At 47.8% G+C, this 143,658-nt stretch overlaps 1 protein-coding gene and 2 long non-coding RNA genes across 10 annotated transcripts in view; 1 reads left to right on the forward strand and 2 right to left on the reverse strand.

Annotated features, from left to right (window-relative positions):
* Nucleotides 1–7,285: 7,285 nt before the first annotated feature.
* On the forward strand, nt 7,286–19,374 carry LOC307202805. Its single transcript, XR_013833013.1, has 2 exons — nt 7,286–8,686; nt 18,694–19,374. It is a non-coding gene; the product is annotated as an uncharacterized lncRNA (long non-coding RNA).
* Nucleotides 19,375–41,136: 21,762 nt separating this feature from the next.
* TLE3 (TLE family member 3, transcriptional corepressor) lies at nt 41,137–91,594 on the reverse strand. Of its 8 annotated transcripts, none has more exons than XM_079953017.1 (20): nt 90,485–91,594; nt 89,751–89,851; nt 88,417–88,480; nt 85,900–85,944; nt 71,146–71,208; nt 69,609–69,713; nt 60,529–60,730; nt 59,362–59,378; nt 56,848–56,967; nt 56,482–56,532; nt 55,808–55,960; nt 54,261–54,393; nt 52,753–52,937; nt 51,933–52,009; nt 49,799–50,048; nt 48,017–48,264; nt 46,503–46,650; nt 44,556–44,706; nt 43,136–43,212; nt 41,137–42,711 (listed from the first exon to the last, which is right to left on the reverse strand). In XM_079953017.1, the coding sequence occupies exons 1-20, from the start codon at nt 90,506–90,508 to the stop codon at nt 42,604–42,606; spliced, it is 2,322 nt and encodes a 773-aa protein (XP_079809143.1). In that variant the 5' UTR covers nt 90,509–91,594; the 3' UTR covers nt 41,137–42,603. The 8 variants fall into 8 exon arrangements, with proteins under 8 accessions (XP_079809143.1, XP_079809145.1, XP_079809144.1 ...); XM_079953019.1 differs by having other exon boundaries at nt 69,639–69,713; nt 90,485–91,593; XM_079953018.1 differs by having other exon boundaries at nt 60,529–60,733; nt 69,639–69,713; nt 90,485–91,593.
* Nucleotides 91,595–143,505: 51,911 nt separating this feature from the next.
* LOC307202806 overlaps nt 143,506–143,658 on the reverse strand; it is a 9,695-nt gene continuing 9,542 nt past the window's right edge. The window contains exon 2 of the long non-coding RNA XR_013833014.1: nt 143,506–143,658. This exon is cut by the window's right edge and continues 94 nt beyond it. This is a non-coding gene — a long non-coding RNA (uncharacterized lncRNA).

Here is a 143,658-nt window from a genome sequence, read left to right on the forward strand (position 1 = left end):
GGAACTCTTGACATAGATGCTGGTGGCTGCAAGCACCTCGGTCACCCCACAATGGAAGACCCTATAGAATTTGCAAGTTTGTCTTTGGCATGAAAATACGTGTAGCAGCTGAAAAAATGACTCATAAATTGCATGTTGCCAATGGCTTGGAGGAACCAGAAATACGGACATACAGGACTCCCTATCCAGAGTACAGCATGAAACTTAGTTTTGTTAATGCTCTCAAGTACTTTACCTACCTAATATTAAGTCTCTCTTGGATATACGTCAAAGTGCAAGTAGATAAATAGGTACCGCTCCGGCGGGAAGGTGAACGGCATTTCCATGCACTGCTCTGGTTCACCAGAAGTGGCTTAGTCATGCTGGCCACATGACCCGGAAGCTGTACGCCAGCTCCCTCGGCCAATAAAGCGAGATGAGCGCCGCAACCCCAGAGTCGGCCATGCCTGGACCTAATGGTCAGGAGTCCCTTTACCTTTACCTAGGTTGGTGGCCATCACAGCCTCCAGTGGAAGGGAGTTCCACAATTTAACCATGCGCTGTGTGAAGAAGGTCCTTTACTTTATCTTCCCTGAATCTCCCAACAAAAGTATTGGTTGTGATCATTAGAAACACCCACCCAATGGCCGGCAGGCCATTAAGTGCTGTGGTGGAAGCCATGATAAAAGGCAGGCAAGGATAAGAGGCCGACGAGTGCAGTAAGGCATCCGTGCGGAAGGAGACGGCAGCTACGGGGCTGTAATGCTTTGCGGAGCGTGCTTAATGGAAATATCAGCTCGGGCCTGCGAGAGACGCGGCGTTCATGTATAATCAAATGAGGCTTTTCAAACACTTCTGAGCGCCCGCCATCTGCTCTGCTACAATGTACTGGCAGCTCATACCAAATCCTGGCTCGATTGCAGATTTCTGCACCGGGACAGCCGTGCGAGGGTGGGAGGGGCGCTGCACTTCAGGGCAAGCAGCATGACGGTGAATTGCCCCCTCCCTCTTTAATCACTTACAGTGCATTGAAGGTGTGTTGGGCTGTAGGAAGTGCTTTGTCAGGACTTCTCATGGATGACCCTCGCAGCTGGCCTCTCCTGGAAAGCGTTGATGGTCTCCAGGACTGGGCCTCCTGCACAAACACCTCAGTAATAAGATTCTTGCACAGGGAAGAACATCAGAAGATCCTGATGGATCAGACCAGTGGCAACGAGCAAGTCCTGAGCACAAAAGCCCTCTCACCTCCTGCTGTTTGTAGCAACTGGTATTCAGACACATTGCTGCCTCCAGCGTTCTGCCATGGGGCCAAAAGACTTCCCTTTGTTTTACATCAAGTTTCTAGTCCTCATGTTTCTCACAAAAGGCTTGATTTTAATAGGAAGCACTGGGATGAGAGAAGGGGGGGAGTCAGTGTTTTACTGATAACGTGAGAAGGAAAAGAAAAGCAAGAATTAACAACCCTTCTCCACTTCGCTGGGTGTGGGACTCTGTGCAAGCTGAAAGCTTTGCTCCGTTCTCTCTCTGAGTGGCTGACCAATGCGGTGTACACAAGGAAGGCATGTAAAGCCCTGGGAATTATGCAAAATTTTACAAATAGCTCTCCTGAACCTCAGAGAAGACAAAGTAAAATCGCACAGTTTTTCCTTCGGGAGAGCAAAACAGAGTCGAGCAAGCTGATACAAGATGAAGTGTCCCCTCTACTTCCTGCTTTAGACTGGGCAATAAATCTTAATGGGGACATGCAAGAACCTAGGAACACAAGCCCTTCATTAAATAGAATTGGCCTTGGCAGAGGGTTTGACAAGATGACCATTGGGGGCCCTTCTCATAGGGCTTGCATTACCCAGATTAGCATCACAGCCTTGTGGGGCTGCACAGTGCAGGACCCCTCTGTGGCAGACCACTCTTGCAGGGACAAGGATGCTGCAGGCACTGGGACCGCATGCTCTTGCTGAGGATGCCATCACTGCATTCCTTGGTCTTGCCCCACTCTGCCTCAGCTAGGCAAGGGTCTATGATCTTGGAAGGCGGCAGAAGGAAGGGCAAGGGCTGTCATTGAAACACCTTTCTAATCTTTGTGCTATGTGCATCCCTGCATGAGAAAACGGTCTCTGTGCAGCTGGTTTCTTCTCCTCTTAGTTCGGACTAAGCACCCATCTCCTAGCACCCTTTGGCTGTTCTGGACTGCAATTCCCATCAGCCCCAGCCAGCATGGGAACTGAAGTGCTACAAAAACCAGTGTTTCTGTGCAGTGTAGTGGTTAGAGTTGCTTGACCTGGACCTGGAAGACCAGGGTTCAGATCCCCACTCAGCCACAAAGCTCACTGGGCCGGTCACTGTCTCTTGGCCTAGCCTACCTCACAGGGTTGTTGCGCAGATTAAAGGAGGAGAGGGAGAACCACGTACACCACCTCGAGTTCCTTGGAGGAAAAAAAGGCAGGCTATAAATGCAACAATTAAATAAATAATAGCATACCTGTAGGGCAGCAGGGCAGGGAAGGCTGTCCTGTTGCATTTGGGGAGGCTCAAGCCAATGTGTTTTGGGGGCTGCAGGTGCTAAGAAAGCAGGGAATGACAGGATCTTTTGTAAGGGACCCATAGGGTCATCTAGTCCAACCCTTTGTAATGCAGTGTGACTCTTTTCCTTTCAAACAGGACCAACCTTTCGGGTGTTGGTCTTATGGGGAGGTGGTTAGCCGGCTGGAAGTGACACTGAGATTAGCCAGGAAAAACTGGATTCTCCTAAGGAACCTTCATTAAAATACATGTTCCATGCATTTTAATTTATTGGATATTCAGTAAACAGCTTTTGCTAATTAAGCTCCTGATTTACCTCCTCTCTCTCTCTCTCTTTTTCTCTTTCTCTTTCCACAAAAGTCCAAGTTGGATTCCATCTTGCCATCAGCCCGGCTGATTTTCCACAAAGGGCGGGGCAAGGAGAAGAGACACAACCGCTTTGTGTCTCAGAGGTGTGCTCAATAACTCCCAGTGTAAACAGCGCTGAATGGTTTCGTCTGGACTTCATTTGATCATTGTCGTGGCTGCCGCCGCCACCACACAGAGATATTAAATTCATCTCTGCAGCTATTTATGGCTCCAGATAGCTGCCAGATTTGCATAGCATGTTCCTTAATACAAACAAGACTCTGAGTCCCAGAGCTTTTGTGGAGAGTTCCTCACCGTCTGCCCTGTTCAGTTGTTAAATGCATTTATACAATTTGTTCTCTGAGCAGAAATCCCTGCCGGGAGGGACTCTATGTGCTCAGATAGCTTAAAACTGACTGGGGCAATCATTTGGATGCAAGGTAACAGGGGGTGAAAACTCCCAGGCAATTCTCCCACGTGGGGCTCCCATTGAAAAGGAGGTGAAATCCATACCGCACTCATAGAATCATAGAATCATAGAGTTGGAAGAGACCACAAGGGCCATCGAGTCCAACCCCCTGCCAAGCAGGAAACACCATCAGAGCACTCCTGACATATGGTTGTCAAGCCTCTGCTTAAAGACCTCCAAAGAAGGAGACTCCACCACACACCTTGGCAGCAAATTCCACTGTTGAACAGCTCTTACTGTCAGGAACTCCTAAGGCTGCTCTGTGTTGTTCAACAACTGAAGCTGAACCTATTGGATTTCAGTGGGAGAATTTCGCAGATGATTTAGTTCATGATGAAGAACATAAAGGGAAGGTAAAGAGACCCCTGACAGTTAAGTCCAATTGCGAACGATTCTGGGGTTGCGGCGCTCATCTCGCTTTACAGGCCGAGGGAGCCGGCATTTGTCCGCTTCCGCAGACAGTTTTTCCGGGTCATGTGGCCAGCATGACTAAGCCGCTTCTGGCGAACCAGAGCAGCGCACGGAAACGCCGTTTACCTTCCTGCTGGAGTGGTACCTATTTATCTACTTGCACTGCATGCTTTCAAACTGCTAGGTTGGCAGGAGCTGGGACCGAACAACAGGAGCTCACCCCATCATGGGGCCTCAAACCGCCGACCTTCCAATTGGCCAACCACAGCGCCACTCGCGTCCCATGAAGAACATAGAATCCTAGAATTGTAAAGCTGAAAGGGACACCAAGGGTCATCAGGTCCAACCCCCTGCAAGGCAGGAGGCCTAGTTAAAGAATCCATGGCAGAGGGCAAAAACCTCTGCTGATGGAGGGTCCACAACCTCCCAATGGAGTCCATTCCACTATCAAACAGCTCTTATCATCAAGCAGTTATTCCAAAGGTTTAGTTGGACTCTCCTTTGTCGTTTGAATCCATTGGTTCAGGTCTTCCCCTCTGGAGCAGCAGAAAGCAAGCTTGCTCCATCTTCCATATGACAGCCCTTCAGATATTTGAAGTCAGCTATCATTTCACCTATTGGTCTTCTCTTCCCCAGGCTAGTCGTACCCAACTCACTCAACTATTCCTCACTGGTTTGGCTTTCAGACCCTTTATTATCTTGGTTGTCCCTCCTTGGTGCACGTTCCAACTTGTCAACATCCTTCTTCAACTGTATTGCCCAGAACTGGACATAGGACTCCAAGTGGGGTCTTAACAAAGCATAAAAGAGTAGTACCATTACTTCCCTTGAATGAGACCCTAGACTATTGTTGATGTAGCTTAGAATTGCATTAGCTTTTTTTGCTGCTGTATCACAGGGCTGCATCCAGGGCATAGAGACACAAGCCTAGAAGGGCACTGACGTCACTTCCTGTGAAGAGGAACTCAGAGCTGCAGGGCAAGCCCAGCTATGTCTTGGCTCTTTCCCAGTTTCCCAGTAAGAGACTTGGAAGGAAACAGTCAAGACCACCTTTGAAATACGACATGTAACTCCACTTGGTAACAAAAGTAGAAAGTGAAGAGTGTCTGGACAATGCCTTGGCCAGACTCTTCTTTTGCTCTGCCTTGGAATTCAGAGACGTATCTACAAATGCATAATATTGTTCCCCATGGTGGGAAGGAGGAGGAGGTTACTGGTCACAGTGCATTGTTGGACATGAATGCAAAGGTTGAATCTTAATCCAGATTTATGGTTTGGTTATGAGTTCAGATGTGTCAGGCACTGCAGAAGAACAGGCAACGGAGAGTCCATTAAAAAAGAAAAACCCAAAGCTTTTTGTTTCCTTCCACTAATTTAACAATTAAGAAACTGATCTCCTTTTGGAAAGGAGAACAAAAGGTCCTAACAGATCCAATTCCTGCCCCATCCTTCATGGAAAACCTGTATTTTCCTTGGAAAAGCTGTATTTTGTTACGCTCTGGGGGAGGTCTTTAAAAAGTTGAACCTTGCAATGACCTCTGGTTTTAAATGAATACATTGCACTGAACTGGAAACTAGAACTGTATCAAAACTTCTCTCTCTGTGGTTTGAGTTGACTTCCTCCTCCCTTGCCAACAAACACTATTCATATCTTTCTCTCCCCCCCCCTTTTTTTTTTTTTATTTAATCAGTGTTTCTGTGGTTTTCAAAAGATGCAGAGCGCTACTTGGCTGTGCTGGAGTCACTCACGGTGTACTTTTAATACTTCCCCTTTGAGGGTGCCTGGCATGTGTAAAATGTTGGCACACACACACACACACAAGTTCTTCGCATTACTCTCCGCTGCTTTCTCAACACCTGAGAGTTGGCCAACTCTCAGGGAGCGCGTTGCATGAGATAGGATCTCAGAGCACCAAAAGCAGAGCAAGTTTCTCAATCTCTGGTGCAGAAAAAAATATAGTACATGTGTTGGAGGTTCCAGGAGTTGCTGTGGCTGAGATCTGAGGCCTGCCTCCTCTTCCCAGACTGCCCAGCTCCCACACAAGTAGACATCCGCTCTCTGGAGTTAAGAAAGCCATTAAACGTTGCGTGTGAACCAACCCAGAATGGCCTCCTCCAAACGTCTGAGAAGCACAGAAAGTCTTCAAGGGGTCACTTTATCTGAAATCTGACTCTCTGGAAGGCTACCTTGGAGGGAGTGTTTCAAGAAGCGGACGTTCCCTTCTCTGCCAAATGAGACTCAGACACACACACATGGATTTCAATGGGTCTTGTGCTGGGTTCCTTTCTGAGCTCCACTTCTGTTTTTCTTTTTCTTTATGGCCTTGTAAAATGTGCCTGGACAATAGCTCACATTTATCCGGTCCGTGACAGACTGCCAGCTGGCAAAGCAGAAAGCATCTGTTTGATCCAAGGGCAAAGCTACATGTTACACGGGAGAACCACGACTGGATTTCCTGAATTTAACCCTAGAATAGTAGAATCATAAGAACTATAGAGCTGGGAAGGAACTCCAAGGGTCATCTAGTCCAACCCTCTTCAATGCAGGAATCTCAGCTGGTTTTGCTCAGTTTCACATCATTAGAATCTTAAATTCAGCTTGCCACATTTTTACACCAATTTGATCATTCTATTTATTTATTAATGTATGTATGTATGTATGTATGTATGTATGTATGTATGTATTTGCTTTCCTATTATATCACATCGTCAACGTGTACTGTGTTGCAGTAATACATAAGGTACTAAGAAGGCATAGCATAAAAATAGAACATGCATAAATGAGTAATAGTGGTAAACATAATTTATTCCTCCAACTTACTTAACTGTTAGGCATCTTAACTTTTAAAAGGTTAGTGTTTCAGTCTGCATTTCCCCTATAATATACATACTTTCCCCAAGCATTTTTCTCTAATAGAATGCACGTTTGCATGTTAATTTCACCAATAGATGCATTTTAGGCATGCATGCACTTTTGAACACCTGTTTTAGTTGGATAACTGCACCTCAAAATTAGGAGACATGCTGATTTCAAAGGTAGTTGCCTTGAAGTGTTGCTTCAAGTAGCAACATTCAAGTTAGAGTTTCGGACTAGGACCTGGGAAACCAGAGTTTGAATCCCCACTCAGGCATGCATGGGCATAGCCAGGATTTTTTTTGGGGGGGGGGGCAGGCCTTTTGTTAGGGCTGGCAAGCCTTTTCTTAGGAGGGGGGCAGCATCTGAGTTAGCTATGTATTTTTATTGATTTTTATTGATTTAGGGAGCACAGCTGCCCCTTCCTGCCCCCCCCCAGCTACACCTATGCAGCCATGAAGCTTGCAGGGTGATCTTGGGCCAGTTACTGCTTCTCAGCCAAACCTACCTCACAGGGTTGTTGTGGGAATCGTGCTCGCTTCGGCAGCACATATACTAAAATTGTTGTGGGAATCAGTGGGGAGGGCAGAGAACCATGTGTGCCGCCTTCAGCAGCTTGGAGGAAACAGTGAAATATAAATACAATAAACAAACAAACATGGTTAAACAACAAACAAACAAACAAACAAACAAACAAACAAACAAACCCCAATCACATTAAATCAACCCACTCAAAGGCTAAATAAACAAGGCAAACTTTGGCTCTAAAAGTTAATTGTAAAACGTCAGGAAGATCTCCATTGGGAGGGAATTCTATATTCGGGGCACAGAAGTCGACCATCTTCTCTGGTAGCCAGTGATTTTACCTCCACAGGCAAGGCCCTCCAATGACAATCTTACGAAGCAATCTAGAATGTAAACTCAACCCTTGATTTGATCAACTCCAAGCACGGGTCTACAAGGAGGAGACATCTTTTGGGACCTTCTCTTCACCGTGGCTTCTTCAGCTTCCAAATAATAGAAGCATTTAAGCAGGCAACTAGGCTTGAGGGGGGCAAAACACAACTGACCCACCAATTGTTCATGCATTTTGAAGTGTGTGATGAGCTTTCTGAGGGTCAGAGCAGTTTGACTCCCTCAGAAGGTGATGGAATTTCCTACTTGGAGGTTTTTAAGCAGAAGTTGGATGGCCATCTGTCAGGGAGGCTTTAGCTGAGATTCCTGTATTGCGGGGGGTGGGGGGGTGGACTAGTTAACCCTCAAGGTCCAACTCTACAATTCTATGAAAAGCAAGAAGTGCAAATATGATAAAGGTAAAGGGACCCCTGACCATCAGGTCCAGTCGTAGCCGATTCTGGGGTTGCGGCACTCATCTCGCTTTATTAGCTGAGGGAGCCGGCGTACAGCTTCCGGGTCATGTGGCCAGCATGACTAAGCCGCTTCTGGCAAACCAGAGCAGCGCACGGAAACGCCGTTTACCTTCCCGCCAGAGAGGTACCTATTTATCTACTTGCACTTTGACGTGCTTTCGAACTGCTAGGTTGGCAGGAGCAGGGACCGAGCAACAGGTGCTCACCCCATCTCGGGGATTCGAACCACCGACCTTCTGATCGGCAGGTCCTAGGCTCTGTGGTTTAACCCACAGCACTACCCGCGTCCCTTTTGCAAATATGATAGAGCTACCCTATAACAGGATCAGGACAGTCTTCCTCCCACATCCCTCATTGCTAGCATCTTCTGGCCAAGTCAAAAGGTCCACCATACGGAATAAATTGTAAGGGCAGGACAGGAAACAGGTGGGACACAGCTGACCAGGAATGAAGCTGCAGCAGGGGAGGGAGGGGGAGAGAGAGGGCAAATAATTGCCTAAAATCCCTGCCTATCGAAGTTGTTAATCAAGCCTTCTCCCCGCCACTTTGCTCTGCTCCCTTTTCTTCTTCTTGACTCCAGCAAGTACTTTAACATCCTTCCCCCCCTCTCCTTCTTCTTCAAAATTAAAGGGGGGGGGGGAGAGACAGTGGTGGAACAGATAAGAGATAATTGCCTGGCTTTGACTCTGCCATTGATGTGAAAATAGGATTGGAATTACTCACTCTGGTTGAAAGGTTAGTTGAAGGTTATTACAGGGAAATTGTTATTCATACATTCCCCCCCCCCCCCCCGCCCCACCCCCTCTGCCTGCTCCCCCTGTGCTGCTGGATAGCCTAAAAGATTAAATCCACTGAGTGCATAATGACCCATCATGGCGGACAATGGAGGGGGAATCTCAAGAGACGCCAGATAACGGAACAGAGGGCCTGCTGAATAATTCATGGGCCGGCAGACATCCCTTGCTAACAGATTACATGCGGGTTTTCATTAGAAGGGAAACCATTTAAAGCAGATTTCAAAAAAAAAAGGAGAGAGAGGGGGAAAAGCTGATATTTCTGAAGAGAAGTGGAATTACCATAAGCATTTCTGCACGGTTTGTTTATGCCTTTATAAGTCAGCCTTCCCCCTGACCTTCATACTGAGGGAGGGAGGCCGAAAAGGGATGAAGAGAGGCCTTTGTTCACAGAGGCCTGCATCCCATTTCAAGAGCCAGCGCAAGGATGGGCTTTCCTCCAGTGCAGGCAGAGATTTAGATGAATTTGTAGAGGAGAGGCCTATGGGTGGCTACTAGCCATGATGGCTACGCTCTCGGCCTCCACGATCGGAGGCAGCAACGCATCTGAATATCGGTTGCTGGAAACTACAGGAAGGGAAAGGGCTCTGGGTTTCCTATGGAGGCATCTGGGTGGCCACTGTGAAGAGAGGAAGCTGGGCCAGATGGGCCATGGGCCTGATCCAGCAGGCACTTCTGGTGTTCCTGTGACTTAAACAGCACACACAAAATACTCGTTGGAGAAGGCGGGCACTGAGAAACTCAGACCACCCAAGGAAAGGAGGGTTCTGATCCAGTAAGGGAAACAGCAACCTGTTTACATTGGTACCTCAGGTCACATACGCTTCAGGTTACAGACTCTGCTAACCCAGAAATAGTGCTTCATGTTAAGAACTTTGCTTTAGGATGAGAACAGAAATCAGGCTCTGGCGGCACGGCGGCAGCAGGAGGCCCCATTCGCTAAAGTGGTGCTTCAGGTTAAGAACAGTTTCAGGTTAAGAACGGACCTCCGGAATGAATTAAGTACTTAACCCGAGGTACCACTGTATACAAATCCAATTGGTAAGCAGGAGACGCATAATCACAGGGTTGTGGGTTTTAGTCCGAAGTTGTAGGGAAAGATTTCTGTATTGCAGGGGCTTGCACTAGATGATCCTTGTGGTCCTTTCCAATTCTACAATTCTGGGATTCTGTGGCTGCATTTGGAATACCGTACGGTGGGGTTTGTGGGCGGAGGCTGGGACTTGTATGCTGACAATATAGTTGGGCTCGCTGTGGAAAAACGTGCCTGCATGAGGAGCAGCTGGTCCACAATAACACCCGCCTCGAAACAGCCGAGGTCTCTGGGGTCTCAGCACACACCATCAGTCACTGGGAGCTTCCTGGTTGCCCCTGACAGCAACTCTGACATCCGAGCCACAGCTCATTTCCTGCCTTTGCTGGAGTGGTAGGAAGAGTCAGCCAACAAATCAGATCCCTCCAAGAGGAGATGGGGGAAGAAAAACCAGTTCAGGAGTCTGATGGATGTTGCTTGGATGCAGCCCTCCTTTCCTCCACCAAAGTAGGAAGACTGTGACCAGCTCTGATTCCTGCAGTGCAGGGGGTCAGACTAGATGACTCTTGGGGTCCCTCCGAACCCTACAATTCTATGATTCTGTGACTGGCATAACTGGAGGTGTTGTTTGGGGGTTGGGGTGTTTTATTAGGGGGTGCTGCTGTTGGTGGTTTTTTTTGTATCTTTATTTCAGAACCTGTGATTTGAGTGGAAATTGTTTGGTCTGGTTGTGTATTTTTTATGTTTTATTTATTGCTTATGGCTACTATCGTTACGAGGGGACGCAGGTGGCGCTGTGGGTTAAAGCCTCAGCGCCTAGGACTTGCCGATCGAAAGGTCGGCGGTTCGAATCCCTGCGGCGGGGTGCGCTCCCGCTGCTCGGTCCCAGCGCCTGCCAACCTAGCAGTTCGATAGCACCTCCGGGTGCAAGTAGATAAATAGGGACCGCTTACCAGCGGGAAGGTAAACGGCGTTTCCGTGTGCGGCTCTGGCTCGCCAGAGCAGCGATGTCACGCTGGCCACGTGACCCGGAAGTGTCTCCGGACAGCGCTGGCCCCTGGCCTCTTAAGTGAGATGGGCGCACAACCCCAGAGTCTGTCAAGACTGGCCCATACGGGCAGGGGTACCTTTACCTTTACCTTTACTTTCGTTACGTTATAAATGTGAGTTTTTTTATTTGTAAGCCACCTTGAGCACAGTTTGGGCTGTGTAAAAGCGGCGTACAAATAAGATTATTTGTTGTGTTTGTATGTATGAAGGAGACGAGGGCTTTAGGCATCACAGACGAGTTCTTGAAAGCCATGCTTTTTCAATAAGGAAGGATGGATCTGATAATAAAACAAGTTGTTTTCTGAAAGAAAGACCCCTGATCCTCCCAAGACATTTACTAAACACTCCTCATTTATTCCTGCAGACCAGCTTAAGCGCTTAATTTCAACAGAGCAGGTTGGTTGCATTATATTAAAGTCTAATTGTTTGTCAAACATGTGCTTGTTGGGAGTTAACCATGGCCTGATCCGTATCTATTTGTTGTTCCATCGACCTCAACAAATACGTTTTAAGGAACTAATCAGCATTTAGTATACAGGCAAATGTTTATCTCCTTATATCTAAATGGAATCCTAATTAAAGCCACCCAGTTCGCATCGCTGCCTTTCCAAACTCCACATAGATTATGCCTGGGCAGTTTAGCAGGTTGCCAGCTCCTGTTATTATTTATTACTAAGACCTGGGTGGGTGAGTTGCAAGGAGTTGAACTGACCCAGCTGTGCCCACCTGGGTATTCTGTGCAGCATCAGCAGAGGCAGCCGGGAGGGGAGGGAGGTGAGTTGCTGTGGTCCACAGGACTTCCATCATCAGGAAAGTCCTCTGTCTTGGAGCTGGCCCACCAATGAGTCAGGGTGCAGCAGTTGCCTCTCAGGGTGCTAGTCTGTACAGTAATTCAATACATCCATAAAATACCTCTCTAAAACCAACAATGCAAAATGTGCCACTGCAACCTTTCCTTGCAAATCCTGCTTGCATATGACAACCTGGAAAACACCGTTGTTCCTTTTTAGTGAAAAGTAGGCCCTGTTAGATAGGCCCATTGTGCTCCCATTTCACAGTTAAGGGGATTATTATCAGAGGCAGTGACTGAATGGAGCCCATAGGCAAAGACAGAACTTAAATGAGAGAATCCAGCTGGACTTCCGTAAAAATTTACCTAATGCACAACATGGTTTTAAAATCCAATCCCAAAAGGATGTTGTTTGAAATGCTACCAAAGTACTGCAAAGCCATCTGATAAGAACAGCAAGTGTGTGTGTGTGTGAGAGAGAGAGAGAGGGGGGGGGGGGGAGGGAGGGAGGGAGGCTGCACTTTCATCTTGCTCTGCTTAGCAACAACATCAAAAAGAGCCTTCAGGTAAAAGCTTTCATGTTCTTGGCTTCCATTTATTCTGCCTACCAGAAGCCCTTTCACAATATAACAGCAGTTGGTGTGTAACTCAGTCAGCATGCACTAATGCTTCTAGCGATCACAACTAAAGATTTCGGTTGAGAATCTGCTTTGGGAGCAGTGGCTTGAGTTAATACAAGGAGGAAGTGCCCATAAGTGTGCAGTACTGGAGTGATGGTGGGGCAGTGATGGTGAGTGGGAAGACTGAGTGGGGTGGGGGACACCATAACAGGACCCCCTCCCCTTTTGGCCTGACCATCCTCCATTCCCTCTCTACAGCAGTGTACTCATTCTCAAGCAGTGCTTTTTAAAAAAATGTTTAGGGGTACTCTCATGTTCCTACTCAGATTGAAATACTGCACCCCAATGAGGCCAAACTTAGATTCACAAAATGTTTAGGGGTATGCGTACCTGTGTACCCCCAGGGGGAAAAACACTGTTCTCAATGAATATTATATTTCGATGTTCTGCCTGCAGATAAAAAAATAGAGAACAGTTTTTCTACCTCTCTCATAACTCCAGAACTCCCAGCCATGCTGGAAGATTGCGGACACTTAAAAGAAAGTACTACTTCACGCAGCACAGTGTTAATCGAGGCAGGGATGGCTTTAAAAGAGATTCGGACAAATTCCTGGAGGAGAAAACTATCAATGGCTGCTAGCCATGATGGCTCTGCTCTGCCTCCACAGTTAAAGGCAGCAATGCTTCTGAATATCAGTTGCTGGAAACCACAGAAAGGGAGAGGACTCTTGTGCTTTGCTCCTGCTTCCTGGTCTTCCATGGTCTCCTTGTTGGCCACTGTGAGAACAGGGTGCTGGACTAGATGGGCCGTTGGCCTGATCCAGCAGGCTCTCCTTGTGTTCAAATACACTGGTTCAAATACATGTTTAGTGCTCAGCAGGGCCGGTCCTATAATGAGGCAGCATGAGGCAGCTGCCTCAGGTGGCAGATGGGGAGGGGATAGAGCTGTGAGTGCCATGTGGCCTACCCTGTACCCTTTATGCTAGCCTGCTACTCTCAACTGCCATGGAAGATACTTTCATTTCACCAGTACTGGAGTAAGGTTCAACTGCTCCTTTACTTAGCTTCCGTATGTGCCTTGGCAGAGGGTACCATCTTGTCCTTCACCTCAGGCAGCAAAATGTCTTGAGCCAGCCTTGGCGATCAGAAGACAGAAAACAGGCAGCCTTGAGATCTGGTGGTGAGCAAGCTGGAGTGCAGAAAGGTGCTCAGTGCCAGATAATCTGTTTGATTATTTACTTGCATCCAACTTCATCACAGCAGGCCTATGGAAATCCATCCGTTTCGGTTCATCAGGGCCTGCTCTGATCATGACTCCTGTTGGATACACCCAAGGGATGTCTGAGCTGGAAAAGGAAATCCAAACTTTCTGCTATTTTTAATCCTCGACTTATTTTGGATCAGCTCCCTAATATAACATGAACATTCTGTTTCTCGTAGATGATAAACTAAGGGCGAGGAGACAGGTGTCCTGCTTTGCAGCCCTTTTTCTGAAGTAGTCTCCTGTTTTGAAGGGCTCTGCAGTCCAGAGCTGGGAATTCACATTTAAGTGAGGGGTTGGCAGATGCCACAAGGCTCCAGTCAGAAGCTAGCTAAGAGCCTGATCCTGCAGCACAGGGACAGATAACTGGGGAAACAAAGAACTTCAAAATCAGGTCACAAACTCTGCAGAGGAGGTCTGCCTTGTGTTCGTAGCTTTCACCTCCACATGCTCCAGCAGTTGCCTTTTCTAAGTACACACTTCCTTCCCACAAAATTGTTCGATTTGGGGCATCAACTGGGCCACGGATGTGAAAAGGAAATGCTTCAGGAAGCCTGATCTGACAGCTGTGCCTTTTGCCTCGTGTTGCTTATTGACCTCCGGTTGTTTCCCCACCATCGTGGGAGACGGAAGATCGATGGACCGTGCAGAGCGGAGCACCTCATTGCCTCATCGACTGCGGCCAGAGAGACGTAAACATGGGTCTCTGGGTGAACTTTGGAGAGTTTCTAATTGAAACATTAGACCGCTGCACCTCTGACACTGCTGGGGTTGATTTCGCTTCTCATTTAGAGCTGTGGTTTCCTCACACTGGCCAATGCACCGGGTTTTGCTCAACGTATTTTCTCCCTGCCGTGCTTCACTGTTGCTTATGTTTTGGATTTTCCAACCGCCTTCTTCATCTGGGGCTAAAAATGCAAATGAGGCTTGTGTTTCGCACTCCCCCCCCCCGCAAGCAGCTGGCCAGGTGCATTTCAGTTCACAATCTCCTATTTCTTACCCGCTAATGAGGAAGCAGAGGGCACCCGGGTTGTGCAAAACAGGATCTTCCTTCTTAATATATTTCGACTGAACTGCTAGGCAACCACAGGCAGGGAGAAATGAGCTCCTGTAAGCTTTCTCCACAGATTGATTGCTGGTTTCTGGAAGGCACCAACAGAAAATAAAAATCCACATTCTGTCCTCACGCCGAGATCCAAATGTCCCTTTAAATAAGTTGCCCCATCATTTCTACTGCAAGACATGAGCAAGAGGTCGCACAAGGTTGCAGGATCTGGCCTTCCATCTGAATGCAAGTCCAGGCACATACCCTGCTACATTTCTCCAATGAAAATCGGGACGTCCTATTCCACAACAACAACAACTTTATTATTTTATACCCTGCCCCAGCCATTCTAGGTAGCTTCCAACATATATAAGAACATAATGAAACATTAAACATTAAAAAAACACACTTCTTTATACAGGACTGCCTTCAGATGTCTTCTTAAGGTTGTATAGATACTTCTCTCATTAGCTCGGGGGTTGCATAACTCCATACCCTCCAACATTTCTCCGATGAAAATAGAGATGTCCTAAGGAATCAAATCAAATTCCAGGATCAAATCAGAAACTGGGACGGTGTCTGTAATTCTGTAATTCCAGGATGGGACTGTCCCTGGAAAATAGGGATACTTGGTGGGTCTGCAGTCAAGCAGTAAAGAAATGGTGGAAAATAAATTAAAAATTAAAAATCTCGCTGGATTTCCTCCCACTCACCCCCACCCAATAACAGTGTACAAGATTTCCCTCCTGCCCACATTCCCATTTTGGCCCTTTCACAACAGGTGGTCTACAGACTTACTTGATTGGATATTGAATGCCGTTAACCTGCGTTTGAAGCCCGACCAAAGGAGGGTTGTCGGGTTTTTTTGCCAACATTAGTCCTACAGAGAGTAAGCCCATTGAAAGTTATAGGCAGAGAAACTGGGTGAGAGTTAGGAACAGTCCAGGGCTGGTGTGTCCTCCTTGATCACCTTTTCATGCTAATATTTTGTGCCACCAAGAACTTAATCCCAAACACAGTACAGCAGTTAGCGCCTCCTTGTTTGAAATTAAGCTGTCCTAAATCCACAAGAATGCAGGCAAAAAGAAAAAGAAAAAGAAATGCAGATATGCTTTCTTGTTTTTTAAAAAATCTATCAACTTGTTTCCCCTTTTTTTTTTGCAAAGCCTGTCATAATGAATCATAGCCAAGCCGTAATCCTTCGTTAGAGCGTTCAGCACTAATTGCTGGCAAGGAGCCACTTGTCTCTCTCTCTCTCTCTCTTCTCCCCACACCCAACCCTCATTTTAACAAAACATTTATGCATGAAAGATTTAATGCCAGGTATCAAGCATATCATTGTAAATTTGCCACTAATTAAGGCTAATTAAAATAATTAAATGGCTGCCGAGTCACAATGCAGAATGGAAATTGCCTCCGCCTTTTCCACGTACCCTGTCCTCGATTCAGATTCCAGTGCAAACATTTCCCCTAGTCCTGATTGGGAATGGCAAGTGTGAATGTGCTTGGGTGTGTTTGTGGGGACAGACGCTCTACCTGGAGAAAGGGTAGGTGTTAATGAAGCTAATATCGCAAAACGAAGGCTGTTCTTCTCAGTTTGGGAATATTATTTATTAAGGCCCTGTCTCATTTGCCTTTTCTTAATTTGGAGGAAGTGTTGGAAACCAGACACTTCTGTCGCTCTGGGGAGACGCCGGTCCTTGAATATTCATTACTCGCCGGGTTTTTAATCAAAGTCGCAGCCGACCCCTTTGCGCCACCAATATCTCGGCGATGAATAATTAATCCTCTGTTATTTGGAGGCCTGGAGTGAGGATGGGCAGGGCGGTGGTAGCGATGGACCGGCCTGCTGGAGACGCCACATGGCAACTCCAGATGTTTGGGGTCGGCATGTGCTCAGCTCATCAAAATGCAAAAACAACTGGCACCCAGAGCCCAGACCTTCCCAAGGTGGGCCATCTGGCAGGTGAACACAAACCTCTCAGCACTGCAGGAAATGTGCTTATATTCACGGCACACAAGCCAGGAAAAACCTCGTTCTTTCGCCATAAAGACCACCATTGTTGTAAGCTGATTTCCTACCTGCCATTCGCCATGGTTGAGTTATGGTCACTGTAAAAATATTATATGAAAAACAGTTGAAGGCAATCAAGGGAGTCGGGTGAGTCCTGAACCAAGGTTTAAAATGCCAAAGGCCCAGAGAAAAAGAGGCATGTCTTCTGTATGTTTTGAAGGTGCCAGACATCTCTGTAGAACTCCTTCCCCACAGAGAATACCGTCTCCTGGTCCGCCATTTCCCACACTTCTGAGAGGGGTGCAGATTTTTCAAGTGTCCCTATTTTCCAGGGACAGCCCCAGATTTACAGAAGCCATCTCGGTGTCTAATTTGATCCCAGAATGTCCTGCTTTTCTTTAGGATGTCCCTATTGTCATCTGAGAAATGTTGGAAGGTATGGAGTTAGCTGACCTCCCAAGTCATTTGAAGGCAGTCCTGTATAGGCAAGTTTTTTAAAATGTTTCATGGGGTTTTTTAATGTCAGACCCACCAAGTGTCCCTATTTTCCAGAGACTGTCCCAGATTTGGGACTGGTTTCTGATTTGATTCCAGAGCCAGTTTCTGATTTGATTCCAGAATGTCCTGCTTTTCCTTAGAACGTCTCTATTTTCATCAGAGAAATGCTGGAGCGTATGGAGACGTCACTATTTTCATCGGGGAAACGTTGGAGGGTATGGAGTTATGTGACCCCCGAGCCAAAGACATAAGTAGAGATAAGTAACTATACAACCTTTAGAAGACATCTGAAGGTAGCCCTGTATAAAGAAGATTTTTTTTGATGTTCAATGTTTCATTATGTTTTTATATATGTTGGAAGCTGGCCAGAGTATAAATAATAAAATTATTGTTAATATTGTTATGGATTAAGACACCCCTCTTTTCTGCCCTCAACAGTGAATGTTTTCCTGGGCATAGCTCTGCTGGCTGGGGCCGGTCAGAGTTGTAGTCCACAAGTTATTTATCTATTCCAGGGTTTCCCAAACGTGGGTCTCCAGCTGTTTTGGACTACAACTCCCATCATTCCTAGCTAGCAGGACCATTGGTCAAGGATGATGGGACTTGTAGTCCAAAAATAACTGGAGACCCACATTTGGGAAACCCTGATTTATTCCATTTATATCCAACCTTTCCTCCAAGAAGCACAAGGTGGTGTACATAGTTCCACCCATTTTATTATCTCAACAACAACCCTGCAAAGTAGGTGAGGCTGAGAGAGGCAGTTACTGGCCCAAGGTCACACCCAGTGAGCTTAATGGCCAAGTGGGGATTTGAACCCTGATCTCTCGTAGGTCCTAGTCTGACACTCTAACCGCTATGCCACACTGACTCTCGTGGGCACCAGGTTGGGGATAGCTGGTGTCTGTCAAGAGGGCCAGTGTGGAAGCCCAGCCTTTCTCCAAACTGCATGCTGAACGCTCTATCAAAATTTCATGATGAGTTTCAGTTACTGCCCTTTTGAAACTCAGCTGAAAGGTTACCTGTTATCCTAGATGATGATGCTCCTTGTAATACACACCCTCTCTCTTCGTGGAATTGCCACTGTGGAACTGGAGATGGGGCTATTGGGAAGTGTTGGCAGCGTCACAATGGGGAGGGAAGCTGGTTTGTTGTGAGGACAAACTCGGCTGAAAGCCAGAAGTCTGTCGAGGTTGAAGCACTCCTCTTGAAACACAGTCTTGGGTTCGAATTGTGGGCTCCACCGTAAAGTAGACTGGCTCAGTGGCCTCAAGCCAACTGCTCCATTTCTCTGGCATGTCCCGTTTTTTCTGGGGCACTTGGTAGGTATGTCAGCATTCCTACGCACCACCCCAATCTCTATGTGGTGAGAGGAGTTCTTGGCACTTACCCATTTCCTGTTTCCTTGGAACAAAGGTTAGAAGAAACTGCGGTGTCTCACACACCACACTGGCTCTCCTTCTCCTACCTAGCAGCTAGGTGAGCAGGGTGGAGGAAACATCCACTCATTTGTTCTATGGCGCAGATCAACTTCTTTGGTTATGCTAATTGTGGTGCTTCATTTGGCAGCCAAAGCCATTGCCTACATTACCAGAGACTGGTTCGACAAGCTTGCTCTCATACATTTCACCCCACAGATACAGGATCCCAAGAACTGGAAGGGACACTGACCAACACCCAAACCCACAACAGTATTGCGCACACTGACTGACAGCAATAGCTCTCCAGGCTTTTCAGTCCTCCCTCCATTCTTTGAACCTGGGACCTTATGCAGGTGCTCTGATGCCAATCTTTATCTCTTCTCCTGCTGTTGGCCACAGGCCTGGGGCTGAGATGCAGCTGATACAGGCGCTGCAAGAGACCCAGTTTAAACTTGCACAATAAATAATTGACTCTCCTGGCAAATTGCTCCTGGGCTTTGCACATCGCCTACCCTGTAATGGAGCACCTCCCACTTAAATATTGAAAGCCTAGGAAACTCACGGCTCCATCCTACACCCCCAGACTGACGAGCAGGATGCGAAAGAAAATGTGGATAGGACCAAAAGCATCCTTGATGAAGTGAATGCCTGTCTCAGGCTCCAAAGATCAGGGTCTTAAATACAATGTGCTAAACTGTGGGTTCCAGCATGTTCCAGAGTGGACCACACAATGATGGGCACTCATTTGAGGTCTGTTTCATTGTTCCTTGAGCTGACAAGTTCACTGTAACCTTTGTGCGCTCTCTCAAAGAATCAGATTTCCTCCCTCTCCTCCTTAAATTATATTCGAACCCACCTACCCACCCACACTAGCAATAAAAATAAAATATGAACTGATTCTGTCTGAACTTCTGATGTAGTCTTCTACTCATAACTATGTTTTCCCAATGATTTCTGCACTGCAGCAGGTTGGACTAAATGGCCCTTGGGGTCCCTTCCAATGCTACAGTTCTATGATTCTATACCAGGGGTGAGCAAACCTTTTCAGCAGAGGGCTGGTCCATTGTCCCTCAGACCTTGTGGGGGGCCGTACTATATTTTGAAAAAAAAATATGAATGAATTCCTATGCCCCACAAATAACCCAGAGATGCATTTTAAATAAAAGGACACATTCTACTCATGTAAAAACATGCTGATTTCCAGACCGTCCGCGGGCCAGATTTAGAAGGCGATTGGGCCAGATCCAGCCCCGGGGCCTTAGTTTGCCTACCCATGTTCTATACCCTTTACTGTTTGCATCTGGAAGACTGCCATTGGGAGCATGGCCTAACCTTGCAAAGGTAGCATACAAAAAAAAGACAGTGAAAGTGTATTTGCCTGACCGTCTTAACCTCTTGGCTCTAGAAACTTATTTTGCCTGAGTTTAGTAAGAATCTGGTTGCAGAGGGCAAGATGATCCAGTGGTATGTATCCTGCCCACATTTCCCTGTGCTTCCTCCACTGGAAGTGAAGAGGATGCCCACCAGAGAAGGAGCTTTTTCCAGTGGCAACTCCCCATTTGTAAAATGGTATCCCCAATAAAAGGGACACGGGTGGCACTGTGAGTTAAACCACAGAGCCTAGGGCTTGCCGATCAGAAGGTCGGCGGTTTGAATCCCGGTGACCTAACGGTCAGGGGTCCCTTTACCTTTACCTTTTATCCCCAATAAAACACACTTGGTACTGATGTGGTCTGCTTTTTGGTGCCAGACTAAGACATGCCCAACTGCCCAGGCTCTTTAACTTCGATCCCCATTCACCTGCTTTTCATGATGGGGGGGGGGCTGCTTGTGGTGTTCAACTTTTTAGTGGGGGGGGGGGAGTCATCCTTAAAAACATCAGAAGAGCCTGGCTGCTGGGTCAGGCCAAAGGGCCTGAGTCTCGTGAGGATTTTGTCCAGAGCAGCTTTCCCCAACCTGATTCCATACAGATTTTTCGGATCATAACTTCCATCAGCTCCAGAAGAACAGAAGAAGAGTCTGGCTGGAATAGGCCAATGACCCATCTAGTTTAGAATCCTGTTCTCACAACAACCAACCGGATCCAGTGGCAGATTTACATATAAGCTAAACATGCTATAGCTTAGGGGCCCACTCTCTTGGTGGCCCCCCCAAAAAAGTAAAGGGGGAAAAATTGGATGTACATTTCCAAAATACACGATAAAAAACAAATAAAATAGAACCTAGATACAGCAACAGTGTTTTGTGTTGTGTAGGCTCCTATGATGTAAGAAATACAGCCTGCTAGCCTGCTCCTAAAATATCACTGGTTTGCTCATTTCTATATATAGGGTGCCTACATTCTGCATGGACTGGTTGCATGGCAACATGTACAAATGGCTTTAGATACCTGTTAGGTCCATAAATAGAGAGACGTAGGTGGCATCTACGGCTTGCTGATCAGAAGGTCGGCGGTTCGAATCCCCACAACGGGGTGAGCTCCCATTGCTCGGTCCCAGCTCCTGCCAACCAAGCAGTTCGAAAGCACGTTGTCAGAGCTGCCCGAGGTCCCAGCTCACAAAGGACCAACGCCAGTTCATTGTTATATACAAAAGTCTTTATTGAAGTTCAGTTTCGATTTCAAAGCCGTGGCGCGCAGCTCTACGTCTCAAACTCTAGACCGCTGAAGCTCCGTCTGAATCTCCTCCCCCCAGACACCAGTTTAAGACTCTAGCCTTGCTCCACCTCTTCCTTTGCTCTTTCCTCCTCTGGGTCCACCTGTCCGCTGGGGTCTTGCCCTTTCTAGACTCTTCTGACGCTGAGTCCCCTGAGTCTTCCCCCTGCCTCCAGCGGGCTTTAGGACCTGGTTCCCAATCCGGGTTTTCTGCTGTCCCGCGCGCCTGTACATTCTAACTTGGCGCGCGCGCCCAGCCGGCAACCTTTCTCCTGACCGTTACACTGCTCCTGTCACTGCTTTCCCCTTCGGGGGGGCTAGCTGGACCTGACTTCCTCTCCGTTCCCTCACTCTCCGATAGAGGTGTGGTCAGTCCTGACTCATCTTCTGCTGGAGGAGACGCTGGCCCTGATACATGGGACTCTTCCCCCCCACTACGCTCTGGTGGGTGAGCTGGTCCTGATCTCCCGCTGCTGGCCTCTTGCTTCTGGTGCATCCCCCCTGGGATCCCCCTTGCCCTGGCCCTCGGCGCCCCCCTCTGGGAATCTTCTGATTTGCTGGAGAAGCTCATGGAATCTCTCGTGCCACTGTCATACTCCCCTACGCTGCCCTCAGATTCTTCCTCTTCGCTCTCCATTTCCTCTGTCCCCTGTGCCTCTGCTCCTGAGCCCCTGACACACGTCAAAGTGCAAGTTGATAAATAGGTACCGCTCTGGTGGGAAGGTAAACGGCATTTCTGTGCGCTACTCTGGTTTGCCAGAAGTGGCTTTGTCATGCTGACCATGACCTGGAAGCTGTATGCCGGCTCCCTTGGCCAGTAAAGTGAGATGAGCGCCACAACCCCAGAGTCGTTTGCGACTGGACTTAACGGTCAGGGGTCCCTTTACCCAAGTCCATAAATATGCTACCATATAGTATATATTCAGCACAGAAAACAATGACAATTTGTTGTTGACAAACGACAACTGGACATATAAAGGGCCCTATTACCTTCAATAGCTTAGGGCTCATCAAACCTAAATCCAGCCCTGACCAGATCCCTCAATGGTAAGCCAGCAAACAAGACCCGAGAACAAGAGCCCTCTCCCATATTGTGGTTTCCAGCAATGGGCATAAAGAGGCATTGCTTCCCCCATTGTAGAGGCAGAGCATGGCCGTCATGGCTAGTAGCCATCACAAGTGTTGTCCTCCGTGAATTTGTCTCATCTCTGCCTTCTGTGAGAGGGAGTTCCATAAGAGCTGCCTATCTGCTGAAGCTCTGGGAGTGGCTGGACTCTGGAGACAGCTAGTGCATTACAAAACAAGACAGGTGGACCGACCTTGGAGATGGTTCCTGAGACCCCCAATCTTCATATCAGGCCCTGCGCGATCATTCAACAGAGTTTCAGGTTTCAGCAGCACATTTAACAAGTTAGGAAGAACATTTGAAAGCTTCTATTAATTATCTTCATCATGAAGAAACTTCATCATCAGAAACTGCTAATTGCCTGAAAAATTTGACACACACACTTTTTGTCATCCTAGTCTTCTACCCTCCCCCCCCCCTTCCCTGGAATAAAACCCAGGTTGTTTCCTTCCCCTCCCCCACCGCCTTGTTGAGACAAACCTGCTTCCAGCAGCTTAAAGTATTTGGTTTTTCTAGGATTATATCCTTCACCCTCCTATCAATATGAACCATTTTGCATTTCAAAAATCCTTCGGCAAACAGAGCCAGTTTGTCTTTTGTGTTTGCTAATTTAAAAACAAATATTTGCCTGCCAAGCAATACAGTCTCTTAGGATGAGCTATTAATAGGATAATTAGGCAGCCAGTAATGAAAAGGATTGCTGGTAATTATGGCAAGATTTGTTTTGGCATTTGAAGGCAGAAAAGGGAGGCTGGAGTGAGGAACATCTACCTTGAAGTTAATTAGCACGATTTAAAGATACCTGAAAGAAAAATAGGTGGCTGGTAAGGTCTTCAGTTATTTATTTATTTAATTTGCTTTTAAAGAGATGGCACAAAAATTTGCACACAATCTGGAAGGGAAAGAAAGTTCTGGCTTCTCAAAGGCAGGGTGTGGAGATCTTATGCCATTTATTTATTTATTTCCCACCTTTCACCCTAATGTCCCAGGGTGGTATTCAAAACAATAGTTAACAAAAATTAAAACAACTTACGACCATAAGAACAAGGTGGGCCCTAAAAACACATACCTGTAATGGAATGAAAGAGACTTTGCAGAACACTGGATCTCTTGGCTGGGAGAAAATCTTATATTTATTAATCACATTTCTAATAACCACCCAGCCCCCCCCCAAGTGTTCCTAATTTCCGCGGACAGTCCTGGATTTACAGACACCATCCCAGTTTCTGATTTGATCCTGGAATGTCCCGCTTTTCCTTAGGACATGCCTATTTTCATTGGAGAAATATTGGAGGGTATACTAGAATGTCCCTGTTTTCATCTGAGAAATGTTGGAGGGTATGGAGTTATGTGCCCCTCAAGTCAAGAAGATAAGTACTATTCAATCTTTAGAAGACATCTGAAGGCAGCCCTGAATAGGGAACTTTTTAAAATGTTTAATGTTTTGTTAGGTTTTCATATATGTTGGAAGCTGCCCAGAGTATCTTGGGCAACCCAGCCAGGCAGGGTATAAATAATAACATTATTATTATTAGGTTACTGTATTTCAAAAAGTAAGAACCAGGACACCCTGAATGTTGTTTTACTTGCCGAGGATTCAGAGCAAACCGCCACCTTCCGGAAATTCAACCCGGATGTCACTTCTGCCCTAATTATTATTATGATGGAATAGGACGTCCCTATTTCCATCAGAGAAACGTTGGATGGTATACAAAAAAACATTTCACAAGTAACAACATAAAACACATATGGGCAACTGGAGTGACAAAACCCATCAATTTCGGTTTCTCTTTGGTTCACATTTTTCCTGTCTTCAGGATATTGCTGAAAATTCATCAACACCTCGTTGCAAATTTCGCCTCATACCTCCATTTTTGTGTGCAAAATGCCCATGCGCTGGTGAGAAGCAGGGCCAGATTTAGGTTTGATGAGGCCCTAAGCTACTGAAGGTAAATGGGGTCCTTTATATGTCCAGCTGTACTTTGTCAACAACAAATTGTTGCTGTTTTTTGTGTTGAATATATGCTATATGGTAATTTATGGACCTAATAGGTATCTAAAGCCATTTGCACATGCATATTGTAGGCACCCTATATATATAGAAATGAGCAAACCAGTGATAATTTAGGGAGCAGGCTAGCAGGCTGTATTACTTACATCATAGGATCCTACACAACACAAAACACTGTTGCCACCAACCTTGCTTCTGGTTGGGCAGCAGCAGCTGCTATATCTCAGTCTACCCTGTAGGATGAATGGTTCGCTGTGAGGATTTGCTCTCCATCTGCTTGCAACCATTCCCTTCCCCTCTTTGCACCCACACTTGCCCTCCCTGAGCTGCCTGCCTGCGACGATGACAAGACGACTGGGGTAACCAAGCACATTCTGGAGTTTAGCCGAGGTCAAACGAATATTGAAATGCAAGCAAGGCTCTTCTGTTGGATCTCTGTCCACTATGAGTTAATGCCTTATCTTTAAGTACATTTGCCATGTTACAACCCCCCTCACCCCCCTCTCTCAAAAAATATGCAGTAGCTGGGAGGATCTAAAAATGATTAATTAGAAAATTACATTTATATAACCCTTTAATCTGCATTTATAGGTTGCCAAGGGCAGAAGGTGAGGTAGGGGAATTACATCCAGATTAGCTTTGATCCCAAAGAAGCCGAGATCTGAGATTATTTTCCAAGAAAGAAGATGGAAAGTACGAGTAGTGTGCTGATTTGGGCAAGGGGTGGGCGGGGGTGCTGGGAAAAAAATTAGGTTGCTCTTCTCATTTGTCCCTTAGTAAAGAGGAGGCTGGTTGGAGGGAGAGAGGGGGGAAACAGCCTCAGGGATGCCTCGATCTTCCACAGTTTACTGTGTGGCCTGTGCAGTCCTATTTCCCAAAAACAACTGGGCTATAAAGCTTGGGAGGAGGAGAGATTACAGAAAAAGCTTATTTCTAGCTGAGCACGGCCTTCAGCTTCCTAAACAAAATTGCTTTTATTCTCCTCAACATGTGTTCAAAAAGATTAAAGAGCTGTAAGCTTGCACAGCTTAATAAGAGTGTGCATTAGAGGAGAAGGCCCAGAACAGCAGAACAGCCCACTCTCCGCTCTGGCGACGAGGATTTGGAAATCCTGTTTATTGAATTATAAAGAACCTTAAAGGATAAAGGATATTGAAGTAGGGATTTTAATATTTTGTAGCATTTGGTTGAGTTATTTGATCACAACAATCATTTAGAAAGTATTTTGCTTCCTTTTCCTTTACTTCCTTTTAAATAAAAGCAGGGAAGCCAAATTGACCATTAAGAATTAACGGGGGTGGAAGAGGATGCGGCAGCAGCGGGGGCAGGGAGGAGAGAATCCACTGTCCATGTGGCACTGGGCAGTGTAGCAGTCTGGAGAGTGGCTCCTCAAAGAGAATAGCTGTCCCCTCACTCTGTCAGCACCAGGGCATAGGAAGAGCCTGCAGGCTCAGGCCAATGCCCATCTAGTCCAGCATCCTGTTCTCATACTGGCCAACCAGATGGTCCAATGAGAAGCCCACAAGCAGGATTCAGCCACAAGACCCCTCTCCCCTCCTGTCGTTTCTAGCAACTGGTATTCAGAAGCATGGCTGCCTCCAGATGTGGAGACAGAGCAGAGCCATCGTAGCCAGTAGCCATCGATAGCCCTCTCTTCCAGGAATTTATTTAATCCATCTTCTTCTCCTGTGGGAGGGAGTTCCAACTATGACCTGTGGGAAGAACTTTCTTTTGTTTTCAAAACAACTTACAGAAGTGTTTTTCTTTACTAAATTAAACCCTGTTTCATCTGTTCAGGTGGGACCCTGACTGAATAACGCTTCAAATGCTGGGAGGCGAGGCAGGAACGAGCAAATCTATCAATTTCCTTTCATTTCAGTGGCTTATTTTCCTCGTTTTAAGTTCTGTGTTTCCACACCACATTTCTTAGTAGTCCTCAGAAAGTTTCATCAGAGGTTTAGTGGGGATTTTTCAAGGCAATGTTGCCCAATATACACGTTCCCCCTAGTAAGGTGCATTATTATTTTTTGGCACATTTCCCACTAATTTAGCTGAGCACTTTACCCTAGCATATAGATGTTGGTCACATTCCTTGTCTGGAGAACTGAGTTGCAAAATTTGGAGAAGTGGAGATTTGAAAGGGCGGCTGCGTTTCGTGTATTATTTCAGAAACCACCTATTAGCAAATTGGTCTTTTAGTGCAAACTGGATCAGATTTCTTTGCTGTGCCTGACCGTGAGATAAAGGTGGAAAGCCCTCTTGACAAGTGCCCATGAGGAGCTGTCCAAAGATTTAATGAATTTTTGGTCTAGAAGGACTGGCTGGGGGGCATGGGGGGGGGGGGAGATTCATATCCCTTAAAGAGCCACATTCCCTGTGTTAACTTATGCTGTTCTGCTGTATAAGAGGATTGTGCAGATTAAATGAAATCATGAGACATGCCATACAAATTACATCCCAAATCAGATTTTCTAGCAGAGATTAGAGGTGTGGGGCCCAGGCGGGGTGGAGGGAAAAAGAGAGAGACTGAGGCTGTGTACACACCATACATTTGAAACACATGACTTCTCCCAAAGCATCCTGGGAATGGTAGTCCCCCCCCCCCGAGAACTACAATTCCCAGTACCTATAACAAACTACAGCTCCCAAGGTTCTTGGGAGGAAATCATGTGCTTTAAATTTATGGGGCATAGGCAGCCGCAGAGAAAAAGCTTCAGCTACAGGATTATATGTTCTTAAAAACACACACACACACACACACAACCCAAAAAACCTTCCCCCACATTTTATTTGTGTGCTTTTCCGTTTTCCTACCAAGCTTGGGGGAGCTGGAGAATCCTCACCAGCAGGGAGAAGTGGAGCGCTGCCTGTTCACACTCGGCATTATGCAAGCTCAACACAGGGGGGGAAAGCCCTTTAATTACATCTGGGCTCCAGATCAACACAAGCATCCTTCATGCTTTTAACAGATTAGGGCCTTTGACAACTGTCTGCTTCTCACACAGGGCGTCTGAGAACAGAGAGAATTGTTGGGGGCGGGGGGAGAAAGCTGCTATGTGTCATGAACCTTGCCTCTAAGAATCTGGGGGGGGGGTGCTCAGCCTCCACTTCCTTTGTGTCTTTCTAATAATAATCATAATAATAATAATAATAATAATAATAATAATAATAATAATAATCCCTTGTGTGTCCTCCATTTTGGACCACTGAATGATGGATTAGAAAACAAAAAGACATTAGCAGCTCCCAGCTCTCCCACTTTCCTAATCCACCACAAAGTGATCTCACTTTCAGGTGTGCTGCACTCTTCCTGCAACAATTAACTAGGGATCTAGTTCTCCCTCTGAACTCTGAAATAACTTGTTCATCACCATCACAAAAATAAAAAAGCCTAACCTAACACTGCATTTCTTCGTAGGCAGGACATTCACTCTTGTAGCCGCCTCAAGACGATTTGCTGCCTGATGAGAAAAACTTCCCTAAACAGGGCTGCCTTCAGATGTCTTTTAAAAATAGGATAGCTGCCTATTTCCTTGACATGTGATGGGAGGGCGTTCCACAGGGCGGGTGCCACTACCGAGAAGGCCCTCTGTCTAGTTCCCTGTAACCTCACTTCTCGCAATGAGGCAACCGCCAGAAGGCCCTCAGAGGAGGACCCCAGTGTCTGGGCTGGACAATGGGGGTGGAGCCGCTCCTTCACGTATACAGGACCGAGGCCATTTAGGGCTTTAAAGGTCAGCACCAACACTTTGAATTGTGCTCGGAAACGTATTGGGAGCCAATGCAGATCTCTCTGGACTGGTGATGCCTTTCCCTGATGCAAAGTGCTTAAAAAACAGACATTTTCTGTTTTCACAGGCATTTGGGCAGCACAGTCGGGAATATGTTTTTAATATGCTTAGGTGTTTTTACTGCTCAGTTTCATTCTGGTTGTAAATTGCTTCAGAACTTTTTGCAGGGGGGGGGGTGGTAATTCACCAACCCAGCAAAACCAACCTGAATAACAATTCCATTCATATTCTCAGCAGGTTGGGACCAAAGGGAGGCCTTCACAATTCTGTCTCTGTGGGGTCTTTGGTCCTGAACCAGAACATTTTCTCTGCCACTAGCTCCCAGCATAGAGCCCTCAAACTGTGCGCCCAGTGTCGCCACACTTCGGTAATGTGGGGAAAACCCCAATCTCCACATTTTGGCATTAGCTCGCCTTATATTTTAGGCCCTTTTGCCAAACATCCTCCTTGCTCCATCCTGCTTGAAAAAAACTCTGCTCCTTTTGTGCTGTAAATCAGGATTGCTACAATTTAAGCCCCCTGCTTAAATTTAAGCTGTCTCCCAAACGCTCTGCGGTGAAATTTACAAAGAGGCTTTTAATAAGAACAGTCACACTGTGTGTGTGTGTGTGTGTGTGTGTGTGTAGCCAGTCCTCAATGTCATTTGGTCTTGCTTCAAACTTCCCCCCGCTCGCCCCCCCCCGACAACTCAGGTGGATACCCCTGCAAAGCAGCCAAAGATTTTATGAGGTTTAATTTCAAGGGATTTGGTGGTAGGGTGAGGCCGCTTCACTCTCCTATAAATCTATATGTGTATATATCAAAAATCTGCAGAAGGCAGTATATGGTGTTTCATTCACATATAACAGGTCCTCAGACTGCAATCAATTAATGAGCACAATTGTGTCACTAGAGCTACCCCATAAATACAACAGAGGGCTTTGCCAAGTCCTTGGCTGGAAAGCTCATTCTTTTTTTTTTAAAAAAAAAAAAAACTTGGGTGGAATGATAAACCCAGTTTTGTGTGTGTGTGTGTGTGTGTGTGTGTGTGTGTGAGAGAGAGAGAGAGAGAGAGAGAGAGAGAGAGAAATTTCATATTGTTCCTAGCACACACTCTTGGTGAAAAGATCGTTATACAGCAGGAATATACAGCGAGAAATCTTGTTTTGTCTGTTGCTGTACAGATACGTCCCCCTTGGGATGTTAATATCCAGCCTCCGTGATGAGCATGGAGAAGATGTGCAGACAGCGCATCTTTTCCAGCGGCCTTTCCCAGGGTGGTGCCTTCCAGATGTTTTGGACCACAACAGCTGTGTTATGCTGATGGCAGCCCAACCATGCTGGCTGGGGCTGATGGGAGATGGAGTCAAAAATCCCCAGCTTGGGGGAGGCTGCTTTAGAGCAAACCGGGAGCGGAGAACCCGCAGCAGCCCTCCAGGTGTTGGTTGCCACCTGTCCTGTATAATACAGGATTGTTCCATATTTCAAGGTAAAATGCTAGGCCCTGTATTGATACAGTTTTGTCCTGTATTTCAGGTCTTCTCTCTCTCTGTCTCTCTCTCTCATTGTCAAGTTAGGGATCCTCCCAAGTGCATAAATTTGAAAGGGTGTGTGAAAGGTCCTGTATTTAAGCTCTGGGTAGCCAAGCCCCTTTACCTTTACTTGGGATGCGGGTGGCACTGTGGGTTAAACCACAAAGCCTAGGACCTGCCAATCAGAAGATCGGCAGTTCAAATCCCGTGACGGGGTGAGCTCCTGCTGCTTGGTCACTGCTCCTGCCAACCTAGCAGTTCGAAAGCACGTCAAAGTGCAAGTAGATAGATAGGTACCGCTCCGGCGGGAAGGTAAATGGCATTTCCGTGCGCTGCTCTGGTTCGCCAGAAGCGGCTTCATCATGCTGGCCACATGACCCGGAAGCTGTACGCCGGCTCCCTCGGCCAATAAAGCAAGATGAGCGCCACAACCCCAGAGTTGGCCACGACTGGACCTAATGGTCAGGGGTCCCTTTACCTTTAGCCAAGCACAGACAGATTTACAAATCCATGTGTATGTGTGTGTACATGCATGTGCATTCATGCGCATGACAAATTCCAGAGGGGCCATCCTATTAGGCTGCAATATATTGTAATGGATTGCTTTGAAGCCACTTCACACCCCCCCAACCATCCTGCCCTGTCCTGTATTTTGCAGAAACAAAGGTGCAGCTCCCATCACCTCTGGCCATTGGCCATGCTGCTTGGGGCTGGAGTACTACAGCGTTTGGAGGGGCAAAAGTTAGCCGCCCCTGGAGGTTACTCAATGCTTCCTTCACAAAGGTACCTTGTTGCCTCCACATACACCCCCCAAAAAAACCTCAGGCCTCCTCCTCCTCATTCCTTTCATTGCCTCCATCCTTTGATAAAGTGCCCCAAACCTTTGGAAAATCCAAACCCATCATTTCCGTTCTGTCAGCTTAGCCTGTTAGGAAGCTGCCTTGGGCCACATCAAAACATAAACAAACGCCGGGCATGCACATCAGATTCCCCAAACTGAATTGCTCCATGTTGCCAGCCATGTTCATCCCACCTCTCTGCCTTCTCTTTACCAAAGCAGAAAGCAATGGTCTTAAATGTAAGGTCTCTGCCCCACGCCCCATCCTTCCCTCTAACAAATCCCACCACCAACAGCAGCTCTTGGAAGCTCCTACTTCTCTGCAGTTTCATTGTTGTTCCAGATCCGCCCGGAGCTTATAATTGACATTTAAATTACTCCGCAGAACAACAAATCAATATTTATGGATTGCTGGGCCAATGTGTTGGCCAAATGAGTTGTTCTGGGATTCCGTCTCCCAGCAAAAAGGCCAACCAGGGTCAAGGTCAAGGCTTTGGCTAATGAGGAGCAGAGGCCCCGTCAACAAACCACCAGACGGCATTTAGCAGGGATGGAGTTCCCGTTAGTCGTTTGGCATAACATATTACACTCTTTGTTCGTTTCCTGACTTATCATTTTTTGCATTGAGAGCTGCTCAGCAGAGATACAAAGGTTGCTTTCTCCTCCCACAACAGACCACAAAAACTACTCACCTCAGCTAAGACCAAGGAACTAAAATACTGTACTGCTTTTATTCCCTCTTTCCCTCTCTGTTCACAAGATAGCATGTCTAATTATTATTTATTATTTATTATTTATTATTTATTATTTATTATTTATTATTTATTATTTATTATTTATTATTTATTATTTATTATTTATTATTTATTATTTATACCCCGCCCATCTGGCTGGGCTTCCCCAGCCACTCTGGGCAGCTTCCAACCAAATATTAAAATACAGTAATACATCAAACATTAAAAGCTTCCCTAAACAGGGCTGCCTTCAGATGTCTTCTAAAAGTTTGGTAGTTGTTGTTCTCTTTGACATCTGGTGGGAGGGCGTTCCACAGGGCGGGTGCCACTACCGAGAAGACCTTCTGCCTGGTTCCCTGTAACTTGGCTTCTCGCAGTGAGGGAACCGCCAGAAGGCCCTCGGCACTGGACCTCAGTGTCCGGGTAGAACGATGGGGGTGGAGACGCTCCTTCAGATATACTGAATATACATCTGGAATAACTGCTACACTTGGGTGTATTGACTGAATGTCTTCCTGTGTGTTCTTCATGGAGCTTAGAACAGCATCTTACAACAATCTTGTGAGGTAGGCTGAAAGATGAGGAAATGGCCTTAGAGTCAGGCCATTGGTCCATCTGGCTCAGAACAAAAATGGCCAAATGGGGATGGTGGAGTGACTCCCCTGTTAGGAAAGGTTGCTGCATTTGGGACATTTTCTTTAGAGAAAAGAGTCACATGATTAAATTATGTATGGCACAGAGAAATTTTCTCCCGGATAGAGGAATGTTTTTCTGCATCTCTCCTAACATCCAATGAAGTTGTGGGCATCCAATGAAGCTGAAAGTTGGGAGATTCAGGGCAGAGAAAAACAAAGTCCTTCTTCATTCAGCAGTATGGAACTCACTTCCGCAGGAGGCAGTGATGGCTGCCAACTGTGATGGCTGTTGATGGCTGCTAGCCATGATGTCCATGCTCTGGCTCTGCTTCCCACAGGCATCATAACCCCACATGAGCCTTTGCCAGCCTGGTGCCCTGCAGAGGTTTTTGGAAATGTGAGCTGAGACAACCCTCAGGCCCAGCTACCACAGGAAGGTCAGCCCTAGGAGACCTCAGGCCTCAGTGAGCATTGATGAGTTACATGAGAATTGGCCTCTGCCTGTGAAGGACGGGTTAGTCCTCCATCTCCTCTTGAAGAAGCCTTTGTCCCCGGAGAGCTGACAAGAAACAGCAAAATACAGGCAGGATTTAGGCCCTCTTTAATTCCCCATCATTTTATAATCACCCCCCTGGTGGCACTGGCTGCTTCCAATTAACCCCAGAGATGCCCTTGACTTCTCTAAAAGTTTTTTATCAGCTGGTACAGCCAGCACCTCCAGCGATTAACCTCCAAGGAAAGGCAGGGAGACCCCCCCCAAAAAACATTCCCTGGGAATCCCAAACATGCAACCGCACTCACACCTCACTCAAGTCATGCGGTGGAAAATTTCTGGAGGGTATTAAAAGGCAGGGAGGAGCGCTGCGGCTGCTTTTGAAGTCCTGTCTTCTCCCCTTTCCATGTTTTAGGAGACCAAACGGAGGATGAAACTCCAATGACATGGAGGAATAATCCCCTATTCAGCCCTGAAAGGATTATTCTAATTACTTTGATTATTAAAAGATCAGACGGGTCCCTTTCTGCAATCCTGCTTCTCCTCCCCGCTCCCTGCACCCACCCACCGCACAGGCCGGGAGCATCAGCCAAGCCAGCTTTTAAAAAAAGGGCTCCGCAGTGGGAATTGGAGAACGTCTTAAGTAAACAGAGAGAACAAATGGAGGCCGCCAGAGGCCCTGGGCAGCTCCTGTCTGCTCCATGAGCTGTCCGCCCAAGCGCTGCCTCACTGGGGCCTGGGTCTTTTGTGAGCACCTCAATAGGTACTAAACAGGCCCTGAAATCGGAACTCTTTGGGGCTTCTCAAGTGTGCAGAGCGTGGTTGGCTGCCTCCTTTATCTCCGTGGCGAGGTGGCGGTGTCAAGCAGAGCCGCCATGAATGAACCAGAGAATGGCGGCTTTCATGGCCATCTATTTCCCTCCCCTCTCTCTGCTAAGCCTCCTCCCTCCTCCCTTGGGAGTGGAGGGGAGAAGAGAAGCACAGATGGTCTCTCCTGACCTGCTATTTATCATCCTGGCAAAAGCTTTCCTCCGCTCAATCCGGCGGAGCAGCCCATGGAAGGGAGCCTGTTTGTTTCTGCTGATGAGGACCGTCAATTTGCACAGCCGTCTCATTAGGCCTAAACCGCCAATTAATTTCTTTTGTTCTCATTAAACTGGCTGATTCCTAAACATTTCGGGCCTGGCAATGAGGGGCCCGGCTAAGAGCTTCAGTCCAGGAGGCAATAGCAGACACAAACGCCATACACTTGGCCAACTTTCTGGGCAGCTGCACAGAGGAGCTGGGAGTCCCCAAGAAAAAATGCCCCTGGGAGTTGGGCGCGTTGAATTTCTCAACTTTCACATTCCAAAAATGAGGGGTGCTGAAAAGTTGTAACATGACTTGGGAATTTTGAAAGCTATTCTGGGTTCAATTGATTCAATGTTGTTTTGCATGGTCCATAAATTGTATAGAAATCATTAAAAATGACTACCAAATTTGCATTTAGGAAGGGACATTTCCTGAAACAATTCTCCTTTCAAATTTTGCACTTGTTCAAATTTTGCAATGGAGTTCTCCAACCAGGTAAGGTGTCCCCAAATGCGTATGTTAGGTAAATAAAGATGCATCCATTTGTGAAAATCACATACCGTATTTTCCCGTGTATAACATGCCCCCATGTATAAGACGACCCCTATTTCACATGCCCAAATGCCCAAATGCCGCTGCCAATCTCCTGCTGGCTGCTGCCATCAATCACCCGCCCCCCCCCTCTGATTTCCGTGTATAAGACGACCCACAATTTTTGCCTATTATTTCCAAGGAAAAAATATCGTCTTATACATGGAAAAATACGGTACATTGCTGCATTGGATCATGCAGAAAAATGTGTCTGTTAAGAAAAAAATAACACTAAAATGCTGACAAATGTCCAGTGAGGACTTTCTTAAATAAATAAACTGCAAACTGGTGTGGAAATATGGAGAACGGAATGAGAATCGGAAGGAAATTGAAACTGACTGATTTGCCCATCCCTGTCCCCAACAGAGGAATTAGCTTTATGCGGCTCAAAATGGCTTGTTAAAGGGACGGTTGGCAGCTCCAGACTATTGGAATCAAAGAATCGTAGAGCTGGAAGGGAGCCGAAGGGTCATCTAGTCCACCCCTCCTGCAATGCAGGAATCACAGATAAATAATCACTAGCAATGTTTCATAGGCCCCATCCTTACAGTTGCTAAACTAGTAATCTGCCAGAGGCCTCTTTTGGCACTGAGTGGCACACAAACAAATAAATAACTAAATATTTTTTTTTTGTCCAGTAGCACCTTAGAGACCAATTAAGTTTGTTCATGGTACAGTGGTACCTCGGGTTAAGTACTTAATTCGTTCCGGAGGTCCGTTCTTAACCTGAAACTGTTCTTAACCTGAAGCACCACTTTAGCTAATGGGGCCTCCTGCCACTGCTGCACGATTTCTGTTCTCATCCTGAAGCAAAGTTCTTAACCCAAGGTACTATTTCTGGGTCTGTAACCTGAAGCGTCTGTAACCCCAGGTATCACTGTGTAAGTTTTCGTGTGTATACACATGAAAGCTTATACCAAGAACAAACTTAGTTGGTCTCTAAGGTGCTACTGGACATTTTTTTATTTTATTTTTTATATTTTGACTGTGTCAGACCAACACGGCTACCTACCTGAAATAAATAACTGTAAGGCAGAGATTTTGCAGCTCGGTTGTAGCTGGAGACAGAAAAGAAGGGTCTGAGTTTTTGGAAGAAGCAACTGCCTTTAATTCAAACCCACTGCACTGAAAGGAAAAAAGCCAAGAAAGCGTTTGTGCATCTTGGCCCAGAGAGCTAAGCAGCCCTCCTGAGTTGTAAGTTTATGGTTTCTGTTTCACCTCCTCTTTCCTCCTTGCTTCTGCTGCAGCCAGTAATGGCTGAGGTTGGTGGGGGGGGGGGGGGTGAGTATGGTTGAGGTTGTTAAGTAAAGGATCAAGATTACAGTTTATAGCTGTGTCTGTTTTCCATGTAGCAAGATTTTAAAAAATAAAAAGAAATTCTACTTTGCAGCATGAGTTTGGGAGCTATGTGGGAAAGCTGTCAAATGTGGGGAGACACCACATTTGGGGGGTTGTAACAACTTGGAACCAGTTTACCTATGAGATGCCTGACCACATATATAACACTCACTCGACAGATTTGATGGGAGGAACTGGCCCTGTTACAGGTGCCACATAATATCTGTTCCACTTTTGTAAAAACTCAGCCTTTTTTAGAGTGGTAGGATTTACACTTTGGAACTCCCTGCCAATTGACACCAGGCAGGTGCTTTCATTTTTTTCGGCACCTGCTAAAAAACATTCTTGTTCAGACATGCCTACTCAGATATTTAGAAAATTGTTGTGAGTTTTAATCCATTATTAGTGTGCTCATTTTAACTTTTCAAACGTTTTAAATTTTCTCTGCAAATTCTTCTTCTTGATAACATTACCGCTTTATCCTTTTTGCAAACCACTCTGAATTACAGTGGTACCTCAGGTTACATACGCTTCAGGTTACAGACTCCGCTAACCCAGAAATATTACCTCGGGTTAAGAACTTTGCTTCAGGATGAGAACAGAAATCGCGTGGCGGCGGCAGCAGTGGGAGGCCCCACTAGCTAAAGTGGTGCTTCAGGTTAAGAACAGTTTCAGGTTAAGAACGGACCTCCGGAACGAATTAAGTACTTAACCTGAGGTACTGCTGTATTGTTGTCTTTACAACCAAGTGTACAAATTGTATGAATTAAATAAATAGTCCAACCTGCTCTGTTCTGGCTGAAAATGTAGCATTTGTAAATACACATTACAACACACCAGGAAAATCTCCACTCTTTTTCCTCCAAAGACAACTCAACCTCTATTTAGGGTTTTTCCATAAACTATCACCATAGCAGATTCAGAGAAAAAGGAATCGGTGGGGTATCTGTCTGTAGATTTCCAAAGAGTGCCTGCCCCCTTCCCACAAGGCCTTTCCACACCTCAGCAGAAGGGTTCATGGGCTGCTGCGTCATATACAAGGTGTGCCTGCCTTTGTAACATGCTCACATTCCTGCTCTGGAAAACGGCCAAGCTCCCTGGGGTGGGGGGGAAGCTGGTGACGTTAAGTGTCAGTGGCTTATTGTTTCCCCCTGAATGGGTGAGATGATTTATGGTGTCACCATGGCTCGAAAACCTGGGAAGGAGCGTCCCCAAGCAGTGTGCCCCAAGTGGCCAAATTGATGGGCTCGTGTGCGCTGGGACTGAGCAGAAATGGGACTCTAGTGGTGATAAGAACCACTTTCTGCAGGACCTGGGCCAGGTTGTCGCAAACAGCAGAGGAGGAGGTGAGCAACTGGACTCTTTGCACACAGCTGTTGGACAGTGCAACGAACCACCTAGGAAAGTAACGGACTCTCCGTCATGGGAGGTTTTTAAGCAGGTTGGGTGGGTGGCCATCTGCTGGGGAATCTTTAGCTGCGATTCCTGCATTGCAGGAAGGTTGGACTAGATGACCCTTGGAATCCCCTCCACAATTTCATGATTCATATATGCTGGCCTGCACACAGAACATAGCCGGGAGACTGGAGGGCTCTAGTTTTCTGCATGCAGGAATTTGTATGGAACGATGGTCCGTTTTTGAGAAGCCTGTATATAAAATCCTGCACAGACAATTTCATTTCCAGCAATGCCCAGTTTGCTCCCATTTTCCCATGAAAATTGATGTGAGTTTGAATCTGTTACAGGGTTTCCCAAACTTGGGTCTCCAGGTGTTTCTGGACTACAGTCCCCATAATCCCAGACCACTAGGTCCTGCTAGCTCGGTTCTCCTTCTGGCTCTCCATCCTTTGCAGCCCTGACTCCCACCTCATCCTCCTGCAACGTCAGGGCCTGGCCATTTGCCTGTTCCTTTATCTTCTGAAGACCTTTGGAGGAGGAGATCTGCCCTGTCTCCTGCTTTCATCTTGCTCAAGGTGCTCTATTTTTGGCTTCAACCTTCTCTGCTTTGATCTTTCTTTCCCTTTGATATCTGGTGTTTTTAGAAACATATTGACTTCCAAAATTCCTCATCCTACCAGGGACCGATTTGAAAGTCAGTTGGTGCCTTGTCCCCATATAAATAATCCAAGCACAGCCTAACAGATAATCTAACAATGGGGGAGAACACAGCTCAGATGCCTGCTTTGCAATAAATAGCCCACAGTGGATGGGCCAGAACAAAGTTTCACGAAACTAAAAATTGCTTGCAACCTGAATCCCTAACCCTTTACCCCTAACCTGAACCACTTCATCTAACAGTCATCTAGTCCAGCCCTGGCAATGCAGGAATCTCAGCCAGCGATTCCTTTAGTTCTGCCATTACGGCATGTCAGCAACCTTCAAACCAGCAAATAGAACTGGATGTGTTTGTTAGATGGAGTGTGGAATGCATAGAAATTCCCCCTGCCACTGCAGACAATGGCACTGCACAATCGTTCATTATAACTCAATTACAGTAATTAAAACGGGTGGGATGCAGCAGTGGAACAGATGAAGTGATGGGGCGGGGGGGGGGGGAAGACCAACAAAATTTTGCACGCTGCCATGTCGTCAACTCAAGAGAGCAGCAGCTGACGGCATGCAGCAAGCTGCCTCCTGCCATCTGCTCCAGGATGCAAGAGCGGCAGGGCGGTGATGCTGCCATTGTGCACTCCACAGGGTTAACTTGAGGGGGACGGGGACAGGTGACGTTAAAAGGCACAGAGGACTAGTCTGCATAGAGATGCCATTGGGAGAGGCTGCAAATATCCATGCAGGCTGCGGATGGAGCAGACATTTCATCCAAAACGAAATGTGGGCCGGCCCATCTGTTAGGCAAGCAGTACCACAAGGGCGGGTGTCAAATCCTTGTGTGCTCTCAGACCACCTGCCTACAGAGCTGCCTTCCACCCAGTTTGCTGACTGCCAGCAGCACTAGCCAAACGCAGAAGCTCCTCCCTGGGACCCCAAGAACCAAAGGAAAGGCCTGCCGAGTCCAACATCCTGTTCTCGCAGCGGCCCCCGTGGGAAACCTGCAAGCAGGACCTTAGAGCAACAGTACCTTGCTCACCTGCGATTCCCAGCAAGTGGTATTCAGGAACATCCCAATAGTGGAGGCAGAACCCAGCCACTGTGGCTAGGAGCCATTGATAGCCTTCCTCTCCACGAATTTGCCCGGTCCTCTTTTAATTCGCCCCATCCTACTCCTCCTTGTGGGAGCAACCATTGCTCAGCTATGCGCTGTGTGAACCCTCCAGCATTCAGCTCCACTGGGTGCTCTCAGTTCTGGCATTAAGAAGACTCTTCCCCATCCCTTTCACCACTTCTAGTTGCAGCAAAACAGCCACAATAAAATGCTCCTAGAGGCCTAGGCCTTCGTCTAAGGAAGACTTTCATTGTGGATGAGGTGGCTTTGGCAAGCGCTTGGTTCACACTGCAGTACTAGGGAACGTTATTTATTTGCCACTTCAAATGTGCCTGCAAGGCCAGCTTGCTCCAAAAGCCGGAGGAAGAACCCCATTCCACAGAGCAAGGCAAGCAGGAGGTGACAGGAAGTGGCCCACTTTACCTCATGAGGCAAATCATCTAGTGCCAGCCCTGCACTTTATTGCTATTTATTTATGGCACCTTTTTCTTCACGGAGCTCAAGGTAGTGTACAGCGTTCTCCCCCTCCTCATTTGATCTCTGCAACAGCAGCCCTGTGAAGTAGATTACGCAGAGGCAGTGACTGGCCTAAGGTCACCCAGTGAGTAAGGGGATTTGAACCTTGTTTGCTCCCAGGTCCGCTACCGCACACTGGCTCTACTGAAGTCTCTCCAAGTCCATCTCTACAAGCACATTCTGAACAAGAGGGGGATGAATGTCCATATTCCTTTTGCCTCCCACGAGGCCTGGAGATCTTTAAATCCATCCTCACCAACATGGCTCATTAGCCATGGAATGTGGCTTGTCCGGTGCTTAGCCACCCACCTTCTTTCGGGGCTCCATGCCTGGTTTGGTGAAGGCTTCAGCCTACACATAAACGCCATCTGTTGACCTGCCCTCACAACCGTTTCCTGGACTCGCTTGAGCGTCACAGATCTATTCCCCCACTGTTGCCTGACATAACAGCTTGTATCAAATGGAGCCACTGTCAGACCTTTTCCGGAAATAAGCCTTAACAAGACACAGAATTGACTGGGATATTAATGACCTGTTATTTTACAGCGTAGTGTCTATTGGGGGAAGAGGCTGACCATGATGCTCAGAGAGTGTCAACGACTGCCAGGAATGGTAGGGATCCTGAAATTTGGACCAGGCGCTGATTTCAGCTCTTCTCCTCCTTCTGTCCCTCTGGCCACATTTCCACCATACATTTTTAGCGGTAGAACTCCCCCAAAGAATTATGGGAACTGTAGTTCGGGCAACAGTGCCAAGTGTCATTGGGAGACCTCCATGCCCTTCACAGCGCTGCAATTCCCAAAATTCCCTGGGAAGAGGCCTTGACTGTTAAACCACTCTGGGAATTGTAGCTCAGTTTTGGATGTTTTGGAATACAGTTGTTATTTGAATTCTCACTGTGAATTCTGATTACACCTTTCCACTCGTAACAAATGTCCAAGGCAGCTTATATTAACAAAATTAAAAACCAGGACTCTATCCTTCCAGATTCAGTTCATTAAAAAGAAAGAGATTATCCTGCAACTCGCCTTCCAAGTCAAGTGCTGAAACTCACAAGACTTACTCATCATATGCTAAGCCTCATAAAACCAAGGCTGGTTTAAGCAAGCAAGCATAAATATGTTTTGCTCCATCCCATGTTATTTTAGAGTTGTATCACCCAACACAGAGCATCGTGAAGAGCTAAAAGCATCCTTAAAAAAACAAAACATGATAAAGAGGAATTAGTGCTCCGAGTTCTCAAAAGCTGCAGTAAGACCCAGAAGAGACATAGGCAGGAAGGGCCTTTGAAATAGTGGCAAATGGAAAATGGATTTAGGTTATCCATAAATTTAACCTTTCCAAAAGTGCTGACTAGGCAAAGGTTATAGCAGAGATGAATCCACTCATAAAGGGCAGAAGACTGGAGGGAACTGGCGGATGCAACACCCTCTGCAGAGACTGTGCCAGGAGGGGGACGCCACTCCTAGCCCACAAATCCATCTTCATTCCTTACTAAGGCTATTGGGTGATTTCTGGGTGGGGGCATCTCCCTGGCCACAGTCCCAGCTACCTTGCTCCTTTCCCACCTACAACTCAGGCTTCACCTTTCACTGCAGTATATTTTATTGGAAATGTGGGTGGTTGCTCTGCTCTTTCCTCTTCCAGCCGGGGAAAGTTTGGGAACCACTGCTGTAGACTATTGAGCTAAATGGATCAATGGACTGCATAAGGCACCTTCCTGTGTCATCTCTAAAGCAGAGCCAGCCCTATTAGTAGGCAGAGTGAGGCAATGGCCTCAAGTGACAGATGGAGGGGGTGCAGCAGTGGGAGCTTCCTTCCCAAAAAACCCAGGTTGACAAAGACTCGAGTACAGAACAGAAGGAACACAATGGTAAAGGACACCAAAAGTTATTTGCTGCTGCTGATGTTGCTGTTGAACTGACCTGCATTGCAGGGGGTTGGAATAGATGACCCTTGGAGTCCCTTCCTCCTCTACAATTCTGCTTGGATGCCAGTTGCATTTTAAAACCACCACCACAATCAAAGCACACCCGATCAATTTCTGTACCACCGCCAGTTCAGAGACTTCCCTTCCACTCCATCCCGGTTCCTAACTAGAGCTAAGAAACACCCCCCCCCCACCCTGAAAGGCATAGGCCACCAAAGAAAAGTACAATCAGGAAAAGAATCTCTCTCCACTCCATCGTCCTTTATGCACCGGCATGGCCTTTAATAAAAACAGGTAGTTTTTTTTTCACCTTTTAAGCCATAGTGTTTTGTATTTTTTTTAAACCAGATCAAAATCAAAAATTAAAAAATAATCCATAAAAATGTGGTATAAAAATTCTCTTCCATATGCTACATTACAGGGCAAGATCTTCTGCTACACAAATACGTAGATTTCTTCCCGTGTTTAAATCTTATTTTCTCCTTTAGTACAAAAAACGTCAGGAGGGCGAGTCTCCCTCCTCCTCTTCCTCCTCCCAACTTTCACTTGATCCAAGAGGCTGGGAGAGGGAAGATTTGCCACAGCCACACAAAACCCCCACTAGATGCCAACGCCACCCCCAGTCCCCATCGCACAGAAATCGCTTCGTGTTAGTAAACTTTTTAAAAACAACAACAACCTGCATTTAAACGTTACCATCTCTATCACTTTTACTTTCATCAGAGTGTTTAAAATAAAATAAGAAAAGCCCACACAAGTTGCTATTATCTTTTTTCTCTCTCTCTGGCTCCCTGAGCATATTGTTGAACGTTGCTTTCTTGAAACCCCTTCCTCAGCATCTAGGCCTGAAGGTCGCACGTGACAGGCATGGTGGGGTCCAAAACCTATCTGGACACGGACCTCTCATCGCTTTGCTCCAAAGACGGAAGTGCTTTTAAAAAATAAAAAGAAGAATTCCTATAGAAGACGGTGGTGATTGTTCCGTTGCTGCCACCCGTTAGTGGCTAAAGGATGCAATCCGGACAAGGGTTTGGGTCTTGAAAAAAGAGACAGGGGATGCTTCACAGGTACGGCAGTAGAAGATGGGAGGTTGGAGGGGAATTTCGCTCCCGCTAGGGGCAAGTGGTGGGTCAGCAGAGTCTCTCTACCAAATGAGTGTTTGGAGGGGGAGCAGGACAAGGATGGCCACCACCAAAACCAAAAAAACCAAAACCCCAGTGGAATACGGTTACAGCAGACCAAAGTAAGAGGAGGAAAAAAAATTACACAGCTGGCCCCCGAGGCCAGAAGGAGTCCCCCACCGTATTAAAACTCGTCCACTATTTACATTTCCCACAAGTCTTACAGAGAGACAAAGAAGGACGAGTCTCTGCCGGGAAGCAAATCTGGTCCGGAGTTTGCTTCCCCGAGATCACAGGCATGAGAACCAAGAAGTTAAAAACCAGGAAAAACCACAAGCCGGCTGAGGTCTCCGGAGAAGACGTCTGCAAAATCCCGCACAGCTGGACCAAGCGCCAAGGTCTCAATCGCCACCCGAGCAGCAACCCTAAGAGGGCGATGGAAGATCTCCCCCCGCCCCACAGCCAGGTGGCGCAGCTTCCACAACAGAGAGCATCATGGGAACGTGCTCAGGCACTCTCTCCATCTGCCTGCTGGAGTCCCAACTGCCGCCTGGTCGGATCACAGTCTGCCTGGAGTGTGGTGGCCCCGCAGAATCCCCTGGGCTCAGTAGATCACCTCGTAGACTGTGGCCTTCTTGTCCCCCGAGCCCGTGACGATGTACTGGTTGTCCGCCGAAATGTCACAGCTCAAGACGGAAGAAGATTCTTTCGACTGGAGGCGGGGGGAAAAAGGGAAAGGGAAACTCAGCAGGGCTATAATCAGCTTCAGCAAACGCATGTCAAGATCTATCAATACTAAGAGACATTAAGGGTATAAGTGACGTATCAGAAACATGGCGGGAATGGTGAGGATGGAGCTCAATGGGACACAAGAGCTAAAACTGGGTTCCCAATAAGGTTTGGGTTCCCTGGGTTAGACCCGATCTGGTTACTCAAGTTAACAGGGGGAAAGCACTCTGCTCGTGCTCAGAGGTGCTGTTTCCTGTCCCATCAAGTCACACTTTCCAGCTTGTGTCTTGGCACCAAGATGGAACGGTAGAATCTGATCTGTGCAGACAGACACACCCACCCACCCCTTTCAATCCAGATGGCCCCCAAGGCAGGATTTGGATCCTGGTAGCAGGAATGACCCTTACCTGGAATATGCTTGCTCCATAGGGAGTCCTCCAAGCATTGAGGAGGTTATCTTTCCCGGTGCTCACAAACCACTTCCCTAAAGGCACACAAAGCAGAGTTTCAATTCTCCCAGTTCAGAAAGGAGGCAAGAATAGTGACAGAATCCAGTGTGACATGATCCCCAGAAACCCTACAAAAATCTCAACCAGGAAATTCAGCTCTCAGTAGGATCTAACCTAGGAGAGGGAAGACTTGTGGGATGTCTTCTTTTAACTAGAACCACCAAGAGTCAACGTGGCGTAGTGGTTAAGTGTGTCAGACTAGGACCTGAGTTCAAATCCCCACTTAAGCCATGAAGCTCACTTAATGACTTTTGAGCCAGTTACTTAACCTCCCTCACAGGGTTGTTGTAAAACAGTGAGGAGAATTATGTATGTCACCTTGAGCTCCTTGGAGGAAAGGTGGGATAATAAGGATATAAAGAAATAAAAAAGGTCTACCAACCAGGGCATGGTACAAAAGGCATAACACTTGGAATTAAATAATTTTGAGCCCAAGATTTTGCTTTTGGGGACTAGAACTGAACTGGACCCACAAAAACCTTCACTCCTGGTTACCCCAAAGCTTCCTTCACTTCATAAATAGAATTTATCCCCAGGGAATGAGGAGTCATTTACTTGTTGCCATTGTAAAACCATGGGAAATCCTTGCAGATCTACCACAAATCACCCAGAGATGGACTGGTTGACTCTGATTTACCACATTGTCCACCACTCCGATCTAACTTTTGTAAATGACAGTAATGGGTTCATACTCTCCTGCAACATATTCTATTACATCCTTCCCCAACCTGGTGCCCTCCAAACAGTTTGGACCACAACTTGCATAAGCCTCAGCATCCTAGGGCTGGCTGGATCTGGTGGGAGTTGACGTCCCAAGCATCTGGAGGGCCCCAGGTGGGAAGAGGCTGCTCTAAGTCACAACAGCAGCCACATCTCAGGTTCCACCATGGAAGGAAAGGAGGTAAATAAAAGCAAGCCACTCCATCAGGTCAAGACCTGTTCTGATGTCGCTCTCCCATACCTCGTTCCTGCCACTGAACTAGGAATCTCCACAGAAATTAAGGTAAGGAGCAGACCAGCATTCACCCCTCCCTATGAGGCTCCCTACAATGCACCTCCCACGATGATAAAATCGTCTCTTAGCAAGCAATATAATCCAAGCGCCATTTTGGCAGCTGCTTTGCACTGAGTCTGTGGTTTATCGAGCCCTGTCCCCTCTATTTGGCAAGGCAGAGGGCTCTCCAGAGTCTCATAGAGAGAGAAGGGGGACCTTTCTTGGTGCAGCTACACTGAGGATTGAATCTGGGACATTTCGGACTCTGCAGACCCTTCCCCAAGAAAGAGGCAACTAACTCCATTGATATTCTGGGCCCCTTACCGCAGTAGGCAAACTTCAGCGACAGGACACAGCTCTCGTGAAGGTGAAGCTGGTATTTGTCCGGCTTGGTGTGGTGGAGAACTTCCACGTTGCTGCTCTCCATGCCCACAGCCAGCCATTCACCTGTGGGGCAGTAGCCCAGCGAGAAGATCTGTGGGGAAGAAAGGAGAGCAGGCCTGAAAGGGGTGTCTCCTCCAGGAGGCAACCACACTTTGAAGTCTGCTTGGGAGGACACACACATGCACGCAAACATTAAAATTCAATCCCATTGTATATGGCAAGTGGAAGGAAGAGAAGTTGCACACTAGTAAGAGATGGAGAACTGGAGGATGAGGGTGCTGGGAGTTTCCATTCCCCCTTAGTAGCAGACATGGGATTGTTACATGTCACATGTCTGTTTCTTTGTCTTGATTTATGATTAATAAATCCGTAGGTATTAGTTATGTATCCACAGCCTCAGCCTCTTCTGTTTGTGCGGTTTACACTGCTACGTATAGTGTGCTCAAGTCAGCTAGCTTGAGTCGCTGATTTACGTCGGAGCCAGAAGTTGATGGAGCTCCGCAGCGTGATGGCTGAGAGGGAAACGATCCACCTGGGGGCTAGCCAGCTGGCCTTTCAACCCCCAGATGCCAACGACGAGTTCTACACTCAGGGCCCTGGGGCTGCTGCACATTCAAGACCTACCTCCTTCAACACACCCCATTGGTAAGCAGCCAGCTCCTCTGGCTTACAGATCAAACCATCTCCTAACCCAGTGGGTCCCAAACTTTTTTGGATCCCCACCCCCTTGGATCTATAAACTCATCCCCAGTGCCCCCTACTCTACCAAAAGCATTATTCAGAATAGCGCTTTGCCCGACCCATTAAGGAAGGTAATAGCACAATAAAATCCAAAACAATAATTGCACATTTATTCAAAACCCAGTTCAAACTATTGAGTTTAATTCAGTCAACAAAATTGATGGACTTGATTCAGGGACACCAGCTACACCTCCAGTGTCATGTCATCTTGCCACCCCCTTGACTCTTAGCCCCCTCCAGGGGGTGGTACAGCCCCACTTTAGAACCGTTGTCCTAGATAGATTTCCAGAAGAGTTTTGCAACTATTTAAGGGCTCCTTCTCAAGCACGGAGTGCCCTATTCCTCCTTCACCTCCAGCACTTAACTGGGGTGAGATCCCTGCTGTGGATCAAGCTGCTCAAAACCTCAGCTGTCCTACAAATGCACTCCAAGTCAATTCTCACCAGTACCTGGAGCTGGGTGTGTGGGGTGATGTCTGCAATTGTAGGAGAAGCAAATATAGGGGTGCAAAGGCTCCCCTTTCCTGGCCTGCAGAATTTGAGCACAGCCGAGCATGGAGAGGCTCCCAGCAGCAGAGGCTCTCCTTGTCGGGGTTGCACAGAAAAACTCCCCTGGCCCATCCACCGGGGCCTCCTTTCGACACCAGAAAGATGCCATCGTTTCCACCTCAGCAGCAAGTTCCCAAAGTGCCCCACGAAGGCTCACGTGTGAAGTCCAGCTGAGAGATAGGGACAGGAACTCACTCAGGTGTCCTGGACTGTTCAGCCTGAGGCTTGCAGGTCCAAGAGATACCACTATGGAAGTTGGTAAGGAATAACACTGCCAAGCTTTGCTAGTGAGCACACCAGATGCTCTTGAGCTTTCTGTCCCCTTGTCCAGGCTTTCTCTCTGCTCAAAGCTTCCATTTTCTGAGCATCCCAAGCAGAGAGAGATGCTGTTACACTCAGGTCCTGCTTGCAAGTTTCCCATTGGGGCATCTGGTGGGCCACTGAGAGGGCAGGATGGTGGACTAGATGGGCCCTCTTTGGCCTGGTCCAGCAGGGATCTTGGTATGGTCTTCAGAGTTGCTTCTTAAGGAAGCCCTCCATCCTGAGCAGGGCTGCTGCCTCTAGGAGAAAACCCTGAGGGAGTCCCACACCGGCTTACCTGGGAGGTGAAGTCGTGCTGCTGCAGCTGCCTGCCTTCCCGGAGGTCCCAGGACCGCACCGTGTTGTCCAGGCCTCCTGTCCACAGCTTGGTGCCATCATGGGAGATATCAATACAGCTGGCACCGTCTGTGTGGCCCTGGAATTGTCTGAGAGAGAAAACCAACATTCAGAGACATTTAGGAGAAGGGCTGTAAGCTCATCGGTGCAGGGTCTGCCTTGCAAGCAGCAAGTCCTAGATTCAATCCCCAGAATCTTTAGGTACAGCAGGGAGAGAATCTTGACTGAAAACCCTGGAGACCCACTGGCAGTCAGTGTAGACCAGGAGTAGGCAACCTAAGGCCCGTGGGCCGGAAGTGGCCCATGGAGGCCATTTAACGGGCCCCTGAACCAAGCTACTCACTCAGCGAGTCCCCATGTGCTGTGCTGAACCGGCGCAGTGCAGTGTGGGGACTCTCTTCCATGGCTCCAGAAATTGCTTCTGTGCATGCCCAGACACCGGAAATTGTGTCTGCACATGTCTGCAGTGCTAGAAATCGCTTCTGCACATGCCCAGATGCCCAAAATCACTTCTGCACAGGCGCAATTTTTAGCGTCTGGGCATGCGCAGAAGTGATTTCTGGCATCGCACTGTGCCGGCCCAGCCCACGGAGGATCTCCACTCATGCCCAGTAAGCCTTGCTGACCCCTGGTGCAGACAATACTGAGCTAGACGGACCAATGGTCGGACTCAGTGTAAGGCAGCTTCCCATGTTATTGTGAGGGGGGATTTAAGCCTCTACTATCAGGGTCCCAAAGGTCCTTATCTCCAGCTTCCACTTATTTGGGAAGGGAAGGCTTGATAGACACAGCTGCTGAGGAACACACCAGATGCTTTTGAGCTTTCTGTCCCCTTGTCCAGGCTTTTTCTCTGCTCAAAGTTTCCAGTTTCTGAGCATCCCAAGCAGAGAGAGATGCTGTTACACTCGGGTCCTGCTTGGGGGTTTCCCATTGGGGCACCTGGTCTCAGAACACAGGAAGGTCAGTCAGAGCACTGGGCCCAGCTAGCTTAGTGCAGTCTACATGACCTGGCAGCAACTCCCCAGGGTCTCAGACATTCCCTGTGAGAAGGGCCTGCAGGATCAGGCCAAAGGGGGCCCATCAAGTCCAGCATCCTGTTCCCACAGTGGCCAACCAGTTGCCTCAATAGACCCAAGCACAAGAGCCCTCTCTCCTCCTGTGGTTTCCACAACTGATATTCAGAAGCATTGCTGCCTTCAGCTGTGGAGGCAGAGCACAGCCATCATGGCCTGACCTGGAGATGCCAGGGCCCTTCTGCATGCGAAGCAGGTACTCTACCCCTGAGCTGTGACCCTTCCCGCTCTTCCAGAGCAAAGGGTGAACAGAACATGGCACAAGAATGCAGCTCTTTGAATCCCTTGGTTTCATTTGGACAGATGCTTCCTGCAGAATCTCCTTCCCCATATACCCAAGACTTCTTTGAAAGCTCTTCCTTACCACCAGGACCTTACTCACCTGACCAGTGTTTGGTTATGGAGATCCCAGACAGCAATGTTGCCGTCGCTGCAACAGGAGAAGCAGACTTTGGCGTCCGGGCTGATGGCCAAGGCATAGCAGGCGGGGGCGGAGGAGGTCAGCTCTGCCTTGATCCTGGGGGTGGGGGAGGCCAGGTCCCAGATGGTGAGAGTGCTGGCCTCGCCCCCCACAATCAGTGTGCGCCCGTCCGGGAGGAGCTTGCAGGAGCGGATATAGTTGTCCCTGTTCTGGGGGCAGGAAAACGTAACGTCAATGACACAGCCCAACTCCTAACTCCATGCAGATAGAGTCCAAACTGTTCAACTAGCTATCTTTGGAATATTTGACCATTCCAGATACATATAGGGGGATGTTCTCTTAAGAATTATATATATATATATTCTCCAGAGCAAAATGGACTCTGGGTGCTGAGTTAGGCAGCTTGAGCAAAATATTACCGTATTTTTTGCCCTATAGGACGCACTGGCCCATAGGACGCAATTATTATTTTTTTGGGGGGGGGGGATAAAGAAAAAAAATACCCCCCCCCGAGCCCCAAAGAGCAAAGAAGCCATGAGAGCGAGCAGGATGGATCCCGCTCACTGTCCTGGCTTCGTTTTTAGCCTCGGGGCTGGGGGTCCGGGAGCGAAGGCGAGGTTGCGCAACCTTGCCATTGCTCCCGGAGCTTGCGGGGCTGGGGGAAGCCTGAGCTTCCCCCGACCCCAGAACGGGTCTGAGAGTGACGGCAAAGTTGCGTGCAGCTTCGCCATCGCTCTCAGAGCTTGCGGAGCTGGGGGCGGGGGAAGCCCAAGCTTCCCCCAACCCCAGCCCCTAGAATGGGTCTGGGAGCGATGGCGAGGTTGTGTAACCTTGCCATCGCTCCCGGAGCTTGCTTGCGGGGCTGGGAGCTGGGGGTGGGGGAAGCCCGAGCTTCCCCCGACCCCAGCCCCAGAACAGGCTGTTGCCCGCAAGCCTTGCGAGCCTTGAGTTCCCCCCGGGCGTGCAAGGCTTGCGGATACCTGCGCGAAGCACGGGGTGTCCTCCGGAGGGCGCCCCGTGCTTTGGGCTGCAGGCTGCTGCCCGCAAGCCTTGCGAGCCCGCGGGAACTCCCGCCGGGCTCGCAAGGCTTGCGGATAGCTTCCTGAAGCCTCTCGCTCTCCAGGCTTCAGCGAAAGCCTGCATTCGCCCCATAGGACGCACACACATTTCCCCTTCATTTTTGAAGGGGAAAAAGTGCTTCCTATAGGGCGAAAATACGGTAATTCTATTACCATAATCTGATTTTTTAATTGAGACATGATTAGTCAGATGCAAGAATATTACTACATTTTCACTTTTTGCCAAATAATATTGATTAGTTTTCCAAATTTCTAACAAATCAGTGCCAAATTACATCAAGTTTAATACAATTTTTCCAAAAATTTGACTTCCGGCTCTTCGTCTTAGAAAATTATTACATTATTGAGATAAATAAGGAAGAGGTTGCATTGAGCATGGTAAATATCCTCTGAAATACATGCCATTTCCAAATATAGCGAACTTATATGTGACCCATGCAAATATTGCTATTGTTCATGTGCATTTATAATGTTTATTTACATATAAATCCATTAAAATACATGGAGAAACAAATAAAGGTGCAAAGAACCCAGGCTGAGTTCCCCAAGGCCAGTTGCTGGCATGGAAGATCCTCAGTCAGTGGCTTATAACTCATGAGTCATGGACCCAAAGGCCAAAGGCTCCTTGGACTTTAGTGGAGGGCCGTCCATTTCCGCCACTTACCAAGCAATCCAGCTGGGAGATGGGGCTCTTGGTGCCAGGCTGGCTGATATCCCAAATCTTCACACATCCTTTCCCACCAGTGTACACGTGCCGGGTAGGGTTGCTGATGGTCACAGCACACACCACCTCGCCATGGCTCAGCGTGTTGATCTGACGGGCATGCCGGGGAATGCCAGGGCCAGCCAGGGCGTCGTGAGGAAATGGGACGGGTTGCATCTGCCCATCGGCACTCACGTGAAAGGAGTAGGCTCTAGGGAGGAGACAAGAGAAGGGGCGCTGAGACTGGTGGTGGTGGAGGAGGAGGAGAATGAGGGCTCTGAAGACCAGTTGCTGGGCATCGAGGTTGTATTCATGGCCTGATTGCAGGTTTCCCATTGAGGCATCTGATTGGCCACTGTTTTAACAGGATGCTGGACCAGATGGGCTTCCTTTGGCCTGGTCTCAGAACCTAGTTTAGATTTCTTCTTTTCCAGCCTAAAAAAGCTGGTAGTGACAGTGGCTTCCATGAAAGGTTATGCCTCTGTTTTAGAGGGAATATATAACAGGGGTCAGCAAACCTTTTCAGCAGGGGGCCAGTCTACTGTCCCTCAGACCTTGTGGGGGACCAGACTATATTTTGAAGAAAAAATATATGAACGAATTCCTATGCCCCACAAACAACCCAGAGATGCATTTTAAATAAAAGGACACATTCTACTCATGTAAAAACACGCTGATTCCCGGACTATCCGCGGGCCGGATTTAGAAGGCGATTGAGCCGGATCCAGCCCCCGGGCCTTAGTTTGCCTACCCATGGTATATAAGTACAGAGTTCAGAGGCATCCAAGGCAGGGGGAAGTGTAAGAGAATGATTTTAATCCTCATGTTTCTTTGCAGCCCTTCACTAAAGCGTCTTGCACCATAGCAGTCTAGTCTTGAGAGGTGAAGATAAGTCTAAATGCAACACTTATCTGCTATATCATGCTGGCTTTTCTACTCGTAGTCCTTAGTTTGCATATTTGAAATATATTGTGTAACATACTGTTTTTTAATGTTTGATGTTTTATTATGTTTTCACATATGCTGTAAGCCGCCCAGCCAGATGGGCGGGATATAAATAATAAAATATCATCATCATCCTCCAGCAGCCAGGTTCTTCTTATGCTCTTGTCTGCTACACCCCCAACAGTCTCCTAGGGCTGGTGTAGTCCACCCTTCCTAGCAGTTGCCAATTGATTTCCGGGCACAACTCAAGGTGCTGGCATTGGTGTTTAAAGCTCTAAAAATATATGCTCCCAAATATATGAAAAAACCCCTCCTTCCCTACAGGCCCTATTGGGAGCTGAGATTGGCAGAAGGGGCCCTCTTGGTTGTATCCAGGAGATGACCTTCTTTGTGGTGGCCCCTAAGCTGTGAAACTTGCTCCCCACACAGGTGGCCTCTGGCACCTTCATTCTACAGCTTTCAGTGCATCTCTTCACCCCGGCCTTTGAGGTGCACATTTTTAGCACCCCGCCTTATTTTTATGCTTGGAAGTTGTTTTAAATTGTTTTCAATATTGTGTTTTAATGCTGTAACTCACCATCGGGACCTTAGGGTGAAGGGCAGGCAATAAACAAAAATTAGCAGCAGTCCCAAGGATTAATTAAGACATCACATCGCCTAACTGTCACAATGCTATGCAAGTGTGGATGGTGCCAAAACAACCACGAGGAACATCCCACGGGAACATCAACACTCCTGTTCCCTTTTCAAACCCTGCTTGCCTCTTCATTTGAGGAGAATGGAATTTCTGCAACCAGAAATCTCGTCGCTGTGCTTGCAGCATTTCTTTTATACCAAGACAGCACCCAAAACTTCCACTGGTGCCTCTAGCTGGCTCCCTTTCCCCCGCACGTTTATTTTAGACTTGGAGGGGGGAGGTTTTCTGGTTTGGTTTTCAGACTTTTTCTTTTCTTTTTATTAATTCTGATTACGACTCAGGCAGACATATTAAGCCACCCAGATGAGCTCTTCCCTGCTGCCAAATTTACATGGGCAAGGAAAGAGCTAGGGTCTTCCTCAGAGTAGGCCCCCTATCTGGAGATGGGCGGCAATTAGTTTTCAGACTTGTGGACTGAACGCTTTGGGGGAGAAGGTCAAGGGTCTGACTTACGGCTTTCCGCCGGGGATGGACGCCAGGCTAGTGGACAGAACGGGGGTCCTCATCGGCGGATGCGGGTCAAAGCCAACCTGGGAACCAAACAAAAGTGAAGGCATCAGGAGCCTGGGAGAAACAAAAATGTGCTCTCACAGGCTCCCACAGAAACCACCCAGCAAAGTGCTGCTGACTGGAGCGGAAAGTTAGTTCTCACAGAATTGCGGTCAGTTGGTTTTTTTCATGGGAGGAGGGGAGATAGTTAGGGAAAGACCCCTCCCTCCAAGGCCAGGAAAATGAGCATCCATTTCTTAAGTCGGGGTGGGGGCTTTCCCCTTGTTCCACAGACACTTCAGACCAACATAACATGGACTGAATGGGACAGAGAAACCTTCTGCACTGACTGGTAGCGGCTCCCCAGGGTCCCTACCTGGAGATGCTAGGAATCGAACCTGGAACCTTCTGCATGCAAGGCAGATGCTCTGACCACTGAGCTACAGGGGCCAGAAATAGAAGAACTAGCAAAAGATAAACCAGGAAGGTCCTGCTAGGCATCAGGCCCAGAGGGGCATCAGAAACTGCCTCAGACCATTGGCCCATATAGGGCCACTTTCACACTCTAAATTTAAAGCATTCAAATACCACTTTATATACAGTCATGCCTTTCCCCCAAAGAATTCTGGGAGCTGTAGTTTGCTAAGGGTGCTGAGAGCGATCTCCCTCACAAAGCTACAGCTCCCAGAGTTCCCAGGATTGGTAGTTAACCCACCCCTCACCCACCACCACCCCCCATTGAAAAAGGAGCTAAAAAGGTTTTACGTACAGCTCCAAAGCTCACCATTGGTGACCGGCCATAGGCAGCGGCAGCAGCGGCGGCGGCAGCCGTCATCTGAGGCGGGATGTTATGAAGGCTGGCGTAGGCCCCAGGGCTGGTGAGGGAGCCGTTCATTTCATGGTGCCCCATCATGGCAAAGGGGGTGGCATAGGAACCGGCGATGGAAATGGGTGTCCTCAGGGCAGATGCTGGAGAAGGAGAAAAAGGGAAAGGGGGGTGAGTGGATCAATTACTCGGGGGAAGAAACGCTGACTGTGGTCACCAACTTGGTTGGCTTTGAAAGAGGATTGGACAAAGTCATTGGGGAGAGTTGTCAGTGGCCAGTAGCCATAATAAATAACAACAACAGTTATTGTTGTTGTTGTTCTTTTATTTATATGCCACTCATCTGACTGGGTTACTCCAGCCACCCTGGGTGGCTCCCAAAATATTAAAAACACACAAAAAAATCAAACATTAAAAACTTCCCTGAACTGGGCTGCCTTCAGATGATCTTCTAAAAGTCAAATAATTATTCATCTGTTTGACATCTGATGGGAGGGCGTTCCACAGAGAGGGTGCCACTACCGAGACGGCCCTCTGCTTGGTTCCCTGTAGGTTCACAGCTTGCTGTGAGGGAAATGCCCAAAGGCCCTTGGAGCTGGACCTTAGTATCTGGGCTGGGCAATGGAAGTGGAGATGCTCCTTCAAGCCGTTTAGGGCTTTAAAGGCTATGCTCTGCTTCTGCAGCTGAACACAGTAATGCTTCTGAGTACCAGTTGCTGGAAACCAAAGGAGGGGGGAGTCCTCTTGTGCTCTGGTCCTGCTTGGGGGCTTCTCTCTGGGGTCTCTGGCCACTTTGAGAAGAGGATGCTGAACTAGATGGGCCACTGGCTCATTTATATCTCTCACCTTTCCAAGGTTATGTACATACTTCTCCCCCCCCCCCTTTTATCCTCACAACAGCCCTGTGAGGGAGGAGAGGCTGAGAGGCAGAGACTGGCCCTTGGTCACCCAATTACATTCATGGCCGGGTGGTAATTTGAACCTCAGTGCCTTAGGTCCTTGCTCAACAGTCTAACCACTACCCCACACTGGCTGGTGATTTGAACCTTGGTCTCCTAGATCAGAGCTTTCCAAAGTTTTCATGTTGGTGACACACTTTTCAGACATGCGTCTTTTCAGTTTTACTAACAAACCAGAGGTTAAACTAACCCCTTTCCAGGCCCTGGAGGAGCGTTGGGAGTGTTTGTGCCGTGACACACAGTTTAGAAAGCTCTGTCCTAGTCCTACATTCTAACCACTGGCCTGCACATTCTCTTCTGTGACAGGCTGCTCAGATTCGTAGACAGAGGGGTGGAAAGGTGGGTCAGACAAGCAGGAAGCTGGGAGTTCCCTGTCCATTCCACGCAAACGCTAAAACCTAAGCCCTCTCTAGGCCAGTCTTTTAGCACCAAACATTGCTTTGCCTTGGCAGAAGTGGCAAACACCCGAACCACACACACAACAACCCTGTGAGGGGAGCCACATACCTAAGGGATCCATTCCAGATGGCTTGCCTGGCATCGGCCGAAGGCCCGGGGTGGTGCTTGTCCCAGGCGTTGGGGCATCGTTCCTTGGAGTAGGAGTGTTGGACTTCAGTCCTGGGGTGGAAGATTTGTCGTTCTGGTGCAAAACAAGATTGGGGAAGATGGGTTGGCATCAGCAAGATCGATTCCACAAGTGCTTGTGGGGTCTCTTAGCAAACAAACAATTGGAGGTGGTTTTGGCTCAGTGGGAGTGCATCTGCTTTGCATGCAGAAGGTCCCAGATTCAACCCCCAACAGCATCTCTGGGTAGGGGCTGGGTGAGACCCCTCCCTGAAAAGCTGGAGGGCTGCTGCCCATCATTGCAGACAGCACTGAATGAGCTGGACCAATTGTTTGACTCAATGGTCTACCTCAAGAACCCAATTCTGAGATCTGCCTTCATTTGACATTTTGGCAAGTTTGGCTTTCTGCTTTCTTCCTATGAAGGATCCTGAAAAAAAGCCAGTCTTCTGCATTTGCTGAGATTCCCGAAATGAAGAAGACTCTCTGAGCAGAGCCACCAAATCTGAAACCTCAAATAACTCAAATCTATGATCAACCCCCTCCTCAGCTTACTCCAAGATGGGAGTTTTGAATTCTTCTAGTCAAATGTGGACTCTCCTATTTTTCTTCTTAGCAAGCATGGAAAATGTTGAACATTCGTTCTGGCTCTTGCTTCAATGCAGCTCTTCTCAAATGCCAAAGAGTTACCAAACATTACACATCAAAGCATGTTCCGATCAGTAAAGCATCTCCCTAGATCCTTTGGGTGGGGGTTCTGTGCCCAGCGCTCCCAACTATTGCCCCAAGGCAGGAATGTTCTTTGGTTCTCCAGCACACAGATGGGGAACAAAGGCCTAGACTGTTGACTTTAAACTGGCTCAAAACGAAAGCTGCTTTCTGGACCAATGATCTGCACAGCAAAAATGGTCCCATCCACAGCAATTATTACCAGGCCCTCTTCTATGTGATCAGGTCTATTGGATCGCTCCTGATCTCCACAGTCTGATTCATGCATTTATAGGTCACCTTTTCCTCCAAGGAGCTCAAGGTGGCAAACGTGTTTCTCCCCTGCCCCCCTCATTTAATCTCCTGAACAACCCTGTGAGGTGGGCTAGGCTGAGAAGCAGGGAATGGCCCAAGGTCACCCAGTGAGCTGAATGGCTGAGTGGGGTTTTGAACCCTGGTCTGTCCCAGTTCCTAGTTTCATAGAATTGTAGAAATGAAAGGGATCCTGAGGCTCATCTACTCCTGCAAAACAGGAATCTCAACATGCGGTCCCCCATCCAATTTGAAACCATGCCAGACCCTGCTTGGCTTTGCAAATGTGCTAGCAGTTTTATTGCTGCGCCACTAGGTTAAAGACTCTAATCACTACGCCAACACTGCCTTTCTCTACATTCACTCATAAGCCGGACTTCGGCTCCTCCAGGGAGAACCAGCCCCACAGGTCCACCTTCAGTAAGCATTCCCAAGAGGGCAGAGGCATCTTCTGCAAGGCCTTTACTTACATGGCCCAGGTCTTTAGTCTTGGAGGAAGGGGTGCTGCTGGATGAGGCCACCGAGGCAGGGCTGTTGGGGGCATCCTTCTTCAAGCCACGGGCTTTGTCGATCCCGTTCTCTGGAGGCGAGTGGGCAGGGCTCACCCGAGGCGTAGCAGGATCCTGGGGAGCGGGGAACACAAGGAGGCTGTTAGCAACAGGGGCACCGTGGAGTCCCTTTGCCAAAGTAGGAAGAAGGGGACTGCAAAACACCCTAACATAACACATTTACTCAGTATACTAAAACATATTTACATGTGTGTGAGAGAGACTTGCAAACTTATGAGACTTTACAGACTTATTCTGAGGCACATAGCAGCATAAAACAAATTGCTGCTGCTCTCACAGAAAAATTCGCTCTCTACAGCTGATAACAGACCTAACCGGGGGGGGGGGGATTGCCTACTGTGGTGACATCCTAGGGTTCTATACTGCATTCACTCTTTCCAGAGCATTTTGGATGCAGCACCCCCACAGTAAAGCCACTGGACGCCCACAGCTTCTGAATCAAGAGAAAAATCTCTTTATTCTTTTTCTACAGATTATGCACTTAAAAGAAGCCTGGCCAATCTGCTCCATCTCCATATAAGGTTAATGTGGACTCCTTGTTTCAGCCCGAGAGGCCAAAGGACCCTCTGTCGTACCTCATTGGAGACGTCCACCACCAAGTCATCACTCTTGTCACCATCGCTGTCCTGAAACAAGAAGCAGTGACTCAGTTGAAAGACAGAAAGCGCCTCCTCCTTAAAGCCTGCAAGGGCTGCCTAGGATGACACCCCCTCTGCCTACTGCGAAGTAGTGGATGAGTCATTATTATTAGTCCTGTGGCTACACTGCCCCTTGGCAAGATGACAGGTTTGCGCTTGGGGGGAAAATATGATGTGATTGTCACAGTTTGAGGTTTGTCCCATTATCATATGTGTTCTGCTGTCGTGAACCGCCCTGAGATCCATGGTCCTTGGCCAACACCAGGTCAGATGGAGAGCACCACAGGGGCCTTCAAGACTTACATATCGGCTCATGCTGTCCTTCTCCTCTGCTTTCCGCTTCTTGGAATCGATGCTGTAGTCGGTGGGATTCCTGTGCTTCTCGCTGGCTCTCAAACTCTCTGATGGGGAGATGGAGTTATTCTAGAACAGAAGGAGAAAAAGAAGAGAGGGTTATGCTGCCCACTTGCCTCTTAGTGCACCCCCTTGTTATTATCTCCCCCCGCCCTGCCTTGAGGTAGTACCACCCATTTTGGGAACCACTGCCCCAAACCATCCCAATGCAGAAGACCACAACAGCACACAGCCAGCTTGTGTGCACGTTTCAGGCACATTACTTAGAAACTGTGTACCAATCTTAAAAGTGAGAAGCGAGTTTGTTTCGATTTGTGGTCCCTCGTCCCCTTTCTAGATCTAGGACTTCCTAGTGCAGTTTTCCCCAGCTCAGTGTTACCTCCAGGTGTTCTGGACTACGAAACCCATCATCCCCAGCCACAGCATTGATGCCAAGGGCTGATGGGAGTTGTAGTTCCAAACACCTGGAGGATGCCGGTTTGGCAAAGGACATCCTGTCTCGCAGCCAAATAAATGCGCCTTTTTAAAGTTTTGCAAGTATGTGATGGCTTTATATGTTTTTATTGCTTTGAACTACTTTGATGTATATTTTTATGCAAATATTTTTATTAATTAATAATTGGGGGTGGGGGGAAGCTCAGGCTTAAACTTTACTGCCACTGCATGTCGCACACAGAACGCAATTCTGAAAACAGCTACTGGCCTCTTGGCATCTCCTGCCTCTGTAGCCAAAATTATAGGCATTTTGTTTCTCCACAGAACTCAACCCTCATCCCCCACCCCGCAAAAGCCTTTTGCTAAAGATAAAGTGACTCTAAGCCAGCCCCCACCCTCCCTTTCTTTCTCCTCTGAATGGGAGAAGCCCAGCAGTTCATGTTTCCCTCCTCGCATCCCCAATAAGCTGCTTTGGGGATCAACCAGCCGCCTTTTCTTCTCAGCCAGTCATGCTGAAAAGGCTCACGGTTCCCGAGGAAGAATCGCATTAGGGCCTCTGGAGGCACTGAGGCAGGCAGGCCGCCAATAAACTCCCCTCCTCAGAATACATCTATCTCGATATTTTTGCTGCTACAGCAGCAACCCAATTAGGAAATGTGAACAAAGAAACCTGGAGATGGATCTATGAGTGTCAAGGCCCTGCCCCCCTCACCCTAATTTGGCAAAAATGCTGCATCCCCCAGAAACTACCCCACCAGCCCCTTCATGAGAGCTTTCGGGAGAGGGGCTGCTGAGGACCATCTCCCCATGCCCACCAAGATGGCTCTGCCCTGTCATGGCGTCTGACACTCTGAGGGGCCGCTGGCGTCCCTCTGGACAGCCCTCGGATGGCAGGAAATCCATAAAAAGGGGGGAACTTTGCACCTCAGGGGCATCCCCTCCTCCAGTTAGAGCTGAGAGGTGGAGAATAGCTACAAAGACCCCTTCCTCACCCTTCCTCATTTTCAAAGGTTGATGATAATGAGGGTTTGGGCCACTTTGTTCCTGCTCTCCTCACAGCCTCTCTTTCAACACAGAAAGAGTAAGCAGAGCCCTCATAACTGTAGCTGGAAGCTGAGCCCCATCAAGGACCATTAATGTCCAGATGGATGGTGACGAGGGAGCAGGGCGGGGGGCCGCTGTCCTCGAGAAGCTTAGTTAGCTGCCTGACCTTCCACGTCCCTGCCTCACACAACGTAATCACCCAAGTCCTTCCCAAAAGATTAGATGACCCAAGATAATGGAACAGCTACCAGCAATGAAATTGCTTCCTAATCGCTGAGGGGGCTTCTCGCTTCACTCCCCCCCCCCCAATCCCCCAGGTCATCAGCTCAGACTGAACAGCTCTTGTTGGCAACGGTTGAGACAATCTCAACAACAGCCAAATGGTTAGAAGAAGCTGTAGAGAAGTCATATTAAATCAGTGGTTTCACCTCCAGGGAATCCCACCACTACCCAGGAGGCAATATTGCCGTCTATGGGCAACCTTTGCCAAACTGGTGCCCTCCAAGTGTTCTGGACCACAGCTCCCTCCAGTAGGGATCTCAGATGTTGGGGGTGATAGGAGCTGGGGTCCATAACACCTAGAGGAAACCACGCTGGCAAAAGTGGCTGCCAACCTAGCTGAATCCAAGGATCTCAAGACCATCCAAGTGGCAAGGAAAGTCTAAGCAGAGTGGAATCCAAGGAAAACAGTGGCAGAACCAAAGCTCAGGGGTACAGCAGCTGCCTCGCCTGCAGAAGGCGTGAAGTTCAATGTTCAATGGTGTCTCCGGATAAGGCTGAGAATGTCCCCTGCCTGAATCCCACGACAGCCCAGCCCAGATATTCCTGACTCTGGAATGGAGAAACCTTTTTTCTGGGGAGTTGAAGTTTCTAAAACAGTGACATTTGATGGCAGGAGAGCCCGAGCCCAAGGAACGGCAAAACTCATCAAGCGTTCAATACAAAGATGGTGTGATGTCCAGAGGGGAAGGAAAGGGGACTTACTGCGCTGGCGTCCCGATCTTCCAGGAATGAAGGCCGAGTTGGCACAGAGGTCGGAGGCAGCCGAGTTGAAAGGGAGCACGAAAAGAGTGGGTGGGGAAGGCAGGGGGAAAGAGAAAAAGTCTTAAAATAGAACATCAATCCAACTGTTCCTTTGCACGTAGCGATCTCTGGTCTGGCTTGATAAAAAGCCCCGCTGGCCTTTTCATCTTTGTTCTCTGGAAGGAATCTTGGCCCAGACGGCAGCAACCCTCTCGGCTCCTTTTATTTTATTTTTTGGCAAACAATTACTGGGCCAAACAAGCAGCACCACACAAGGGGGGGGGGAATGGAACAGACACACAAAGAGGAAAAAGGGCAACTAAAAAATAAATAACTGCAAAATGGTTTGTTGACACGTTTCTTTCCAAATCTGGAGGAAGAAACCCATTTCCTTCCCATGTTGGTCCTTAGACAGAGAGATTTCTCTGACAACTAACTGGACGGCTGTTTTCTGTCAAGGGAAGAAGGCTGGGAAAGCCCTTTTGCTGGTGGAAGAGATCCACAGGTCCTTTGGGGGGGTGTAGGAATTTCACTAGTCTGGGAATGGATTGATACATTGGTGGAGAACTTCAGTCCCAGAGTGGCCCTCAATGCATTTCTATCTGGCCCCCAGTCACACTTTCCCCAGGCCCTTTCCTGTCCCCTGCCTCAAGTGCATTTTCCCGCCTCAAGAGGATGGAGCTGTGGGCATGTAGAAACATCTGCCTTTTGTTTGGTTGGGCCACGGGCACAAAAAAAGCCACACCCAATTACTCTGCCCTCTGTTGCCTCTGGCTGCCTGCGAGAAGACGCTGCCCCTGAACTGATAAAGAGTCCCTCCCCCTGGATTAAGGCAAAAACATTTTGGGGAAACCTACATTAATGCCACCCCCCTGCGTTTCCCAGACTGCATATGCCCACACAATACATTTAAAGCACAGGGCTCCCCCTAAAGAATTCTGGGAACTGTAGTTCTCCAAGGGTGCTGGGGACCGTAGCTCTGACAAGGTTAAACTACAGTTCCCAGGATTCTTTGGGGGAGGGGAAGCCATGTGCTTTGAATGGATGGTGCATCCTTCCTAAATGGAAATTACATCCACAACCCACTTTTGAAGCAGGGGTTCAGAGGCCCGCCTGCCCTTTCCTCACCTCGGTGGTCCAGGTCGTGGTGGTTCTTCTCATCTTTCACCGTCAGGTGGGCTTGGCTCCCCAGTGCCCCGAGAGCCAGGAGCCCCGAGCTGCTCCCCGTGACCGGTGGGATCCCAGGTGGCGGCAGGCCCGAGGGGTGGGGTGGGAGCTGAACAGGGGGGCCATGGGCCGCATGGGAGAGGTGCTGGGCCTGGAGCTGCTGCTGCTGCAATAAAGCCAATGGTAAGAAGCGCTGCGACGAGACCTGGTGTATCACGCTCACAAAAACCAAATCAAATCCAGATGGTCAAATTGCATTGACGAAAAAGGAAGGAAGGAAAACTGGAGCTTGAAAGGACGGTGGCTGCAAGGCTGGGAAAAGGTTAGTACTTCAAGCCTTCATGCAGGAAAAAAATAAATACAAAGTTGTAAAAAGCTGCTTATGTACTTTTGGGCATCACACCCATAATTCTAGATACAACTGAGTTTACATTGTGTGTTTTTTAAAGGCGAAACAGTATAAAGGTTATGCACTTTGATACGTGCTAAGGATAAGCATTTATTGCCTTGAGTTTTACTGACAGTACTTAAAAGCTCTGCAGTCTGGAATTCTGAGATTTGAATGGCAAACCTGGGCCAGGTTTATTTTTTGCTTTAGGCCTGGGGAATCAAACCTAAAATGAAACATTAAGCAAGTGAAAGTGTAGGCTGCAGTGAAGGGAGGGGGAGGAGAGAGAAAGACAGAGAGAGAGACTTTCTACAAGAACTGCAAACCAATCAAAAGAAGAAGAAAAATGCAGGCAAGATTAGGAACATAAGAGGAGACTGCTGGATCACTCAAATGGCTCATCCAGTTCAGTTTTCTCTTCTCATAGTGGCCGACCAAATGCCTGTGGGAAACCCTCATGCAGACCCCTCTCCCCTCCTGTGGCTTCTAGCAACTGGTATTCAGAAGCACAGAATAGCCACTGGTTTTTGTTTTGTTGCCAGGGACCTTGAAAGGATTTAGCATCCTGAAAGGCAGGATGATGGTGATGGTGGTGGTGGTGGTAATATCAAGGTATGCAAACTTTCCCAATCCTAGCCAAGGCCAAAACAGCACCAATAGCATTTGCCTTCCTGCCAGAGCATTGGAAAACCTGAAGCTTGCGCCTGTCCTTAGTTAATGATCCCCTCCTTTCCTCTAGGAGAGTCTTTGTCAACTTGCTGCCTACCTCCAGGTGTTTTTCCACTGCCACTCCCATCAAACCCAGCCAGGCACTGGGGGAACAGGTCATGCTCAATGCCAGGTAGTTAAGCACACTCACTTGGGGCTCACAATCAGGGTGGCAAGAAAAGGGAGCACTTTGCAGTGCTTCAGTGTGTGTTAGCAGGAGTAGGGGGGAAGCTACTTCCATTGTAAAAAATGAAGGGGTGATAGCTCCCCCACCATTAGTTGCACATAACCGTGTGGTCTTGTATGGCATTATTTGTCAGTATGCATTTTATATTAATTTACTTATGGACAGATTAATTTTTTGGGGGGTTATTAACTGCAGTAATATTAAACTTTCTCTCTTTTTTAGGAATCCAATCTTACTTATTTCACAAAATTTATACAGCACTGGATTGCAAAAAAATAAAACCCTCAAAGTGGTTTGCAAAAAAAGATAAACAGTGTTATCAATAAAAAGAATCACCAACCATAATTTAAGATATCCAAAAGGTTAAAATAACAACAAACTAAAAACAGATTAAAACTCGCATCAACTTTCTCAACATCTGGGTAGGCTTGCCTTTAAAAAAATGTTTTTAGGAGGTGCCCAAAACAGTACAGTGAAGGTGTTTGCCTGATATCAGTATCTTGTGTGTTTGGCAAACCTGCACAAGTTGAAACAAACAACACGAGCAAAAGTGTGATATGCACACATGCATTTTCACCAGAGGTTTTTAATCAGAGGTTGGCTGGCCATCTGCCAGAGATTCTTTAGGTGTGATTCCTGCACTGCAGGGGGTTGGACTAGATGACCCTCAGGGGCCCCTTCCAACTCTTACCATTTTTCAAAAATAGAAACAAACCAAGGAATAAGTGTGCAAGTGATCTCATGACGGCTGCCTGAAGCTAGGAACCTCTTGGTGTCCTGTCCCTTCGGCCTCCCAAGTTCATCTCAGCGGATTACACAAGATCACTTAACAGGGATCAGTTACCTCTATAGCACAGCACAGGCTCACCGGCAGGGCAAAGGGGAGAGGGAGAGGGGTGTGCGTTAAAGAGAATGTGCCAGATCCTTTTCATTTGCTATGGGTCAAAGTGGGGTTCCTGGGGAGCAAGGAGGTTAAATGATGCAGGGCAAGTTGAAAGCCTGGAAATTCTCCCTCCCTTTCAGTTTTGCCCTGATCTGGGTGGAAGGCTGGCTTCACACCCATGGCTTGCAAGTTCGTAAAGCCAACTTGGGTGGTGGGTAGGGAGCACTTATCTCAATATCACGGGGATACAAAAGGATGCCATAAGTTCAGTGTGCAGGGAAGAATTACTGTTAGGATATGAGAGGTTACGGCCACCATATAAGGACGTCTGGGCAGCTGAATATCTTGGTATGTAGAGTGGTTTTAATTGGATTATGTACATCCTGCTTCATGGCTTTGTTAACCGATTTAATGGTTCACCACTTGCATTAAATTTAGTCAAGTCTTCTAATCATTTCCAGAGCTACAAAGTGAATCCAGGGCTCGGTTTCAGAGGCTTGAAGCAAGGCAGGGGTGGGGAGGGACAGAAAGTCAACCACTTTGAGGTTTCTCTATAATCAAGTGGCGTATAAATTTTATGAAACACACAGCAAACAAACAAATAAATGATTGTGCCCTGGGTGCACAAGGCGACTGGGCGAGGCGGAGGAGGGGGAGAGCCAAACATGTGGTCTTGTTGCGCATTACTCTAATGCTTCTGCCTTATGTGTTCTTTCTTCCAAAAAGGTGCAACGCTAGACGCAGGGACTGGTTGTTTAGTTGTTAGTTGTTTAGTTGTGTCCGACTCTTCGTGACCCCATGGACCAGAGCACGCCAGGCACTCCTGCTTCCACTGCCTCCCACAGTTTGGTCAAACTCATGCTGGTAGCTTCAAGAACACTGTCCAACCATCTTGTCCTCTGTCGTCCCCTTCTCCTTGTGCCCTCAATCTTTCCCAACATCAGGGTCTTTTGCAGGGAGTCTTCTCTTCTCATGAGGTGGCCAAAGTATTGGAGCCTCAGCTTCAGGATCTGTCCTTCCAGTGAGCACTCAGGGCTGATTTCCTTAAGAATGGATAGGTTTGATCTTCTTGCAGTCCATGGGACTCTCAAGAGTCTCCTCCAGCACCATAATTCAAAAGCATCAATTTTTCAGCGATCAGCTTTCTTGATGGTCCAGCTCTCACTTCCATACATCACTACTGGGAAAACCATAGCTTTAACTATATGGGCCTTTGTTGGCAAGGTGATGTCTCTGCTTTTTAAGATGCTGTCTAGGTTTGTCATTGCTTTTCTCCCAAGAAGCAGACGTCTTTTAATTTCGTGACTGCTGTCACCATCTGCAGTGATCATGGAGTCCAAGAAAGTAAAATCTCTCACTGCCTCCACTTCTTCCCCTTCAATTTGCCAGGAGGTGATGGGCCCAGTGGCCCCCTCATGGATCACTGCCTTGCCGTGGCAAAGGGGCTTGAATAACTCAGAGAAGCTATGAGCTATGCCGTGCAGGGCCACCCAAGATGGACAGGTCATAGTGGAGAGTTTTGACCAAACGTGATCCACCTGGAGCAGGAACCGGCAAGCCACTCCAGTGTCCTTGCCAAGAAAACTCCTTGGACAAAGGAGACACAGTACCCGCCTCTATTGTTCTCCCTTGGCTTGTTCCTTCCAGAAACACGGAAGTTGGGGGGATACATCTTTTCTTGGGTGCTGCAAGAGACACATTCTCAGACTGATGCACCAGACAGGCCTCCATAGGAGATGTACCGCAAGCTAAGTGGCAGAACATGTGCCTGGCACGCAGAAAGGCCCAGATTCAATTCCCGATGGCATCGCCAAGAAGGACTGGGAGAGTCTCCCTGAGAGTCACGGCCAGTCAGCGCAGACAACACTAAGCCAGATGGACCAAGGACCTGACTTGTTACATGGCAGTTCCCAGTGTTATCAAGAGAGCGCTGCTTCAGTCTGCAACAAGGGATAGAAGATAATCCAGGAAGTCTCTCTTGAGACTCCAAAAAGGCTCAAGGCATTTCAAGTGTTATAGTTAAGAACCTAAAAAGAGCCTACAGGATCAGGCATATGGCCCATCTGGTCCAGCATCATCTTCTCACAGTGGCCAACCAGATGCCTGGAGGAAACCAGCAAGCAGGATTCGAGCACAAGAGCCCTCTCCCCTCCTGTGGTTTCCAGAAACTGGTATTCAGAAGCATTGCTTCCTCCAACTATGGCAGCAGAGCAGAGCCATCATGGCTAGTAGGTCTGTCTGAACAAAAATGTCTTTAGCAGGCACCAAAGAGTGTACAGTGAAGGCACCTGCCGGATATCAATAAACAGGGAATAAGCATAAATCACTCCATGTATGAGATAAGCCAACAAGTGCAAGGTCAGCCAAGGCAATTGCTATATTAACGGCCCAAGCCTAACTATAGGTGATAAAGGCATGTCAGCTCATGTATCTTGTGCTGTGTGTCAAGGTCAGTCTTGAGAAGTGAGTTCGAGTCTGTACAATGTCTTGAATTGTTGCAGCAACAGAAATACTTAATGTTCTGTATCTGCAAAGCCTACAAGCTATATGTATTTATCAACATCCAGAACTGTGTTACTGAAGCCTTATCTTCTGCAGCAATAAACTATTTTGGACTTTAAGCTGCCTCTGTGGACAACTGCCACTACGTAAGATTCCCAACAGTTAAGGGCTTTATAATATAATAATAACACCCTGAACTTGGACGGTAGCAAATTGGCAACCAAGACAGATCTCTAAGCAGAAGTATAATATGCTGACAAGGCCCCCACTCCTGTCAGCCATACATATATTTGAAATTTTGCCTCCTCTTCTCTCTCTTATCCTCACCACCACCTCAGTCTCCTGGGTAAGAGTCATTTCTTGGTTGGTCCTCAGTATATGTGAAAGCAAGCTACATTTCCGCCTAAGCCAAGCGCAACCTTGTCAGCCTTCTGAGTCAGAGAGAGAGATCCACAGGAGCACAATAATTCCTGCTTTGGAGAAATCTGTCAGGTGGGCCATTATCAGCTCTCAGAGCTGAGAGAGGCTTGCACTCCATCTCATCTAGGAAGCAATTACCTGCTGGAGGAGGGTGGGGGTGGGGTGGGGGGTTCAGAGGCCTCCATTGTTTACCTAAATTGAATTCCAATATCTGCCTCTGGCTGCTGTGACCTGCCTTGCAGCCTCTGAAAAGAGGAGCCCATTCAGGCACAGAGCAGTGTCTCCCCCCCCACCCCATTTCACACTCTTCCCCCACACCAAGCAGCAAAGCCCCCCAAACAGCATTCACAAGATCCATTTAAAGGACTATAATGTCCCTTCAAACACTCATGGGCTTCCCCCCAAATAATTATGGGAGATGTAGTTCATTAATGGTGCTGAGAGTTGTTAGGAGACCCCTATTCCCTCCACAGAGCTACAATTCCCAGAGTTCCCTGGGAAGGAAGGATTAATTCTCAAAACACACAGTAGCCCTGTGAGGAGCATGTGTGTCTCCTAACAATACTCAGCACCCTTAACTACAACTCCCAGGATTTTTTTGGGGGAGGAAATGTTCCACAAACATGGGGATATCAATGAGAAGGGCCATGACATTCTCTCATCACCACCCTTGGGGTATCTCAAGTGTGGCACCCAGAGAAGGGTCTCAGATTAAGACGATGAGATCTGGGAAAGCTCATGCAGTCCAAGATCTATAAAAACAGAGCTATTTTTCTAGAAAAAGAGGTGCTGGAACTCACTATAAATGCCTCCCTTGTTCGTTTATAATAGTAATGGTGCCCACCTGAGAGGTGCCCGTTCCGGCAAGCTCCGACTGAAAAAACAACAATGTGGCCAAGGTATGAGGGTCCTGGACCCTCTTAAGACTTCATAGGTGTAAGAACAATCTGGCAGCCAGTACAGTCAGGACATAACTGGCAACATATGTTTGGACTTTCTGGCCACCGTTGAGAATCTGGCTGCCAACAAGCACAAGCAGCTGTTTCCAAACAGTCTTCAAGGGCAGCCCAGCGTTTAACACTTTGTAGTAATCTAACGTAGACCTGACAGGCCTCTCTGTATGAAGAGGTCTCAAGGTATTTGGAGACTAGGGCAGTTGCACCAACTGCAAGGCACCCAGAGGGGTAGCGAAGTGGGCCCCACCCACCACGAACGAAGCAATAAGCCCATTCAAAGTGTTTCCATATGTCATCACATTCCTTTGTCTGCAATGAATGGGGAAAGCTTTGATCTGTACATTAAAGTTCCTCCGCTCCAAAATACAGTCCCCCCCCCCCAAAGGAGTCCTTTGCAGAGCAAAACAGTCTTGTCACTGTTGCAAGAAGTCTATTTCCATGGGCCATTATAACCATGCAGGAAGAAGAGAGAGACAGAGAGAGAAAATATGCATGGAAACAAGGAATTTGTTAAGGGGCAGAGGGATTGGGGGGGTTGAATCTGGTGTCATAGCAAGGCTGCTTTTTGACCCAAGGGTTCATCTACCTTCATTTTTACAAGCAAACATGAGAGAAAACAAACACGTAAAATTCCAAATACTACCATTCAGTCAGAAGAACTACAGCAGAAAAACAAACAGGAAAGAGTTCCAGGTCATGTCATGTTAGCAACATCAACAGGAACAAGAAGGTAAGTAACTAAAACATCCATTATTGAGGGAGGGACTCAGATGAACAAAGGCAAAGCCCTGGCTTCCCTGTGACCTAAACTCAAGGGGATTCTTCTTGCCCTGACTCGGCATCATTGGCAGCTAACACGGGACTCTATTTTGAACCACAACTTTCAGCAGATGGGGATGATGGGAGCTGCAGTCCAGCAACACCTGGAGGGACAAAGAGTTAGCCACACCTGTGCTGTCTCAATGCATTTGGGAGGCTGTTTAGCAAAGAACCGGGAATCAGCTCAGAAGCGGCAGGTGTTTTGAGCCAGCAAATAAAACCCAGTTAGATAGAGCCTGTAAGATATGCAGCACCTCCTGGAGCAAGGCAAGGCAACGGAAACACCAAACCGCCCCAGTTCAACATCACACATTGCACTACAACGGCGAAACAGAGACAGAACAGACCTCAGCGAAGCCAGGAGAAGGGCTAGCAATTGACGACCATTTTTTTTAAGTGTGTGTGTGTGTGTGTGTGTGTGTGTGTGTGTGTCTCACACACACAAAGGAGAACCAACTCCAAGATTCTTCAGGAACGTTTTGAAGCAAAGCTTCCCATATTGCATCCTGCAGGATCTGCTGAGGAGCAAATAAAAAGGTAAAGGGACCCCCGACCATTAGGTCCAGTCGTGACCGACTCTAGGGTTGCGGCATTCATCTCGCTTTATTGGGCGAGGGAGCAAATACTCTGGGCTTAATTTCATAGTCTAGTTCTAGATTTGCCAGGCATGCAAGGAAGGTCATCTTGCAAAGAATGTATATTTTTTAAAAAAACAAAATTCACAGAGGGATTTAAGTAAGGAAATAATGCATTAAATATATATATATTAGTGAATGCTTTGCACATTCCATTAATGCCCACAGTTACTCCCTGAGGGGCAAGTCCCTGTTGGCACCATTTTGCATTAAGCCAGCCAGCCCATCTACATCTCAGCAGGTTTCCCCAACTGGGCCATGTTAAATTTGGCTGTAATTCCTGCACTGCAATGGGTTGTGGAGGGGGGGGGGGGGCGGTGTCAAATTTTGGCCTCGCTTCCCCCACCCCTTGTGGGACAAGGCAGTGTGCAGCCAACAGATTCGTTGTCAAAGCACTCTAGAGACCCAAGTAGTATGAAAAGTTAGACCGTCCTGGTGTAAATGGTGTTGAGCTACATTGGCCTTATACACTGTATAAGGCACCTGCCTCTTACAGTTTATCTGCACATTGGAGGTGAAATAGCTCTAGGACTGGAGGGGAAGCTGAGCTTGCTCCATCAGGCCCCTTCAGCTGTCATCTGGGGGCAGTCATTGCCTCAGACTGATGCCATGGGAGAGATTTGCTGGAGGCCCAGCTCTATTGGGCATCTTCTGCCCTTGAACTGCACCAGTAGGTCATTCTAGGAACAAGTGTTCAGAAATTGGAGATTTTATTTTCCTCTTCCCTCCCTGTCCCCTTCCCTTGAGTGCCATGTCTTTTTTGGATTCTAAGTTGTGCAGGCAGGGGCTGCCTTGTTTGGGTCAACTGTATGTATGCCCCTCCGGGAGCCTTTTTGGCTGAAGAGAAGGGTACAAATGCTCTGAAAGCAGTGGTTCTCAAAGGGGGCAGTATTGCCCTCCCAGGGGCAGTGGGATTACTTGGGGGGCACTAGGAGGCAAGGGGGTGGCAGAAGGTCACTAGAGGCATAAGCAACTATTGGACTTTGAAAAGCTGGCATCACAGGATCATGTTCATCAATTTCATTGAATTAATTCAACTAAATAGTTTTAACTGGCTTTTGAATCAATGCACAATTGTCACTGTTTTAACCCGATTGCATTATTGTCTTCCTTAGCGGGCTGTGCAAACTGCTATTCTGAATAATGCTTTTTATAGGGCAGGGGATGAATTTATGGAACCGACGGTGGCCCAAAAAATGTTTTGGGAAATAAATAAAGAACAGGATCACTCTTCTGGCTGCTCAAGACCCCAGCAGTCAACAAACTGGGGGGGGGGGGCACATTATAATTAAAACCATGTGTGTTGGCAAGAAACAAGACAGAAGCTCTTTCTGCCCCGGCTGCTGGGAGAAATTTAAACCAGGCATTTGGTCTCCAGCCCTCTGGAGACACAGCAGCAACAAGGGCCTAGCAGAGAGGCTGCTTTTAGCTCAGGGCAGCGGCAGTGTTGTTTGCAAACGCAGCCCTTCTCTGAAGCCACGGCAGGGAGGGCAGGGCTGTCTCTGTTTACGGTAAATGATAGGAATAAAGGGGTAATACACACGGTGAGAGGCAGATTGGGAACTCCACGTACCCCGATGATGGCGTTCAGCTCCGTCATCGTGACCTGCTTGGCACGCTCAACAGCCTGAGCCACTTGCTGTTGGTGCTGCGGGGACACAGAGAGAGAAAGTCTTGAGGCACCCTGCATCCAAGGAAAATGCCAACAATCGAAAGGTACACCAGTTCGGCTTTACAGTGGTACCTCTATTTATGAACACAATCCATTTCAGGGTGCCATTTGCACCCGAAAAGTCTGTAAGTAGAGTGCCACTAGTGTGCATGCACGAAGCACACAGATCGCGTGCGCTGGCAACGAACCCGGAAGTAAACACTTCCAGGTTTGCCACATTCGTAACCTAAACAGCCACAACGTGAAGCAAACGTAACATGAGGTATGACTGTATTTAATTTATAGCTCAACTTTTCCTCCAAGGAGCTCAAGGTGGTGTACGCAGGTCTCCCTTGTCTTATTTAATCCCCACAACAACCCTGCGAAGTAGATTTGGCTCAGAGAGGCTGGGACTGCCCCCCCCCCCCGGTCACATCCAATGAGCTTCATGGCAGAGTGCAAGGGGTGGAGATTTACCCTGGACCCTCCCAGCTCCTACTTTGACACTCCCCACCAAGGGAATTCTGGGAACTACCAAGTCTGTGGGGCACCCCAGAGAATTCTGATAGCCAATTATCAGCATCGCCCCAATGCCACGCTGCCAAGAACCCCCTGTGCAAGGAAGGCCTGGTGATTAAAGCCAGATTTGCAGAGTGGATGTGTCCCGAAGGACTCACAAAAACAGAGGGGAAGAGATGTACTCAAGAGATCAGAAGCTGCTTCTTAAGAACTTGGTCGTACATCAGTATTTCCTGTCTTCTGGTACGTTTCTCTAAGGAAAGGGGGCTGGGAAGTCTTTTAAGGCTAAAGGCCACAATCCCTCTTAGAAAACTCTCTGAGGGTCATATGTCAACACTGGGTGTGGCCAAGCAGTCAAACACCCTCCCAGCCATTTACCGTATTTGAACCCTCGTCTCCCCCAGGTTCTGGTCCTCATGTAATCCCTACAACAACCCCAAGAGGTAGGTTAGGCTGAAAGAGGCAGTGATTGGTCCAAAGTCACCCAGTGAGGTGTTGTTTTTTTTTGGTCAATTGGAGGATTTGAACCCTGCTCTCTCCCAGATCTTACACCGACACTCTAACAGTTACACCACACTGGCTCTCAAAACTGGCTGCTAACACTGCTTTGTGGACAAGTCCCAGAGACGCAAGTCCATCCTCTGGGGAACTTGCAGGAAGCATTTATTGGCTAAGAAAGAAGTAGCTCAGGATGGTACTGAAGCAAAATGGTGGGTCAACAATTATCCCACACTTGACCAAATTAAGTGGTGATTCTTCTGTCTATCCATCGACCCATTACTGCATCAGTCCAGCCCTCCTGTCTGCAACCAGGTCTTTAAAATGAGAGGAGCATTTGGTCTCAACCCTAAAGGGCTCCTCCGCAGATTTGGCTTACTTCTCCCACAGCAAAACCCCTTGGCATCCTTACCTCTTGCGACAGAAAAGGCATGATCTGGGCTAGAATGGTGTTCAGCCTTTTAGCGATCTCCGTCTAGAAAGAAGATAGGAAAGAGAGAGAGAGAGAGTCAATTTACTGTCATTCAGATACCATATTACAGATGTGTGTGGGGGTTTTTTGGGGGGGTAAGGGGAAGAGGCACGATCCAGGGTTTAGAAACAGCTGCAACAAAAGCTTTGCAACCCCCGGAACAGCATGCCCACATCCTTGGCTGAGATTCCTGCATTGCAGGGGGGTTGGACTAGATGACCCTTGGAGTCTCTTCCAACTCGACATTTAAATGATCCTATAATTAGTCAAGTTTCCCGTAACCCAAGGCCAAATGTAAAAGAGAAGTCTTTGGCTCAGCTGCCATGCAGCAACTACAGATTCCATATGCATGTTTGTAACAGCAGCAGTATGACCACATTTAAACCATACATTTAAAGCACTCTGATACTATTTTAAACAGTCACGGCTTCCCCTAGAGAATGCTGGGAGCTGTAGTTTTTTAAGGGTGTCCCCCTATTCCCCTCCCAGAGCTACAATTCCCAGAGTTCCCTGTGAAGAGGGACTGATTGTTAAACGACTCTGGAAACTGTAGTCCTGGGAGAGGAACAGGAATCTCCTAACACCTATCAGCAGCCTTAACTACAGTTCCCATGATTCTCTGGGGGGGAGCCAAAATTGGTATCACAGTGCTTTATGTTCCAGGCCTATTGCAGTATCCTGCAATACTGTAGTTGGGTGGGGCAGGGGGAACAGGGCACAAGCACACATCAAGTTTCTAATCCTCATGAACCCATAGGTGAGCTTGGAAGTACACAGAGAGCATCTGGCGAAACTTCAGGACTCGGACATCCTTCACTGCAAATACATGCAAAATACACAAGAGCACTTCTTTATTTCAGGAGGTATTCAAGGATACGTAGTACCGGCACCTCTTTTTTTGTTGTTAAAAAGTGTGGCACTTCCTATAACCACTTCATGGTGAGTACTGGCACCTATTTTTCTAGGGGCGGGGGGAGCAGGAAGCATTGTACAAGCGTGTCCATTTCATCCAGGATGTAGAACCCAGGTTTTCCTAGCACAGAGGAAGCCTCTGTAAAAGGAAGGGTTAATAAAAGACAAGCACTCCTGGACCAGGGCAGCTGTTAAAACAGTTCTGGGTTCCAAGGCAAACAAAATCTGATCACTGGCCAAGGAATCCACAAACAAGGCTAACAATGGAGGCTGGTCAAAAGCACACACTGGAATAGGATCAAATGATCCAAAATTCCTTTTCATAAGTCAGAGCAGCTTGTTATCAATAAAGCATTTAATTTTTAAAAATGATTTAACAACTCAAGACACATCTCCTGAAAGCCAAAAGGTCCTCTGTTCTTACAAGCTGCTGATTTTCCAGTGAAGGCTATCCAAACAATATCTCTTCTCCTTTGGACAGGAAAAGCTACAGCGAGCATGATGCATGTATCAGAAACTATTTCTCTTCTAATGGGCTTTGAAAACTGTAGAGGAAGCCTCTGATTCCTGCATTCTACTATTCTTCCCCTTTCAAAGAACATCAGCTGCAGGAAACATTTATGTGCAATGTTTTAAGGCTAGTTAGTTAATACAGTGGTACCTCGGGTTACATACACTTCAGGTTACAGACTCTGCTAACCCAGAAATAGTACCTCGGGTTAAGAACTTTGCTTCAGGATGAGAACAGAAATCGTGCAGCGGCTGCGGGAGGCCCCATTAGCTAAAGTGGTGCTTCAGGTTAAGAACAGTTTCAGGTTAGGAATGGACCTCCGGAACGAATTAAGTACGTAACCAGAGGTACCACTGTAATTGCTGCTCCCAGGATCCCCCATAATATTTATATATAATATTTATATACCATTTGATTGTAGAAAACCTCCAAGTGGTTTACAAAAAGAATAAAACAACAATCTTGTTAATAAGAACAAAACACACACACCCAAATTTACAAACCAGCAATTAACTGAAAACACATCAGCATTCTGCATAAAGAATATTTTTAGCAGGTGCTGAAAAAGAGTACAGGAAAGATCCCCCTGCTTGATATCAAGAGGCAGTGAGTTCCAAAGTGTACGGTGCTGCCACTACACTTCCAAATGTGGAATGGGTGTTATACAACACCTGTAACAGTGCCAGTTCTGCAGACTGAGGCAGTTGAGAGAGCATATATGGAGTAAGGGAGATTAGGCGGCCTGTTGGCAGGATAATAATCCTCTCTCTTCCAATGCCATGGCAGCAAAGGGTTAACTAACAATGGAGTGAACAGCAGATAAACAGGAGCATTCCATTGAAATTTGATCTGCCATCTCCTCCTGCCCCCAATTAAAAAGTTCAGCTAGGAAGCAGCTCTGCATCTGCAATCTCCGGAAACCCCTTTTCAAAAGCTTTTCTATTCTTTATTTCTTTGTCTTGGAGGGGGAGCTGAAATTTAAAGAGCTAAGACCATACTGCTTTTAAGAGCATCCTGGAACAGATATCAGAACCAAATAGTAACCCACTCCCCACCCCAAGAACAGGCAATCAAAAGGAACAGCATCCTGGTTTGCCCAGAAAGAGAAGCTTTTGCCCCAGTGGCACAAACCCCATGCACACACCCCTCACCCTACAGAGAGGCTCACGGGCAAAAGAAACAGGGGCTCTCACTCCAGAAACCACTGCCAGCAAGACACCACAGAGTCCTGTGGCCTCTGAAGACAGCCTCTGCCAACCTGGTGCCTTCTAGATGTTTTCAACTAAAAGGCAAAAGTTAAAGGACCCCTGGACAGTTAAGTCCAGTCAAAGGTGACTATGGGGTTGTGGTGCTCATCTCGCTTTCACGCTGAGGGAGCCAGCGTTTGTCCACAGACAGCTTTCCGGGTCATGTGGCCAGCATGACTAAACCGCTTCTGGCACATGGAGGACCATGATGAGTGCCAGAGCACATGGAAATGCTGTTTATCTTCCCACCGAAGTGGTATCTATTTATCTACTTGCACTGACATGCTTTCAAACTGCTAGGTTGGCAGGAGCAGGGACCGAGCAACGGGAGCTCACCCCGTCACGGGGATTCGGACCGCTGACCTTCTGATAGGCAAGCCCAAGAGGCTCAGTGGTTTAGACCACAGCGCCACCCGCGCTATCAATGCCTCTTAGCCACAATGGCTATGTTCTCCCTCCACCCTTGGTCTGATCCAGCAGGTTCTTATATTCCTCTGGACAACAGCACTAGGACTGATGAGAGCTGAAGTCCAAAATGTCTGGAGGGCACCAGGTTGGCAAACGCAGCCTTAAATACACAATGGTTTTATTGTGGTGGGGGATTCCACAGGTTAGAGGACATCCAACCAATCAGGGCTTGAGAAAATTCTAGGATGATTAAGACAAGACTTGCTACATCCTCTCAGCAGCCTTAGAGTCACAGAATTGTAGAATTGGAAGGGACCCTGAATGCAGCAACCACACTTTGACCGCTACTCTGGCTGGAAATTCCTCATGCTAAATCTTGCTACCAAATGTATTCCCTTCGCTCTGCTCCTCCCTTCAAGTCCCTCAAGGCAGCCCACAAGGATACGGAAGCCGTTTAAAATCAACAAGCAGGCCACGAAAACTCACAAAATTAAAAGTTATCATTAGAGGCAGCCTAAAAACTAAACACTAAGGTACTCTGGGGTCCCAGACAGGACACAGATGGCCCTTTTGTCACAAAGCCTGAGTTGTAAATATTTCTGCCGTTGGCAAGGATTTCAGAAGCAAACTTTTGTTAGGTGTGTGTGTGTGTGGAAACCTCCAAGTTTTGCATTCCGAAACATGGCCCCACATCAAAGCTACACCTTCCCGCTTAACATCCAATTCAATAGTCCGTTTAAAAATATTTGTTCGCTTTAGTTAAGTTTGACAAATGAAAAATTTAAAACTCACTTGTCCCTGGTTAAGGCGAATGAAGGCATGCCAGGAGAGAGGAGGGGGTCTTGGAAAATGCACCTTCCTCATAAATTCACCCCATTCATCACAGCATCTCAGCCCCCTCGCCCCTCCCCACCAACCAACCTTAATTCATCACCCTCCCGTTTCCACAGCAACCCTAACCCCTCATTCCCCACTAGGACATTATGCAAATAGCTCCTTTGCCTGACCACAGCTCTCTGCAAAAATCACAATGCCTGTGCCAAGGCAGGTCCCATTCTGCTGAGTGCAGGAGCCGCCAATCAAGTTGGCTCCACAAATTAACACTGGATAAAAGCCGCACTTGGGAGAGGAACGGGCAGCTGGGGGTGCAGGCAGAGACACTGTCAAGTGAGTGATGGTGAACAAAGGCAACTTCAGCCCACTTAGGAAAAACAGATTCCATCAAGTGCAGTGAGTCCAGGAGCCAGGACCAGAATTCTTACCATATGCACAGAATGCTTATGAATGCAATTTTTGGACAGGTCTGTGACACATCCCAAGAGATGGCAAGGAGGTGGCAGCAATCACTGGGCATGATTTAGATAAAGTCAATGCCAAGCAGGTGGGGTCATGATCCAATGAAAAGCAATTGAAAGCCTGTGTGGTGTTGGTGGTTATAGTGTCAGACTAGGACCCGAGAGACCAGGGTTCAAATCCCCACTTGGCCATTATGTAGTTCAGTGGGTAACCTTGGGCCAGTCACTCAGCCTAACCTACCTCACAGGCAAAATAAAAAAATTCCTTCCAGTAGCACCTTAAAGACCAACTAAGTTAGTTCTTGGTATGAGCTTTCGTGTGCATGCACACTTCTTCAGATACACTGAAACAGAAGTCACCAGACCCTTCTATATAGTGAGAAGGTGGGGAGGGGTATTACTCAGAAGGGTGGTGGGATTGGGTGATTGGCAGATAGCTGTGATGAGCCTACCTCACAGGGTTGTTGCGGGGACTAGGACCTGAGGAGACCGGGGTTCGAATCCCCACTTGACCATGAAGCTCGTCCTCTTTGTGCTGGGAGATGACACTCACAGGAAAAGTAAATTTTTAAAGAAGGAACCTCTCAAAGCTTTAGCAGTTTTCTCACCTCAAGACTGCAGAACAAACTCACTTTCTCTTCTGCCAAACATGAGGCCAAACTCACCAGGGAAGAACATTTGGGGGGACAATCACAGCACTCAAAAGCAAGACTAACTGCCTGCTGACTTAAGTCCATCTTGAAGGAACATGACCCTGAAAATCTCCCAAAGAAATGGATTCTCCCTGAGTTGTTGCCAACTGACCAGATGCCCACCAACTCCACCCCATGTCCAAATCTTCAACTCTACATCCCTGTCACCCAAGCCTATTGCCCCTTCTGCTACCTGACATCTACACAGACTCGCCACCCTCCATATCAGAGGGAAGACAAATGTGGTGGCCGCAAGGGGCGATGGGAGCAGGAGGGCAAGACAGGCAGAGGGCACCCACTTGGTTGGCCCACAGTCCAGCAAGCTGTGAAAAGGGAAACCCAAATGGTCGAGGGGAGGGAGCGACTATGCAGAAGCGGTTGGACTGTTTGGGGTTTTTTAGAGAAAAGAAGAGCAAGAAGTGACATGTTGGAATATTCAGGACAGATAAATGGAAGTCCTTCTTCACCCAGCGCATAGCTAAACTATGGAACTTGGGTGGCTTTAAAAGAGGGTTAGACAAGTCCATGGAGAAGGGCTATCATTGGCTACTAGGTACAATGGCTGTGCTCTGCCTTCAGAGTTAGAGAAAGCAATGCTTCTGAATAGCAGTTGCTGGAAGCCAGAGGAGGGGAGGGTGATCTTGTGGTCGAATCCTGCTTGCGGGTCTCCCAGAAGAGGCATCTGGTTGGCCACAATGAGAACAGGATGCTGGACTAGATGGGCCATTGGCCTGATCCAGCAGGCTCTCCTTATCTTCCTATTTCTGCCCAGTCAGCTCTTTAGACAACCCCACTGCCTTACCATCATTTTTTATTTGTATGCCGTTTTTCCACAGTTAAAAAAACAGTGCTCAAGGCAGCTTACAGCTTAACAAGATTTACATAATTACAAAAGTCTTAAACAATAAACCACATCAAAAAAATACACAACCAAATGGGAAACAATTTCCACATAAATCAAAATCTTAGACGTTATTGTTATTTTATTAGATTTTTTTCCAGCTGTGGGTTGTTGTTTTTTGATATTGCATTTTCTGTTGTTGTTGTTGTTTTATTTGTACCCCACCCATCTGGGTTGCCCCAGCCACACTCTGAGTGGCTGTTGTTGTTGTAACTTGCCCTGGGGACCTTAGGGTGAAGGGCAGATGATGATGATGATGATGATGATGATTGCCATTTGGGTGCTGAACAGTGTTCATCCATTTAGTGCAAGGGTTTCTGTTTCAGAAGCAGGACTTTCCCCTCCCCTCTCACTCGCCAACATTCTCCCCCACCCTTCCCAAATCTGCTCCAGAGGGTTGTGGGGGGCTCCTGAAACAGATTTAGGGGGCACGCAGGAGAATCGAGCCCCCCAGGGGTGAGCAGAGGGGTCACCAGGCACCCCTGCTGACATTTGGCTTGGCAGAGCAGGCCAGCCAGCCAAGAGGATAAACGAGTTGAGTTCCTCCCTTTCCCTTTGGAAAAAACAGCAACACACACAGCCACCTATCTGCTTCTGCATACCACCCTCCAGTTTCCCAAGGAGTCTTTAAGGGCAGAGGCGGGCAGGGGAAAGGGATGGGGATGAGGCCATCCGCCCAAGTGCCTCCAGCATTTGTTGAAAGCAGAATATTGTCTCTCTAAGCAGATGAAAATAAGGTCCTTGAGCCTCCAAGCGGTTCTCACTCGGGGAGACAATTAGGGGCACTTCCAGCTGTCTAGCACTCGCTCAAGTGCGCTCTTCAACCAGGCTCTCAATGGCGTGTTGAAAGCTATTTGCGGCAGCAAAGCGTTATTAGCCAGGATGGAGAGCGCCGCTGATGAGAATTAAATTCAGGGAGGAGTGTGGGCGCGCGTGGGCGCAAATGGTTATTACGGATTTGCCAATCGCATGAGGCAAACGAGGCCGATTCAGGAGATAAAAATAAGGACGCCCAGCCAGGAGATTCAACAGATATTTGGGGCGGCAGCGAGGTGGGTGGGTGGGGGTTTGTAATGTGAATCCAGGCGTCCCTGCCATTAACTAAAGGAGCTGAGCTAAATGGGAGGGGGCTCCCGCAACTCAGGGGGGGGGGGTCTCAAGCACTTGGCAGATTCCTAGTATTATCTCTTAAGGAGATCACTAGCTGGAGCTGATGCAATGTTCTTGGAACCTCAAAGCAGAGAGGGCCGGGTGGGGGGTGGGGTTGTCTCACCAGCAGGTCCCACCAGGCTGAAAAGGCACTCTGGTTTGGACAACCAGGCCAAACCCAACGCCAAAGGATAAATGGACATAAATCAGGAATCACAAGACAGAGAAACCAGGAGGAGAACACTTCAGTCTCCCAGGACATTCTATACAAGATCTCAAAGCAGCTGTCATGTTACAAAAGAATTTCAGAAATAGACTGGAAAGAGAAGTTGCTGAATTACAACTTATTACCAAACTTAAAACCATGGAGACCCCTGGTCTGAATAGAGACATTGGATTCTTATCTCATTATACATGATCAGTGGCGTAGCGTGGGGGGTGCAGGGGGGGGGCCGGCCGCACCGGGCGCAACATCTGGGGTTAGGGCAAATCCACGGGTTAGGGGGTGCAAATCCACGGGTTAGGGGGCACAAATTACTTGCCTTGCCCCGGGTGCTGACAACCCATGCTACGCCACTGTACATGATAAAGCTACAGGTTTACCACACCTACCAACCAATCACCCATTCCCACCACCCTTCTGAGTAATACCCCTCCCCACCCTCTCACTATATATAAAGGCCTGGTGACTTCTGTTTCAGAGTACAGTGGTACCTTGGGTTAAGTACTTAATTCGTTCTGGAGGTCTGTTCTTAACCTGAAACTGTTCTTAACATGAAGCACCACTTTAGCTAATGGGGCCTCCCACTACTGCCGGGCCACTGGAGCACAATTTCTGTTCTCATCCTGAAGCAAAGTTCTTAACCTGAGGTACTATTTCTGGGTTAGCCGAGTCTGTAACCTGAAACTTCTGTAACCTGAGGTACCACTGTATCTGAAGAAGTGTGCATGCACACGAAAGCTCATACCAAGAATAAACTTAGTTGGTCTCTAAGGTGCTACTGGACAATTTAAATTTTATATATATATATTTCTACTGCATCAGGCCAACACAGCTACCTACCTGGCTTTCCTCTGCTCACCCAATTAGGCAGATACCATCTTTTGACATTATTTTACCTATTTTAAAGCAAGAAGCTTAAACAGCCATTTTAACTGCTACAATGCAGCACAAAGTCAAAACTATTGCACTCACTCCCACAAGGAAGCAGGGATGGCCACTCATCTAGACGGTTTTAAAGGGTTACCAAATTGTATCGATGGCTGCTAGCTATTACGGCTATGCTGCCCGCAACTGGAAGCAGCAATGCTGCTGAGTGCAGTTGCTGGAAACTGCAAGAGAGGAGAGGACTCTCATGCTCATTAGTTTGCCAGAGGCAGGAATTCTTGCACCACACAAAGGACCACTCACAGGCAGCTTAAACCTGCTGTGAAATTTTGCTTCACGAGCATCCTTCAATCTGTCTGGATGTATCCTAAGTGGCGACGAGTTGTACTTGATGCACTTTTAGGCCTTTTGGAGAAAGGCTCAGTGGCAGCACCTGCTCTGCGGGCAGAAGGTCCCAGGTCCAAACCCCAGCAGCATCTCCAGGTAGGGTTGGGAGAGAGTCTCTGCCGAAACCCCCGAGAGTTTCCACTGCTACCAGTCAGTGTAGACAATGCTGAGCTAGATGGACCAGTGTTCTGACTCAGTGTCAGCTTCCCGTGTTCCTAACTTCTCCTAGTTATCCACTGCTCATCAAAGCCTCCAGACAGCTGCTCCCGCTGCAATTTCCCCAAAAGAAATCTCCTCCGTTTTTTATATACTCAAAGACAAACATCCACCAAGGAACCCTGTGCTTTGCTCTGCCATGCTAGTCTGGAGGGCACAAAACAGCATGAATCATTCAAGCGTCTACCCGATGGTGTGCAGATAAAGCTAATGCAGGTCACCTGAGAAGTCTGTTAGCTCAGAACCTCCTTGCTCAGCATCCACACCACTGTTAGTGGCTGGGATTTACTTGCGGGAATATCTTCGCCAGAGGAGGAGCAACTGGGGTCTTTTCATTCAGGCCTTCTATTTAACACCTCCTGGCTGGGTTTCTTCAGTGTGTGTGCACGTGCGCACGCACACACATGCACACACGGCAGCTTGTGTTAACAGCTGTTCTCATCCAGTGGCTAAATAATTTTTAAAAAAGATTGAACCCTCCTCTCTTCCCACTCAGGATTCACAAGCAGTAAAAGCCAATCAATGACTAATCCTTAAACAGAGGCCATTCAAAGGCAGCCTGCACAAAACCCGCCAATGTTTTCTCATTTGATAAAATTTATACACTGTTTGGCTGTTGTTGTTTTTTAAAAAGCTCAAAGTAAGAGAAATTAACAACAATTTAAGGCATTTGAAAAGTTAGCATAGCAATAGACTAAAAACAGGTAAGACTTGCATCCAATTTCTAAACATCTGGGTAGGCTCAGCTGAACAAAACTGTTTATAGCAGGTGCTCAAAGAGGACAGTAATGCACCTGTCTGGTGTCAATTGGCATGGAGTTTCAAAGTGTAGGTGCTGCCACACTAAAATACCAAGTTCTTCTTCTTCCTGCTGTCTGAACAGTTCCACACTGGATGGATTGTGATGAAACACTACAAATCCTCCAATGCTGGCTGTGTGATGATAGCCTTACATTTTTATGTATATAGGGAGATTACCCTAGAATTCCTTGACTGTTCCCCCAGGATATCATCCCCAAATTCATGACTTGCCAGATGGAATCCTTTGGGGATGTGCAAGTACTTGTATTAGCAACAGACTAAAACACATACCCTGAATCACCATGACACTAGGAGCAGCTGAAACAAAGGAGATAGCAGTGTTGGGGCTCACTCCCCCTAGGACTTGAATGGGATGTCTGAAAGCTTTCCATTTCTTATATGAATTGGGGATTGGTGAGGGGCTTTCCCCAGGCAAAGAGGAGTCCACAGGTGGTTTCCAAACCACCCTAAACCCTTTCAAAGCCATGGAAACACAGAGGAAGCAGAATTAAAATTATTCCCCAGGGGCCACTTGAAACAAGTAACTGCTTTTGAAAGAGTCATCCTACAGACTTCAAGGAGTATTTTTTTACAAACAGTGTATAAATTTCATGAAATAAATAAACAAATAAATCCTGCTCCAGCTAAAAGAGGTCAATCTCTCAAGGTTAAGGGTGAAAAGAGAAAAGTATTTCCCTGTTGTCTAAAGACAAATAAGATTGGCAGCAAGCGCGTTTCCATGGGGACAGTCATCCCCAAACATGGAGGGCCACCACCAAAAAGGCCCATGCTCATGAACCTCCTGTGGAGAAGCAGGGGCACATGAATTCCAACACAACTTAGAATTAAAGGGTTCTGATCTGCTCAGCAACTATACAGAATGTCTTACATTCAAGAGAAAAATACATTTTTAATGAAGACTGGGTGAGGCTTTGTTCCCAGCCATCTCTAGGCTTCTCAAGACACCCCAAACCATCTTTGCTTTCATTCTGTCTTTCCCCTGCCCCACCACACCCATTGCAGGGACCTCACCCAACTATGAACGTTGTTCCATGGGTTCCCAGATCAGGCCAGGTGAGCACATAATGGACAGCCCCGCACTTCTCTCTGCCGTCACCAGGCAGACATTTGCCTTCAAATCAAATCCCACAAAAGCCACAGTCGCCCCAAACAAGTCCCATTAGACCAGCTTTCTTCATCCTGGCCACTTTGCCCTCCAGATGTTCTGGGTGAAAACTGGGAGTCGCCATTCAAAACAGCTGGAGGACCCCAGGTTGGCAAAAGCAGCATCAATGTGAGTGGATGGGCGCGAAGGCAAGGTGAGAGGAGAGCCAACTCCCTGCTACCAGCTGAGCCCAGCAAATCTTCTTCCCAACCTGCTGGAAGAGGCAAGGCGAGAAGGCAGATTAAAGGATCGGTTTTCCCTCCCCTTGCAATCAAGGCAGCTCATTTCATTTCGTTCAATAATCCTTAAAATGCCATCTCCAACCAAAAACATCACACAGACACATCGACTACAAAGCTGCCCGCCCACCCCCTCGCGCAGATATAAATCTGACATAATTACCAGCCAGGGAACCCGGCATCAAAAGGAGCCGTCCCCCAAAGCAAGACGTAGGCTGGGAGGGGTTTGCTTGCAGAGAGTGAATTATCCCCCCCCCCCCCCCGCAAAAAAAAAAGAAAAACAACAACCAGCCAGCCAAACTGCCAAGTCTGAAGAGTCCCTCTCTGGCACTTTCTTCGCCTCCACAGGCCTTTCAAAGCTCGAAATCTGCAGCCGCTAATTTACGACTCTCTTAGAGGGGCGAAGATATAAAGCAGCAAATGGAAATAGGCCTTTAAATCAGGTTTGAGAGTAGAGTTCTGGAGGGCAGCAGCTACACAATAAGGGGAGGGGAGACTCTCTCCACTGGGCCAGAAAGCTTTGATAGGAAAAATACCAAAGTGCCTGGGACAGCCAACCAAGGTATCAAGAGACTTTTGGGTATTTTCCCCAACAGCTTCTAAACTCTCCTTATTTCTTTATTGCATTTGTTAGTTGCTCTTTTGGCCGTAAGTGACCTGTAGAGAGTGAGGCACACGTTGAAGCCCAGTTTAAAAAGAAGAATACAAAAACCTAAAAAGCGCAAGATCTCTTAGGTCTTGGTCAAAAAGCCCACCTGGAGTCCTGTGTCCAGTTCTGGGCAACACAGCTTTACAAAAGATGTTGGTAAGTTAGGACATGTGCAGAGGCGGGTTTGTTTAGCAGAGATACGATAGCCATTCTCAAATATCTGGAGGGAAGATGGCACAAGCTTGTTCTGGAGGGTAAGACCAGAACCAATGGATTCAAATGACAAGAAAGGAGATTCTGGCTAATCGTTAGGAAGTATTTTCTGAGGGCAAGAGCAGAGGAATTGACTCCACTGGAAGAGTGTGGACTCCTGTTGTTGGGAGGTTTTTAAACAGAGCTTGGATGGCCATCTGGCAGGGATTCCTTCGCTGTGATTCCATCACAGCCTAAGAAGAGCCACTGGGTAAGGCCAGCATCCTCTCCCTACAGCGGCCAACAAGATGGCTGGGGTTAAATCAGCAAGCAGGTTTCATGCACAATCTCCCCTCCTATGGTTTCAAGAAACTGGTGTTCAGAAGCATTGTCTGCCTCAAACTTTGATGACAGAGCGTAGTCATCATGGCTGGTAGACATCAATGGCTCTCCCCTCCAAAGATTGGTCCAATTCTGTTTTAAAACCATCCAAGATGCCTCCTGAGACTGTTTAACCATGCAGTGCATGAGGAATCAGGGAGCTGGACTAAATGACTCGGGGTCCCTTCCAAGGCTACAGTCCTATGGTTCTATGGTCCGCTGTTAAGCTCCAGCTCTTCCCCTCCAAGGCATCACAACTAATCAGGCCTGATCTCAATAACTTCATTCCTTGAAGTTTTGCTATCATGCGCCCAGGCCCTAGGCTCCTTAAGGTTTTAAGCTTATCAAGGAAGCAAATCGCATTCCCAAACAGCTCAGCTTGTTCTGCCCTTGCGGGGGAGAAGGGGGGGGGCGGGGAGCCATTAGAGTAAGACAGAAGTTGCCTCTTTGCCAGACAAACAGGTGGGGCTGCAATAGTCATTAGATGCTATCGCCTGGAAGAGGAGTTTAACTCTTTGCAAGCCAGTCACTCTCGGAAATGGTGGCAGTTCAGCCGAATTTGACTATGGGGTCTGAACTTTTGTCACAGACAGCTTTTCCGGGTCATGTGGGTCATGTGGCTACCGAGAAAAGGGGTAGAGGGGATCTGGCAGAGCTGTAGGGGGTTGGGAAAGGATTCCAAATTCCCAGTGGTCCAAGTTTTTTGGGGTTGGGAGGGGGGCTCTTTTACAGCACCCTTTGCCAACCCCGTACCCTCCAGTTGTTTTGGCCAACAACTCCATGCTGGCTGGGGATGATAAGAATGGTTGTCCTAAAACATCTGGACAGCACCAAATTGGAGAAGGTCGTCTTACAAGCACTGGCCAAATTACTTGTTTTCTGCTGCTCCAGAGGGTAGGATCTGAACCAATGGATTCAAATGACAAGAAAGATTTCAAGTCAACATTAGGAACAACTTTCAGCAGCGGAACAGACTCCCTCAGAAGGAGGTGGACTCTCAGTCATGTGAGGTTTTCCACAGGGGTTGGGTGATCATCTGTTAGAGAATCTTGTATTGCAAGGGATGAGACTAGATGACCTGCAGGGTCCCTTCCAATTCTAGGATTCCATGACCACTTTCACAGTCTCATCTGCCTTCTATCCATCCCTATGTATGCACCACAGTCTACTCCCTTTTGACTCTGCCCCTTCTTTAAAGAAGCAGGCATTCGGTGAGATTATGTAACAAAAAAGTGCGCCCTTGAACACATACAAAGCACATTTCTATCAACACTCATTTATTTAGAGGAATACTAATGCACTGCCCTTCATATTATCATCATAGGTCTGTGTACACATATGAAACAAGGACCAACCTATTAACTCTACCAAATTAAACTTACAACAACAGAAAATCAACTTCCATAACCCAATCTGAGGGCACCATCCAAACACCCCGCTGGACAATGTTCTACGAGATAATTACAACTTTCAGTAAGACCTGGGTGCTTGACAACTTCATTTAGCATCAACTTCATTAAAACAACAAAAGTGACTTTAAACACAAAATGCTCCAGGTTTCTGCTAATTACTTTGCTGCTTTTTTAAAAAAAACTCTGCTATCCTGGAATAAAATTTAAGCAATGCGCAGTGAGGTTTCCAAAAAGAGATGAGTAAGTAGGTCATTGAACTCTTTGGTTTCTACCCATCCGGGTACACCTATAGCCAGGCTACAGTTTTTATTTATTTTAAATGAATTTTTTAAAAAGAAATAAATCAAAACTACAGTAGCTATAAAAGCCAGTTGTGTTAAACAGACTAATGCTTCCAACTTTTGACCACAGCCCAGTCACTGTCAGTCAGCTGATGGACTTGATGTGCTCTCCAACCCCACAGATCTCCTTATGCCAGGATCCCCTGTGAACGGCACCCCACTGCCGTGGTGCATTCCAAGGTGCCAGCAGACAAACTACCTCTGCGATCCTGGGATCTCCACAACAGTGAGGTCACCAATGCATTGCAACACGTCATGTGACAGAAACAGGCGTTGCAAAAGAGGAAAGTGCAACTTGGCTGGAGAAGGGGCAGGATGTGGAGGTGCTGAGAGATGGGGGTGGAGGGAGCAAGACTGCTCTGGTGCAACACAGCAACCGCAAAAACACAAGTATTTGCTCAAAACCACAGTTGCGAAAGGGTCAGAGTTCCACAACTCCAAAGCCCAAGGAAAACAAAGGAATTTGAAACGCCAAATAAACGCCACCGTCGTGCACACCTCTTCACCTCCCACAAGTCATTCTGAATCCAAGGGGGCAACATTTGCACTGCCCTGATTTTCGCACAAATCTCCCTGGCAACAGCTTAATGCTCTCTATCCCCCAAGCCTCGTTCCTGAAGTAGCCGAAGAGAGGGAGGGGAGAGGCAACAGACCACTGAACAGGGACACAGTAAGCAAAGACACTCACCTGCTTGTGCATTTCAATGTTCAAGCCGTAAGACATTTCATAGTACTGAAAAAGAGAAAAAAATGGGGAGGGGGGGGAGAGATCTTCATTAATCATGCAATAAATGTTTGGAAGCATCCGGAATATGGTACCCAGTATCTCAAAGCGAAGGCGGAGGAGAACAGAAAGGTTTGCTCTCGCTTTGCAGGAGCCCAAGAAACGGCTGCAGCCGCAGAGTGTCCGCCCTGCTTGACATATCTTTAACAAGATGACAATGCTTTGACACGCCTGCCTCTTCTCCGAAAGCTGCTTAGGAGAGCTCTAGCCGTGAACTGCGTGCTCTCTGTCTCCTGGATGCAAGACAACCCACACAGGCTCTGGGGAGACATCTTGAGCTATTTCTGCGCTGCGCTCAACATCACAGCTCAAGGGTGTAACACACCACACATGCAGAAAGGCGCTTATTTGATAAGCAGCACCTGTCATTAAGGGATTTCAAAAAGCGGGATTGAGAAAACCCGCTACCTTTGACCAGGAAGGCCTACGTCCAAAAGGGCTCTGCCGGGATCCAAGTGTCCTACATTGATGAACACGATGTTTTTAATTGTTAATTAAAGGTTGTGCTGCATAGCAGCTGGGGATGGGGCAACGCACCAGGAATTCACTGCATTGCTTTAGACATGCCCTCTCACCCACACCCTGACACACAGACAATTTGACATAATACCATTCAACTCCCTTCTCAGATTGTTGTGAGGTTTACAATTCATTGAGTTTCTTGCATTTATACACCTTTTCCTCCAAAGAGCTCAAGGTTCTCCCTCTCAACAACAACCCTGCGAGGTAGGTTAGCCTGAGAGGCCCATGGCTGACTTCAGAGCTGAGCAAGGAGTTGAACCCAGTCTCCCAGGTCCTATTCCAACACTCTAACCACTACACCACAGTAGCTCTCAAGCCCTTTCAACACTCCAGGGACTGGCTGCATGCATGCTAAGCCGGTGGCATGTATATCTGCATGTTATACGCACAAAGGAGGTAGGACCAATTGCACTCTGTGCTATGTGCAACTGAGAAGAGCACAGCCAATTCGGACTTCTCCAGATGTGTTAGTCCTCTGCACAGCCAGTGGAGAAGGGTGATGGGAGCTGCTGCCCACCTGGCACACCTCCCCAGGAGCAAAATCCAGTGAACATTGTGGGTCTTATTTCTGAGTATAACCACCTACGAGCTGCATTTGTTGCAGGGTGGCCACAATCTATCATTTGATGTGCACCGGCCACAGGAGGAAAGGGGGGCATTTTGGAGGCCGCAGACACACCAGAAGTGGTCAACCTGTTTCAGGACTGTATCACTTTCCTCGGGGGGGGGGGGTCTCACAGGCTTCAACATCCTCCAAATATGAAACCAGCAAGTGAAAGAGAAACTGAATCTAGACCCCTTTGCCCGGGTGTTCGACATACAAGAATGTCTGCTGCTCTTTTAAAATGTGCTGGCTACACCACCTCAGTGAACCCAACTGAGAAAATGAGATGCCCTTGATCCAAGTCCCCTGCAGCCTTGCATTACAAACCCAGGGGGTTTTTTGGGCAGAAGGGGGGCAAGACCTCATTTGGGCGTCTGGTGTGCTCATGAGGCTCCCAATGAGGTCAGACCCAACCATGCGTGGAAGGAGTAACATGGCGAATAGTCAGACTCAACTCAACTATTCTGCCATATAGCCAGCAAGAGCCAATCCATCACATTTACCGCAAAAAAAGACCCTTTAAATGCCTTTGAGCTGCGTATGGCCGATCAGTTTCTGACAGCCATTCCCCAATACCTGGTTCTGCCAGGGCTATTAACCTCTGGCATTCCCAGAGCTGCCACAACCACAGGGCTTATTAGCAACTGCGAGGACCACTTCCTGGGAAAGGCTTTCCTGTAGCAAAAGCAACAACTGACCACACACCGCAGCGATTAGGCATTTACACAGCTACGGGGACTCAAATCCCACTGGGGAGGCTGCACTGGCTACAGCTGGGCTGAGTTAATGGAGGGACTCATGTGGAACTGAATCAAGGCACTTCCTGGGGTTGCGGGTTTTTTTCAGGGAGTTTCCTGCGGCAAAGAAGCAAAAGCCCAGGTCGGGCACCCACCACACCACCAAGGGCTTATAAACACTGCGGTTGTTCACATATGTCCACAGGGAGCCAACAGCTATTATTTTTCAGATATGGGAAAAACTGTCATATTAGCAGCATATTCCATAGAAAAGCAGAAAGCGCTCAGGACTGCCTAAGAAAATCCTAAGGACATGGGCCATTTAGCCAGGTGTGTTAAAATGCTTCCCTGAAAGCAGAAGGGCACACAAAGGTGGACAGGTAGAAAAGGGTTTGTGGAGCGGAATGGGATGGGAACCTCATATGAGGTTCACCCCTCTGAGTTCCGAAAGAAGCCTTCCACCCAATGTTTTGGGTTACAACTCCAAGTGACCCAGCCTGGGTGGGAGAAGTCCGGTTTTCCCCAGGCAAACAGTCGCCATCAAAGAGTCTCTCTTACCATCACGTAGTGGCGCTGCATCTCTGTCTTTTCATTCGCAAGCTTGTCGTACTCTACTTTAAGACTAGAAAAGAAAAAGAGAGAGGGTACCCGTCACAACTCAGAAGTCCCAGAAACACTCAAGTTGTTAACAAGATGGGCAGGGTGGGGTGAGGGGAGAGTCAAGGAAAGCGTACCTGAAAGTCACACCTTTTCACCCAGAAACCCTTCCTTCCCCATTAACTCTGCAGACATGCAAACTATGAAAAAGGATGCACTCTGTATATGCTCCAAGGCACTTGATCCTTCACAGAGCAGATTCAAAACAGAGTCACAAGACTACAGGTGAGACAAGAGACTTACTAGATTTATTTTTTTTAATGAACAAAGTGTCACTGGAAATTCACCAGAGCCTGAATTATATACACTGCCAATGAGTGGCATTTCTTCGTTTGTTTACTGGAGATTGTGATAAAGTATTTTAAATCGGAGGTACCCTCAGTGAAAAGGCAGCCTTTTTCTGACAGATGAGTTGCAAAAAAACATCTGAAAAAATAGGCTTGATTTTTTATGCCTAACCCTCGGAGCTTCAATTACAAAACCTGAAAAGGGACCTGTCTTGAACCTCTTAATGATGTCAGCAAATTAAAAGCCAGAGAGTTGATATTGAGGTGGAAAGGTAGGGGAGAATTCGAATGAAAATTTGGGATCTTCTTAGCAAATCCTCCCAAAAATGCCTAGAAGCTGTGCAGATTAAAACTCTCAGCTCTGAAATAACATGCCCAATTTACTTTTGGTGTTAAACACACAGCCTCTGACTGTGTGCCAGCAGGCTTTCTATGGAAGCCTGCTTGGGACTGCCTCTTATCTGAGAGCAAATCCCCCTAAAATAAATGGGACTGACTCCCAAGAAAACCTAGATGGGATTGGGCTGCAAGTAAGGAACCTTAAGAGTGCTTGATGGTACCACTTGGGGTGTTCCTTGCAATCAAAACAGCTTAGCAAGCAATGGGGAAGAGGAACACATCTGAAGGCAAGGGGGTTGTTTTCTTCAGCTAAACAACTACTAACTAGCAAAGACAACGTGCAGGAAATAAATGGATGTTCTTAGCAGACAGGGCTGCAAAACTCCTTTCTGGAAACTCCCCCAAATGTTCTTAAAGAAAGTGAAAGGGGGGGGGGGGTGAGCCCCAAGTTGACAGAGAGTGGAGAACAATAAGCAGCCTGGATGTCAGCCAGCTTTGTGGTTTCTAAGACACTCCAGACCGCCTGCTCTTTTAACCCTTCAGCGTCTGTCAGGATTAATAAGCCTTTCACCTTTGCAAGGTGGGAGGAAGGAGCCAGAGAAAGGTTACCTGTGGTACTGAGCCTGCAGGAACTGGAACTCGTCCTTAATCCTGTCGCAGGATTCGGCAACGGTGAATTTGAAGCCTGGCTGGCCAGGCTGGTGGGGTGCCTGGAATGGGGAGAAGACAGCCCCCCCACCAGGTTTATCAGTAAGTTCTCTGGGGCAGCAAGCCCATCATCAACACACACACCCCAACTGTAGAAACCCAAAATGCCTCCCACAGGACTGGGGAAAAGTGCAAGTTACACGCTAATCTCCCCCAAATTCTTGCCCCCCCAAAAAGCCTACATAAAAAGAAGTTGATAAAAATATAGTCTTATGACACCTGGCTCCGCCTACAGCTCCCCCAATTAAAAGGGGGTGCTGAACAATTAAGCAAAAATATAAGCAAGGGCCCCCCACAATTTTTTAAAAGCAGCAAGTTCTCTGTGACACCACTAGCAGGGGGCTCGGGGCTCCCGTTCCTTCCCCACCCCCAGCCCCACATATGCACGCGGGCTTGCTGGAGGGAAAAGTGAAGAGGGAGGGGGGAGTGCCTGGAAGTGTATGGGGGGATGGGGGAAAAGAGCACCACGACAAACCCCACCCCCCCAAAAGGGCGAGTTCCCAAGCGGGCCCCAAGGGGCGCTGCTCCGTTTACACGCGGCTCAAGCCCCCAGGGCCGCGATCCGGATCAAAGGCCACGGGAAGGCCGAGCAGGGCGCCTCCCTCCCCCCCCCCTCGACTCCGCCACCTACTCACCGGGTGCCTCCCTTGGGGATACATGGCCGGCCCCGCGATCGGAGCGACGGTCCCTCCGGAGCCTGGACAAAGGAGGCGAGCGCGGGCGCTTCAGCAGCCGCCGCCGCCGCCACGACCGGGAGCCTGACGCGCCTCCTCCTCGTCCTCCGAGCGCAGCAGCAGCAGCAGCGACGACGACGGCCGGGCTTCCCCCGGGTGGGCAGCGGCGATGGCGGGCGAGGGGGAGCCGCCGCCCCTTCCGGGCATCCTACCCCCCTCCCCGGGCTCGGAAAGGCTCGCCCGCCGCCGCTCGAGGAAGAAGGCAAGAGACGATCGCCTCCCTCGAACAACGGCACCCCTCCGTTGGTATTACACCCAAGCGCGCGCGTTCACATGCACAATCCGCAGCTACTCCGAAGCCGGCGGACGGCTGGGCTTTCCTTTTTGTTAGCAGATCCACCAGAAAAAGCTCCCTCGGGCAGAGCAGGAGACGAGACAAACGCCGCGGAGTGTTGGAAGGGGGAGGGGGCGATACTTCCTTGCAAATCCGCCCGGCTGCTCTTTCCCTGGCCGCCGGGGCTGCAACGATTTCCTCCTCGGTCGCTCGCAGGGAGACAAGAAAACCACACGAAGAAGAAAAACAAAGCCCGGATTGTTGTTGTTTTTCGGTGGTGGTGGTGGGGGGGGGGGACTCTCTCTCCTTCGCAGTAACTCCACCGAGATCCTATCCCCGCGCGCGCGGAGCCGAGTCAGGCGGGCTCCGTCCCTTGTTCTCCTTCCCACGGTCCTCCCCGTCGCAAGAAAGCGCAGCCGGATCCAGACGGGGTCGCCGCGGTCATGGAGGCGAAGAGAGCGGGGAGGGGGGGGAGAGGGGGGAGGGGAGGTCGCTTCTTCAAAGGAGGCAAATCCTCAAAGGCTTGTAGCGGCGGCCCCCACCCCGAACAAGCCGCGAGCAAACGTCGTTCGGCACAACCCCCCCCCCCTCCCCACTTCTCCAATCCGGCCTTGCAATGCCACCCACAGAAGGCGAGGCTCCTGCTGCTGCCGCCGCCGCCGCCGCCGCTGCAACACGAGAACTCCGCGTCGCGCTCCAAATAGGGGGAGGACCGAGAAAGGCGAAGCAGCAGCAGCAGCAGCAAACGCCGAGCAGAGAAGAAAGGAAGAAATGAATTGAAGGGCTGAGCGAGCTCTACACCAATCGCAGCGCGGGGATCCCACGTGGGGGCCGCAGCCACTCGCCGCGTGATTGGTCGGCGCCCGGGTCGAGTGCGGGAGGGGCCGGGGAGAGGAGGAGGGGGTTGGAGGGAGGGAACCTCTCGGTGCCACCTGGCGTCCGAACCGGGGAAAGGGAGGCGAAGCGGAGCAGCGGACCCTCCCCCGATCTGCCCCCACCCCCAACGCCGGGCCGCTTCCTTCCTTCCTTCCTCGCTGCAGCCCCCCTCCCCAGCAAGTCTGCCCCCTCCCTTTTCCTTTTTTTCCCACGGCTCCTGCCCAGGCGGGGGGGGGGGGCTTCTCCTTCTCTGCCCGGGGATCATTTGGTTGCGGTTTGGGCTAATGATATAATCCGACGTGAAATGCCTCCGCGCCCGGTGGGGGGGGGGGGGAGAGGCCGCTTCTGATGAGTTAGGAAGTTGTGTATGTTTGTCTGTACACTTCCGGGGGCGGGCGGGGAAGGTGAGGAGGGAATAGCAACAAGAGAAGCGCCCCGCCCATCCAGGTTTTGGAGTGGGGGGCACAACGTGTTAGGCGGAGGAGAGACCATGGAATGCGAGAGCCAAGGTGGAATAATTATTATTATTATTATTATTATTATTATTATTATTATTTATACCCCGCCCATCTGGCTGGGTTTCCCCAGCCACTCTGGGCGGCTTCCAACAAAACACTAAAACACAATAACCTATTAAACATTAAAAGCTTCCCTAAACAGGGCTGCCTTCAGATGTCAGGTGGCATAGCGATATAAGGGTATCGGACTACTAACCGGGAGAGACCAGGATTCGTATCCCCTCCACTGGGCCATGAAGCTCACTGGGGGACCCTTGGGCCAGTCATAGGCTCTCCAGCCTAACCTACCTCACAGGGTTGTTGTGAGAATTGAATGAGGATGGGGGAAAGAAAGTCATACGCCACCTTGGAGGGGTATACAAAGTAATAACACAAGAACTGCTGCTGCTGCCGCTGCCGTCCTCATCCGTTCGTTAAGACTTTGTAGCGCTGCCAGATCTTGTTGCTGTTTTAGTAACAATGCTTTTAGGACAGGAGTCGAGTTCTTCCTCCCGCCCCAGCAGTACAGACAGCAGAATTGTCTTCCCACGTTTTGGGTGCAGATAAGTATTGCAGCGGGATGGTCAGTTCTCACCGAAGGCCCTTGGCAACCTGGGTGTTGTTTTTAATTTATCAGATTTTCCTAGGAAGGGGACAATCCGGATTATAGCGGGGGAGGAGGAGAATAGATACCAGCTCATCCCACAATAGCCACCTGTCTGGTAACACCCTTTGATCTCTGAATCAGCAAACCTAACCTTCTGAATGGCGGAGGGCCTGTAGGCCCATTTTCCTCCAGAATCTAAAATGCCTTTGGAACTCCCTGCGGGTGTATCTAAACACTGACTGCGCTTCAGAAGCTTCTTCAAATCCCTCCTGGTTGGGATGGGAAAGGGTTTTGATGCAGCTGGCCAAGAATGTTTTATCACCTTTAACTTGGGAAGGATTTGAAGGTTTTCGTTTTCCTCTTCTTGATTTTTCTATCCTGTTTTATTATTGTTAACTGTCTTGGACGGGCAGGCGGCCTAGAAATATTTCAACTCAACATTTTCAGCAGAATAACTCCACCCCTAAGCGATATTGTTTGGTTGTGTGCAGTCAAGTGACCACTTTTCTAGGGAAATTGAAGGCATTTCAAATAAAATAAAAATTGAAGAAAAAAAGACTGGAAGATGACCTCATGATACAATTTTACAGAATCATAACATTGTAGAGTTGGAAGGGGGTCCCCAAGGGTAATCCAGACCAACTCCCTGCAATATACAGATACAATTTTTGTAGACTGTAATTCAAAGCGTTTGGACAGAACGGAAACTGAGGCTGGGTGGCCCGGCCCTCCACGAGGCAGAGGGGCGAGCAAGGTCTTGCACCCAATCGCTGTCTCCCAGGCCCGAGGCGACCCTTCCGTCGAGGCGAGGGGTAAGCGCCCCCCCCCCACGAGGCAAGCGCGGTCCGGACAACAATCGCGGTGCTTGTTTCCGCAGCCCGTGTGAACGCGAGAGCGCTTTTCCCTCCTAATCTCATTAGATCTGCAAAGCAGCCCCAATTAGAAGCTATAAAACAAACAAAATCGCTTTTGTCATTTTAATGTTTTCACTTCGGAAGATTTAGGGCCGATAAAACGGTTGGCAGGGCTGCAAAGGGAGAGGGGGAGCAGTCAGTCGGTGGGAGAATTCCTGGGGGGCGCTGGGCCAGCCCCTCCCCTGCCTTTGATGTGCCCACCAGCAGGACGGGGGGGAGGGGGTGCCTTGTGCTTTATGCAAACACGACCCCCCTCCCACTGCGCTACCTGTTATTCGCTCCCTTTTCTTCTGAAAGTCTGAGAGGCTTTGATGGAGCCCCCCCCCAATGGGGGGGGGGGAGGAAAGTAATTTCATTAAAGTCACACACTCGGCTGCACCGATTTGCAACAAAGCACCGCTCAGGCAGGCCCCGGAAGGGCCAGAAAGAAGCGTCGGCCTGTTGCTTGCGCCGGGCCGCCCCCTTTCCGGATCCGGCGCAGCAGCTGCGCGTGATCCCCAGAAAGCGGGGGAGACGATAGTGGTGGTAGCTGCGCAGAAACAGAGTTGTTTCAGATGAACCCCTCTTGGCACGATCGTCCCGCGTCATCCCTAGCCGGGGCTCACAACGCTCTTTACGTGCCCCGGGATACCAATGAGGCGGAGGACTTGAAACGTGGACCTTTCAGGGGATTCTAAGCCACTTTTCCTCCGCAGTAGCAAGTATGGGCCAAATGACAGGTTGCAATCCCAAAGTTGCGCGCGCAAAACTTAATTGCTGGAGTTGTGCGCCTAGATGTGTCTTGATACAATGACGGCGATTCAAAGGCAGCACTGACTTAAGCCTCCCAAACCACGAGCCTGCCTTGCAGAGCTTTCTTACACAGCGCCTAACACAAGAGGGCCTCTGGCGGTGCGCAGAGTGCCTTTCCCAAAGCCAGGAAGCCAGGCTCTCTGGGGGGCTGAGCCCAGCTCTTCCTGGACCCCGAGGGTTGCCAACGCAGGGCACAGAGCACAGTCCAGCGGGCCTCCGGGAAGCGGGGCCGGGGGCCGTTCCCACGCCGCGGAGTTCAGCTGGAGCTCCGACAGCGAGACAAAGGGGAGCATTTGCATGCTAACGAAGAGGTTGCGGGGCCTCCGTTGGCCCTGGCTCTTGCCGGAGCATTTGCAAATTGCTGCTGCTTTTGTCGAGCATTTGCAAATGGCAATTGCTGCTGGTGCTGAAGGGGGCCCGCCTTGCCTTTGCCGTCCCCTCCTCAAGCCCAGGCCCGGCCCAGACGGCTCCCAGCTGCGGAGGAACAGAGGCATTAATTAATTGAAGGAGAAACCCAGGCCAAGCTCCCGCCCGCCCCTCCCGGGCAGCGCCCATTAAGCACAAAATGGCTTCCCTCGCCTGACGTCACGAGGAAGGAGAGAGAGAGAGAGAGTGGCGCGAGCCCCGCCCCTCCTCGTTTTCCTTGTCCCACGTGGGGCGCGGTCGTGTAAAGAAAGGGGGCGGGGAAAGCAAACCACACGCGCGGGAGGGAGACGGGGAAGCGGCGCCCGGCCAATGGGAGGAGAGAGAGCCCTCCGCCGGCTCCTCATTGGCCTGGGCGCCTCGCCGCTGCCACTCCAAGCCGGGAGACCTGTCCGTCAAAGGCACGTGGGGCGGCCGGAGCCCGAGCGCTGACAAATAGGTTGCCTTCCCGAGACTGGCGCTCGCGGATCCTGCTTGGAAAGGGCCGCTTAATTAGCTCTGAATGGCTTCTCCTTCCAGCTCAAACAATCTGTCACTACCATGTGGTAAAAAGGGAGCCGTGCATTTAAAAAAAAAAAAAGAGAGAGAGAGAGAGAGAGAGAGAGAGAGAATGAGAAAAGAAAAAGGGGAGAAGGAGGGGCTAAATATCAATTTGATTTTATGCATCAAAGGGAGAAGCTTCTATTTAAATAATAATAATAATGAAGGGGCCGTTTCTCTCGTTTGCCGCGAGGAAGTGAAATGTGTGTGTGCATTTAAAGGAATTTGAGGAAAGGGGGAGTTAATAGGCCACGTCCCCTCTCCCCCTTTGCTAAATTGACCCCCCTTTTTAAAACGGGGACTCAAATCAGAATTGCAGGAAGGGGGGTCTCTGCTTGCTTTGAAGTTGGACATCAGGGGGGAAGGGAGATGAGAGTATGGAGGGACTCCCCCCCCCCCGCAAGCTTTCTCTCCCTCCCCGGGCAAAACAAAAAAACAAAAGCCTCCGAAGCCCCCCTCCCCCCCGCAGCTCATTAATCGCCCGCGTCTTCAGCCCCCCCCCCCCGACCCGGGGACGTTGCCTTCTCCTCCGCGCCTCTAATTGGATCCGTTCCTGTTGCAGCCGAGTGGGCGCTCCAGGGTCGCAGGCCGCCTCCCCTCCCCCACCCCGCCTAAGCAGCCGGGCAGCCGCCTCGCGATTGGAGGCCTGCTGGAACGCCGGGGAGCCGGTCCCACGTGGGACACAAGGCAGGCGAGGCTGGCACCGCACCGCGCAACAACCGCCCTCCACCCCGAGCGCGGTGGCGGCCAGGGAACTCCGGAATGGAATCCAGGAGGAAGACGAGGAGCTGGATCAAGTGGGGTCAAGTCCCTGAAGCTGGCCTCGTTTTCTGCATGGTTATCGTTGCGATTAATTTATTGATTAGGGCGATTTTCCCAGGAGATAATTTTAAAAGTTTTAAAGCATAAAATACATTTAAAAGAGGACAGTGTGGTGGAGTGGGTAGAGACTCAGGGCCATGAAGCTCATGGGTGACCTTGGGGACCAGTCACTGCCTTTCTCCTCCTGTCCTACCTCACACGGTTGCTGTGAATATAATACAGAGGATGATGTATGTCTTGAGCTCCTTGGAGGAAAGACGGGATGTGAAGTGTAGCAAATAAATAAAATAAACCCTAACAAGAAGACAGGGACACGGGTGGTGCTGTGGGTTAAACCACAGAGCCTAGGACTTGCCGATCAGAAGGTCGGCGGTTCGAATCCCCGCGATGGGGTGAGCTCCTGTTGCTCGGTCCCTGCTCCTGCCAACCTAGCAGTTCGAAAGCATGTCAAAGTGCAAGTACATAAATAGGTACCACTCCGGCGGGATGGTAAACGGCGTTTCTGTGCGCTGCTCTGGTTCGCCAGAAGCGGCTTAGTCATGCTGGCCACATGACCCGGAAGCTGTATGCCAGCTCCCTCGGCCAATAAAGCGAAATGAGCGCCGCAACCCCAGAGTCGGCCACGACTGGACCCTTTATCTTTACCTGCAATGGTGGTAAAGACTCATTTCTCCAGGTGGGAAAGCCTGCCAGAACAAAAATGTATTTGATGTTAAAAATAAATAAAAATGCCATTTGTATCTGGTGATGGCCAGAGAGAGAGAGAGAGAGAAACCACATCCTAAAATGGGAAACACCAAAGAGTTATCAGGAGCAGCTCCGAGAGTTAACAACTGTGGTCGAATAAAGGTGTTAGTCCTCAAGGTTCCACAAGACTCCTTGTTGGTTTCTCTGCAAAAGGCCAGCAGGGCTACTGCCCAGGGCCCCACCCACTTCATCTCCTTTCACCCCCATCTCCTAAAGACAAGATGTTGCTGGACTGCAATGCTCTTCAGCACTCCAGTGTTGGGGGACTATGGGAGTTGGGGGTTTAGCTCCAGGTTCTCCATGTCTGAGCTGCAGAAATATGGAGAAAGGAAGAAATAAGGTTCCCGAGAAGAGAACATAAGAAAAGCCTGCTGGACAAGCCAATGGTGGGAAACCAGCAAGCAAGATCTGAGAACAAGAGCACTCTGCCCTCCTGTGGTTCCCAGAACCATTTACTGCCTCAGACTTTGGAGGCAGAGGATAGCCATGATGGTTGGTAGTCATCGGTAGCCCTCTCCTCCATTAATTTGTCTGATCCTCTTTTAAAGCCATGTAGGTTAGTGGCCCTCTCTGCCTCCCGTGGGAGCAAGTTCCACACTTTAAATATGGGGTGCGTGGAAAAGTACTTTCTTCACAGCTGTACAGCACAATCCCCTGCATTGTTATTCAGAAGTAAGGTAAAGGGTAAAGGGACCCCTGACCATTATGTCAAGTCGTGACCGACTCTGGGGTTGCGGCGCTCATTTCGCTTTATTGGCCAAGAGAGCCGGCGTACAGCTTCCGGGTCATGTGGCCAGCATGACGAAGCCGCTTCTGGAGAACCAGAGCAGTGCACGGAAACGCCGTTTACCTTCCTGCCAGAGTGGTACCTATTTATCTACTTGCACTTTGACGTTCTTTCAAACTGCTAGGTTGGCAGGAGCAGGGCAACGGGAGCTCACCCTGTCACCGGGATTCGAACTGCCGACCTTCTGATCGGCAAGTCCTAGGCTCTGTGGTTTAACCCACAGCGCCACCTGCATCCCTATTACTCAGAAGTAAGTCCATGTAATTCACCACACACACCCTGGAAGTTTTTACGATGAGAGAGAGAGGAATCATTCAGCCCAACATGAGTTAATTGCTATTTTCTGTAGCATTCAGAAGGTCATCCATCCACCATTGCCCAATATTCCTGGATTCCTAAACTTTTTGGTCACGGACTGGAAAAGCAGTCAAAGGAATCCCAGAGTCAGCAGAGTGGCTGGGGCAACCCAGTCAAATGGGTGAGGTGCAGCACTTCCGGGTTAGCGCGATCGGCTAATGGCGGATTCCCTCCGAGCTCCGGAGGGAATCGGCTCTGCTGCAGGCGGGTCTCACCACGACGGCGACGTGGGGACCCTTAGAAACCACAAGCGCGGAAGCCTGCGGACTTGGTGACTCGGTGGGCACCTCAAGCGCCCCCCCGACCCACAAAGAGCCTTTTTAAAGGCTACAGAGAGGGTACGGAGAGTGGCGTGGTGCTGTGAGTAGACCGCTACTGCAGTGGAGCGAAGCCGCGAGCCATGGCCGGAGAGCGCTGACTTTTTTCCCTGAAATTTGGACTTGAAACAACCCGTGAGTAGAATGGAATTTGGACTTTAAAACTTTTACCTTTGAATTTGGTACGACCGGGGGATGTGCTAAAGGGAAGTCCGCACCCCCTCTACCTACAAAAGATTTAAAGCAAGGATCGGAGAACTAAGGTGGAGAGATCTTTTTTTTTTCCGGTACGGGTTAAAAGACATTAATTCCATGAATTTGACAGAAGAAGATTTGTGCTGGAGAGTAAGAGTCGAATTTTAGAAGCTTCTGTCTAACCCCCCCCCCCCCCCGACCCGGGAGTGTCCCTGTGTGTGAGCTGGAGGAAAAGGAACAAGGAGTTTGACAGCTGTCAAAGGAGCTGTCAAACGGGCAGTTAAAGTTAAAAACTTTATTGTTTAACATCTCTCTGGACTAAACTTGCTATATTTGAATTAAAGTGCTTGAGAACAAAGTAGTTACAAATAACAAAGCAACAGACTGTTGGGAAAGGACTATTAAGTAACTAGAATCCCCCTAGGGGAAACTTTGAAACATTACAATGGCTACAGATGGAAAATTACAGGCAGAGATGGAAAGAATGTTTTTTCTCGTGGGAATACTGCAAGAGCAAAGCATGGCTATGAACAAACAATTTATAACCTTGAACTCTAAAACAAGCAACCCTGCTGAATGCATAAAGGATTTGACTGAAACAAAATCTGCAGCTGAACCAGAAGAGACATTTTTGGAACTGGAGGAGAGGGAAGAAGGAGTTAAGAAACTACAGGAGAGTACCAATCTGAAGCCTACATTGCTAGAACATAAAGAAGAAGATCTTGGGATTACCAATCTGCGAAAGATGCGAAAGTGGAAATAGGAAGCCCCTGGAACACTTGGAATACTGGAACTTAAAAGAAAGAAGAAATATGATTGGGGCTTCCTCTTTGAGTATGGGAGATCAGTTGACTTGTTGCAGCAGCTGTTACCAAGTATTTTGGATGGAAGAAAATTTGACGAGACTGTGCCAGAGCTCCTTCGAGAACTGAGGACCAACAAAGAGGGCTACCAACAAAACCGGCAGAGAGAGACTGACAGAGATTTGAAGGCCTCTGATGTGAGGAATCCAGGCTAAGAACTGTTTTGTGGACATTTATTTGGGAAGGGACAGAAACTGGGGTAGGGAGGGAGGGGAGAACAGAACTTTAAATTTTTTATGACTTTTGTGTTTGGCTATTATGACCTACATTTAATATAAAAAGGGGGAAATTCGTGGAAGGGAATTTGGGTCGACCTTAGAAAAGGACTTAATATTTATAAGAAAACTGGACAAGTAAAATTTGGCCAAGTAATAAGAATTAATTTTAAAAACAACAATAATATGTTAAAGAAGAGAGATAAGAACCTGCTGAGCTAATTATTGGATTTGGGATGTATGAAGGGGGGTGGGGGGAAGTCAGGGAGGGGGGTTAAGAAAGTAAGGTTATGAAATTATACATGTTTTGTTTTTGTTTTCATTTGTGTGTGTGTTTTTAAAATGTGAAAACCCAATAAAAATTATTAAAAACAAAAACAAATGGGTGGGGTGCAAATAATAAAATTATTTTAAAAGTAATTGTTGTGGGGGATGAATGTAGCTCAGCGGTAGAGCATCTGCTTTGCATGCAGAAGGTCTCAAGTTCAGGAAGGGTTGGGAGGGGCCCCTCCTGCAGCGCAGAGGACCTGCTGCAGAGGACAATTCTGAGCTTTGCATGCATGCATCCTGAGTGCAACTGCCAGAATCTCCAGACAGGGCTAGGAATGCCCCTTGGAGGGTGGCTGCTGGTCACTGTCAACATCACTGAGCTCAATGGATTGTTGGTCTGAAAGGGTAAAATGCAGCTTCCTATATTGTGGCATCTTACATAGGCCTCAGCAGTTTTATTATATGCCCACTTTCATCAGGTGCATGATGTGTAACCCTAAACTGGCAAGCACAACATGTGGAACAGATTTCCTCGCAAGTTGGTGCACTCTACTTCCTTGGAGGTTTCTGCACAAAGGTTGGCTGGGATTCCTGCATTGCAGGAGGTGGACCAGATGAACCTCAGAGTCCCTTCCAGTCCTACAATTCTATGTGCATGCATGCAAAATGTAAATCGCAGAGGGTTGATTTCAGAGAGAACCAAAATGCAAAAAAGAAAGAAAGAAAAAGAACACACCAGTGACAATTATCTTGAAAGCAAAATAGTGACAGCGACCATTTGAGGCAGTGCAGTGGCAGTCGGTGCTATTGGCACCGAGATTGGCAAGCTAATTAATGTATGCAGTGTGGTAACACAGACACACAAGGACATTCTCAGTTCAAGCTCCAGGTCTTCCCTCTGGGGTTTCTTTCATTGGTTTGCTTTTAAAATCCAAGAGGTTCTTGCAAGTGGCAGCCGCCCATGTTTACTGACTTCGCCGTCGGGAACCACTTCCTGCTATTGCAAAGCAAACTGGTCACTTGGGCTGGCCTCTGCCTTGCAAAACCTTCCTGGAGGTCCTCCTGCCTTCCTGCCCAGGGCTAATTTGCTGACCAAATGTACTAAGCATGAGGGCCACTTTGCCAGCATTTCCTTCCGAATGCCGTTGGTGGTGCTGCGTGTTGACGTCGTCCCTCTGGAAAGGGGCACGGCATTGCGGCTCTCAGGCATCTCTGCATGGGAAAAGCTGCAGGAACATGTTGATGGCATGGCGATGGATGGGCCTGAGCAGATCCCAGACAACTGCTGAGGCAAGCCAAGGCACTGCCAAGATCCTTCTTGCCTGCCAGGGGGCATTGCTTATATTTCCAATGAGTGGAGGGCAGGGCTGTAGCTCAGTGGCAGAACACCTGTGATGCACTCAGAAGGCTCCAGGTTCAGTCCCTGGCATCTCCAGGTAGGGGTGTGGGAAGGTGCCTGCCAGAGTCACTCTCAGTCTGAGTGGACGATACTGAGCTAGATGGAGCAATGGTGCGATTTGGTAAAAGACAGCTTCCTGCTGAAATCAGCCCTCTGTTCAGAACCATAAAGACTTGAGCCTTGATTCATTTTTAGCAGAAGGACTTGTAGCCCAGAAGCAGAACCCACGCTTTGCAATTAAAAAGTCCCAGATTCGGTTCCCAGCATAGGGCTGGGAGACACTTCCTGCCTGAAACCCTAGAGATCGGCTGCAAATCCATGTAGGCAGTACTGGGATGGATGATCCAGTGGTACAAGGCAGCGCCTGATGTTCCTACAAGTGGCGCCTGAATTTGGGAAACTGCACAGCCCACCTGAAACCGGACCACAACATCTAAACTACTATATCAGTGTCTGCCTCCTCCCAAGGCCTTCCCCCTTCCATCTCCTCAAGATGGGCCGCACTGCCTCTTTCTTCCCATCTGGGTCTGGCTATGGGGTCAGCTGCTTCCCACTTATCTCCAAAGGCTGGCCAAGCAGGGTCTGAAGCCATGACCAAAGTGGAAAGCAACTTCTATGACCAGCATCCACAGTAAATGCCGCCCCCCAGCACTGTGTGTGTGCGCACGGGCTCAGTTATTTTTCAGAGGATTCCCAGCTTTTCCCTAAAAAATTAATCTCATTTGCCTCAAGGCTCCCAGAGGAGGCTGGGTGTTGAAGCAGTGGTCCTTACTGGATGGGCACATCCAACAGAGCAGTGTCAAAAGTGTCTATATGCGAGATCACAAGAGGACCCTGGACAGATCACAGTATCATGGGACTCATCCAAGAAGAGCTGTTGTCTCAGCAGCAGTGCAGAGGTACCCTGAGGCCTTCTGGAGGCTGGTTGGATCTCTTAACCCCACTCCCTCTGAAAAACTCTCTCTCTCTCTCTCTCTTAACACTAGAACTCATGGACATGCAAGGAAGCTGAATGTTGGAAGATTCAGGACGGATAAAAGAAAGTCCTTCTTCACTCAGTGCATAGCTAAGTGCAAGGTTGATGGCCACCAACCTCTTGCAGGTCTTAGTCCGACAATTTAACCACTACACCACACTACCAGCCCTACTGAAGCCAGGACCTTTTGCAGGCATAGCATCTGCCCTGCCGGAGGTACCTAGCCCTTCCATTCCTCTAGCCTTACGTCATGAGAGGTGAGGTCATGGAGTTGTTTCTCCCATGCGAGGACAAAATAGGGAGGGTCTGTCAAAAAGAGATGAGTATCCAGACTCTTACACAAGACGGAGGATTCCCAAGAATGCTGTACAAATCTGCTCACTTCTTTACAGCCTGGAAGGCTAAACATTATACCAAGGGATGTTTAAGAGTAGGAAGTCTACAGAAAGGAACGGGGAGTGAGATGAGCCCCTTAGGTCAAAGGAGCCAAACATCCGATTGGGGGAAGGGTCAATAGTAACTCAGTAGTAGAGTACCTACTTTGCACGTAGCAGATCCCAGGTCCGATCCCCAGTGGCATCTCCAGGTAAGGCCAGAAAGGACCGAGGGTCATGTGTCACCCAGTGTGGCCATTCAGGTGTTGCTTTCAGGTGAAGTCTGTGGAATCTTGCAGGTGCCAGAAACTTTGCTGGCGAGTAAAACATAAAGAAGGGGGTTGCAGGACTGTACCAGCTGCAACTCTTACCTTCTGGGGCTCATTCTCTCGCCTTCTGTTTTCCAGATAATGCCAACAGCCCCTTCAGATTGTGCAATCATCTCCCCCAGGGTGTAATATCCTTACTTATTTTGAGAGCAGCGATGGCAATTTTTAAGACACATAATCCTGAAACACAGGCAGCATTATTCTCTCTTAAACCAAGAAATAGAAACATTCATCATCCCACCAGTCGTTTATCCTACTTTGCCATTCATGTGTCGGCCTGTCATTTTCTGTTTGGCTCAGCAGCTGGGGAGGTTCCCTTCTCTTCCAAACAGGCACGTACAACTCTTGACCGGCCAAGCCAAACACCAGTAACCAAGGATGCCTTGTGACCTGACAGGTGTTCAACAACCCCTGGGGGACTCTGCAGTCCCAGGTGGGCAGCAGAACCAGGAAGTTTATGAATCCCTGGGTGCATAGGATTTGACTTGGTAAGGCGCAAATTGTGTAGGCTCTTATTTCACATCCAGCTAATGACACTGAGATATTCTGAAGGATGGCTCTTCCTGGAGTGACTTAGCAACAGAAAAGAACATTGATGATGTCGTTGCAAAGCCTGCCTCTCCCTGACAGAGTGCTTCTCATGAGGAGGTGCCCCTAGCCTCAAGTTCAAGCAGAATTCTGAAACAGGAACAGGACGGTGATCAAAAGCCCCCTTGCAGTCTTGCAAGGATTCTCTGGCAAAGAGCTATTCTCAACTACTCTGATTATGGCAGGATTAATGACCTGACATAAGTGAGCCCACTTTTGGTCGTATCATTACTCTCTGCAAAAAAAAAAAGCAGCAAGAAAAAAGCTCAATTTCTTTGGAAGAAATTAGTCGTTCAAACCAATAATTCATTGGATTGGCTTTTTTGACATCTGAGAGAGAGCTTGTCTCCACGGCGCTCCATTAAATCATTAAACAGCTTCTCCTCTTTAATAGTTTCGGTGGATGAGCCCATTAAAAGGACTCAGTTGCGCCGTCTCCACCTTCAGGTTGTGCAAATTCTCCTCCAGGTTCAAAACAGGCAAGGCAGGGCCCAGATGGCAGAGATAATTGCCTGCCTGAGTACCTGTGTGTGTACAAAGGAGAGCAAACATGCTCTGCTGCAGCTCTCACACTCCCACAAAGTGTGCCAAGCCGGAGAGCAAAGACAAGGCCTGAAAACTGTCGCTCCAGTCCAGAGGGACCTCTCACGTCTCTCGACAAACAAGTCTCTCCCCTTTCCACAAAGAGGAAATATGTAAATACAAATGTACCTGGAGCTTGTTAAAATAGTTTAAGGTCACACAACATGTTTGCTTATGATTAAAGCTACAAAGGGAAGGAGAACACTCTCTCCGTGCTGAGGGCTGCACAACCTCCCTGGATTCACTGGGTCTGGGCTGCTGCTTCCTTGGCCACAGAATAATATGGTGGGTTCCTTTGCTGCTGCCACGTAGAGAAATACAGGGCTCACTTGAAGATGCTGTCAATCAGGAAGCCAGGCTTTGCAGCATTGAGAAACATCATCGGACCTCCCCATTCTTGAGGAATGACAAGTCAAGTGGTGTTTAATTTTCAAAGCAAAGAGGGGCAGGCCTGTGAGGGAAGATCCTAAACCTTCAAACCAGCCTGACCAGTTGTGGTTTGTTTGGGTTTGTTTGTTTTAACCAAAAATATATATTCAGTAAAAGCCAATGGAATGATTTTATATTGCAGGTCTTAAATTAGTATAAGCAAACAGTGCATAGCAGAACCTTTTAGAAACATTTTCTATGTGGCAGTAGGTGAATGAGGGACTTCCCAAAAGTATGACAGGAAAATTAACTGCATTCCGATTCACCTAGATAAAGAGCACCCCCAGAATGTCATTTTTTCTTGTGCGTGTGTGTGTGAGTGTGTGTGAACACATATACAGGAACTTTAGGTTCATGCAATTAAAGTGGATTTTTAAAAAGCACCTGGCATTTTGTGGTTTAGAAAGTGATGGGGAAATGCACTGAAAGGTGCGGGATTAACGAATGACTAACAGGAAGGTGTATAAACACCCACAAGCAAATCAGGGTGACTATAGGATGGCTGCTCATTACCTTGAACCAGTACATCAACAAAGAAGAGTTAATACTCAGTAAATACATGATCTAATCTCGCCATTGCCTAAGCTTCCTGCAAGCCTGTCAGGATGAATTCTCAATAAATAGTTCCTTTGGAGGAGCCCAGAGCTCATTGGGGACTTACAAACTCCCAAATCCAGAGGTTCAGAGAAAACATCCAGTTGCCAAGATGAAAAGAGAGAGGCTGAAATCTTGGCCCTGCTAGCAAAAATGAAAACAAACAAATCCTCTGGATTCCTAAAAGCAGAAGGCCAAGTTATTTCCCCCCAAGAAGCAAAGGACTTTTCTGAATCTTGTCTTTTGCCTTTGACCTTCCCATTCTCCCAAAAAATGTCCTGGGCTCACCAGCCCCGCACTTGCCAGTTCTACCTCCCTTGCACAATTCTGCAAGCCTTAACAATAATATATGTAGGACTTAACTTGGTTCTTAGTACCTGTTCATTCCAGGGCCCTGCAGACATTTGGACCGCAACTTCCATCAGCCCCAGGATCACACATCACTGATGGGAGTTGTAGACCAAAACATCTGGAGGGCACCAGGTTGGGAAGGCTGACACATACTGTTGCCAGCCTACTAACTGCATACTCTGAGATAAAAGCCCAAAACTGTGAAGGCCTTTTAGCCAAATCCAACCTCTTGAACAAATCTAGTTACTATCCAAGAATCAAAGACAGGCATCTGGTTGGCCACTGTGAGAACCTTGGGCTTCTGGCCTGATCCAGCAGGGTCCTCTCATGTTCTTAAAAGATCATTAGAAATCTGCTGCAGAGCATTGCTCAGAAATTTGCTGGCCTCTGCTTCCAAGTGCAGATCCAAAACCTGGATGGGGGGGGGGGAGACTGTTTTTAGTTAATCCAAGACTTCCTGAAATTAGAATGAGGGAATTTTCTAGTATGTTTCAAGCTGCCTACTCTGTAAATCATCTGCCAAGCTGCTCCTCCCATCTCGGTAGGCATTACACAGCAGTGAAGTTAATCCTTGCAATTTGCATGGTGCTTTTAAAATAGTTTTCAGGACATTTCAGTAGTTAATAAAACTCAAAGGCTACTTTGCTTAATAACTAATAGATTACAACCTGCTAGGTTTTACCCAAGCTGGGTGCATCAATCCAACACCTCATATGTTAGGAGCTGAAACCCATGAAAAGCACTTTGCGGTGATTGAAAGCAGATTTGCTCCAGATCAGCAGTGCCAGACCCTTGGAGTGGATTTAAGAGTTTCAAGGAATTTGGTCACCTTTGGCGAGCACCGCATCTTGAACAGCTTTCCCCAGTCTTATGCCCTCCAGAGGTTGTATGAACAACCACACCTATTACCCCCAGCTAACATGGCCATATGTTAGGAGGGCTGATGGGAGCTGTAGTCTAAAACATCTGGAGAAGGCATCAGGGTAGAGAAGGCTTCTCTAGAACAAAGACACTGATGGCTTTTGGAAGGACACTCACAGAGGACCTGGTGCTTCAATACAGCTGCCCAGATGCAGGAAGTCATTCAATCAAAGGTGTTGTGCAAAGTGGAATTGGCCCAATTGGACATCTGGGTCTCAGCTGCCTCCAGCCAGGTTCTGGGTAGCCCCACATTAGGAGGCAGGGGTGCTAATTTTAGGGAGTAGAAGGGGCTTTGGCCTCCTCAATATTTGTGGGCAGGGGGCTGAGCCTCCCCAATATTGAGGGGTGTATAACAGATTGACCTCTGACCTGCAAACATGCCCTCCACATTCCCCATCCCCTGCCACAGATGGGAGAGCACTCACATCCCAGCGATGGCTCTCCATTCCCACTGCTACCTGGTGGGTTTGGGGCACAGAAAGTGATCTTTACTCTTTGTGCTCTTCAGCCCCTGCCACTGGCAGGGTGCAATGCAATAGGAATCTCTGCAGAGGGGGACTGGTTCACACACCTCTGCTTGCATGCCTGGGGCAATGGCCCCCCTGGCTCCCCTTCCACCTGGCGTTATGCATATGACGCCACAAGAGTGAAGGGCCCCCTCAATGTGGGGGGCAATTCGGCACCTCTGTTAGGAGCACTGTTCTCTGCAAATGATGGTCTATTGTATCAGTTCTCATTAGACAATAGGCAACCCTTTCCCTTATCTTCTTTATTATTTGCTCTCTATTTTTTAAGAGGCCACCAGCTTTGTGAGTAGATAAAATGAGGACTGTTGCTTCTTTTAGATGGGGAAGATATTGCAGTTTGGCCCAATGGTTCCCAAAGTGGGCAGTGGGATTACTTATGGGGGGTGAGTTTATGGAACCAAGGGAGTGGTGAGCCCAAAAAGTTTGGGCACCAGTACATTGGCAATCCTTTCCCCATACCCCCCTTTTTTGCTCTCTCTTTTTCAAGAGGGCAGAAGCTTTGTTAGTCAATAAAATGAGCAGTTAGGGGTGTTATAGACTGGCTGTGCTGTTGTTTTAGATGTACAAGATACTGCTTTGACTTTTCCTCAGCAGGGACAATGCATTTTAGTCACACTCAGAATAGAACCATTGAAATTAAATGACCCATGTCCCATTATCTCAGAGTGCCTCCTCTACCTTAGTTGAGGGGGAAAGTCTTGTTATGAATTGATAAAAATTCTGCGTCAAGTTTTGTTATTTTATTTACATACCCCATTTCTACAAATTTGTATCCAAAGCTGCTCACAAAGCTAAAACATTCAAAACTAACACACAAATACATTATACCATAGGGCGGAAATATGAAACATGATCATATAAACATTTCATGCAAGATAAGAAACAAAGAAAAGGTAAGGAAATGAATATGAAATATTCTCATGCAACATGTCACATATACATCTAAGCAGAGCTGACCTGTGAACTAGTTCAGAACACTTTCAAGTCTTAATTAGAATGATACTAATAATGCAGTAGTGCCACGAGTGTTTGATAGGAGATATAAAGTAGATTTTAATAAATTGAAATGGATTGGCTTTAAGAGGTGTGATTATCTTATTAACCACTTAACCAGCCTGAGTTGTCCGTTTCGCCTCTTCTGACATCGCAGTGACTTTGAGATCACAACTTCCTCCAGGGGATTAGGAAAGGAGAGGCAGGTGTTATTCAAACACCGATATGTATTAATGATCCAAGATGTTGTGCTCTTACATGGATTTGTCATATTACATGGCAGGAAACAGCAACTCTCTTCCATCAACACCCACACACAAGTAGGAGCTCCTACTCTGCCAGGTTAGCCTGGAAAACGGAGTGTCTGTCTTTTGCTTCCTTTATCCAGTTGTCACACAATCCTACACCAGTCTACTTGGAAGGAAGTCCCACGGAGTTCACCGGGGTTAAGAAGCAGCCATTTGCGGGCTTCCCATAGGCATCTGACCACTGTGGTTGTGCAATACAATATATATTTAAATCAAAATTTTTCCCCTCAAAGAATTATGGGCACCGTTAATACATAAGAGAAAGTACTTCTCCACACAGTGCATAAACGGTGGAACTCACTTCCACAGGAGGCAGTGATGGCCACCAACCTAGATGGCTACTAGCCATGAGGGCTCTGCTCTGCCTTCACAGCTGGCGGCAACAATGCTTCTGAATACCAGTTTGTGGAAACCACAGGAGGGGAGAGGCCTCTTGAGCTCAAATCCTGCCAGAGGGTTTCCCATTAAGGCACTGTGAGAACAGGATACTGGTTTAGATGGGCCACTGGTCTGATCCAGTGGCTTCCTTCTTATGTTAAGTGCTGATCAGAATTGGAACTCTGCGAGGGGTAAACTACAGTGGCCAGAACTCTTTGAAGGAAGGCATGTGCTCCAGATATGCTTTAAAGCTGCAGCGTGTATACAGTCTGTGAGAACAGGATGCTGGACTAAATGGACCACTGGCCTGATCCAGCAGGCTCTTCTGATGTTATCATGTTTCTAAGTATACAGAGGATTGTTGCCTTCATGTAGTCCTGGGTAGTTTTGGTGTGTTCCATCTGCAGATATATTAATTTGTCTCTGTTATTGTGAGCCACTTTGAAAGCAAGCCAGAAAAGCGGGATACAGGCAAACCCCTCATTTACATGCATTCAATATGTGTGCAACCGCACTCATGCGCACGCAACACACCAAACCCGGAAGTGACCCAAAAACATCACAAAAAGGAGCAGAAGGGGCAGGGTCGGAACGGGGGTGTTTGCAGGATGTTTCTATGTTGTTTCAAATACACGCAATTTCACTTAAACATGCAGTGACTTGGAACATAACCCTCACATAAATGGGTGTGTGTGTGTGTGTGTGCTTGCATTAATATTTTTAACAGGTAAAACACACTTCCTTGTGCACTCACACTTGCAAATTGCTTTAAGAGTCACCATTTGCTCAAGTGTCAATGGGGCCACTGCCAGTGGAGGAACTCACAGAATTGCAGCTTCAGCCTCCCTCACCCTCCTGGGATTTCCTCCAGGGCTGTGCTGGCTGGGGCTGATGGGAATTATAGTTCACCTGGGGGGTGGCACATGGTTGGCAAAGGCTTCCTCATATCATGATTGATCTTTAAAAAGCACACAACAACAACAACCCACACATTGCATGACATTTTATTCTGTTTGAAAAATAACAACACTTGGAACATCTCAGAGTCTCTGCTGCTTGCAGAAGATTCTGGATTAGGATGATTCATGCAACATGTCAAAGTCATAGAATGATAGAATTGTAGGGTTGGAAGGGACCCAAAGGGTCATCTAGTCCAACCCCCCACAATGCTGGAATCGGAGCTAAAGAATCCCTGACAGATGGCCACCAACCGTCCATTTAAAAGTCAACTCACGCTGACGCTTACTGTCATCCTGGCATGTGGTTGTAACCTTGGGGTTATTTGACACATCCCAAATTCATCTTGGATGTCCTGTTTTCTTTACCCAAGAATCTGGCAGAATTTGAACGTCTGTTGGCCTCACTGCAGTTTCGCGGTGCTTGTTTCATGGCAGCGCTGCTAATTTGTTATCTGTTCAGCATGTTTTAAAGGATTCCGCAAGTTTTGTTTATCGTTGTCTCGTTTCTGTATCTTTTTATTAATTACTTTAGTCTGTTGCTCCCCACTCTGGGATTGAGAGTATTCCAGTGGAGATCATTTTATAAATACTTGGACATAAAGAAAACTAAATACAATGCCGTCCTGCTGAGCCGAAATCTGCTTATGCATTGAGAAAGCCACAGAACCAGTTGAGCACCCAAAATCCCCTGGAAAAAGGCCCCTTGTATTGATAGCAGGGGATTGAGGGCAGGAGATTGTGCTAACCAGCTCATGAGCCAGACACAAATAGATGGGCAGGGTATAAATAATAAAATTATAATTATTAAGTATGCTGTGCGTACAAGAAGCCTCCCCCTTTTAACTGTTGCGTGGCCAGTGTGGTGTTGATTGTATCGCCCAGTGATGAGGAGCCTGTCCCTGGCCTACAACTCCCATAATCTCTGGCCACTGGCCATGCTGGCTGGGGCTGATGGGCGTTGGAGTCCAACAGCACCAGGAGGGCAACAGGTACAGCCAGGAAAGGACGATCCATCTTGATAAGAAATCTTGATTATACATCTTCCACGGAATCACTTAAGCAAGGCACTTAACCCTCATTTTCAATTTGCGGCACCCACGAAACATGCACACAGTCTATTTGCACACCTGCTTCAGAAGGGTGTAGATTAAAGGATTAATTAATTGATGTTTGCAAAGTGCCAGCTCAGTGCCAAGTATTGTTTTGAAATTATATGGCTCAGCTCTGCCAATGTTGGGTAATGCAGCTGTCTTAACTTGTGCTTAATTTATTCCTGCGCCGTTGTTGTTGTTGTTTATTAGGTGGAATTCAAGGCAAGGCTGGGAACCACGGAGACTGCTTTGCATAGGAGGTCTCTAAATTATTGCTTCGGGTCCATTCAAAGGCAGGAAGGCGAAGGCTAGTGGTGGATCACGGGGGAGGGGAGTTTGGAAGCAAGAGAGTGGGGTGTCCCTCAGTGCCTGGAGGGAATGTTCCCATGGGGCGGGTGTGTTGTAGGGTGAGAGGAAGAGAGTCCTGTCTCACAACTAATTGTAGATCTCCCAAACTATAACCTTGGAAGTTGTTGAGTTAGAAAATAAGAACCTGCTGGATCAGTCCAATGGCCCATCTAGTCCTGCGGTCAACCAGATCACACCCTCCAACATTTCTCCAATGAAAATTGGGATGTCTAATAATAATAATAATAATAATAATAATAATAATAATAATAATAATAATATATTAGTGATAGTGATACCCTGCCCATCTGACTGGGTTGCCCCAGCCATTCTGTATGGCTTCGGACATTTATAAAATCATAATGAAACATGAAACATGAAATGAAACTTCCCTCTACGGGGCTGCCTTCAGATGTCTTCTAAAGGTTGTATAGTTCCTTATCTCCTTGGCTCGGGGGTTGCTTAGCTCTAAACCAGGGGTTAGCAAACTTTTTCAGCAGGGGGCCGGTCCACTGTCTCTCAGACCTTGTGGGGGGCCGGACTACATTTTGAAGGGGGGGAAATGTACGAATTCCTATGCCCCACAAATAACCCAGAGATGCATTTTAAATAAAAGCACACATTCTACTCATGTAAAAACACGCTGATTCCCGGACCGTCCACGGGCTGGATTTAAAAGGTGATTGGGCCGGATACAGCCCTTGGGCCTTAGTTTGCCTACCCTAAACCCTCCAATATCTGCCCAATGAAAATCGGGACGTCCAAAGGAAAAGTGGGACATTCTGAGATCAAATCAGAAACTGGGATGGCTTCTGTAAATCTGGGACTGTCCCTGGAAAATAGGGATGCTTTGAGGGTCTGCCAAAAGCCTGTGGGAAACCCACAAGCGGGACCAGAACATGAGAGCACTCTCCCCTTCTGTGGTTTCCAGCAATTGGCATTCAGAAGCATCTGACAACGGAGGCAGAGCAGAGCCATCATAGCTAGTAGCCATGGATAGCTTCTTTTAAAGCCATCTAGGTTGGCAGCCATCATTCCCCCTTGTGAGGGAATGTGCTGCATGAAGAACTTCTGCTGATGCTGCGTACAAACCTGATAGGCTAACAACAGGCCCACCCCAAGCACTCCCCACACAGCCACTGTATGGTGGGTTCCTCTCCTCTTTAAATGCTGCATGTTGCCCTCTGTCCCTCAGGCACCCTTACCTCTGCAATGCTGCCATGCAGCTGATCGATCCCCTGCTCCCCATTTGCCATGAGAAAGGCAGGTATTGCATCAAGGAAGACTAGTTCTCTTACATTATCCTCAGAAGGTGTGAAAAATATCTTTTGCGAATATTAGGCAGTAATTGGAATGACTTTAAACTGCATCGTATCACGCTCAGTTGGCTCCAAAGTGCTCAGGTGCATGTCAGCGTGCAAGAAAATGGCGAAGAAGCTAGGGCGGTTATTCCCTGCACCTCTGTTAAGAGAACAAGTGGCGTAATGGTTAGAGCGTCAGACTAGGAGACCTGGGAGTTGTTGTTGTTTAGTCGTTTAGTCGTGTTCGACTCTTCGTGACCCCACGGACCAGAGCACGCCAGGCACTTCTGTCTTCCACTGCCTCCCGCAGTTTGGTCAAACTCATGCTGGTAGCTTCAAGAACACTATCCAGCCATCTCGTCCTCTGTCGTCCCCTTCTCCTTGTGCCCTCCATCTTTCCCAGCATCAGGGTCTTTTCCAGGGAGTCTTCTCTTCTCATCAGGTGGCCAAAGTATTGGAGCCTCAGCTTCAGGATCTGTCCTTCCAGTGAGCACTCAGGGCTGGTTTCCTTCAGAATGGATAGGTTTGATCTTCTTGCAGTCCATGGGACTCTCAAGAGTCTCCTCCAGCACCATAATTCAAAAGCATCAATTCTTTGGCGATCAGCCTTCTTCATGGTCCAGCTCTCACTTCCATACATCACTACCGGGGAAACCATGGCTTTAACTATACGTTAAAGGGTTCAAATCCACACTTGGCCCTGAAGCTCACTGGGTGACCTTGGGGCATTCCCTGCCTCTCAGCCCAACCTACCTCACAGGGTTGTTGTGAGGATTAAAGGAGGAGAAGGATCATGCACACTGCTTTGAGCACCTTGGAGGAAAAGGTGGGATACAAATGTCATATGTAAATGACCAGTAAATAAACTTAACTCTAGCTGGGCAGGGAATCCTCACGCTCCCTTGTCCTATTATTGCAAATTCTTGATCCTGCTTGCTGACCAGCCATTGTGAGAACAAGATACTGGCTACTGGCCTGAACCAGCAGACGCTTCTAATATTCTTATATTAAAACAGCACAAGAAAGACCCTGAGCATATTCCCAAACTGTCTCTTAAAAAATAAATAAATTATTAAAGATTTCTTAGTTTGCAAAAATACGTGCATTGTCTCTTTATTCGAGTTGCGTTTTCTACAGCTCAGTTTCATTTGTTGTGAGATCTTAGCGTTACACACAGTGTTAGGTTAGGAAGAAAAGGAGGAAAGCGGGGGAATGTGGGGGGGTCAGGCAGCAATGCTACTATTCTTCTGATTAGTTTATCTGTGGGGTTTGTGTCAGCATCACTTGTGTGGGTTCTCTTACTATTCACTTGTTGTATTTCTTTGGTGGTGAGAGAGGTTGGGGGTGGCCTAGGGTGTAATTGGTTGTCTTTGATCGGCTGCAGTGAAATTTGTTTTTGTGTGTGAGTGGGCTGGGTGTGTGTTTTTGGATCAAGTTACCCAGATTGATTCATATGTTGTTGGCAGATTCTTGTTGTTGTCTTGTTGGGCTGTGTATGTGATAAAGGGGAACCATACCAGAATGAAGGCATCTCCTTCTATTTGTCCCTGTGTCAGTTTCAGTTTATTGGTTAAAAAAGGTAAAGGACCCCTGACAGTTCAGTGCAGTCGCAGACAACTCTGGGGTTGCAGTGCTCATATCGCTTTACAGGCCGAGGGAGCCGGCGTTTGTCCACAGACAGTTTTTCTGGGTCATGTGGCCAGCATGAGTAAGCCGCTTCTGGTGAACCAGAGCAGCGTTTATCTTCCTGCAGGAGTGGTACCTATTTATCTACTTGTACTTTGACATGCTTTCAAACTGCTAAGTTGGCAGGAGCTGGAACCGAGCAACGGGAGCTCACCCCGTCGCGAGGATTTGAACCGCCAGCCTTCTGAGTGGCAAGCCCAAGAGGCTCAGTGGTTTAGACCACAGTGCCACCCGTGTCCCTTTATTGGTTACTTTTGCTAAGAAGGCTGTTTCCCTTACTGTTTGATACCATTGGTCCATGCTTACTCCTGTGAGGTCTCTCCAGTGTCTGGCTATGATGCTTCTGGCTGCTGAGAGTAGGCGGGTTGAGGTTGGCACAGATGCAGACCTGACTCCAGCACCACCCACCGAATTATTGACTGCTACTTTCACAGCTAAGCAGACCTGCCTTCTCCCCAAAATAAAGAAGAGTGGAAGTAGTATGTTAATATGTATGTTTGACAGATCATTTCCCAAGGCAGCACTGTTCCAGGGAGGCCTCGAAACCATCCAAGATCTGCATAACATCAAGGGAAGTCTTTTCTGGGCTGTTTTGCATAAGGCACACCAGGCACTGCACTGAACATCCACAGGAGCAAAAACAAGATGAAATGAAAACCAAAGAAATCTCGCAGCACAGCTCACACACACACACCCCACCAAAAATGCCCAGCCTGGCTGCCCACCAGCAGTTGCCAGGGAGGGTCCCTGCTTCTGGGTGGGGTGATGGGGGTGCCCTCCCAATGCACCAGCCCCCTAGCTGTAATTAGAGGGGAAATCTCCAATCAGCCAAGTTCAAAGGATGCCAGGGGTGTGTTTGCAAAGATGTCACTGGGGGAGACAGGCAGCCCGAAGGGAGTTGGGTTGCTTCCAGCAAAACATTCAGGGGAGAAGCACAGCATCACTCCAGCCTGACGAAGCTGCCTTGGACTTTGGGGGCAAGTTATAATGATTCTGTGGCACTGCAGAAGTGGAAACTGCCTTGAGATGGAGTGTCCCAGGGGGAAGACTCTCTAGGGAAATATTGGTGGAAGATCTGCTTCTTCCCTTTAATGAAGTCCCCTGGTCTTCCTCCGTTTTTCCATTCCGCCATCCCGTGCAAGTCAGCTGGAAGGATGTGGGGCTCTGTTTCCTCTCGCGGTCCCAAGCTGCATCTTGTTTTCTAGGGTTGCTGCCTTTTCCCCTTGGCGGGGCTGCGGTGCCAGTGGGAATACGGCCGCATACAGATCTGCCGGCTGTTTGGAAGGTACAGCGATGGGGAAAACATCGACGCTGGAGGCGGCGTTGACCTCCCTGCTCAACAGCTCCATAATCCTAACTCAAGTGGGCTCTAGACTAGCTCATTATCCTCCTCATTATACCGTGTTTTTATTTCATACGCTGCAAACCAGATGTTAATTATTGTGCTCATTTGTGGAGCATAAAATAAGAACACAAAGCAAGTCGTGCAGCGAACAAGCGAGGCGGAGGAAAGGCAAGATGTCGTACGGCCGAGGAGCCAAAGAGCGGAGAAAGCTTCCTATTTTTTCCTCCATTTTTTATTTTTTATTTTTTACATTTAATTGTTGCTCAGCTGGAAAGCAATTCTCTCTTAATAGTACAGTGTGGTCTCACCATGTTTATAAACCTTAGAGGAAAGGCGAGTGAGAGGTGACAGGATATAAAATTATGCATGGCAGGGAGAAAGTGGATAGAGAAAAAAGGTGTTCTCCATCTCTCAAATCACTAGAACTAGTCATCCGAAGAAGTTGAATTCCGAAAGCTCCAGGATGAAGAAAGGAAAGGAGTTCTTTGCTTAGTGCAAGCTTCCTCAAACTCGGCCCTCCAGATGTTTTGAGACTACAATTCCCATCATCCCTGACCACTGGTCCTGCTAGCTAGGGATCATGGGAGTTGTAGGCCAAAAACATCTGGAGGGCCGAGTTTGAGGAAGCCTGGCTTAGTGCACCAGTGTCAGGGGGCTGTCAGGGGAGCAGGTTCACAACAGGTCAGAAGGGAGACTCAAAGTAAGGTCAGCTGCTTTGTTCAGGAAAGTCGTGTACAACAGAGAACACACAGGCACCACCACCTCAGTGAAGTCGTTGCCAAGACTGGCTCTGGTCACCTCCTCCTCCTTGTAACCCTCCTCTTCCTTTCCAAGCAGATGCAAACTCCAGTGGGGAGGATGCCCACCTTGGGCTTTTCTTGCTTTCTGTTCAGCTCCATGTAAAGCTCTGCATGACCTTGGAGTCAAAAGGTGAGTAAAGCTCAATGCAGAGGAACCAGGCAGCAAGTGCGAAGCTGTTGCAGTGTCTGGCTCCTCCCTGTCCTCTCCTTCAGATCCTGAGCTCAGAGTGTGTCCCTCTGCACCCAATCCCTGCCTCTGGCTCTTCTTCTCTCAAGCCTCCTCTGGCTTCCACCTCCTGGATTCCTCCCTCCTCTGATCTGTCTTCTGTGACCCACCACCACCCCTCCGGGTCCAAGCTTTCTGTTTCTGTGGCTCCCCTAGAACCTTCTGTTCTGAGAATAATTTCTCTTGGGAACACTGACACCCATCCCCACTGTTGTCGCCTGCCTTTTGCCCCCCCCCCCCATGCAGTGCCGGATTTACATATAAGCTAAACAAGCTATAGCTTAGGGCCCAACTCTCTTGAGGGCCCCCCAAAAATTTAAAGGGGAAGAAAACCCGCGTGTACATTTCCTAAATATGAGATAAAAAACAAATAAAATAAAACCTGTGTTTACATTTTTAAGTTTGTTTTGAATAAAAAAATCATTTTAAGTTAGAGCTTAATAATTATTTCACCATTAATATACTTCTTCTTAATTGTATTTCAGTTCAACAATTACTTTGATAAAATACATATTTTGTTATGTGCAAATGGCTTTACATACCTATTAGGTCCTTGAATTACCATATAGCATATATTTAACACAAAAAACAGCGACAATTTGTTGTTGACAAAGGACAGCTGGACATATAAAGGACCCCATTACCTTCAGTAGCTTAGGGCCTCATCAAACCTAAATCCGGCCCTGCCCACATGCCAAGGATACCAGGGCAGTGATGGGAACATGTGGTGGTGCTCAGCTGAACATTCATTTTAGAAGCACTGTGTCAACTGGATGCAGCTTCTACATTGTTGCTGACCTCTGTCTGTCTCACGAGGCAATGGAAGAGGGACCCTTCCGGGGTAAAGTGGGAGCAAAAAATTGCAGAGTAGTCCATGGGGCAGAGTAGTCCATGGGACGCGGGTGGCGCTGTGGGTTAAACCACAGAGCCTAGGACTTGCTGGTCAGAAGGTCAGCGGTTCAAATCCCCGCGACGGGGTAAGCTCCCGTTGCTCGGTCCCTGCTCCTGCCAACCTAGCAGTTCAAAAGCACGTCAAAGTGCAAGTAGATAAATAGGTACCGCTCTGGCGGGAAGGTAAACGGTGTTTCCGTGTGCTGCTCTGGTTCACATGACCGGGAAGCTGTACGCCGGCTCCATCGGCCAATAAAGCGAAATGAGCGCTGCAACCCCAGAGTCGGTCACGACTGGACCTAATGATCAGGGGTCCCTTTACCTTTAGCATGAGGCAGGGGGCAGGGACATTCTGGGGTAATAAAGATGGCAGTGGCAGCTACTTCTCCAATGCTTCTCTGGTAACTGCCAAGCCTGGATAAAGTTATTTAAAAAAAATGAAATTAAAAGGGGGGACAGCACCAGCCTCTGGGTCTCATACCCCACATTGCAAGAGTTGCTGATATCCTGCCTGCACACACCAAGACACACCTGTCAAACAAGATTGTCAGATGAACCTGGAGAAATCAGAGAAGCCTGCTGACAGTTTTGCTTCTGACATCCACCCCGCCCGCCCCCCCCCCCCCGCTCCCGTTTCCCGGCCGTTACAGTTCAACTCTTCAGAGACACTTCCAAACAGGAAAACAGAAGGGTTTGTTCGCAGACAGCCCGACAGCCATCACTTACATCGGTGGTATATGCCAACTTCAGAGATGCGTGTCAGGCACTGTTGCTGTATTCCTTTCACAGGTGCCAGGGGAGAATCTCAAGAAAACAGAGTCTGCAAGAAGCACCTTCAAAGTTCGCAAATTCCACGGGTGATGCTGCTTGCTTTAGGGGGGAGAGAAAAGACGGAGCGCCAAAGAAGCCCAGCTTCCCTTTGCCAGCCCCAAATGTGCGTCACGACAGCTCACAGTGGGGGAAGCATGAGTGTTGATGTGCAGATGGGCGGCTGTCAGGAGCAATGTTCTTCTACAGTGCCTATTTATAGGGGGTGGGAGGAATAGTAGAATCGTAGGATTATAGAAGTGGAAGGGATCTCAAGGGTCATCTAGTCCAACCCCCTGCAACGCAGGGATCACAGCTAAAGCATCCCTGACAGATGGTCACCTGACCATCACAAGGCGCTAGCAAGAGTACAGCAAGGGGGGGCTCTTGACATCTCAGTGACAACGAAGGGGCAAACAAATGCTGGCTAATGAAAGAGGAAAAGCAGTGGCCACCAACTGACTTGAGCAAATCCTGTACCGAACCTCAGGTGCTCTACTGGTTGTTTTGAAGGTCTGTTTACATCACTAAGTGCAATTGGTGAGACACCAACAATGGTTTTTCTTCTTCACCTTAGCCTGTGAAATCTAGCAGGATATTGTTTGGAGTTGGACTGAACTGGTTTGGGGGATAAGGAAAAGACTGGTCAAGTTGGGTGAGCAGGCAAGCCTTTTAGTTGCAAGAATGGGCTTGGCATAACTAAAGAGATGGGCAAGTGCCGGTCATATTCTGCCACAAAACTTAAAGAGCTGGAGAGGCATTTGTTGTTGTTGTGTAGTCGTTTAGTCATGTCCAACTCTTCATGACCCCATGGACCAGAGCACGCCAGGGACTCCTGTCTTCCACTGCCTCCCGCAGTTTGGTCAAACTCATGCTGGTAGCTTCGAGAACACTATCCAACAATCTCGTCCTCTGTCGTCCCCTTCTCCTTGCACCCTCCATCTTTCCCAACATCAGGGTCTTTTCCAGGGGGTCTTCTCTTCTCATGAGTTGGCCAAAGTATTGGAGCCTCAGCTTCAGGATCTGTCCTTCCAGGGAGCACTCAGGGCTGATTTCCTTCAGAATGGATAGGTTTGAACTTCTTGCAGTCCATGGGACTCTCAAGAGTCTCCTCCAGCACCATAATTCAAAAGCATCAAGATATGAATTTGCTGAACCAATTTTTAAATGGAATACAAAAAAGGGAGGCGTGAGGAAGTCAGGAAAATAAGTTAACTAAAGATGAGAAATTTAAAAAGAGGGATTTTTGTTTTCTGTTTTGTTTTCTGTTTTTTTCTATGTTAAATGTTTGTATTTTTGTACTTTTGTACTTCTGTATTTTTGTGTTTTTGTATTTTTCTTGTGTTCTTTCTATTTGTTGTTTTATAACTTTTTTATTGTTAAAACCTAATAAAATATTATAAAAATAATAATAATTCAAAAGCATCAATTCTTTGGTGATCAGCCTTCTTTATGGTCCAGTTCTCACTTCCATACATCACTACTGGGAAAACCATAGCTTTAACTATACGGACCTTTGTTGGCAAGGTGATGTCATTTAAAGGTAAAGGTAAAGGTACCCCTGCCCGTACGGGCCAGTCTTGACAGACTCTGGGGTTGTGCGCCCATCTCACTTAAGAGGCCAGGGGCCAGCGCTGTCCGGAGACACTTCCGGGTCACGTGGCCAGCGTGACATCGCTGCTCTGGCCAGAGCCAGAGCCAGAGCCAGAGCCGCACACGGAAACGCCGTTTACCTTCCCGCTGGTAAGCGGTCCCTATTTATCTACTTGCACCCGGAGGTGCTTTCGAACTGCTAGGTTGGCAGGCGCTGGGACCGAGCAGCGGGAGCGCACCCCGCCGCAGGGATTCGAACCGCCGACCTTTCGATCGGCAAGCCCTAGGCGCTGAGGCTTTAACCCACAGCGCCACCTGCGTCCCATGTGATGTCATTTAGAAGGAGGCAAATCTCCCTTCCTTCCTCCTTCCCCGGATTGGAAATGATATCATGGTGTCTGTGTGCAAAAAAATAAAACAACCTCCAGCCATGGCTGGAATGATGCTGAGATGATCAGCAAGTGATCTCTGCTTTCTCCCTCCCCACCCCCGAATTGACTAACTCAATCTCCCGCCCCCTTGCTCTTTGTTCACTTGTACATTAATCACCCCCTCCAAACAATGCAAGTGTTTCACCCCACCTGTCAAAGGAAAGGCCATCAAGAGCCCATTAAGAAATGTGTGCCTGGTTATACAATGGATGGGCTGCCCCAGAATCAGCCTCGTCCCTAACCATTAAGACTAAGTGCTTCCATCTCCAGGTGAAAGGCTCCTCCGATGAAGAGAGGGGCCTCCTGTAATTGAGGTCATAATTATCCGTCAGTTCTCTAATCATATTTATTGAGCGGCCCACCTTGACTGAGCTGCACTGGGGTGCCTAGTCATTTTCATGGATCGGACGACAGACAGTGTGATCAATACGGTCTTTAGGAGAGTTCAGACCAGGAAACAAAGAAGAAGAAGAAGAAGAGGAAGAGGAGGAGGAGGAGGAGGAGGAGGAGGAAAGGAGGGGCATCAAGGGCAACTTGGACCAGGGCAATGGGAAAGAGAGAAGGGGGAAGGGGAGTCCTGTGCTCTTTGGCAAATCTTTGCTTCCCAGGCCCATGCCCCAGGCCAGGCCCCTAGAGGGAAGACTCTGACCATAGGCGGCAACTCTGGGAGGCCCTGGGTGCCTTGGCACCCACAAAATTTCCACTGTGGGTGCCCCAGCTCATCCATGGGCAATGGGTTTCAGCAGATGCCCTGAGGAGGAGGAGGAGGCCCTGGTCTAGTAGCTGCCGCCACGGCACCAGAGAGCCAGTGGAGGCAAGGCGGCAGTGCCAGGCAGAGACTAAACGGTACTCACATGCACAAGATGGTGCAGTGATATGTGTCACGTCACACCACTGGGCACCCACAATCTGGGGCCCAAGTCAGTGCCACTGACTCTGAGGCAGGCTGTGCCAACCTAGTGCCTGCTGGATATTTCAAATCACAACTCCCATTAGCCCCAGCAGGGCCAGTCCAAGTTGGCGTTTTGGCACCTGAGGTGAACCACAAAATGGTGCCCCCTCCCCACCAGGCTAGATCTGCATCAGGAACAAGGGTGGTGGGTAATAAAAATCGACATTGGGAACTGCTGCCCCTATGGATCCTGCCACCTGAGGCAGTCTCCTCACCTTGCCTCACAGGTGGGCCACCCCTGAGCCCCAGCGTCGTATGGCTATGTTAGCAGGGGGTACTGATGAGACAACTGGAGGGCCACAGATTGGGAAAGGCTGGCTCTAGGAAAACTCTGAGGAGACGTTTGTTTTATTATTGTTTTTATTATTGTTTTTATTGTTTTTATTTTGTATTTTTATGCTGTGAACCACCCTGAGATCTGCGGATGAAGGGCAGTGTGCAAATTTGATAAATAAATAAGAGGAAATAAGAAGTTAAGACATGGAGGCACCCAATTTGATGAAGGACAATAATTGCTAATACCTTCATCCTACCTCCCCCACCATTATATTTTATTTACAGTACAATATTTCACAAAATGTTTAGATCACCTGACTGCAGATAACCTCGGGGGGGGGGGTTATCGATGGATACTAGCCACAGCGGCCTTGCTCTGCCTCCACAGTTTGAGGGAGTAGTGCTTCTGAATAGCAGTTGCTGGAAGCCGCAGGAGGGGAGAGGGCTCTTGGGTTCGAATCCTGCTTGCGGGTTTCCCACAGGCATCTGATTGGCCACTGTGAGAAGAGGATGCTGGAGTAGATGAGCCCCTATTGGCCTGATCCAAGCGGCTCTTCCTTTGTTTTTATGTTAAAGCAGGAGGCTACAGGGTCCTGCCTGCCTACCTTCCCAGTTCCGTCTTTTGCTCCCTTTCCTTATCACTTTCCTGATGGAAGAGGCCCTGGCGCTCCATCTCTCAAGCGGACTTGGATCCCTCTTGCCAACAAGAGCGCTTTCCTCTCTGAGGGAGGAAGGAACTTGCTGAAAACAGCCCTCTAATGACGGCTTTTTGGGAAAGCGCTCCCAGCACTTGCTCCCCACGTGATCACGAGCACAAACCCAGCACTCTTGCTCGGCTCCTGGAAATGAAAGGGGGAAAGGTCTAAGTGGTGTATAATTACGGGACCGGAGTCACTAATTATCATCCCACAACCAAATGGGTGCTTTGCGACAAAAGCCACAGGCTCCCAAAGGGTTGGAGCTGCCTCTTGCTTCACACCACAAAATTCCCAGCGAGAGGTGGTGGTTGTTTTTAAAACATCTGCTGTCCAATTTAAGGAGGCCAATGAAAGGGAGGGAGCTCTCCCTCTCCTAGCCGACTCAAAAAGCTTAGCTCCAGCCAAAATCCACAAGGATTTCTCCTCTGAGCTGGGGTTCCTTGCTCCAGAGGTCAGACATGGAGCAGGGAAAGTAAAAAAGAGGAGAGTGACTCTGAGAACATGCAGAGGGCCTTTCGCTCAGCAATAAAATTATTATTATTTAGAAGACATCTGAAGGCAGCCCTGTTTGATGTTTTACTGCTGCTTTAATATTTTGTTGGGAGCCGCCCAGAGTGGCTGGGGCAACCCAGTCAGATGGATGGCATATAAATAAAAAAATTGTTGTTGTTAACACCCAGACCAACTGCCACACTTTCGCAGTAAGCAGGGGAAGTCTTCCTAGGCAGCAGACAAGTCTAGGAGGCACCCTCCCATTTTACAAAGGATGCATCTGGTCAACTCCAGTTATTGGCATTGAATAAATAAGTTTATACATAGGGCTGCCTCTGAAGACAGTTCAGAAGCTTCAGCTGGTACAGAATTCGGCAGCCAGGTTGCTCACTGGGACAAGATGGTTTGAGCATATCACACTGATCCTGGCCTGACTGCACTGGCTACCAATTAGCTTCTGGGCCCAATTCAAAATGCTGGTTTTGACCTATAAAGCCTTAAACAGCTCAGGACCACACTATCAGAAGGACAGCCTCTCCCCATATAAACCACCCCAGACCCTGAGATCATCTTCTGAGGCCCTTCTTCATGTGCCTCCTCCACATGAGGTCCAGAGGGTGACAACATGAGAACAGGCCTTCTCTGTAGTGGCTCTTCATTTGTGGAATGCCCTCTCCAGGGAGGATCGCTTGACACCTTTGCTTGCCATTTCCACTCTGTGCTGGGCAGCAAAATACCTTGGGCTGGCACTGGACATTTGGGAGAAAAGATCTCCAGCTCCAGATCTCCAGAAGGCATCCATGAAGTGGTGATCTCTACTGGCTCAGGGAGTTGATTTGACATTTCTTTCTTTCTTTTTTATTTGTGAAACACTTTTCAGATAAGTCTCGATGTGATTTACAACCATAGAATAAAAGCAACTGGAATAGGTTTTAGAACAATGCAGAAAACAACTAAATATGAGTTTTAAACACAAGAGAAATGAACACCCAAAGCAGAGGCCTAAAAAAAAGAAAGCAAGATGTTTTTTGTCCGCCTAGAAAAGCTTATTGAAACAAAAATCTCAGTTTTTTCCAAGAAGTACAAATAGTACTTTAAAAAAGGGACAATATCACAGAGCACTGTGATATGGAGCTTCCATGTTTAAAGACAGTCAATCACTGAATGCAAATTTGATAGGGATACAAAGGTAAAGAAAAAGCCAGTGCTTTGTTGCCTGGCTGGCTTGCATTTTTCCTAGATATATTTGGCAATCTTTGATGTGCTCCAAGTAGACCTTAGGTTGTTCAGAATGATGCTCTTCCCATATGTTGCCTATTCTTTCACTCGGCCATTTACCCCAAATAAAAACACCCACCTATTTCATTGTCACTGCTGGGTTTACAGCAGCTTGCCCAATATAAGAGGGGAAAAATCAGTTCGGCTCAGATTATTGTGGAAGAAATCGCCTGGTGATGATTCCCTCCCGCTCTCCGATTTAGCTCGGATCCAGAGCCTCCATATTACCGTCTTCATCTCTCCAGGAATCTAATAACACTCGTCCATTTCATCTCTCAGGTGCCTGATTTATTAGGTAATTTCTTTCCCCTCCATGGGGCTGTCCTTGTTGTCATCTATATAATAGGACGATGGAAGGCCAAGCCAGAGACAGGAGGCATTATAAAAAAAGGGACAGACACAGGCCACCTGAACTTGATGGCCCCCAAATCGATGGAGCGCAAATGGCCCTGCTTTTGGGGTTGATCTAGGATGGCTGCCGAGGGGTGGGGAGGGCGGTCGGAAGAGAGATCAGACAGCTTTGCTGCAGGCAATAACTTTTTTTGAGAGTTCAAGGTGGTTGAAAGAGGAACCACGACTGCTTGGGGTGGCCCATGTGGTGTAATTGTTAGCGTGTTGGACCTGAGAGACCAGGGTTCAAATCCCTGCTTAGCCATGAAGCTCACTGGTAGCTGGCACAAGGTCATGCAGTGAGCATCTTCAGGGCTGAGTGGAGATTTGAATAATAATAATAATAATTTATTATTTATACCCCGCCCATCTGGCTGGGTTTCCCCAGCCACTCTGGGCGGCTTCCAACAAAACACTAAAATACAATAATCTATTAAACATTAAAGCTTCCCTAAACAGGACTGCCTTTAGATGCCTTCTAAAAGTTTGGTAGTTATTTTTCTCTTTGACATCTGGTGGGAGGGCGTTCCACAGGGCGGGTGCCACTACCGAGAAGGCCCTCTGCCTGGTTCCCTGTAACTTGGCTTCTCACAGCGAGGGAACCACCAGAAGGCCCTCAGCACTGGACCTCAGTGTCTGGGCAGAACCATGGTCTCCCAGGGTTCTGACACACTAACCACTACACAACACAGGCTCTCTCTACTACGCACCAGGCACTGAGAATTTCCTTCTCTTCCCTTCTTTTAACCAGCTCTGATCACATCCACACACAGCAGCAAGAAGGCAAGGGAGGCTCCTTGGTGCATTTGAGCCGTAGATGCAAAACAGCACCCAAAAGCATCCTTTTGCCATTCAGTTGAGCTTGTGCTGAACCAGTGGCAGAGATGTTCCAGGTAAACAATGTGCCGGGGCTCCACTGGGCAACAGTGTGAGCTCAGGTGCATGGTCTCAGCTGGCCGTTGCTGACATCTGCACTGCTGCTGCTACCTTTGTGATGATTGCAGCCTACGGAAAAGCCCCGGAGAGTCGGCCAGACCAGGAATATGGCTCCTCCCACCCGCCATTAATTGCTGTTTTCACACATGCCTCACAGTAGGAAGGGGCAGATTGCAGAGCCTGAGTTTTGATGTGGCTGTCTGGAGCATATCTGCAGGTTCTGCTTGAGGCCAGTCTTCCAGGGGTCTTTAAAAGCCACTGGGGAGAGGTGTGTTGAGCAGGCAACGGCTAGCATGGATGTGTGAGATGATGAAGTTGAGGGGAAGTGATGATCGCTTCTTCCTCCCTTTCTGTTTTTCTCTGAAGGCTTCCTAAGCTTAAGCCGGGGCCTGGTGGAATCATTCCCCAGCCAGGCAGCCAAAGAGACTCAGCCTCTCCTAGTAGCTGCCTGGGCCAAACTCCCAGCTATAAAGGAAAGTGAAACTCAGCTCCCAAGACAATTAGAAGAGTCTGCTAGATCAGGCCAGCAGCCCATCCTGCCTAGCATCCAGGGGCTGACCAGATGCCTCTTGGAAACCCTCAAGAAGCACAAGAGCCCTCTCCCCTCCTGTGGTTTCCAGCAATTGACATTCAGAAGCATTACTACCTCAGGCTCTGACCATGGAGGCAGAACACAGTAGCCATGGATAGCCCTCCCCTCCATGAATTTGTCCAATCCTCTTTTAAAGATATCCAAGTTGGTGGCCATTACTGCCTCTTGTGGGAGGGAGTTCCACAGTTTAACTAAGGGCTGCATGAATAAACACTTGCTTTTAAGTGTCCTGAATCTTCCAGCATTCAGCTTCGTTGGAGGTCCCTGGGTTCTGGCATTAGGAGAGAAGGAAATAAACTTTGCATCTAAGAGCCAAAGCCATTTGTTTACAGAACATTTCCAAAGGAAATAAATGCCATGAATGGGATGTGGCTTGAGCCCTTGCTCGTGACACAGAATTGTCATCCTAGCCTCCAAGTGAAGGCATCCACTGAAGTGACCAAGGGGTAGCGCTGGCTTCTGTTCTTTGGTTCCTGTGGCCTGTTGTGGTCACGGTTGCACAGCTCCTGTTCATTTCAACAGAGTCTCCAAATGCAGGGAAATTCCCAGTAGATAATAAAAGCCCTCTGGTTTAGTTTAGTTTACTAAATTTGCAGATTGCTTCACACCCCCAACGGCAAGCCGGAAGTGATTTACCGTAAGGCACAGTGGATAATAGAATGTTAATTAAAACAATGCAGCAGGCTTCCAGGCCATTGCTTTTTTGGAACAGGAGTCAATCACATATCAGCACACTAACCCTTTCCCCAAAATGTTAGGCTCTTTGTAATAAGGGAAGCGATCAGAGAATATATCGGTCAACTGTTCCACTTTAAGCGGAACATCCCATGCATTTTCAAGCTCTGTGATCTTGCACAAGCTCACGATCTGGCACATTTTGCCCCCAAACATGCATTCCCCGGCTGCATGATATTGTGTGGTTCACATAACTTGTGTAGGAGCGGGGTTGGGAAGACTTGAGTCCCGGTTTCTGGCATCAGCGTGTTGGAGTATGTGAGAGAACTCACTAGAAAGTGTGGGCTGACACTTTGATTTCAAACTTCATGGACTCCAACGAGTTACCTGATGTCATTGGGATGCTGGGTGATTGACAGATGGGCATCCCCATCAACATGTCAAATTGGTCTAATGGGGAGCGGGGGAAGGTATGGATTCAGCCCACCCTCCCAATCCACTTGAAGAAGGATATTGACAAACTGGAATGCGTGCAGGAGAGGGTGGCCAAGATGACTGAGGGTCTGGAAACCAAGCCAGATGAGGAACGGTTGAAGGAGTTGGGTATGTTTAGCCTGGAGAAGAGAAGGCTGAGAGGTGACACGATAGCCATCTTCAAATATCAGAAGCGCTATCATATGGAAGATGGAGCAAGCTTGTTTTCTGCTGCTCCAGAGGGTAGGACCCAAATCAGTAGATTCAAATGACAAGAAAGGCGATTCTGACTGAACAACAGGAATAAACACTTTTGGATAGTAAGAGCCATTTGACGGTGCAACGGGCTCCCTTGGAAGGCAGTGGACATTGCTTCACTGGAGGTTTTTCAACAGGGGTTGTATGGCCACTTGCCAGGAATTCTTTAGTTGTGTTTCCTGCACTGAAGGGGTTCAACCAGATGACCTTTGGGGTTCCCTTCTGTAATGGGGTTTGGGGTTGCTTGTGCATAAGGCGCAAACTGCTCCAAGCTGAGTAGTTTGGTTAAAACTTTCCCCTGGCTGGACAGTCAGTACTCCGTGACTGTCTCAATCACTGGCAGAATCCGTCAGTGGGCGTTTCCTGAATTTCCTCCAACATAAGAGTTCTTTGACACCAAGTCGCCGCCTAGCTTCCCTGCGCGGAAGCTTTCTGCGCAGAGTGGGCCTCCCAAGGGGAGGTCCTGTGCTCTCCCCGCTGGTCTCGCTGGAACAGTCCCGGAGCCTTCCCTCCGAAGCTCCCTCAGCCTCCCCTTTCTCCCTGGCGTCACGTCTATTTCCTTCCCCAGTGGAAGTTCTCCCTCTCTCCTTGCTGGTTCCCTCTCCAGTGTCGTCGGGGAGCCTTACCACCACCCTAGGCTCCAATGGCAGTTCCCTGACACCTTCCAACCCTAAAACTCTATGATTCTATTACTCCTGGCCTTGTTCACCCAGCAGAGAAGCTCCAAAGGGTCACTCTCTTTCTCCGGAAGGAAACTCATCTATCTTTCTGCTGTGTTATGAAGAGGTTTTTCAATTAAAAATAATAATAATAATTCACTGGAGTGTGAGGGGGTGGTCACAGGAGGGTAAACATTTCAGGAGAGGGCAGGATTTAAAACTGATGTGCCGGCTCACAGAGACTGTCCCCATCACGTCTCACACGCTTGCTGTAAACATCCTCCCTCGTGGTTATTAACAGGACAGACGGAAAATGCCACAAAGGGGAATTAAGCACTGGCGTCTTCTCAGCGGGTGGTCTGAGCAGTCATCTTGAGGGACCCCTCGTGAAGACCACACCAAACAATGGAGAGGCAGAGCCGCAACAGAAATGTGGAGAGTTTCGGGACAGGGGGTCCCTGAAGGGTTTGCATACATGCTCTGAGGCCAATGGAACCATTAAAAATAGTCATGATTCCCCACTCCTTCAGCCAATCTTTATTATTTGACATAGCATGCCAGAAAAGATTATCTTTTTTGTATGGGGGGTGGTGGTGAGAGAATATACAGTGGTAGAATCATTAAATCCCAAGCTCTTGCCAGTTCAGGCAGGCAATGAGGAAGATGGGTGGGTGAGCCACAGGCTTTTAAATCCTTGAGGTGGAGGGGACAGTGGTTTTTTGCCTTGCTGGGAGGGGAAATGATTTATTCATTTATTTCTTTATTAGCAGCCCTTCACCCTAAGGACCCAGGATAAGAAACAGCAATGAAACACAATATAAAAACAATTCAAAAGAACTTGCAACCGTAAAAATAACGTGGGTCTGAGAAACCTCTACCTCAAGTGTCAAAAGTCAGGGTAAAGAATGCCAGTGTTCTCTGAAAGATGTATAATGAAGGTGCCAGGCACACCTCTGTGAGGAGGGAGTTCCAAAACTTAGGGGCCACCCAGAGAAGGCCCAGTCGCAGGTCGTCATCACCCTTCTAACCTTGGAAGGCGGAGGAACTACTAAAGAAGGGCCCCTCTGGAGATTTCCACTCCCAAGAAAAAGAGGGGTCCTCTTTCAGATATTTGGGGCCAGACTTGTTTAGGGCTTTAAACACCAATGGGAACACCTTGAATTAAGCCCAGAACAAACTGGCAACAGGCACTGCTGTTTTAAAATAGAGGTGACACGAGATCAAAATGAAACCCCGGCCAGTAATCTGGCTGCTGCAGAAACTGAAGTTTCTGAATTGTCTTGGCAGCCCCGCATAAGCACATTGCAACAATCCAATCTGGAAGTTACCAGAGCATGACTTGCAGTGGCCAAGTCATCTCTGTCCTCATAGTTGGCGAATCATCCAGAGCTGAAAAAAAGCACTGAGATCTATGGGAGGGAGCTGATTCCAATGGGAGGTGAAATTAGTACAGCAGCTCCAGGCCAGCTGTGGAGGTGTGTTGTAGGAATGGGAGGCCTTTGGACCCAGCGGATCTCCTGGTCCACCCCTAATATGCCCCTTCTTCTTTGTCATTCCAGCCACTGGAGAATGATTGGTGGAGCAGCAAGGGTGGCAGATTTCTCAGCACCCGCAACAGCGATGGTTGTCAGGGCAGACCCATGTCTCTGCCAACCTCTGGACCCTGAAATACGCTGTCTTGAGCCAGCTGTTTCAAGGGTACCAGCTGTGGGGAGAGGGGTCGTAGGAACCAAGGATTGGGGCTGAAAACAATCACAGGATGGTTTTGGGGATGCAGGCTGGCCACCTGCATGAACACCACGAGACATCACAGGAAAAAGAGCTTTCAGATCAGCCACATGAAAAATGACCAGAACACAGAAGCTTTGTATTGCAGTTGCATGAGCCTAGGGGTGCAAGGAGGCAGCCATTTCTAATCTGTCCTGTGTTTACTGCAATCAGCACTGTTTTTTATCTGCTGCAGTTCAGCTTCTGCTAAAACTCAGATTATTCCTCTCACTCTCTGCTCCGGCTGAAACTCTTGAAATTAATTGTGCAATTAATTAAGTAAATAACTTTCAGCAGGTGCATTTCAGCAGAAGAGAGAGGTAAAAAAAAAAATGAGGCAGAAAAATAACATAATTATTGATGTAACATTTGTAGCCAAAAAACAAAAACAAAAAACCAATTATAAAGTCTGCCACTCATATTTGCTGGCGTGATTTCTGTTCCTGACCTCGGGCAAACATGAAGAATGTGGCAATTTCCACTCCCCTTTCTGTTCCCAAGCAAATTCTCTGACATCCCTACATGGGCTCCAGCCAGCATGACTGATGGAAGGTGTTGTAGAAATGATCTGGAGGGCACCCGGTTGGGGAAGGCAGTGTTAGAGGAGTTATCCTGGTCGCAAAGAATGGCAAGGCCACAAAAGACCTATTTTATAAGAACATAAAAAGAGGCTGCTGCATCAGGCTAATGGTCCACCTTGTCCAGCATCCTGTTCTCATTGTGGGCAGCATTTGGGAAACCAGCGTGAAGGATTTGAGCACCAGAGCTCTCTCCCCTCCTGTGGTTTCCAGCAACTGATATTCAGAAGCATTGCTGCCTCTGACTATGGAAGCAGAGCAGAGCCATCCTGGCTAGTAGCCATCAGTAGCCCTCTCCTCCTCCACAAATTTGTCTAATCCTCTTTTGATGCCATCCAAATTGGTGGCCATCACTGCCTCCTGAAGGAGGTTAACTGTGCCCTCTGTGAAGAAGTCCTAGTCCAAGCACCTCGCAAAAAGTTCAAAAAATGTGCATTCCAGACAGGTGGCCACGTTAGACATTTGTCACAAAGCCAAACAAGGGATTTTTGCAACACTGGAAAGAACTGGTAACAGATTTATTAGGGCAGAAGCCTAGCTGATGCATTTCGGGATGATATATATATATGGTGACAACATAAATCTGTGCAATTTGTTTTCCAGTTTGTTAATGTATATGCATGAGTGTATGTGTGTGAGAGAGAATTATCGATTTATTTTTATTTTAAAAAGGAGTCTGCTGAGTGGAAGTCAGGGATTAAACAAGGTACAAAGTCACCCAACTTGAGGCTGCCCTCGGACGCATCATGAATTGTTCAGGAAGAGGGATGTGTGAGAAATGGCCTGAAACCCACCCAGGATTCAGTCCTGAAACCTATTATGTAAATTGCTATTTGCAAAGGAGCCTGAACAGCTATATTAAGCCTCCTGTCGGCTGACTCTCCAGCTGACGTAACAATAACAAGGGACCCAAAGTCCCAAGAAGACCTTATGTGCAGAGGACAGGTTCCAGGGAGATTACGGCTGTTTCTTTCAAAGAGAGATAATTAATAGGGAGGGAACATGGCTTGTTTTTCCCTCCCGCAGGCAACAGGGGGTGGGCTGATTCGTAATGGCTCCAGGAGCCACCTGCTGGAGCTCAGCACCGCTACAGGGAAGGACAATCAAGCAAAATGGCTCCAATGGACTGGGAGGGAGACTTCCTTGTAGCTTTGCCCTAAATGATTAAAATCCTGCACCAGTGTAACTGTCTGGTTACAAGTGACAGATGCAGGGAGTTCTTCTTGTTAAAAAGCACCTCAGGAAACAAACAAATAACAAAAAGTTATTGAATCTCTGGCAGTAACTTCTAGGTGGTCTGCCTTGTTTCTACTAGAAATGGGGAAGAAAACCATTTGGCTTATATTTTCCTGCAAACCCACCCAAGTCACAGTTTCTGAACCGGGATATGCACCAAATCTCCACTCTCCTTTGAAATTTACACATCTCTGAATGTGGTTCTCTAATTAAACAACTGCCAAAAAAAGGTCTATTTTAAGAAGAAATGTAGACAAAAACACATATATCGGTACAAAAATGCTTTATAGTCGTGAAAATTGCTTGCAAAGAACCATATATAAGGTACAAAAATGCATATATATTTGGAGAAATGAAAATGCCGATGAATGTCCTCATGGATCTCTTAAAAAAAAAAGTTTGCAATCTGATGACACAATGGGGTGATCTGAATTTAAGGTTTTTAAAATTAGAATTCATCCAACCCTTGTGTCTACATTAGAAATGTATACTACTTTCATACCACTTTCACACACACCTCAAATAACCTTTATTGTTGTAGTTTGGTGAGGACACTCAGAATTCTCTGTTAGGACACCCTGTTCCCTAACCAAGGGCGATGGATAAGAGCTAAACCAGCTTAAGCCTGTAGTGCAGACTACAAGGAGCTGCATCTATCACAGCAGTGCAGCAGGGGCAAGCCTAGACACTTGATTTCACAGCAAGGGCAAGAATACAGTCCCCAGAGGTGCTATTTGCCAATCCTCCACACACTGAATAAATATGCTCTTTCTCTGAGAGAAAAACACCAAGTAGGCCAAGCAGAAGAAGAGCTAGCATACACAAGCATCCGTGACCAAACGCTCAATCTGCTGCTTTTGTGGTGTAGTGGTTAAGAGCGGTAAACTCGTAATCTGGTGAACCGGGTTCGCATCTCCACTCCTCCACATGCAGACATGCAGCTGCTGGGTGACCTTGGGCCAGTCACACTTCTCTGATGTCTCTCAGCCCCACTCACCTCACAGAGTGTTTGTTGTGGGGGAGGAAGGGAAAGGAGAATGTTAGCCGCTTTGAGACTCCTTTGGGTAGTGAAAAAGCGGGGTGTCAAATCCAAACTCTTCTTCTTCTTCTTCTTCTTCCCCAAGTCCCTTTATGATGACTGACCTAAATGTCACAAAAGACTCAGCAATCTTCCGACTCCAGCAAAGCACTGCATCAGGGTGGGTTTTCAGCAAAGCTGGAGGTGGGCAGGTGGTTAAGAAAGCAAAGCTGGCTTGGTATTAGAGCCATCCTTCCTTGGAGGTTTTAAGTAGTTGTTGAATGGCCATCTGTCATGGATACTTTTGAATGAGGTTCCTTCATTGCAGAGTGTTAGACTAGATGACCCATGGGGTCCCTGCCAACTCTACAATTCTATTATTGTATGACCAGAAGGCCCCACCACCACCACCACTAGATGATGAGGCAGTTTGAAAGTGAGAGGCAAAGAAAGCCGGCGGGGATTTCTCAGCAACTTTGCAACTGAGCACACAGGAAATGTGCTGGACAAGCAGTTATGGCAATTGTGAAAAAGGAAGAGGAAGCCTCTTTCAACACGGACTTCCTTATTCTGCAGGATGAGAGCAGGTCACTGGAAGTGCAAAGGAGGGTTAGGGGTGGAAGAACTCTGGGGCAGTTGAGGCAACATCAGGGCCTGCAGGAAAGGGCTGTGTGGCCCAGGCAGAAAACCCAGTCACAGGTAGTCATCACACCTGAGCAGCAAACAATGGCAAGTGTCCAAGTCATTGGGGGAAAGGATGGGCAGGGTGTCCCACTGCACAACTGCGCCTGGTGCACCCGCTCACACCGTACCACTGAGTGGGAGGACCCTGTGAGTCATGACTGCCCTTGGGCTTCTGGGATCTTAAACAAGAGCCATTGAGCAAGACAGCTGCTACAGGCACTTTCTCATTCCGGTGCTTCTCTCTGATCAGAGAATCATAGACTTGCAGAATATCCCCAAGGGTCACCTAGTCCATCTCCCTGCAATGCAGGAATCACAACTAAAGAATCCCTGACTGGTGGCCACACAACCTCTGTTTAAAACCCTCCAGTGAAGGAGAGGCCGCCACTTTCTGAGGAGTCCATTCCACTGTCGAACAGCTCTTACTGTCAGAAAGTTCTTCCTGATGTTTAGTCGGAATCACCTTTCTCACAATTTGAATCCATTGGTTTGGGTCCTACCCTCCAGAGCAGAAGAACAAGCTTGGTCCATCTTCCGCGGGACTCTGCAGATATTTGAAAACAGCCATCCTATCACCTGTCAGTCTCCTCTTCTACAAAAGAAAAGCCTGTCCATCTCCTCTTCTGAGGCAGCTTCCTAATACCAGGAGAGGAGAGAGATCTCAGTGGGGAGGGATGCTCAGCAGAGCTCTTATTGCTCTCATCAGGTACTGTGAAGCACAGAGATAACCATGGGAAGCTGAGTGAGGTTAGCCAGAGATAAAGAAGGCGAAGAGGGGGAAACAAAACACAAAGCAAAACCAAACCACCCCCACCCCCAGTGCGCCAGCCTGAGAAACACCCACAGACAAACAGCGGAGTGGAAACTCACCACAGCCGGCCTTCTGCTTCCTGTGTGTAAGTGCTGATCACGCAGGCAGCGCACAGAAGACCCTCTGGGGTTTCGTTTCTTGCTCTCTCACAGCTGTGACATCCTTTTGCCACCCACCTTTGGAAACGGGGTCACCCCTGCAAGAAATACTTGGTTCTAGGAGCTTTTAGCTCCTTATTACCCGGTGCTATACCAGCTGCACTGGCTCCCGGTGGGGTACAGGATCAGGTTTAAGGTGCTGGTTTTAACCTTTAAAGCCCTATACGGCCTAGGACCCCCGTACCTACAGGACCGCCTCTCCTGGTATGTCCCACAGAGGAACTTATGGTCTTCAAACGAAAACATCCTGAAGGTCCCAGGCCACAGAGAGGTTAGGCTGGCCTCAACCAGAGCCAGGGCTTTTTTGGCTGTGGCTCCAATCTGGTGGAACGCTCTGTCACAAGAGACTAGGGCCCTGCAGGACTTGACATCTTTCCGCAGGGCCTGCAAGACAGGGCTGTTCCACCAGGCCTTTGGTCAGGGCACAGCCTGACTCCCTCCTTTGGCAATCTTCACAGAACTTTAGCCTAATGGTTGCCATCAATTTGAGTTGAATTAATTTTATAATGAAATGATTTTAGAATGTTGTATTATTTTATTGTTGTTAGCCGCCCTGAGCCCGGCTTCGGCTGGGGAGGGTGGGATATAAATAAAAATTATTATTATTATTATTATTATTATTATTATTATTATTATGGCTCTCCCAGGTGGCCTGCCGCACCACGGACAACCATTTTTGAATTTATCCCACCTTTTCCTCCAAGGTGCCCAGGGTGGCATGTGTGATTCTCACCCTCCTCATTTGATCCCCACATAATCAGCACATATTTAACCTGTGGAACTTGCTCCTGCCGGAGCCAGTGATGGCCACCAATCTATATGTCTTTTAAAAAGGAGTGCACAAGTTCATGGAGGAGAGGGCTATTGAAGGCTCCTAGCCAGGATGGCTGCTGTGTTCTCTGCCTCCACAGTTGGAGGTAGCAAAGCTTCTGAATACCAGTTGCTGAAAGCCACAGAAGAGGAGAGGGCTCTTGTGCTCGGATCCCGCTTATGGGTTTCCCACAGGCATTTTGGTTGGCCACTGTGAGAACAGGATGCTGGGCTTAGATGGGTCACTGGCCTGATCCAGAAGGCTCCACTTAGGTTCTTTTGTGGTGAGACTCCGCAAAGCGACAGATGGAGCTCTGACCGTCCCCCTCTTCCCTTTTGCCTCCCTCTGAAAGTCGGTGTGGTTCTTGTGGGAAGGAAGGAGAGTGCAAGAAAACCCCAAAATGTGCTCAGTTTGACGTGACTGAGTCATAAGGTGGTGAACTGGGGCAGGGAGGGGGGAAGCGGGGTGTGGTTTCGCTTAGCTGGGCCTCCTGTGCTCATCCTCCTAGAAAGGTTAGAGCTTCACATGACAGCTGCCTTGTTTCCGTGCTGAGAATGGCTTTCAAGCAAGGCATCGAGATTTTCCTCTGTGGCGAGATCTCGCACCACAATGCACATTCGTCACCAGCGACCAGGGGCCTCGACAGCCTATTTTTATGCGAGGGTTTTTGCACGTTCACCTTTTGATCAAATCACCATGCAAAACCCCATTCTGGGGTGGGTGTTTGTATGTTTGTTTTTTGGCAAAACAACGTAGGGGGAAATAACCAGGCCTGAAGTCCAAAAATGCACCCAAGATCCTGGATTATTTCAGAAGTATAATCACGAGTGTCTTGCAGCCCTTCCTTCTAAGCTCACCACTTTATTTCAAGGTTTGGAGTTGGTGATCCGTTCTTTGACTTTTGCACTTGAGCCTCAGGTATAAATTACACCCTGCAGCTGGCCTCCTCTTAAATTGAAGGTGTCTGTCGAGGAGGGGAGCTTTTCCATTAGAATAAGGCTGCAATTTTCACAATGCTCCAAAACGACAACTAACTATTTGCACAGGAGGATGGTGGATTTTGCGGGGAGTGTGGGAGGTGGCAACATTAATATAACCAGAGAGGAGGAAATGTTCCCCAAAGCACCCCAGCCCACAACCCCTTTCCCCCACATCTGTGCAGAAGCAGCCTTCACATCGTGGAGAGGGCTTTTCTTATATGAACATGAGGGGGGAGAAATTGGGTCTGCTTTGCAGTTTAACGAAAATCTCCCTGATTCACAGGCCCCGAAACAATACACAAAATAAAACACAGCTCATCTTTGAAATCTACACTTCTCTGAATTTTACAAGGCAGCTATCCAGCCCCAAAATGTGCATGGAAATGCATGCATTTTCTTATTTTAATTTCATTCTCATACTTAATCGGTTACAGCTGTAATTCTATAATTTCCTTTCCCTTGACATTTTAGCCCTCATTAATTTTGCAGCAGTTCTTAAGATATACTTTAAATTTCCTCCAATCTTCTTCCACCGTCTCTTTTTCTTGGTCACGGATTCTGCCAGTCATCTCCGCCAATCCCATATAGTCAATCACCTTCGCTTGCCATTCTTCCAGCGTGGGTAGTTCTTGTATCTTCCAATACTTTGCTAGGAGAATCCTTGCTGCTGTAGTAGCGTACATAAAAAACGTTCTATCCTTCCTTGACACCAATTGGCCGACCATGCCCAGGAGAAATGCCTCTGGTTTCTTATGAAAAGTACATTTAAGTAGCTTCTTAATTTCATTATAAATCATTTCCCAGAAGGCCTTAATCCTCGGGCAAGTCCACCAAAGGTGGTAGAAGGTACCTTCAGTCGTATTACATTTCCAGCATTTGTTGTTGGGCAAATGATAATTTTTTGCAAGCTTGACCGGGGTCATGTACCACCTGTAAATCATTTTCATAATATTTTCTCTTAAGGCATTGCATGCCATGAATTTTATACCAGTGGTCCATAACTGTTCCCAGTCAGCAAACATAATGTCATAACCAAAGTCTTGTGCCCACTTAATCATAGCTGATTGACGTGAGGAGTTGTTGGAAAAAAAGTTTAAAACAGGATGCAGAAAAGGGGATGTAAGGGGAAGTCCGGGAAGCAAGGTTAATGAAAAAGAGGGTTTGAAATTATACATGTTTATATGTTTTTGTATGTTTTTCTGTGTGTGTTGTTTTGTTTATAATTTGTGTTGGAAAATCAATAAAAAATTATTATAAAAAAAAAAGGAAATGCATGCATTATGGGGAAAGTGCACATAAGAAATGAAATTAATTGAAGCACCCCTTGGGATGTGGAGAGGCATCAATTCTCATCCTGACCTGTATCTGTCACATGCAGAGCTGTTGCTGTTCTGCTGCGATTCATTTTCCAACAAAAACTATGTTATTCATCTCATTGTCTGCTGTGGTTGAATTTTGCATTCTTTATGTTATTACTATGTTACTCTACACAATTTGTTCCAATGTAAAGGAAATAAGGTGCAAATTGGGATGGAGGAGATGCCATCAGTTATGTATCATTTGTGGATGCAAAAAATAAGACTGAATACTGATTAGTGGCTTTACTAATGAAAATGATATCAAGTCCCAGACCAATATTCCTCAAGTGAAATAGAACCCCAACTTCTTCAGACTTTACTTTCATATTATTCCTCACATATCAAATCCTGGCTTGATCTGCCTCCATTTATAGGCATATTCTAGACTTTTTGATTGCAGTCAGAAATAAAATGTTGCTTGAAAGTATGACAGCAGTACATTAAAATAAAAATTTAAAAACGCAGAAAAGTTAGCGATTTTCCAAGCCAAATTCAGTCTTTTTGACACTTGATTTTGAGAACATTTGGTCTTGGTTTCCCAAACAAGTTTTAGCAGCTCAAGAGTGTGATGTTCTCAAACACATCGTCATCCCCCGAAATATTTAGCACCATTTTGCAAAAATTTTCACCAGGCAGTTGCTTCCTGTTCAAAATCTGCACATCACCAACCGGTGTGTCTCTTCTCTAGCAAGGCACAAATAGCTCCCAACACACAGTTCCTTCCAAAGTGTTGTTCGTATCAGCTGCCGATGTACGATGGACTCCGCGCTGCTCCAAGAATCATATTTTAGCAACAAGGACATGATGGAGTGCTATATTCAGTGCTCAGCACAGAGATTAGAAAAAAAGCAATTTTGTTTGGCAGATTTCAGTGCATTCGTTTAGGAGGGGGGAAATGGGAAAAAATAACATCGTTCTGAAATTGCTAAGTATAAGAACTGCCTGGCAGGCAACATGGAAATTTCCTGAAGACGGAACACTAAGCAAACTTCTTCAAGAACTTGTACTGCATCAAATCCTTACTGAAACAATGGGGAGATGCAGAAGAGGTGCATAGTTAAACCATGGAACTCACTGCCACATGGATGACCACCAACCTAAGGGTAAAGGGACCCCTGACCATTAGGTCCAGTCGTGGCCGACTCTGGGGTTGCGGCACTCATCTCGCTTTATTGGCCGAGGGAGCCAGCGTATAGCTTCGGGGTCATGTGGCAAACATGACTAAGCCGCTTCTGGCGAACCAGAGCAGCCCACAGAAATGCTGTTTACCTTCCTGCTGGAGTGGTACCTATTTATCTGCTTGCACTTTGTGCTTTTGAACTGCTAGGCTGGCAGGAGCAGGGACCGAGCAACGGGAGCTCACCCTGTCACAGGGATTCGAACCGCCAACCTTCTGATCAGCAAGTCCTAGGCTCTGTGGTTTAACCCACAGCGCCACCCATGTTCCGACCACCAACCTATATGGCTATAAAAGAGGACCAGGCATATTCACGGAGGAGAGGGCTATCAATGACAACTAGCCATGATGAGCATATTCAACCTCCATTGTCAGAGGCAGCAAAGGCCTCTGAATACCAGTTGCTGGGAGTCACAAGTGGGAAGAGTGCTGTTCTGCTTGTGGGTTTCCCATAACAGGCATCTGGCTGGCCATTGTGAGAATGGGATGCTGGACCAGATGAGCCACTGGCTTGATCCAGCAGGCTTGCCTTAGGCTCCTATGTGGCAAGGGAAATTGGGATTAAGCAGTCAGCCTGGCCAGGGCTGGATTTAGGTTTGATGAGGCCCTAAGCTACTGAAGGTAATGGGGCCCTTTATATGTCCAGCTGTCGTTTGTCAACAACAAATGGTTGCTGTTTTTTGTGTTGAATATATGCTATATGGTAATTTATGGACCTAATACTTATCTAAAGCCATTTGCACATAACAAAATATGTATTTTATCAAAGTAATTGTTGAAAGGTTCATGCAGAATGCAAAGTCCATGTGGAATGTAGGCACCCTATATATAGAAATGAGCAAACCAGTGATATTTTAGGGAGCAGGCTAGCAGGCAGGGCCCATTAATTACATCATAGGAGCCTACACAACACAAAACACTGTTTCTGTATGTAGGTTTTATTTTTATTTGTTTTTTATCTTATATTTTGGAAATGTACATCCAGGTTTTTTCCTTTAAGTTTTTTGGGGGGCCCCAAGAGAGTGGGGTCCTAAGCTATAGCTTGTTTAGCTTATACGTAATTCCAGCACCGAGTCTGGTTTGTTTTCATAAAAATTTGCACAAACGTTACACACTGGCAGGTGGCTGTTTCCTTGCACTTCCTGCTGTACTTTCCCAACACTTTTCATCCTGTGAAAAATCCTGTTATGAAAGAAAAAAAAGGGCAGATTTGTTGCACAAGAGTGCTGCTGCTATCTATCACAGCATACCTGTTTTCTCTGCAATGGGTTGTTATATTATCTTCATATAAAGGAAGGCTTGTGGGAGGGGAAGGCAGGTGGTCCTTTGAGGTACACCAGCTTTAAGCCATCTTGGGAGTTCGAGCGAAGCACCAGCACTTTGGATTGTGCTTATAAATGGACCAGGAGCAGAGTAGTGATTTAAGGACTAGTAAGATAATGCAAAAAAAGTAGAGACATCACCTTGCCAACAAAGGTCCGTATAGTAAAAGCTGTGGTTGTCTCAGTAGTGATGTATGGAAGTGAGAGCTGGACCATGAAGAAGGCTGATCGCCAAAGAATTGATGCTTTTGAATTATGGTGCTGGAGGAGACTCTTGAGAGTCCCATGGACTGCAAGAAGATCAAACCTATCCATTCTGAAGGAAATCAGCCCTGAGTGCTCACTGAAAGGACAGATTGTGAAGCTGAGGCTCCAATACTTTGGCCACCTCATGAGAAGAGAAGACTCCCTGGAAAAGACCTTGATGTTGGGAAAGATGGAGGGCACAAGGAGAAGGGGATGACAGAGGACGAGATGGTTGGACAGTGTTCTCGAAGCTACCAGCATGAGTTTGACCAAACTGTGGGAGGCAGTGGAAGACAGGAGTGCCTGGCGTGCTTTGGTCCATGGGGTCATGAAGAGTCGGACACGACTAAACAACTAAACAACAACAACAACAAGATAATGCAATAAGGCTGCTAGCCATAGCAGCTACATTGGGGATTAACTGGAGCAGGCATAGGCAAACTCGGCCCTCCAGATGTTTTGGGACTACAACTCCCACCATCCCTAGCTAACAGGACCAGTGGTCAGGGATGATGGGAGTTGTAGTCCCAAAACATCTGGAGGTCCGAGTTTGCCTATGCCTGGAGTTTCCAAGTAGTCTTCAGTGGCAGCCCCATGTGCAACTCACTGCAGTAGTCTAGTTGAAGTCCATGATCTATCATACACCTTTACTACTGCCATTACAACAATAAAATTTATAGCAGGTACAAAAGCCGTGCTTGATGCTTTTGGATTACTAAGTTTGGAGCACTCCCTCTTGTGAATCTGAATATGACCCAGCAAGAAGTCTGCTGAAATTGCACACAGAAAATGAATCAACACAGAAAGGGGTTTTCCGAGGCATCTCGGAATTTGGCAACCCAAAGGAACAATGGGGCAAGTGGATCTGTTAGAATATTACGGAACAACTCAATTGGCAGGGTTTGTTAGGGGAACAAGCCGAGGAGTTAATGCAGACAAACTGTGTGGTTTGGCTTTGTGGCTTTCCGGAGAGACCTTGGCTTTCTGTTGCTTCAGCAGTCTCTCTCTGCCTTCTGTTTAGCCACAACTGTCAGTTCTGAGATAATAGTTGTTAACTTAAGCCTAAATATATTTCAAATGCAGATAGATTTACAAAGCTCCCTGTGCCACTGCCTCTTTCTGGCAATTCCAGATTTTAAAATTTCCCATTTTCCACTGGGGTCTTGCCAAATGGCTCAATTGGTCCTAAGTCAAGACATGCCCATATCTATCAATTTATCTATCAATTTCAGTTTCTCCTTTTTCTTGCCTTAAGTTCAGTTGTCCACATTTCCACATCAATTTGCAATTCCACCCCATCCTCTGTGTGTGTGTGTGTGTGTGTGTGTGTTTCTTTATTTGCAATATGCATCAGTCATAAACATTGATTCATACACAACAGGGTTTTTTAAAGAAAACTTTTTGCAATCCTAGCCCCCACAAAAGCACCAAATGTCTATTTAATTACATGTAACTTTTAAGCACCGGGACGCAGGTGGCGCTGTGGGTTAAAGCCTCAGCGCCTAGGGCTTGCCGATCGAAAGGTCGGCGGTTCGAATCCCTGCGGCGGGGTGCGCTCCCGCTGCTCGGTCCCAGCACCTGCCAACCTAGCAGTTCGAAAGCACCTCCGGGTGCAAGTAGATAAATAGGGACCGCTTACCAGCGGGAAGGTAAACGGCGTTTCCGTGTGCGGCTCTGGCTTGCCAGAGCAGCGATGTCACGCTGGCCACGTGACCCGGAAGTGTCTCCGGACAGCGCTGGCCCCTGGCCTCTTAAGTGAGATGGGCGCACAACCCCAGAGTCTGTCAAGACTGGCCCGTACGGGCAGGGGTACCTTTACCTTTACCTTTACCTTTAACTTTTAAGCAGTGCTTTTTTTCTTTAAAAAAATGTTTAGGGGTACTCTCATTTTGACTCAAGAAAATCACCATTTTATAGTTCAAATCAGGGGAAATAAATACAGTAAATGGACAAAAGTACAAAGATTCACAAAATGTTTAGGGGTATGCATCCCCCCAGAAAAAGCACTGCTTTTAAGTCATTTCAGTTTTTAAACATAAGTGTCATTCCACATTTTGCCCTGTGTTCTCAGAGGCCTATAACCGTAGTCTTACCATGTTCTGTCAATGTTGCATATGCCATGAAACTATGCCAGTAGCAGTGGTTTTCTTGCCTGTTCAACTCTCTTGGACAAGGGCTGTCAGTTTGTCCCTTCAGTCCCAGAGTTGTGAGATCCAGTTCCCAAATAGGTCTGCATTTAGGGTCTTCCAATACTTTGCAGTAGTAAGCCACGCACAAGAAGAAGAGTTTGGATTTGATATCCCGCCTTTCATTCCCTTTAAGGAGTCTCAAAGTGGCTACCATTCTCCTTTCCCTTCCTCCCCTACAACAAACACTCTGTGAGGTGAGTGGGGCTGAGAGACTTCAAAGAAGTGTGACTAGCCGAAGGTCACCCAGCAGCTGCATGTGGAGGAGCGGAGACACGAACCCGGTTCCCCAGATTACGAGTCTACCGCTCTTAACCACTACACCACACTGGCAGCAGTTATCAAGTAAGTAATGAGATCCTTGTGTGGCAAAGTTAGCAATTACAAAAACAACAACAGCCATTCTCCTGAATTTTCATCAGCACTTTAGTACAAATTTCTTCGATCTCCACATTTTTGTATGCAATCTTGTACATCCCAGTGTGTGCATTTCTGTACAATTTACTTGTCTGGAAAACTGCATTGCAAAATTCTGAGAAGAGCAATTCTCAAAGACCGGCTGTGTTTGGAGTCTTATATTGTTATGGAAAGTGCAAACTGGATAGGTTTGTCTTTCAATTCAACCTGAATCAAATCGCACCCCTATCGCTAGTTGTGCTTGCAAGACGTTGTTTGTATTTAATCCCAGAAACAGGAGGAAAAACTTCAGTGGTGCTTATGGGGCAGGGGGAGGGGAGTCCACCCCATGACAGCTCGGCTCTTGCCCAGGACTGCTCAGGCCACAATAAATGAGATAATCTTTAAGTTACCCCACTGAATTCTTTCTCTCTCTCTCTCTCTCTCTCTCTCTCTCTCTCTCTCTCTCTCTCTCTGTGTGTGTGTGTGTGTGTGTGTGTGTTTTGTAGATGTGCTAATCCAATCGTCTCCTCTATCCTCTCTCTTTTCCCTTTGATTTGAGCATAGCCTCTTGGGAGATACAGACTCATCACAAATGGCTTCTTGGGGACAGGAGCAAATGAAATGTAACAAATCTCCATTTGCAATTTTTGGAGCATGTGGTCAGAATGCAGAGCAGAGGAACCAGCGCCGCCAATTGCTTCTCTTAATGTGTTCCGGAACAACCTCAAGCGTCATCACAAAACTCGCTTTTCTTTCTCTCCGGCTGAGATGAAGAAATGAGAGAAGAGAGCAGGAAAACATCTCATTTATTTTTGTGTGTAAAAAAGCAGGGGGAGACATTATTTGTTTTTGCATTGCTCCTTCACACCTGATATTCTTCTCCCTCTGCCTGCAAGATCTTTGGCCCAAATGCATTTTGCTGTGTTAGGCTGCAAGCAAAG

The sequence above is a fragment of the Podarcis cretensis genome, assembly GCF_951804945.1.
Source record: "Podarcis cretensis genome assembly, chromosome: 14".
NCBI classification, from domain to species: domain Eukaryota; kingdom Metazoa; phylum Chordata; class Lepidosauria; order Squamata; family Lacertidae; genus Podarcis; species Podarcis cretensis.

Excerpts from the sequence above, each read along its gene's own strand:
- TLE3 (XM_079953012.1), bottom strand. The coding sequence starts at position 90,508 with ATGTATCCCCAAGGGAGGCACCCG. Across the intron at positions 89,852-90,484 it reads ATCCCCAAGGGAGGCACCCG|GCACCCCACCAGCCTGGCCA; the intron begins GTGAGTAGGTGG and ends TCCCCATTCCAG. Across the intron at positions 71,209-85,899 it reads ACATTGAAATGCACAAGCAG|ACGGAGATCGCTAAAAGGCT; the intron begins GTGAGTGTCTTT and ends TCTTCTTTCTAG.